The 135,920-nt window shown below is 37.1% G+C and overlaps 1 long non-coding RNA gene across 1 annotated transcript; it reads right to left on the bottom strand.

The window, feature by feature from the left end:
- Positions 1–53,443: 53,443 nt before the first annotated feature.
- Positions 53,444–121,620, bottom strand: LOC309615230. The gene is made up of 2 exons (XR_014236653.1): positions 117,865–121,620; positions 53,444–73,260 (listed from the first exon to the last, which is right to left on the bottom strand). It is a non-coding gene; the product is annotated as an uncharacterized lncRNA (long non-coding RNA).
- Positions 121,621–135,920: the final 14,300 nt, after the last annotated feature.

Consider the following 135,920-nt stretch of genomic DNA (forward strand, 5'->3'; position numbering starts at 1 on the left):
GCCGAAGCCTGGAGGATGCAGATCGTTGAATGAACCATAGAGAAAGATGCTGCAGACCTGTTAAACAGGAATCTCTCTCAGAGTGCAGAGTGCCATTTGAGAGTCTCAAGGAAGAGGTGTATGAGTGGGAAGTTTTCTTTAACGTAAGAGGAAGCCATTCATTTTGGGCACCCATCTCTGTTGATGGATGAGGAAACCAGAGCACTATAAATTAGAGTGGATAGAAGGATTAAACAGTGATGTAGAAATTCCATAAGTAGGTAACATTTTTTTTTAAATACAACATGGTAGACACAAATGTTTACATTGGCTTTCAATAAATCTGACCTTTGTTTTTGTTTTCTGGGGCAGATTTTGGGAGGTTGCTTATCATGACTTGATAATAAGTAAAGTGTTAGGACGAAAACAATTTAATGAAAGCATTCGGGTTTTCCTTTTAGATTTAAATGAATGAAATATAGCTCGCAGTTTTTTAGGTGAGGCATACATTTCATAAAATATAAATGATAAAATGATAAATATTAGTGGAAACAGTAGCAAACTTCCTTTGTCAACAAGTATCTTCTTTAAGTGTGCCAGCTTACTTTTAACCATTTGGTTAAACAGTCATTAAGGGACTGTTGACAATTAAAAACTTACTCCTCCAAAAAAAGTATCAACAGTTAGTAATATACAAGGACGTAAGATAAGTGATGTTAGCAACTGGGTCCTTCCTGTTTTACGACTGGTATCTCAAGCAGAAACCCCAATGTAAAATCTTGAATTTCAAAGTACTTAGATATATATTTGATAAATAAACATTTAAATATTTTCCTTATAGAAAATGAACTCAATCCAGAGTAGTAATATATATGTGAATATAAAGATTTTATACATATATCTTTATATATATATATATATATAAATATGTGTGTATATATATATATAGAGAGAGAGAGAGAGAGAGAGAGAGAGATTACAATTGCTCCCTTCCCATTGGTTAAAAAAGATGGTGGGTTGAAAGAGATAGAAATCGGGAGGGGGAAGAGAGAGAGGGAAGAGAAATTCAGAACTGGTTTTCAGAGAGGATCTGATAAATTCACACTGAGATGTTAACAGCTAAATATATTCAGTGGATCACCACTTAACTAGGAACAATAGCTTAAGCCAAAGTACAGTTTCTCCAGTGAAGCTTCAGCCATTTTTATTCTCAGGGGAGCACCCCTTGAACCCCCAAATAATACCCCACAGAGAACCACTGAATTTTTCTTGCTTTAAGTCCAATCCTTTTGTACATTTTATGAAAATTCAATCAATATATTTCCAATACTTTTTATTTCTATGTGATTAAAGGTTCATAGGAAGTTACCAAAAAATGTATGGAGAGGTTCCGTGTATACCCTTAATTCAGTTTTCCCCAGTGGTAACATGATGCACGATTATAGTATGATCTCAAAACTAGGAAATTGACACTGGTAGAGTCACAGACCTTTATCTGATTTCGTCAGTTTCTCATGTACCTGTGTGTGTGTATAGTTCTATGTGACTATATCACGTGTGTAGATTCATATAACTACCACCACAATCAAGATACAAAACTGTAGCCACACTCATCACTTTCACTCCCTCACCCCTAATTCTTGGCAACCACTAATTTATAACTCTATGACTGTGTTACTTCAAATATGTTATATAAATCATGCAGTATGTAACCTTTTGAGATCGACTCTTCTCACTCGGCATAATTCCCTGGTGATCTATCCAAGTTGTTGCATGTGTCACTAATGTTTTCCTGTATTCCATGAGTAACATCCCATGGTATGAAGGTACCACAGTTTAGCTACTTACGCACTGAAGGGCACTTGTGTTGTTTCTTTTCCATATCAGTGTGTTTTGGTCCCACCACAGGATCCTTCTGATCTTCCCCCGTGTTAGGATAATGCTGGGTGTTGTAACAAATAAACATTCAAATCTCAATGATTTAACATAATACAGTTTATCTTTTATTAGTAGAATATTCCAAAGTGGTTATTCTTGGTGGGGCAACTTTCCTTTAAGCAGTGATTCCAAAACCGTGGATGTGTTTCTTCTTGTTGTTCTGCCATTTGAAACACATAACTCTTGACATGGCCCCAGGATTGTCTCCAGGTCACACAGCTAGAAGAAGAGAGCATGGTGAGGGAGCTGTGTCTCACTCGTCCTCATAGTTCATTAAGATCTACTAGTCACATGTGCACAGAAAACTGTAGAGGAGGCATGTAATACAGATGTATGCTCAAGAGGGAGAAAAGATGGGCTTGATAACAAATGTCTGGGCTGTACAACAGAGTCAAAGATCTTGAAGCTGCCACGCATGAAGCTCCTACGCATCTGTTCACTAATGCTCTCTGTTCCATTATTGGTATAGCAGTTAGTACAAAACAGAGAGAAAGAGACGACATGAGACTGGATGCATACGTTGTGGAAAATTCAGTAACCCCCTCGTTTCCTCCATATAGTAAATCTGTTTGTTATTTGCACTCAGTAAACAACAAGAGTAAACCACTTTGTTGAAGTCCCACATTGTTTTAGGCCAGCAGAATTCTGAGAGCACAGTTTCCCACATTCTGCATTTGTAAAATCTACTAGATCCACTCTGGAAGAAATTAGGAGCACACATTTAAGGTAATCTCAAGGGTAAGAGGTTATGGAAAAACTGCATGCCTTGAAAAAATAGTTTATGATAGCTCGGGGATTTTGAAAATAGGGTAATTATGTAATACTTGATAACAATTTACCACGATTTCTCTTATGTTTTAGCTAAGAAATAAGGATAAACATATAGTATTTTATCCAACTTACAATTTATAGAAATAATCAACATGGAATGAAACTAACAGTAGTTAAAACTGCTCACTGTAAAATTTGCTATTGATGAAAAATTGACTGGCAAATCAACTCTTGTTGGCAAAATATAGGTTTGCAATATTTGGCCTGGAAAACAATTGGCTTCATAAAAATAATGCCACAAAACAAATTTCAAATTAGCTAAATGTATGACCATAATAGTTTGAATTAGATAAAATAAAAAATTTTAATTGACAAATTGAAATTCCTTTACAAAAGTAATGTAGTAAATTGTATTAGTCCCAGTGATGTTAATGTTAAATCAATAGTAAAAGACTTACATGTAATGTATAAAAAAATTCATCAGGAAATTAAATTGGTATAATATAGCCTGCTGCAGAAAATATTTTCTTCATAAAAATTCATCCATGTTGTTATAATTTTGATTTTAAAGTTTGTATTAATAAAGGTGGAGTCAGATTATCATGATGTCAAAATACTGGAGTCAAAATCTCCTGGACTCTTCTTATTTGTACAAGAAGGATAATGTAATTGTGTTTTTATCACAGAGATTTTATGAAGTGGTTCTCAAACTTTAATGTACATCAGAGTCACCCGGAGGGCTTGTCATTTGAGGTGGGGTCAGAGAATTTCCGTTTCCAACAAGTTTCCAGGGGATGCCAATCCTGCTGGTCTGGGGACTCCACTTTGGGTACCCCTTCCCTATGCTGTTTTTGTGAACACTGGTTCTTGCTAACAGCCAGTACCTGCATCTCTTTGTAGGAAAACTGGCCTCAGGTTTCAGCAACCTGCTTTCACAGAGAGCTGGGGATGCCTAGGAATTCATATTTCCCTGCCCTACCCTAGACGGCCCTTAACCACTGCTGCAGGTGCCAGGGTATAAATACTACAGATTCCTGAGCAAGACCACACTGAACTGTGCCTACACTGTCTCCAGGTGTGCCCAGGGGGATAGAATCGAAGTTATTTTTACCAGACCTTGGCAAGAGAAGTTTGAGTGGAGCGTTGGGGACAAAAGCTTGTGTGGAGTTTGACAGAAATTGGATGGTGAGACAATGAGAAGCAGTTTGGACAACTTATACAAGACATTTGTCTATAAGGGAGAGCAGAGAAATCAAGCAGTGCATGGGAAGGAAAGTAGAGTCAAAAAGAGCTTTTTCTTTTTTTTAAGATAAGAGCTATTATACCGTGTTTTTCTGTTGGCAGGAATGATTCAGTGAAGAGGAATAAAAAGAGAGAGGATGTATACTCAGAGCAAGAAAGTCCTTGAATATGAGAGAGAAATGGATTTGCTACACAGGTGGAGGGGTGGCTTTACCATGTAGGGTCTATATTTCCTCCATTAATTATGAAATGCCTCAAGAGAACCCAAGACTCTTCTCTCATCTCTCACATTTTATTAGCCCCTAAGTTCTACCAATTCTCTCATTCTAACATTTCCCCAAACTGCCTGCCCTTTATCTCCATCCCCACTGTCACAGCCTTAGTTGGGGCACACAGACTCTGTCACCTCGCTTTTTGCAGTGGCTCCCCATGTGTTTTGCTTCCAGCCTTGACCCTCTCAATCCATTCTCCCATGCTGCCGACAGGCATCTCTGTCAGATGCAAATCTGAGTATCTCACTCCTCTGCTTAAAATCCTTCATCCACTCTCCTGCTGGATGAAATTCTGACTTCATTAGCTCCATACACAAAGCCTTTGATGGTCTGTCCCCTGCCTGTATATTCAGTTTCTTCTCCTGACACTCATCCTGCAACCCTTGGCAGTCACGTAATAACCAGCTTCCTGTAGCTCCTCTAAGTGTCTCACACACTCATACACCACTGTCTTCGTATTTTTTGTTCCTTTTTCTCTAAATACTTTTCTTCCACTTGCCTATCTGGCCAACTCCTGTTTCCCCTTCATATCTCAGTTCAAGTCTTACTCCTCCTTTTAGTTAAATGAATACCATTATGATTGAATGCATAATAGGTGTTAATTATAGCAACCAGTCCAAATGTGCAATTTTCTGTGCGCAAACCACATTTTCCAATTTTGGGTTTGAGAAATTTGTCCCAGAGGATGGTAGGTGATTACTTCATGCCAAGGTGTGAATCAGATTCAGCTTACAAGGGATCACTTACATTTTCTCAAAGGAGTTTGAAAAGGAAGCACAAAAGTTTATTGAGGAGGACTCACCCTTTTTAACTTTCTGCCAAAGGGTATAATCCATGGGCTCAGCAAGTCTTGGAAAGACTTCCATTACTTTGCAAGTCTGCTCGTCCCCCAGTCCTTAGGGGAAGAGAGAATGATCACCAGAGAGAATGGAAACGGCGTAAGGTCCCAAAATATTTGAAATTGAGATTGAGGGGGGAGGTGGAGATTTTGCTACAATTTCTATTAGTGAGTTATTTTGGCAAGCACTGAACAGGGAAAGTTCTACCTGTTCATACCAGCGCCCTAGGAATTGTGTAAAGTGTGATTCGAAATAATAATCGCCACGACAAAAAGGAAGTTCTCGGCTTAAAGAGCAAAGTCCTAATGACTCTTGAGGTCCCTTTAGTTCAAGTGATGCTCAGTTCAAGACTGCATTAAGGGTCTTGGGGTTGGGGGTGAGAGAGGCACCTAGGACTCTTGTCCTGTAGATGGAATAATAATGGAGCTGCAAAGAGGGAAAACTGGAGTATAAACCTGGGAGTAACTGAGAATTTGAGATTGCACAAAGGGTGAAGAAAACAAAACAGAAGAAGAGGCATGTTGGGGAAGCACCCAGACCACTACAGAACTCACCAACTGCCACCAGAAGTGACAAATATAATGTGGGAACTTGTAAATGTTACAGGGGGAAGCAGTTATGATTTATTTGAAAACCTTCACAGTAGTGCCTTTTGCCAAACAGTAACATTTTTATAAAGAGGTTATGAAGCAACCTCTGTAATGATTGTACTTTCCTGATTTTTTTTCCTTTTGTTTTTTTTTAAAGTTTTCAGGGCTTTGGTTTTTTCAGCTTCTTTGCCTTTTAATGGTTTGCTGTGACTGCCGCTTTAAGAAATGTTTTTGCTGTTCCTGCTCCATTTTAATCTTTCACTTTGTATTAACAAAATCAAAACCAGCACAATTAGATACCTCCTGATTCTGATTTGTTTTAATACTAAGAGAATGTTTGAAATGGCACAAGCAGTGGGGGAAATACTTCAAGCCGTGGTGGCTGCAGCATTGGAGTTCTAGAGGCAAACATCAAAAGATAGCTTGAAAGAAAGACCAAAACCATCTCAACCAATAATTCTTTACATTTGTGTTTTTATTTTATTGTAGTCTTCACAATAAAAGCAAGAAGACTGGGTAGAGAGAAAAAGATGTTTGTAAGCTCATTTTAGTCGTGCAATGTCAAATGAAATCCAAAGGACTTTCGCCTTTGCTTTTCAAACAGACAATCAAGTGTTGTATCTGTAACTCAAAAAAAAATTAGTGACTAGAATACACGCAACAGTCGGTGCCTAACTGTCTCATTTGATTAGAATAAATGAAAGAGAAAATGGGTGAGACTCAGAAAGCAGGATTATAATGAAGCTACGTTGATGCAAACAAACAACTTTTCTGTTTATATGTTGGATATCCTGAACGAGGTGGAAACGCTAGAAACAAAAGCAAGGAGAGATCTGCAAGTGATAGGAATTTGGCCACCGAGGGAGACACATGAATAAATGAGCCTTTGGAACATCACAGTGGGCAGAATTAGCAAGAAATGGTTGCAGTTGTGCACATGTGGATCGTAGTATAGACTTAGGAAACAGCTAATGACTTGATTACTTATTCCTTTTATTATTACTGTGATTATTTTTAAGTCTCCTAGCAATAACACTTTGGAGTTTGGAACTGTTACCTTTGTTCTTATTCCAGTTTAAGTCTGGCCGTTAAGTAGAGATTCTACTGCGTTACACAGCCAGAGTGCCTTCAAGGGGGAATTTTTTTTTTTTTTTTTATGTGAAATTGGGTGACTGCTGTATATGAGCTTTTTCTCTCACCATTCATTTAGGTAGATTTTCAGTTCATGGCGACACAGTAAGTGTTTGGTTTCCTGTAAAAGGCTCTTATGTTCGTTTTATGAAAGGAAAAAGAGAATATCCCTGGACAAAATGAGAAGTTTTTGAATTCTGTTCTCTGGATGATAAAATAGTGAATTGAAATGATGTATCGAACATCAGAACCCTGCTTTCCTTGCCTCCACTGCCTCTCAGTTTATCAATCTATGTCCTCTACTCCTCATCCTCAGGAATATGACGGGTGGTGGGACAGAGGGAGGAGAGAAAGAGACAGAGAGAGAGAAATTAAAAAAACAAAGTCCATTAGAAGACAGGTTGCCTTAGAATCACTGAATTTCACAATGGCCCTGGGAATTGTGATCTATATGGAAAGACACTTTCATTTATACTGTGTATACTGTTGACAGATCCAAGAATTGCCCTGCCAGAGCTCCCTCTCATTATTCTGTTGAGGTATCAGAATCAACAGAGGTACCTGAATTTCCAGAGATCCCTCAGAACAAGCCCCAACCTCTTGCCACTCCTTCCTTACCCCCAGCCCCTGCCATCTGAACAAAGCAGCTAAAAATTTCTGGGTGAAGGGAATAATTTATCTGTTTCATATTATTAAATCCAGAATCTTTTCGTTTGAGTTTTATTAAAAGACTGGAGTGAGCAATTCCTTTAAAAGGTTCCAGAATGGGCCAGTTTGAATGTCAAAACCTTTCTCTGCTTATCGAGAATTTAGCCATGATAAAGAAAGGATCAGCTTTTAAGTCCCTGGACTGGCGTACCTCCTTGACTTGCAGGAACTTCAAATTGCAGGAAAATAATCTGGTTCTACGGAAACAGAGTTTCCAAAAGAGAGGATGGGATTAAAACCCACTGATAGCAGCTCTGGGTGAGCCTGAGAGAGAGCCTAACAATAGAAGCACAGGATGATTAAAGAGGCTAGTTGTTTCTACAGGAGAAAAGACTAGCCAGAAAGCATTTTGGCTCAGAATTTCCAAAAGTTAAATTACTGTGGCGCCTTTTCTCTCCTGCAGCTTTATGAATTTTGATATATTGTTCAAGAGATTTTTTATCATTAATCCTAGCCTGACCATACGGTTGAGGGGCGGGGCAGTGTCTACTTAGAAACACAGGGGGAGTTAAATCAACCATGCTTTTAAAGTGATTCCCTAAAAATACACATGTATTACTTTTCGTACAGTGTGTTTGTAAAAACAATTATTGCCAAGGAAAGCATTTGATTTCCAACCAAGCAAAGCAAGATGTATAAAACTTATAAAACTTAGCAGCTACTAAAATTAGATAGTGCTGGAGTTTCACAGGCTTGGAAATTTAAATACTGTGAAACATCGTATGGCTTTTTTTCTAAAATGTCATGTCTTCTCAACTGTAGAGTGAAATATAGTGAAAGCCTTAAAACTCAGCATTAAATTATAATCCTATGATATACTTTTGTTTAAATGTTGAATACTCTCGTTTACAAAGGCTAGAATAACAAAATCTGCAATCACTCACTCGTGCTTCCTATGTGCCTGGCACTGTGCTTTGCGATTTATATGTCTTAATATACAATTCCATTAGGTAGATATTATTATACCCATTTTACAGATAAGAAACTGAGATTTGTGAAGTTTGAGCCATGTGCTCAGCCTCAATGATTCAGAATCCAAACTCTGATCCATCTCTGCTATTCTGCCAGAACTAAACTTCTTGCAAAAGAGTTTCACTCACATTATAACAAAGAGATTCACCTCCATGAATCCTTGAGAAAACTTTGTTTTCCCCCCATTTGTCTTGATTTACCTAGCCATAAAGAGCTCAAACAGGAACGCCAGGAAAACAGTGTCTAGGTCATTTATTGGCAGTGATGTTTTTTGGTTTTCTGCTTCCTGCTACTCACCCTTCAGCTTCTCCAAAGACAGCCAGCCAGTGGGTTCTGGCACTCTTCTTTCCCAGTTGCTCTGATGCTCAGTGATTGAAACTAGCAGCTCCATGGTGACCAGGAAAAACAAACGAGCCCATACCAGCTCTGTAAGCACTTACTGAACAGATTTTGAACAGGAATGAACTCAGTATAGCTCCAGAATTCCATCTGGAAATGAGCACTGATGGAAATCTTAGGCGAATGTCCTGCCTGCCTTTCACCCAAGGACTCTGCAGCACCAGGCACTGTGCAGTCGCTCTGGACTTCTCTCAGAAATATGTGAGCATTTTGGTATTATGATGCTTATTTTACTCATGGAAACTCCCGGGCTCACAGAGAGATTTAGAGGCACAAATACCCAGCTCAGGATCAGTCAACTACAAAGTAGAATTAGAAGGGCATTCTTGCTTTAAAAATCTGTCCAGTTAAAGAGAGTTTTTTATGGTTTTGAGAATCTAGATTGGGCTTAAGAGAATTTTAAAGCCTCACCTAGAAGAACAAGGAAATGTGAAAGCCTGTTTAGAATATTATATTAATTTGGATCCTTATTCAACCCAGAAAAGTGATGCCTCAGAATGAAAATACCAGTGTATCTTATTTTTATTGAACACTATCATTCCCACTAGCCTGAGGGCACATGGACATGAAACAAAAAGCATGCAAAGCCTATGAGCTTTCTTAAAGAGAGAATAAATAATTAAATTATTCTGGAAGTAAATCTAAAGGGAGTAAGATAGGACCCTCTCTATAGATACAGATAGAGATCACTCACTCAATCCATCAATCTATTGTTAGAGATATATCTCTAAGAATAAACAAGGGGTTTTGAAATATTAAGGGACCCACCAATCTACTGTCCTGGTGCACTTTTATGAAGATAACTTTATTTTTCAGTGCTATTTCCTTAATTTTCTAGAAATAAATTCAGACTTTGTGATCTCGGATTCTCCTGGCTTCTGGAAAGCTTTCCAGTGGCCTGGCATAAGACGCACAGAAGGATTAAATGATCTTATGATACCTTTGGGAGTTAGACTTAAAGAACTAAGTTCTAGGAGATGGTGGGGGGGATAACTAAATGTTATGCTTTTAGGGTGTTTACTGTGTTTAATAATGAAATCAAATAAAATATTAATGATTCCTTTTCTTTTACCTGGGAATAAAATGTCCATATTTAAAAATTTTCCCAGCTTCAGCTAAAATTGTTTTCCTCTTCCTGCCATTAAGTTAAAAATCCTGGAAATACAAGAGATTCATGCATTTAGTGGAGTGGTTTCCAAAGATTTTTCATTAGGTGCTGCATCCTAAAAAATTTTGAAGTACACACCCCTACCATTTGAATATTTATTTAGAAATAAAGTGCAGTCAGAACAATAGAAAAATTAAAGGAAGAAACAGCAAACATTTTCCTTATTAATGGTGCGTTGTTAATTATAGTGGATGTCAATTTCCAATAGATAATTTTTTTTTGCCTCTGCCTTCTTATCAACTGTTGTTTTAATGACAATGTGGCAGACAAGGAGATCATGTAAAGAATGGGGGATGTGCCAGTGCTGTCATTTTCTTGAAATTGTGCATTTTTAATACCGAATTCAAATCATAGTTTCTTTGCAGGAATTATCTCAAGCCACTTGTTTGTTTTGTGAGTCACTTGTTTGTTTTGTGAGTTGTTCTTGAAAATGAAACAGCGTAATTCATAAATAATGGCAATACATAGCTGGCAAACGAGGGAGGTGCCATATCAACCCTTCCACACTGTGAACACCCCATTCTGTCCCAGGATACACAGGGTGATTTTTCCTATGTGGTGAGTGAACAGCAATACAGAGATTAAGGAAGAACATGAGTGTCAGTCCATACTTTAAATATTATTAAAGCTTAATTTCTTCTCTTTTTAAAGGTTTTATATGTATATACACATTTATTAATGTAAGTTCGTATATTTCCATCCCACATCTCAACACACACACCCACTCTGAGTTTCAGATATCCCACTTTGGAGATCACTCACCAAATGTAACAGAAGTAATGACATCAGTAGTAGTGTAGATTAAAAATGATAACTACCGTTTAATGAGCACTTACTAACCGCCAAGCCCTGAGCTAGGCAATTACAGATATTCAATTCTTACAACATCCCCAAGCAGTGTATTTTTTTTTTTTTTTTACTACATTTTATAGAGTAAGAGAAACTGAGGCTTAAAAAGAGGAGAATTAGGCCTAGAGTAGTAGAGTGTTTTACCTAAGATCACATAGTATTTAGTGGCAAAGCAGGACCAAAATATCCTGTCCCCCCATGATACCATGTTCTTTCTGTGCAAAGGAGAATTTAGCAGAGAATATGCCTCTTCCCTACGTAGAATTCTCTTCAATGGAGGGTCAGCTTTACACAGTGTCTGAATCAGGAATCCTGATCCTTCGAAGTCTGCCCAGTCACCTGTTGCTTTTGGAATTTTTTTTGACAGAGATTAAACTTTTCCTTTCACAATTAAAGAAATGGTAACATCCAGACTGACTCATTTGTATTAGCATGTAAATGAGAGATACTTGATCCCATCTTCCATTGAGAAAAGGGGGAAAATAGGGGACCAGAGGGCTATTGGGTACTGAAATTTGGAGAAAGTGTCAGAGCCCAAGAGGGCACAAAATGGGAGATTTGGATGCCTGACTACAGTCTATGTCTAATTTTCACTTTTGCCTCAAGCCAGGTCTACAAAGCAAATATGTCATAAATTTGATGTCCTTTTATATCCATTCTCTTGACCTGTGTTATTTGTCTTTCTGTGTAAACCTCTGATCACCCTGGACATTTGACTCTTCTATTTCCTTTATCAAAAGGCCATCAGCCTGCTAGGTTTTGTGGTTCTGTGGTTTCTCCACTGTGTTTTCATCAGATTCCTCTTGTCCTTTTTGTCCCCTTGTCATCTGTCCATGGGAGGGAAGGGTTCTTCTAATTTTAGATTGAAATTAATTTACATTTCCCACAAATCCGATATTTGTCTCACTTCTCTTATAAATTATTTACACTGGAAAGGCTGAATCATGAAACTGAAGCTAAAAATAATGTCATTTTCATGTGCTGATTTTAAAATGGATGCATAGATCATATTCTACTCCCTACATTTTTTTTTTTTTTTTTGGTCTCAGTTTGCGTTTGCCCATGTGGCTCCCTGGTCTTTGCATATGATAGGAGAGGGTATGGTACTCTTCACATTCATTGACGAGTCATAGTTACTTTTTAAACTCAACAACTGGTCTTTAAATGGTCTATGGGCCAGTACCTAGTAGATTCAGTGGGGGATATATAAAAGAAAGGCAAAACTCCCTGCATTCTAGAACTTTTCTAGAGGTGATGATAGACAAGGCCATCACTATAACACAAAGCAAAGTTTCCTGAGGGCCGTAAAAGGGGGCAGAGTTCTGGGTTTCTGGGAAGGGAACAATCACATTTGACTGGGAAGATTGGATGAAGGTAGGATGGGTGTGCTAGAGGTGCCTCTTGGCCTGCCGAACTCTTCACAGCTCCCCCAAAACACAGAGGGCCACCCTCTTCTACATAGTAACCCTGGCCGTTTGTCTGAGGAAGTTGATCCAAATGTGGACACCTGATCCAAGCTAGAGCCGTAAGCATCCCTTTCTCGAAATTTTGTAATTTTGAACTGAACCACAGAACCTGGGGGTTGTTTGAAGGGGGACCATGTAATCCTGCGATTGCTTAAGTACTTGGGCTCTCATACCTGCTTGACTGAATTCAGCGCCATGTTCTGCCACTGACTAGCAAAGTAGTCTTGGGAAATCTATTTAGACTCTTTGTCTTTAGTTTTGTTATTTGCAAAACAGGAAAAAGTAATGTGAGCTTTCTCATACAACTACAGTGAAATGTACATAAGGGAATTTATTTAAAATGTAACATACTGCATATTCAATAGATGTGAAGCTCTTAAGATGATTACGATTGCCATTGTTATTATTAAAGAGATATCTCATGAATACCACTGGTAGGTCCCTGAAGCAACCCTGGGGCCTCCCCTCCTCAGGGATTGGTTGATCATCAGCTCCTTTTAGGGTCTCTCAATATCCTGTTCCATGGAAAAAAACAAAACAAAACACTTTTTCAGAGAAAAAGCGCTTTTTTTTTTTCCTTTGGCTAAAGTTTATTCTGAGTTGTCTTTTGTTGTTTCAAACTAAAAAAAAAAAAAAAAAGATCTGATAAGGTAGTATAGCTTGAATTCCTTTTCTCCTTTCTTATTTTCTTTCTGTCATTATTGTTATTCCTTGTGGTCATTTTCATGACATTAAGATTTTTTTTGTAATTCAACTTTCCCCACATTTTGGTTGTATATCCATATGCATTAACAAAATCTGTTAACTCTGTAAATTTTCTAACACAGATGGCACAATAAAATAAAAACCAAAACAAAACAAACAGATGGCTGCAGATGACCTAAATCTGTAATGGAAATTTATATATATATATAAATGACCACATTCTATATATCATTCAAAATTAGAATCTTCCTTGTGCTACCCATCCATAGAAGCCTTACATTATTCATTATAATGTTTGACATCATCCACATATGACTGCCTTTGAAAAGGGGTGAGGAGGTACAGCTAGCTATATGATGAAAAATATCAGATTACATACACCGGCACATGCATGGACACGTGCACAAGTCATCAAATTAAATCAACCTCATGGCTATAAGTGAGGCATTATTTTGAAATCAGTGGTTATTATGCTCCCACAGAATTTTTGCCCTAGAAAACCCACCCTTAAGAGTTCCAATAGTTACATAGAATCGTATACCCAGAAACCATACTCTGGTTGGATTTATATGAAATAACTGAATCGATCAGATTTTATAATCTTAATTATGTATTACATAATCCTTCATGAGGGAATTACCTCCTTACTTTATGAAGTAATCCAGTTCTGGCTTTATCATACCCTGGCCTAAGTGTTTATCTTTTCCCTGTTTATTTGTCTAGACCTGGCTTCAGTCTTTACCAAAGAACAAAATAACAAGAAAAACAAAATAAGAAACTAAAAGCATGGGATTTACATTTATCGATAGATAATTCTTATTGGATAAATACTCCAGAAGAGATACTGCATTTTAAGAATTCTGGCTGTTTGAAAAACAAACAATAAAAACCAAAACCAATATCAATTACAGTTGTGTTAGGACTTTTTCTGTGGTAAAGGAAAGAGACCCAACTTAGAGTAATATTTAAAATAAAAATGAGATTTGCTGGTATTAGTGATTATAAAGTCCATATGGCAGCTGCCTTGACCTCCAATTGGATTCAGGTGGTACACAAAGTCCCCAGGGCTACCTTACACCTCAGCTCTGTCTCCTCATCTCCAGAGTTACCTTGACTCCAGGCAGTTATTTCAGCTCCTTGGGTTCCTGCTGCACGGGACACAGTGAGATGTTGTCCAAGGGCAGGGAGAAAGTTAAGGGGGTGAAATGCGGTGACAGAGATACATGGCTGATACTTTACGTTTCCTTTTTTGTTGTTGTTGTTCCATAAATATGTGGATATCATGCAATGAAAATAGCTGCCATTTGTCAAAAGCTTACTCACCCCCCAGCATGATGCTAGGTCTGTGGGGTGCGTGTCGGAGTTCATGAAGATGAAAAGGGGATCAGAGCCATTAGAGGAATTCAAGTGGAGAAGCCAGAGGCTGGGTCCTTCCTTTGGACCTGGAGCATTGGCTTTAGAAGGGCCGGTGAAGATTAGCCAGGTTTCAGCCTGTGGTCGTGTTTCCATCGCACTGTTTCCACATCTCCCCATCTTTTCTCCAAACTTCTCCCCAGGAAACTCAAGCCATATTCTTCTTAATGTAGCCACAAGTTTCTATAGAAATACTGGATATAAAAGCCATTAAGTAGGTATTGAGCAAAATAATAATAATAATAATTTATTAACAATTTAAATTCCCACCCGAAAAAGGGAATTTTTTTTTATGTACTCTATTTAGATTGCACAGCTTTTTATTACTTTACAATTTTTCAAAATTTCATGTTCTACTTTCAAACAAGTGAGAATATATATTTTAAAACTACAGATTTATTTTATATTGGCTGAACATGCAACTTGTTGCATTCAAACTTCCACAAGTTATGTGTAAATCTAAAAGAAAATATATCCATCCATAATGCATTTTAAATAGACTGTTAAAACAATTTCAACAGATACGAAGTAGCATGTTTTTGCTAGAAAATAAAAATATTTTCACTCTGTAAGTATGTGGTTACCCTGGAATACACAAAAATCCCATCTTAGACAATAACTTAGTCATAAAGACAATTTAGAAAGAGATTTTTTATTCCATGAGAAAAATATCCAGATTTAAATTACTTCAACCAAAGGAAATTTCTTCAAGTTAGCCAAACTCAAGGCATTTACTTCACAAGATGGTTAATTTTCTAAAGGAAACCACTTCTCTATATGGAATTTCTTTTGCATACACATTCAGGGCTTCAAAGGAACAATTCTGACTATATGAACTGATCAGAAGCATTTTCTCTGTCTGAAAATATTTTTATGCTGGAGAAAAAAAACTTATTTTCTCCCCTTTAAAGAATTTGGAACTACATTAAAATTTTAAATTCTTGATTCAGGACTGTCAGCCTTTTTTGATAAAGCTGTCAAGTATTTCTTACCTTAAAAGAACAATGAGATTTATGAGGAAGATGAAAGCCAGACCATGGGCAACCTTGCTATGCAGAAATTTAAATATTCAGCACCATTACATGGTTGGAATCTATCTAGCGGGTATACTGTCCTATATATTAGGGCCATTCCTTTCAGCCTCTTGTGATCAGCTGCACAGTTACATAGAGTAGAGCTTTGGTCGGCTGATATTCCTGCAAGGGAGTGTCAGCTCACTGAGGTATCAATATATTGTACAGTCAGAGAGACTGCAGGAAACTAGTTGAACATAAGTCATGTTATAACCTGATAGTGATTTTTTAAATATTATATTAGAAGATACATATAATCATGAATTTCCTAAATTTATTTCTTGGTTATAAATTTCATGTGCTAGATTGTCAGAATAATTCCATTTGTAACTTATTCTGGCCTCATTCTGTACTCCTCCCTCCTGACCAAGCCCCCGAAACTCCCAACAAACTGAGCATAATGGGGGCTTGGATTTGCTATAAATATAATACTGATCATAGTCAAATCCTTAAACTGCTTGTTGGTTATCCTTTGTTATCATGTTATGTAATACTGAGTGTGCACTAACCATGTGTCAGATTAACATTTTTGTAGGTTATATTTGGGTACAAAATGAAAATTGTTCATGCATGCTCTGACCTGGAAGTTCCTCATTTGGATGCTTTGGTAATGGGTGGCCACTTGAATGAATTAGAAGCGGCCAATATAACCTCAAATATCAATTGGTTCCACTTTCCCAACTTCATGAGCATTAGAATGTAAGTTCCCACAGAGGAGGAAATTTTTGTCTGCTTTGCTCTTGCCATGTTCCCAAAACTGAACAGTCAGTAAATACAGGTTGAATGAATAAATGAGTGAATAAACTACATAAAAGAATCATTTTGTTTTAGCAAGATCTGTATGGAAAAGAATTATGAGAAGATGCTAGGAAAGTGTCCTCCCTAAAGGTTGTTCACCAAATATGCTAAAGTAAAGATAAAAGATGGGTTTCATTTTGTTTAACAAACCTGAATGATTAATGGTGACTTTCTTGGACGCTATGCTGAGAAGAATCTTGTGGCTCATCCAAGCTCAGTGGAAAAGAGTGCCGTAATCAATTGATGATGTCTGCTGTGGGACCATGGTGGCCCACATGATAAATACTTGCTGTTCCTGGGATAGTTTCCCACCTTGCTGGGTGAATACTATCCAGACTCTGCCATTCTGAGGATAGTTTCTCATCTGATTGAATGAATCCCATCCATTATAGATGTATGTCGATCCTAAAGTTTTATACAGAAATTATTTTAATTTCCTTTTCCCTATAAAATTCAGTCACGTTGACATAGTACCAGAACAAAAATCTCTCGAAGAAACCCTATCTGCTATAGAAACCTGCGTTCTACGTGAGGGTGCAAGGGGGTGTAAGATTCTTTTCTGTGCTACAGTTCTGTGAGGATATTAATGTAACACTCACAGGGCTCCAACCTCATTTCAGCATTATTCCCAGGTTCCAGGAGAGTTATCCAAGTCTGTTGAAACCTGCTTTCTTACAATACATTTTCCCTATTTTCATTGTTCTTTGCCAGAATGAACAAAACTGATTTTTATCATCTGTCAAATGGAGCAAGATATTATGGTGGGGGAAGGTTTTCCATACTTTCCATTTTTGTATCAAAAACAAACAGTTAGGCCAGTGGTTGTCTGCTGTGGGGGAGGTTTATGTTTCTAACATCGAGTAGCACACTCCTATCTAAGCAGATTAGAAACAGGGCTAAGGTCAACGCCACGGTTGGCAATTTTGCTTAATTCAGATGGAGCCAATAAGCTATTGGAACCTTGGGAACAGCAGTCTGAAAATCCTGAATCCTTTAGAAGAGTGGCCTCCCTTTTAGGTGGTATTGAGTGATTCTAAGAGGCTTTCTTGGCATTTTCAGACACATTGGAGGATGTGCTGTTGTTCAGTTCTCAGGTCATGTGTGTGAATATGCAAGGCAGAGACAGCCCATGTATTCCACTGCAGATGTGCTTTGGCAACAGCTTAGCTTTGCTAAGTGATTCAGACTATTTACTCAGTCACAAAGTTGAGTCTTCTCTAAGTTAGAAAACTACCACTAAGGCAAAATATGGCAGTTCACAGAGTGGTTTATAACCATCTTAGCCTGTAAATTCAAACCAATATTTTTTTTTATCAGAATTAGATCAGTCCTGCCCCCTCAACTTTCCCTTAGCGAATGTTATTTCTATGACACTCTGTTTTTATTTCCAGTGAAATTGACTCAGACTACATAAAGCTACAGAACATTTGCACACTTTTGATATGAAGAGTATTTTTCCTATCTTTTTTAGGACCTGTATTTAATTGTGTTTTAATTAGACCATGTATAAATATGGCTGCAGTCTCCAGAATGGTCTCCTTCCCTTCACAAAAATGGCCTGTGGGAAATTGAATGCATCCTCCTAGGGAAAAGATTAACCTAGAAACAAAGGCAGCCTCATCTATTGCTGTTTCACTGGCTTGTATTTGCAATAATACAATGTTTATCTCACAAAAATGGGCTCCCCAGGTCCCACCAATCAGATATTTTGATTGTGAAACTCATGCCTTTTATTGTCCTAGTAAGGTAGCCCTTATTGGGGCTTGTGGTGTATAAGTAAATATTCCTTATGGGTTGACCTGTATTCAGATGTTGTTTGATTGGCATCAGAAGGTGTATCTTTATTCTGCTCTGCTCTCACAGGCAAAAGCAGCACCCAGGTAACTTTCCCAGTTGCTGCTAACATGTTGCTATGCTTCAGCGTCATCTGGGATGGTTGTTGGAAATGCAAATTCTTGATCTTACGTGATAAATACTTAACTGCTGCTTTCAGCAGTAGAAATCCCTTAATTGTAGAAATCCCAGAGAGAATGACCGGGATGTTCCTTTACTTGGTATAAATTAATTTTCAATCTTGTTTTATACTTGGGATTGACATTCAGCCTTCACAGACAGATATAGCTAAACAAACTGTTAAAATATCAAACTATTTCCAATCAGGTTTCTACACAGCCACTTCCTGGAGTCCTGAGTAGCCTGTTTCCACACCAGCGTCTCCACTGGAATCCCTCTCTCCAACTCACACTCCACCAACAAAAGGCTTCATGCGAGGCACAGCAGTTCCCTCTTAACTCTTGGCTTTTCTCAGCGTGCCCACTTGGGAGATTTTAATCTCATTTCTATAACAATCAAATGTTTAGTGGCTAATCATCAATTTCCATCTTCTGGTCATGTCTTCTTCTGAGCTTAGAGCTCAGCTCCAAATATCTGTCTTCCTGGTGGGCGTTTCATTGGCATGTTCATAGCTAACAAAACCACAACTGTGTCAAAAAACAAATTCATCATCTTTCTGCCTAAATTCAGCTCCTCCTCCCAACTTCTATCCTGATCCCTGATTCTCATTCATTCTGTCACCATTTGCCCCGTCAACTAAGCGTGAAACTGAGTCATTCTTGACTCCTTCCTCTCTCTATCCAATTAGTCATCCAATTAGTTGAATTTTACTCTAAAATTTATCTTGCCTCCATCATTTCCTTTCCATTCCCACTGCCACCACTTCACTGCAGACTCATTGCCTCACTTCTAGATAAACAATCATTTCCTTCTTACCACAGTCTTTTCCTTCATGCCACCTCCAGGTGAATCCTCTGTAAACATCATTTGACCATGTCAAATTTCTATTTGAATCCCCTCAATGGGTCACTTCCTAAAAAGAAAAAGCCAGTTGTCTTAGACTGGCATTTAAAAATTGTGTGATTCCCACAAAACTCTTTCAGACCTCTCTAGCCTAGTGTTTTGTGGCAGATGTTTTATTAAATATTATGCAGTTTAACTACAACTCTTATTCTCCGTATAAGAAATTTAACTCCAGCGAAAAGTACTGAGTGGTGCAGCCGTGATAATAATCCAGTTTTTCTGACTCACCTACTACACCATGTTCCTGCCAAGCCCCCTACAGAAACTCCAGACCTAGCTTGGTCACACATCCCCTTTGGTTTCTACTCCCTACTATGTTTCTCTTATGGATGCTGCCTTGACCTTTCTCTTCCCTTCCCCCCATTGCTTGTTCCGATGCAGTTCTGCCTTAATCTTTCTCTCATTGCATCAGGGATCTCATGTCACTCTTAGTTGCCTGGTTGAAATTGGATTTGTGTCTCTTGTATATCACCTGAAACCACAATGCTTCCTCTTAGCTGCAGACTTTGCTTCCGACTCCATGGAAAAGCACTGGAGCAATCATAAGAGGATTTTTATGTTACAGTGGTTCTCAGTCTGGAATGCACCCTAGAATCTCCTGCATACTAAAAACACAGAGACAAAAAAACCCAACCCAAACTAATTAAATAAGAAACTCAGGGTGTTTCTAGTGGGAATTTAGGCATTAATATTTTAGAATACTATACACGTGCTTCCAATGTACAAAGATGAGAACCACTGTTCTACAAATCCCCATCACCATATTTATCTCCCTATCTGTATCTATTCTCATATACTCTGCCTTCTCTTTTGATGAACTCTGAGCTTACAGTTGATGTCATCCCTTCCCTGTGTACACAAGATTCATACCCTCTCATCTGCTCATGGATATCACCTCAATATCTATCCACCCTCCCTCATTCTTATCAACATACAAATATGCTATGGTTTCTCCTCTTTGGAAAAATAATAAATGAACGAATTCAACTTCTCTTGACACCCACATCCCTCAGCTATCATCCTATTTCTCTGCTCTCCTTTACCATGAAACTCCTCCACTCTCCTACGTGAATTACTTTTTTCATTGTCTGCCTCACTTTCCATGTTGGTAAATCCCATGGTAATTTTCAGTCCTTATCTTACTCGACTCAGCATTGGTATTTACTTCAGCTGATCACACTTTTTGCTTTGATACGCTTGCTACCCTTGAGTTACAAACCCTTCACTCATTCCCAGATTTCCTCTTACCTTATTGGCTGTTCCTCTTCCGTCCCCTTTGGTTGTCATTCCTCATCTCCCCATCTCTAAATATTGCAGTTTGCCTGGAACCAGTCTTGGACTTTTGCTCCTCTTTTAGTACGCTCATTCCCTTGGTGATCACATCCAATTTTTTTTTAAACTTTTTTGAAGTTCAATTAAATATAATAAACTGCAGGTATTTAAACTGTACAATTCGATCAGTTTCGACATATGTATACACCCATGAAAGGATCACCACAATCTAAGATTACAAACATTTCCATTCCTTCTCAAAAATTTTCTTATTTCTCTTTATAATCTTTGCATTCTTCCACTCCCATTCACAGGCAACTATTGGTGTGATTTCTGTTACTAGAGATTAGTTTGCATTTTCTAGAGTTTTATATGCAAAGGGAACTATACAATAAGTACTTTTTTTTTTTTTTGGCCTGGCTTCTTTCACTCAAAATTATAATTTTGAGACTCACCCATGTTGTTGTAGTTATCAATAGTTTTTTGCCACTTATTACTGAGTAATAATTTATACCCATACTATTGCATGATAATGCCATAATTTATCCACTTAACTGTTGCACCTTTGGGCTGTTTCTAGTTTAGGGCTATTACAAATAAAGCTGCTACAAACATTTGTATACAAGTCTTTGTGTAAACATCTGTTTTAATTTCTCTCAGGTAAATTCCTAGAAGTGGAATGATTGGGTTTTATGTTAGATATATGCTTAACTTTTTAAGAAACTGACCAACTATTTTCCAAAATGATAGTACCATTTTATATTCCCATCAGCAGTGTGTAGGAATTCCAGTTGCTTATGTCCATGCCGAGACTTTATATTAAGGCAAACTGTGCTCCGAGATCTCAATCTGGCTTGCCACTTGTGTTTGTAAACAGTAGAGCTATGCCCATTCATTTTCTTATCATCTATGGTTGCTTTCATGCTATGACTGCAGTGTTGAACAGTTTTGACAGAGACCATACGGCCAATGAAGACTAAAATATCTGGAATCTTCATGCAAAAAGAAAAAAAAACAAAAGTGTTTACCGACCCCTGCTTTATACAGTCATTTTTTTTTTTCTAATTTAACTATTCTAATAGGTTATAGTGATTTCTAATTGTGGTTTTAGTTTGCATTTCCCTGATGACTAATGAGATTTAACATCTTTTCATGTGCCTATTTGCCATTCACTTATGTGAATCTCTGTTTAAATCTTTTTTCAATTTGCATTTTTTTGTTTCTTGCTTTGTTTGGTTTGGTTTACTTCTTATTGAAGTATGAGTCTCTTGTGTACTCATGAAACAAATCTTTTATCTGATATAAGTGATATGAATATTTTTCCCCATTTAGTGGCTGGTATTTTAACTTTCTTAATGACATTTTTTCATATGATAAAGCTTTTAATTTTAAGGAAGTCCAATTTATCAGTTTTCTTCTTTATGATTAATGTTTTTTATTTCTATCTAAAAAAATCTCTTACTATGTGAAGGTTACAAAGATTATACCCTATGTTTTCTTTTATTTGTTTTATCTGTTTAGGCTTTACTTTAGGCCTAATGTCCATTTGGAGTAAATTTTTGCGTGTGATGTGAGATAAGGGTCAATGTTCATCTTTTTCCCATATGGATAGCCAGTTGATCCAGCAAGATTTGTGGAAAAGTCTTTTTCTTCCCCCAATTGAATTGACTTAGCAACTCTAACAAAACTCAATAGATATGTATAACTGTTTTTCTGGATTTTATTCCATTCCATTGATACTTATGTCTATCTCTTGGCCATTATGAAACTGTCATAATAGCGTCATAATAATCCTTGAAATCAAGTAGGGTCCTTTTTTCCTAAACTTTCTTTCTCAGAAGGCTTTGGGTTTTCATATATATTTTAAAATATTTTGTCATTTTTTACAAAAAAAGCATGCTGTGGTTCTGACTGGTATTATGTTGACTCCACATACAAATTTCAAGGGAATTGCCATCTTAACAATTTTGAATCTTCCACTTTGTGAACATGGTATATATTTCCACTTATTTAAGCCATCATTAATTAAAATTTTTCCAGCATTGTTTTTTCAAAGTAGAGAACATAGAGGTCTTTTATTAGACTTATTCCTAAGTATATAACAAAAGGGTATTTTTTTGGCATAACTGTAAATTGTATTATTTTTATAATTATATTTCCCAATTGTTCATTGCTAATATGTAAAAATATAATTTATTTTTGTATATAACCTTGTGTCTTGTGAATTTTCTGTTTTCACTTACTAGTCTAGTTTTTGTTTTGAAGATTCCTTAGGATTTTCTATTTAAAAAATTATATCATCTGCAGATAAAATTTTACATCTTAATTTCTGATCTTTATGATTTAAATTTTCTTTTCTTATTGTCTTGCATTGGCTAGGGCTGCCAGTACAGTGTTGAATAGAAGTGTTAAAGTGAGCATCCATTCTTTGTTCTTGATATTAAGGAGGAAAATATTCAATTCTTTACCATTAGCTATGACATTAGCTGTAAATTTTTTCTAGCTTCCCCTTAACTAGTTTGAAAGTGTTCCCTGGTATTCCTAGTTTATTTATTTCTTAGCCTTTGATTTTTAACAGTTTGATTATGATGTATCCCAGCATAGTTTTCTTTGAGTTTATACTGTTTCAGATTTGCTGAACTTTTTAAATCTGTAAATTTATGTGTTTTACTAAACTTGGGGAGTTTTCCACCATTATTTCTTCAAATAATTTTTCTTCCTTCATCTCTTTCTCCTTTCTCTATGGCATTTTATCACACATCTTCGATTGATAAATATTGTCACACAGATCCCTTAGGTTCTTGTTTATTTTTGTTCATTTCCATATATTTGTTTCTCCAACTTTTGAGGCCTTTGCATATTCTGCCTGCTTTTGTGTACTTTTCATTGTTCTCAGGTGGTTGTCTGTAGCACTTTTTAAAAGAGTTTTTAGTTGTTATCAGAAGAAAGGTTGAATTGTAGTAGATGTATCCTGCCGTAGCAGAATCAGACCCCCATTATCCAGTTTTACGGCTTTAGATGCCATCCTGTATCTGATGACTTCCAAATGAATATATCCAATTCAGACCTCTCCCTTTCCCTCCAGATATTTGTGTCCAACTATCTGCCTTCCATCTCTAACTTTAATGTCTAATAAGCATTTTAAAAATAAGTAAAAATAAGACTGAGCCCCTGATCCACCTAAATTCCTAAAACCTGCTCCTTCATCCTTTCAGTTTCTTTGGAGTCATCCTTAACTCTTTTCTCTAATGTGCCACATCTGACCATTAGCAAATCCTGTTGTCTCTATTTTCAAAATTTTTGAGTATTTCTGTCACCTTCCTCACATTACCACCCTTGCTCATTCCATTACCATATCTCACCTGCATTATCGCTATTGTAGTTGAACTAATCTCCTGTTTATAAATGTTTGTTGCATTAATTGTCTACCAGCCCTAGATGCCTGAGACATTTGCACAATATTTAATTGCCAGGACTTGCCTTACAGTGTTGACAAGTAAATGATGGAAAAGGTGAATATCACTTACAGCTAATTGGATCTGTAATTATAAATCAGGAAGCTAAAATCCACAAATCTTACTAAAGTGGGTGGGACTCTCTCCTAGGACTCAGCCTAAGTGATACTCCTGAATTTAAAAATTGCTTAGTAAGGTTGTATTCATATAAATCATTCATTGTATTTGCTTTACTTAGAATTGGGTCACACACTCATAAACTGGGAGTGTGTGCTATCCTTAAATGTTTAAGATCATATAATCAGAGTCTCATTATCAAATCTGCTTCAACTTTGAATGGTGTTTGAGAGGTCTTGAACTATTTGATTGACTAGTGGATTTATTAGTGACTCTTCATAAGACTATCTACCAGTAATATCAATTAGAAGTTATAAGAATCACTCGGGGAATTTACTGAACTTACACATGCCCCTTTCCTACTCTCTCCCTCTCCACTCTTACCAGCATTCTGGCATGTTCTCTGGAGGGTATCTCCTAATCTCTGAGAGAGAGGAAAGTTTGGAAAACTTCCCTAAATAATTTTTTATAATTGCAAAACCCTTCTTCCCTCACCCCAACCACATTAAGTACCACTGCTGACAATGCTGTTTCTTTAATGGCCCTTGTTAAAACTTTAGATAGGTAGATAGATAGATAGATAGGTAGATAGATAGATAGATAGATAGGTAGATAGATAGATAAATAGATAGATAGATATCTGTATATATGCAGTTAAAGTATGCATATATGTGTACCAAAAGATATACAAAGCTATACACACATTATAAAATTATCTTTTTAAACATTAAACCATGGAATATATAAGAAAAAAACACATGAAATTATTCATGTGCAGAGAGACTGTAAATACTGGGAAATTTTACAATCCATTATACTTGATAATAATACTTCTTATTTTTTCTGTAGAAAAAATATTGCTTCACTTTTTCTATTTTATCTCTTGGTCTCTGTGAAGGGATTTAAGTTTATTACGTTTGTACTAGAATTTTTTGCCTTCATTTATATATTTATTCAATCATTTGCAAATATATTACTGAGCAGTTCCTTTTAAAAGGTCTAAAATAAAGATCATAATAATCAAAAATAAAGATAAAAGCTAATTATTTACTCCCACCTCCAGTTACAGTTTTTCCTAAGGGTATATTTCTATTACATGAAGTCGCTGCTTCAAAAATTTTAATTAAATCAGCTGACCTTTTAAAAATTTATTTTTGGAGGAGGGGGATGAAGTAGGGTCATCTTCTTAAAGTGAAAAATAACCTAAGTGCAAACCAGAGATTCAGCACAAGATCATGTAACATATTTTCTATGGAGGAACTTTAATGCACACAAAAACTGGGAAAGAATGTATGTAAGAAGCATCATTTGATTTTAATTTTGAAGGACAAGAGAAAAAAAATGAAAATGCTAATCTAATTTTCTAACCCTAAAACTAGAATTACAAAACTTTCTTTTCAACAAATATAAAATGTGTGCATTTCAAAGAGGGAAACAAATGAAGTGACAAAGGGAATAAAGAAAACCCAAATTAAGAATATCAGAAGCTGATAAAATCAGAGAAAAAAAATCCTAAAGATTAAAAGAAAGCGGCATCAGTGTCAAGAGGGAATAACATGGACAAAGCAAGAGATGGGGAGAGGTTGATGGCAAAGAAAGAAGGAACAAGAGACATGCCATTTCTAGACAGTTCTTCTTCCAACTCTCACTAAACCTCCTCTGGAAGAACTCTTTTTCTGCAATTCCTCTTCCTACTCTTCGTCCTGCTATCATTTCCCACCAATTCTCTAAACTAACTTATTCTATCAAAACAAACTCAGTCCAGACCTTTAGACTGCCCATTCATGTTTCAGCTAGCAACTTTTAGGATCCAAATTAGGTATAATTTTGTCTCCTCTAGAAGCTTAACCACTCCAGTGACTCGGTTAGTTTAAGGCTTTTGTTGTACTAGATTATCCCACATAAAGAGTGTACTGTAACTAAATCAACAAAGACTTCTTTGAAGTTTGTGGGGGAATTTGATGGGAAACCATAACTCTTCCATTCCTAGGAAGAGTTCTATATAATAAAGCTTCTCTTAAAATCTATTATATCATCACTTTGTTCTAGTTACAAACATTTCTCATTTCTTTACCACTTAGCTATTCTAGGCTTATAACTTCCAGAAAGACCAATGTCAGATGTTCCAAAGTACTGTGTTTATAAGATCTGTATTCACAAGAGCTCCTTATAGTTGTTTAAATGTATTTCGAATTTGATTTTCATATGTGTAAATAAGCTCTAGTTAGTAAGAATCTATGAGAATTCAGGAACAAGGAAAAGCAGTAAAAGTCCTATGGCTACCTTAACTGATCCTTCCCTTTTTAAAAGCAGATTGTAGAATTGGGGATTAAGATCAAAGATGAACCATCATTTGGGTTGGTTTCTTTTGATTGTAGAATTGTGGATTCCTCTGTTTTGAAATCTGCAGATCATTTAGAACCTTTATATAAATGCAGTGCATGTTATAGTAATTAAATGCACTTTTGATAGATGCTTAAAGACCAAAAGCATGGCTACTGAAAACAATTCAGTCTAAGATTTTTGCTTTATTTAAGGTTAAGTGCTTAAAAAATTAAGCACTATACAGTTTCATTTAAGTAGGCTGAAATACAGGGCAGATTATAATCAAGATTCTGTATGTCTGTGTGATGCCTAATATATTTAAAAGGGATTTAACTTTATATATATGTGTGTGTGTGTGTGTGTGTGTGTGTGTGTGTGTGTGTATGTATATATATATATATATATATATGTTTGCATTTTGAAACTTTTACCTTGAAACTATAAGAGATAACTATGCAGATCTCTGAATATTTAGAAAAATAGCATATATTAGGCACACTATTAGGTGTAATTTTGATATTATTAACTTTTAATGTTTTATAAGAAACCTTTATTGAAATATTGCTATTTTGTTTGGTGATGGTAATGGAGATGGATACATGTAAATGGAATCAGTTACATTTTGGAGACAGTTACAAGATTCGTGATGGATTTTATCTAGAAGGTGGTGATAGAGAGTGTTTATAAAGAATGACTATCTAAGTTCTGGCTTGAACATTCTAGTGGATGGTGATACCATTTAATTAGATGGGAAGAACCAAGGAAGAATAGGTTAATACTAAGGAAAATGGAGACTAACTTAATGAAACTAAAGAGAGATCAAAAATGAATTTACATATAATTTTAGTGATCAGGCTATCTACCATTTGTCATGTACAGTACCGAGCATTTTTACATCCATCATCTTTTTCAGTGATGTCAATAATCCTACGAGCATGATGATGCTGATTTTATAAAAGAGGACAGCAGGACTCAGAGAGGTAAAATAACTTGCCTGAGACTAGTAAATGGTGGAGCAGGATTCACATTCAAATTTGGTTGAAACCAAAAGCCAGCTTCTTCATGATAAATCTATCACAAATATCACATGGCAAAAAAGGTAATGTGTTACTCACCTATATTATTTTAGTTTAGAGATTATGAAGATAAATATAGTAACTAATTTATGGAAAGGAAAGAAATTTATTTCATAACAAACAAGAATTTTCATGGTAATTCTGAGCAGCGAGATACCACCCATTATTATTTCAATACATAAAGAAAATTTGATTGATGCCAGTTGCAGATCCTGTGTTACAACTAGTGAAAAAAATAGAACATAAAGTCAGAGGATTAGCTTGGCTATCCTTGATTAGATCAACCCTCACAGTGATGTTTTAAAATTATTCACCAGAAATTAATTTGAATGCATCAATTAATAAAGCTCTAAGTATTTTGAGTAAAATTCTGAAATATTCAGAAAATAATCATTTCAGAATTCACTGGAATAGAGTCATAAAGCCAGATTGACAAAGCTCTGGCCAACAGATCTGACATTCAGCTCTTTGTAAAACTAATAAACAAATTTGCTGAAACTAATAAAGTAACATGGAACATTGAAAATCATCTTGGCCTCGTAAAATGATAGACCTGAGTTTGCCCGTGAATTTATTAATTGTTGGCTGTGAGACTTTGAGCAACTAACTTTACTTCTTTGAACACCTACTAAACTGTTTGTGAAATAGTATGATAACTCTTACAGGTACCCCTGAGCATTAGAGAGAGCATGTATACAGTGACCGGCAATATAATTTTAATTAACTCATTTTTATGACAATTATGATAATAATGGCAATGATAATTATTATTATATCTTAGAAGAAATGTGGTTAGGAGCATGGAGTCTTTCATTCACAACTCATTTTGGCCACTTACTAGATCATCTATAAAATGGTAATAATAGCCATTTACAGGATTTTCATAAAGATTATGTGAATTAATTAATATACAATGATTAACTTTGTGCCTGGTATTGAAAAAGTGCTTAATAAATGTTGCTATTGGTATTTATTGTCATATTAGAGTCAGTGTAATAATGTTAACAATAATACATCTTGATAGAAAATAGTAAGTACTGTATAAAGAGCTCTGTTAATGATAAGTAGTAAATTTCTTAAAGAAAGATCTTAGAATTACCTCTTAAACATACTTCACAAGTCTTGGTGAATCTGCGTCAATTTCCATGAAAGCGACTAACTTTATTTTCATGTTTCTTAGTTTCCACATTTACTTTATTTATCTTTAATGAATTTATGTTAAGAAATACATGTGAAAATGGTTTTAGTGCCATCAAGGACAAATTAATCATCTATCACCTGTCTATTTGCCTACTCACCTATCTTATCCATCATGTTTTTTTTTTTCATCTTTAAAAGCAGTTTCATGTAGTATATTATTTTGTACTTAAAATAATGCTATAAAATAAGTAGGTAGTAATTATTATCTCCTTTTTATAGATAAAAGATGAGGCACAAGAGATTAATTAAAATACCCACATTTACAAAGCTTATTTCATGGCAGAATGTTACCTACAAATCCAGATCTCTCCCTTGCTTTTTATCAGAATAAACCTGCTTTAATCCATATTTTACAACTGCTTTGAGCCTTCCATCGTATTCTATTCGTTCACTCATTCATTTATTTAATTCTTCTATTCTTTTATTCACTTTGTTCATTCAACAAACAAGCGCAGGCAACACTTGGTATACCCAAATCGTAATAGATAAGGAAACACTTATCAAGAACGATGGAATAGAAATCAGAAGACCTGGGTATAATTCCTGTCTACCATTAACCTTCTGTCTGATATGGGTCTTCTCCACGTAGATGGCCCACCACCATCTTCTAGCTTAAATGCCATCTCCTCTTTTGTGAAACCTTTTAAGATCATCCCATATACACAGTTCTTCTGTGCTCCCATGGCACATTATTTCTATCTCCTATCTCATTATCACCCATTTCATGCTGCCTTGCATAATGCAGTATTTGTTGTAAGTAAGTTAGATTTTCACAGTAGAGGGTTAGGAGAGTGAGAGGAAAATAAATAGGCAAGAGGGAAAAAAGGCAAACCAAGCAGGAGAATAATATGATTAATTATGTGGAATTGAAATCCTATAAGCAAGACATTTTTTAGCTGCAACAGAGGCCCTACTCAAACTGGAAAAATATTATCTAGTGGTTACAAAAACAGAGACTCACTCAAGTTTTCTCAAGTAATATCAAGTTTATTCTAGGCAGATAGGTTGTGTGGTAGGCATAATAATTTCCCTTCCCTTATGGATGTCTACATACCCAACAGCAGAAACTGTGAAGATGTGGTATTGCATGGCACCGGAGATTTAAGGATGCCTTCTTAATAAAGAGGAATTCAAGGGGATTTAAATAGAATAAAATTGCTAATCAGTTGACCTTGAGATGGGGAGATCGTTTACGATTTTCTTCATGGGCTCAAATGTACAATAGTCACAAGGGTTCTTATAAGTGAAAGAGAGAAGCAGAAGAGTCAGTGTCAGTCAGAGAGATTTGAAGATGCTTTCCTTCTGGCTTTGAAGAAATAAGAAGAGGTCATGAGCCAAGGAATGTGAGCTACCTCCAGAAGCTGGAAAAGTCAAGGAAACAAAATTTTCCCTAGAGCCTGCAGAAGGAACACAGCCTTGCTGACACCTTGATTTTAACCCACTGAGACCCATTTTTTTCTCTGACCTCCAGAACTGTAAGATTATAAATTTGTGTTGTTTTAAACAATTAAGTTAGTTGTAGTTTGTTACAGTAGCAACAGGAAATAAACACAGGTAATTATAAGGCTATAGACAACTAAGTCATACATCTAGGCATTATAGAAACCCAAGGGCAGTGTTATGGCCCAGCCCCAAAGAAAGACCAGTTTCCCTGGGGCTTGAATGTGGAACAGTTTCTTCAGTGACTAAGAGATTCTTTAAGATCCACAGTTGCTCTAGTTTTCAGTTTATCTATAGTCTTTGCTATAGACGGATTTTGTGGATACTTACTCATATTTTATCAATAATATGAGTCAGCCTTTCTGTGTTTTTGCTTTTCTGTCTATGTCTTTCCAATTCTAATCTCAGTGCCAACCAGCTACCTCACCCTCTCCTCTACTTGCTCATTGATTGTGTTGGCTACAGGCCTTTGCTGCCTGCTTTCCTCAGTGTGTTTTCAATTTTTGCCTTCTTCCACCAGTAGCTCTGTCTTCCATATGACTATTACCAAATGAACTTCATTGATTTAATTAATTAATATTGGCCATAGAGATCAGAGTTCTGGTACCAGGCAACTTCAGTAGTTGTTGGCTAGACTATACTGACTGCTCTTGGATCAGGCATCTACCGCTGGTGCAATAATCTTAGCAGATGGGGAAGTGCAATGAGTTATAAAACACGGTCACTGAGGGAGCTTACTCAACAGGGACTCTGTGTGAATGTGTGTGTGTGTGTGTGTGTGTGTGTGTGTGTGTGTGTGTGTGTGTGTGTGTGCGTGTTCAACACTTGGAGCAAAACAGACCCTCTTTTCTAGAGGTTAAAAACATGGTTCTAGAATCAAACACCCTCTTTCAAATCTTGGCTCAGCTATGAGACAAGTTACTTAACTACTCCATGTTTCTGCACTTACAGAATAGAGATAGCTTTAGTGTCTACACCATAACTGTTGTGAGGATTAAATGAAATAATCCAATTAAGATGCTGGACATAAAATAAGCCTTCAACAAATGCCAGGTGCTATTATTATTGTTTTTGTGGCCTTATAGTTCTTGTGAGGATGAAATGAACAAATTTATATTCTTTACTGCTGTGTGTGAAAAGGCTTTGTCTCCCGAATAGAGCAGATGATACTTGGAGATGGGAGATGGTATCTCATATTGCTTTGGAATCATTCAAAGAAACACACAGCTTTTTTGTTGTATAGATGTTACCCAATTTATTCCCTCATTTAGCCAATAGTCATTGAGCATCTATTCTGTACCAGAATCTGTTTCTAGACACCGAGATACAAAGATTAATAGGATAAAGTATCTGGCCTCAAGGGACACCTCAGTGTTCAGAATGATAGGAAGAAAAATAAAAGAAGGGATTATGGAGACATATGGAAGGTAGATTCAATCAACCCAATTCGTTGACCCTTGAACTTTGAGAGAAAAGAAAGGGGAGCAAAAAAGCTGTAGTGACCTTACAGATCATGGAATTCAACTCTTTCATTTTATAGATGATGAATCTGAGTTTATGTATACAAGCATCTTTCCTTCAAGGAACCTCTGGGCCACTTTACCACAGTGAATTCAGCAGTGTATGAGTTCCTTGGATTGGCTTAGAAGCAATCGCCTGAGTTCCTCTTTTGAGAATCTGTCAGTGCTCAATTCATGGTACCATTTATTTTTTAAAATTTTTATTGAAGTATAATTGATTTACAATGTTGTGTTCGTTTCAGGTGTACAGCAAAGTGAATCAGTTATACATATACATATATCCACTCTATTTTTTAAAAAATTCTTTTCCCTTATAGCCATTACAGAGTATTGAGTTGAATTCCCTGTGCTATACAGCAGGTTCTTATTAGTTATCTATTTTATATATAGTAGTGTGTATATGTCAATCCCAATCTCCCAGTTTATCCCTCCCCCCATCTCCTGGTAACCATAATTTTGTGTTCTACCTCTGTGACTCTATTTCTGTTTTTGTAAATAAATTCATTTATATGCTTTTTTTAGATTCCACATATAAGCGATATCATATATCTGTATTTCTCTGTCTGACTTACTTCACTCAGTATGACAATCTCTAGGTCCATCCATGTTGCTGCAAATGGCATTATTTTGTTCTTTTTTATGGCTGAGTAATATTACATTGTACATATGTACCATGTCTTCTTCAGCCATTCCTCTGTCAATTGACACTTAGGTTGCTTCCATGTCTTGGCTATTGTAAATAGTGCTGCAATGAACATTGGGGTACATGTATCTTTTCGAACTATGTTTTTCGCCAAGTACCTTTTTAAATATCTATTTGCCAGATAATCCAGCATGGGTCATCTTGCCATTGGCTGAAGTTGTGAGTGTCCAATGCTTTGGAAGGTGTGAGATCAAATGTGATGCATTGTTGTCATTTCTGTGAGAAGAAGATGCTATAAATCATAAATGTTCCCCAAGTCTGACTAAAGAAATCCATACATAACCATCATGGCTTTCCTCAGTTTGGCACATGTACCTTCTAGCATCATAATTCTTTATTCTATGTCCAAGGTATCCATCTATCATGCTCCCAAAGAGTTCATAAGAGTCTAGTAGTTTTTTGTTATTGTGTAGTTAAAGTCTTCATTCATTCTTTTTTCACATTCACAAAATTTTAATGGGCAAAAGTGTAACTGTGGTGGACAGATTCTAGTAAGCCCAAGAACCCTCCCCCACCCCCCGCCCCGCAGTGTGGGTGAGACCTGTGATGTGCTTCTAACCTATAGACTATTGCAAAGGTGATGAGATGTCATGTCTGTAACCACATTGTTATATGAGACTGCATTTTGCTGGAAGGCTTGCTCTGCAGACTCTCTCCCTGGCTGGGTATAAAGACCATGGGCTGGGACCCATGTGGCAAGGAGCTGAGGGAAGCCTCTGGGGGCTTAGGGAAGCTGATCACCAACAGCCAGAAAGAAGCTGGGGCCCTCAGTCCCATGGCTGCAAGGAAATGAGTTCTACCATCAACCTGCATGAGCTTGGAAAGTGGATTCTTCTCCCCAGTTGAGCCTCCAGATGAGAATGCAGCCCTGTTGCCTCCTTGATTGCAGCCTTGTGAGACCCTGAGCAGAGGACTAAGCTGTACCTGGGTCCTGACCACAGAAACTGTGAGACAGTAAATGTGTGTGGCTTTGAGCAATTAAGTTTGTGGTAATTTGTAACAGAGAGAGAGTTAACTGACACAGTGGCCTTTTCTGCCTTTTTTTCCTACTTTACAAAACTGAGGTAATTACATAAAGGCATAAATATGTACAGCCTGGTGAATTTTTATCTATATGTACACCCATGTGACCATCACTCAGATCAAGACAGAGCATTTCCCATGCCCCAGAGGCTGCCCATGGCTCACTCAATCAGGGCTGCTGCTCTCTAGGGCAAAACCACTGTGCTGACTTCTGTCTTTATGTTGCCTGTCCTTGAAATTTGTATCAATGGCGTAATACAGTATGTCCTTCTTTCACTCAGAGATTTGTCTGCATGTTAGATGTAGCAGTAGTTTGTTCTTTTTCATTTATTCATTTTTTTGGTAAATATTATCTTGATTATTTTTTTATTTTTATTTTATATATTTTATTTTTGGCTGCATTGGGTCTTTGTACCTGTGTGTGGACTTTCTCTAGTTGCAGTGAGCAGGGGCTACTCTTCATTGTGGTGTGCAGGCTTCTCGTTGTGGTGGATTCTCTTGTTGCAGAGCACGGGCTCTAGGTGCGCAGGCTTCAGTAGCTGTGGCTCGCGGATATACCACAATTTACTTACCTGTTCTATTGTGGATGAGCATTTGAGATGTTTCAAATTTTTGCCTTTTATGAGCAAAGCTGTCATAACAAACTCGTGCACATGTCTTTGGTGGACATATTCACTTATTTCTGTCGGGTGTACATCCAGGAATAGAATTGTTGGGTTATACCGTATGCTTTAAAACGTCCTGTGAAACAGTTTTTCCAAAGTGGTTATATCAAAATATACTCCCACCAGCAATGTATAAGATGAGCTCCCCAAATTCATCAACATTTGTATAGTCAGTCTTTTTTTCTTAACATCTTTATTGGAGTATAATTGCTTTACAATGTTGTCTTAGTTGCTGCTGTGTAACGAAGTGAATCAGCTATATGTGTACATATATACCCATATCTCCTCCCTCTTGCGTCTCCCTCCCTCCCTCCCTATCCGACCCCTTTAGGTGGACACAGAGCACTGAGCTAATCGCCCTGTGCTATGTGGCTGCTTCCCACTAGCTATCTATTTTACATTTGGTAGTGTATATATGTACATGCCACTCTCTCACTTCATCCCAGCTTACCATTCCACCTCCCAGTGTCTGCAAGTCCATTCTCTATGTCTGCATCTTTATTCCTGTCCTGCACCTAGGTTCATCAGAACCTGTTTTTTTTTTTTAAGATTCCATATATATGTGTTAGCATACAGTATTTGTTTTTCTTTTCTGACTTACTTCACTCTGTATGACAGTCTCTATGTCCATCCACCTCACTACAAGTAACTCAATTTTGTTCCTTTTTATGGCTGAGTAATATTGCATTGTATATATGTGCCACATCTTCTTTATCCATTCATCTGTTGATGGACACGTAGGTTGCTTCCATGTCCTGGCTATTGTAAATAGAGCTGCAATGAACATTGTTGTACATGACTCTTTTTGAATTATAGTTTTGTCAGGGTATATGCCCAGTAGTGGGATTGCTGGGTTGTATGGTAGTCCTATTTTTAGTTTCTTAAGAAACCTCTATACTGTTCTCCATACTGGCTGTATCAATTTACATTCCCACCAACAGTGCAAGAGGGTTCCCTTTTCTCCACAAACTATCCAGCATTTATTGTTTGTAGACTTTTTGATGATGGCCGTTCTGACCCATGAGAGGTGATACCTCATTGTAGTTTTGATTTGCATTTCTCTAATGATTAGTGATGTTGAGCATCCTTTCATGTGTTTGTTGGCAATCTGTATATCTTCTTTGGAGAAATGTCTATTCAGGTCTTCTGCCCATTTTTGGATTGGGTTGTTTGTTTTTTTGATATTGAGCTGCATGAGCTGCTTGTATATTTTGGAAATTAATCCTTTGTGTGTTGCTTCGTTAGCAAATATTTTCTCCCATTCTGAGGGTTGTATTTTCGTCTTGTTTATGGTTTCCTTTGCTGTGCAAAAGATTTTAAGTTTCATTACATCCCATTTGTTTATTTATGTTTTTATTTCCATTTCTATAGGAGGTGGGTCAAAAAGGATCTTGCTGTGATGTATGTCATAGAGTGTTCTGCCTGTGTTTTCCTCAAGAGTTTTATAGTGTCTGGCCTTACATTTAGGTCTTTAACCATTTTGAGTTTATTTCTCTGTATGGTGTTAGGGAGTGTTCTAATTTCGTTCTTTCACATGCAGCTATCCAGTTTTCCCAGCCCTACTTATTGAAGAGTCTGTCTTTTCTCCATTATATATTCTTGCCTCCTTTATCAAAGATAAGATGACCATATGTGTGTGGGTTTATCTCTGGGCTTTCTATCCTGTTCCATTGAGCTATATTTCTGTTTTTGTGCCAGTACCATACTGTCTTGGTTACTGTAGCTTTGTAGTATAGTCTGAAGTCAGGGAGCCTGATTCCTCCAGCTCCATTTTTCTTCCTCAAGATTGGTTTGGCTACATTAAAAGGATCATACAGCATGATCAAGTGGGGTTTATCCCAGGGATGCAAGGATTCTTCAATATACACCAATCAATGTGATACATCATATTAACAAAATGAAGAATAAAAACGATATCACCTCAGTAAATGCAGAAAAAGCTTTCAACCAAATTCAACATCCATTTATGATTAAGAAAAAAACCTCCAGAAAGTACACATAGAGGGAACTTACCTCAACATAATAAAGGCCATATATGACAAACCCACAGCCAACATCTTCCTCAATGGTGAAAAACTGAAACCATTTCCACTAAGATCAGGAACAAGACAAGGTTGCCCACTCTCACCACGGTTATTCAGCATTGTTTTGGAAGTTTTAGCTACAGCAATCAGAGAAGAAAGTGAAATAAAAGGAATCCAAATCAGAAAAGAAGAAGTAAAGCTATCATTGTTTGAAGATGACATGATACGATACACAGAGAATCCTAAATATGCTACCAGAAAACTACCAGAGCTAATCAATGAATTTGGTAAAGTTGCAGGATACAAAATTAATGCACAGAAATCTCTTGCATTCCTACACACTAATGATGAAAAATCTGAAAGCGAAATTAAGGAAGCACACCCTTTTACCTTTGCAACAAAAAGAATAAAATAGCTAGGAATAAACCTACCTAAGGAGACAAAAGACCTGTATGCAGAAAACTATAAGACACTGATGAAAGAAATTAAAGATGATACAAACAGTTGGAGAGATTTACCATGTTCTTGGATTGGAAGAATCAACTCTGTGAAAATGACTCTACTACCCAAAGCAATTTACAGATTCAATGTAATCCCTATCAAACTACCACTGGCATTATTCACAGAACTAGAATAAAAATTTTCACAATTTGTATGGAGACACAAAAGACCCCGAATAGCCAAAGCAATCTTGAGAAAGAAAAACGGAGTTGGAGGAATCAGGCTCCCTTACTTCAGACTATACTACAAAGCTACAGTAATCAAGACAGTATGGTACTGGCACAAAACCAGAAATATAGATCAATGGAACAGGATAGAAAGCCCAGAGATAAACCCACACACATATGGTCACCTTACCTTTGATAAAGAAGGCAAGAATATACAATGGAGAAAAGACAGCCTCTTCAATAAGTGGTGCTGGGAAAAGTGGACAGCTACATGTAAAAGAATGAAATTAGAACACTCCCTAACACCATACACAAAAATAAACTCAAAATGGATTAAAGACCTAAACGTAAGGCCAGACACTATGAAACTCTTAGAGGAAAACATAGGCAGAACACTCTATGACATAAATCACAGCAAGATTCTTTTTGATCCACCTCCTAGAGAAATGGAAATAAAACAAAAACAAACAAATGGGACATAGGAAATTTAAAGCTTTTGCACAACAAAGGAAACCATAAACAAGACAAAAAGGCAACCCTCAGACTGGGAGAAAATATTTGCATATGAAGCAACTGACAAAGGAGTAATCTCCAAAATTTACAAGCAGCTCATGCAGCTCAATATCAAAAAAAAAAAAAAAAAGAAACCCAATCCAAAAATGGGCAGAAGACCTGAATAGACATTTCTCCAAAGAAAATATACAGATTGAAAAACAAACACATGAAAGAATGCTCAACATCATTAATCATTAGAGAAATGCAAATCAAAACTACAATGAGGTATCACCTCACAGCCGTTAAAATGGCCATCATCAAAAAATCCAGAAGCAATAAATGCTGGAGAGGGTGTGGAGAAAAGGCAACCCTCTTGCACTGTTGGTGGGAATGTAAATTGATACAGCCACTATGGAAAACAGTATGGAGGTTCCTTAAAAAACTAAAAATAGAAATACCATATGACCCAGAAATCCCACTACTGAGCATATACCCTGAGAAAACCATAATTCAAAAAGAGTCATGTATCACAATGTTCATTGCAGCTCTAGTTACAATAGCCAGGACATGGAAGCAACCTAAGTGTCCATCGACAGATGAATGGATAAAGAAGATGTGGCACATATATACAATGGAATATTACTCAGCCATAAAAAGAAACGAAATTGAGTTATTTGTAGTGAGATGGATGCACATAGAGTCTGTCATACAGAGTGAAATAAGTCAGAAAGAGAAAGACAAATACCGTATGGTAACACATATATATGGAATCTGAAAAAAAAAAAAAAAAGGTCATGAAGAACCTAGGGGCAGGAGGGGAGTGAAGATGCAGACCGACTAGGGAATGGACTTGAGGACATGGGGAGGGGGAAGGGTAAGCTGGAACAAAGTGAGAGAGTGGCATGGACATATATACACTACCAAATGTAAAATTGGTTGCTAGTGGGAAGCAGGTGCATAACACAGGGAGATCAATTCGGTGCTTTGTGACCATCTAGAGGGGTGAGATACAGAGGGTGGGAGGAAGGGAGATGCAAGAGGGAAGAGCTATGGGGATATTTGTATGTGTATAGCTGATTCACTTTGTTATAAAGCCTAAACTAACACACCATTGTAAAGCAATTATACTCCAATAAACATGTTTAAAAAAAAAAAGATTGCTTTGGCTATTAGGGGTCTTTTGTATTTCCAAAGAAATTTTGAAAATTTTTGTTCTAGTTCTGTAAAAAATGCCATAGGTAGTTTGATTGGGATTGCATTGAATCTGTAGATTGCCTTGGGTAGTATAGTCATTTTCACAATGTTTATTCTTCCAGTTCAAGAACATGGTATATCTCTCCATCTGTTGGTATCATCTTTAATTTCTTTCATCAGTGTCTTATAGTTTTATGCATACAGGTCTTTTGTCTCCTTAGGTAGGTTTATTCCAGGTATTTTATTCTTTTTGCTGCAATGGTAAATGGGAGTGTTTTCTTAATTTCTCTTTCAGACTTTTCATCATTAGTGTATAGGAATGCAAGAGATTTCTGTGCATTAATTTTGTATCCTGCTCCTTTACCAAATTCATTGATTAGCTCTGGTAGTTTTCTGGTAGCATCTTTAGGATTCTTTATGTATAGTATCATGTCATCTGCAAACAGTGAGTTTTACTTCTTCTTTTCCAATTTGGATTCCTTTAATTTCTTTTTCTTCTCTGATTGCTATGGCTACAACTTCCAAAACTATGTTGAATAATAGTGGTGAGAGTGGGCAACCTTGTCTTGTTCCTGATCTTAGTGGAAATGGTTTCAGTTTTTCACCATTGAGAATGATGTTGGCTACGGGTTTGTCATATATGGCCTTTATTATATTAAGTTCCCTCTATGCCTACTTTCCGTTGGGTTTTTATCATAAATGGGTGTTGAATTTTGTCGAAAGCTTTTATGCATCTATGGAGAGGATCACATGATTTTTCTCCTTCAATGTGTTAATATGGTTTATCTCATTGATTAATTTGCGTATACTGAAGTATCCTTGCATTCCTGCAAAAAACCCCACTTGATCATGGTGTATGATCCTTTTAATGTGCAGTTTGATTCTGTTTGCTAGTATTTTGTTGAGGATTTTTGCATCTATGTTCATCAGTGATATTGGCCTCTACTTTTCTTTTTTTGTGACATCTTTGTCCAGTTTTGGTATCAGGGTGATGGTAGCCTTGTAGAATGAGTTTGGGAGTGTTCCTCCCTCTGCTATCTTTTGGAAGAGTTTGAGAAGGATACGTATTAGCTCTTCTCTAAATATTTGATAAAATTTGTCGGTGAAGCCATCTGCTTCTGGGCTTGTGCTTGTTGGAAGATTTTTAATCACAGTTTCAATTTCAGTGCTTGTGATTGGTCTGTTTATAGTTTCTATTTCTTCCTGGTTCAGTCTGAGAAGGTTGTGATTTTCTAAGAATTTGTCCGTTTCTTCCAGGTTGTCCATTTTATTGGCATATAGTTGCTTGTAGTAATCTCTCATGATTCTTTGTATTTCTGCAGTGCCAGTTGTTACTTCTCCTTTTTCATTTCTAATTCTATTGGTTTGAGTCTTCTCACTTTTTTTCTTGATGAGTCTGGCTAATGGTTTATCAATTTAATTTATCTTCTCAAAGAACCAGCTTTTAATATTATTGATCTTTGCTATTGTTTCCTTCATTACTTTTTCATTTATTTCTGATCTGATCTTTATGATTTCTTTCCTTCTGCTCACTTTGGGGGCTTTCTGGTCTTCTTTCTCTAATTGCTTTAGGTTTAAGGTTAGGTTGTTTATCTGAGATGTTTCTTGTTTCTTGAGGTAGGATTATATTGCTATAAATTTCCCTCTTAGAACTGTTTTTGCTGCGTCCCGCAGGTTTTGGGTCATCATGTTTTCATTGTCATTTGTTTCTGGGTATTTTTTGATTTCCTCTTTGATTTCTTCAGTGATCTCTTGGTTATTAAGTAGTGTGTTGTTTAGCCTCCATGTGTTTGTATTTCTTACAGATTTTTTCTTGTAATTGATATCTAGTCTCATAGCGCTGTGGTCGGAAAAGATACGTGATACGCTTTCAATTTTCTTAAATTTACCAAGGCTTGATTTGTGACCCAAGATATGACCTATCCTGGAGAATGTTCCATGAGCCCTTGAGAAAAATGTGTATTCTGTTGTTTTTGGATGGACTGTCCTACAAATATCAATTAAGTCCATCTTGTTTAATGTATCATTCAAAGCTTGTGTTTCCTTATTTCTTTTGATTTCGGATGATCTGTCCATTGGTGAAAGTGGGGTGTTACAGTCCCCTACTATGATTGTGTTACTGTTGATTTCCCCTTATATGGCTGTTAGCATTTGCCTTATGTATCGAGGTGCTCCTATGTTGGGTGAATAAATCTTTACAATTGTTATATCTTCTTCTTGGATTGATCCCTTTATCATTATGTAGTGTCCTTCCTTGTCTCTTATAATAGTCTTTATTTTAAAGTCTCTTTTGTCTTATATGAGAATTGCTACTCTAGCTTCCTTTTGATTTCCTTTTGCATGGAATATCTTTTTCCATCCCCTCACTTTCAGTCTGTATGTGTCCCTAGATCTGAAGTGGTCTCTTGTAGACAGCATATAAACAGGTCTTGTTTTTGTATCCATGCAGCCAGTCTATGTCTTTTATTTGGAGCATTTAATCCATTTACATTTAAGGTAGTTATCAATATGTATGTTCCTATGACCATTCTCTTAATTGTTTTGGGTTTGTTATTGTAGGTCTCTTCCTTCTCTTGTGTTTCCTGCCTAGAGAAGTTCCTTTACCATTTGTTGTAAAGCTGGTTTGGTGGTGCTGAATTCTCTTAGCTTTTGCTTGTCTGTAAAGGTTTCATTTTCTCTGTCAAATCTGAATGAGATCCTTGCTGGGCAGAGTAATCTTGGTTGTAGGTTTTTCCCTTTCATCACTTTACATATGTCCTGCCTCTCCCTCCTGGCTTGCAGAGTTTCTGTTGAAAGATCAGCTGTTAACCTTATGGGGATTCCCTTATATTTTATTTGTTGCTTTTCCTTTGCTGCTTTTAATATTTTTTCTTTGTATTTAATTTTTGATAGTTTGATTAATGTGTGTCTTGGCATGTTTCTTCTTGGATTTATCCTGTATGGGACTCTCTGCACTTCCTGGACTTGACTGACTATTTCCTTTCCCATATTAGGGAAGTTTTCCAGTATAATCTCTTCAAATATTTTCTCAGTACTTTTTTTTTCTCTTCTTCTTCTGGGACCCCTATAATTCGATTGTTCGTGCATTTAATGTTGTCCCAGAGGTCTCTGAGACTGTCTTCAATTATTTTCCTTCTTTTTTCTTTATTCTGCTCTGCAGTAGTTATTTCCACTATTTTATCTTCCAGGTCACTTATCCATTCTTCTGCCTCAGGTATTCTGGTATTGATTCCTTCCAGAGAATTTTTAATTTCATTTATTGTGTTGTTCATCATTGTTTGTTTGCTCTTTAGTTCTTCTAGGTCCTTGTTAAGTGTTTCTTGTATTTTCTCTATTCTATTTCCAAGATTTTGGATCATCTTTACTATCATTACTCTGAATTCTTTTTCAGGTAGACTGTCTATTTCCTCTTCATTTGTTTGGTCTAGTGGGTTTTTACCTTGCTCCTTCATCTGCTGTGTATTTCTCTGTCTTCCCATTTTGCTTAACTTACTGTGTTTGGGGTCTCCTTTTCTCAGACTGCAGGTTTGTAGTTCCCATTGTTTTTGGTGTCTGCTTCCAGTGGCTAAGGTTGGTTCAATGAGTTGTGTAGGCTTCCTGGTGGAGGGAACTTGTGCCTGTGTTCTGGTGGATGAGGCTGGATCTTGTCTTTCTGGGGGGCAGGACCGTGTCTGGTGGTGTGCTTTGGGGTGTCTGTGACCTTATTATGATTTTAGGCAGCCTCCCTGCTAATGGGTGGGGTTGTGTTCCTGTGTTGCTAGTTGTTTGGCATAGGGTGTCCAGCACTGTAGCTTGCTGGGCATTGATTGGAGCTGGGTCTTAGAGTTGAGATGGAGATCTCTGGGAGAGCTTTTGCCATCTTATATTACATGGGGCCAGGAAGTCTCTGGTGGACCAATGTCCTGAACTCGGCTCTCCCACCTCAGAGGCTCAGTCCTGAAAGCGCCTGGAGCACCAAGACCCTGTCAGCCACATGGCTCAGAAGAAAAGGGAGGAAAAAAAAGAAAGAAGGAAAGAAAAAAAATAAAATAAAATAAAGTTATTAAAATAAAATTTAAAAAATTTTTAAAAATAAAATAATAAAAAAGTAATAAAAGAAAGAAAGAAGAGAGAAACCAAACCAAAAAACAAATTCAGCAATGATAACAAACACTAAAAACCATACTAAAAAAAAAAAAAAGACAGACAGAACCCTAGGACAAATGGTAAAAGCAAAGCTATACAGACAAAAATCACATAAAGGAGCATACCCATACACATTCACAAAAAGAGAAAAAGAAAAAAATATGTATATATTTTTTTTAAAAAAGGAAGACAACAACCAAATCAATAAACAAGTCTACCAATGATAATAAGCTCTACATATTAAACTAAGATAAACATAAATCCAGAAACAAATTAGATGCAGAAAGCAAACCCCAAGTCCACAGTTGCTCCCAAAGTCCACTGCCTCAATTTTGGGATGATTTGTTGTCTATTCAGGTATTCCACAGATGCAGGGTACATCAAGTTGATTGTGGAGATTTAATCTGCTGCTCCTGAGGCTGCTGGGGGAAACTTCCCTTTCTCTTCTTTGTTCGCACAGTTCCCGGTGTTCACCTTTGGATTTGGCTCCACCTCTGCGTGTAGGTCACCCTCAGGCATCCATTCCCTGCCCAGATAGGAGAGGGTTAAAGCAGCGGCTGATTAGGGGGCTCTGGCTCACTCAGGTTGGGGGTAGGGAGGGGTGCAGAATGCAGAGCGAACCTGTGGCGGCAGAGGCCAGGGTGACTTTGCAACAGCCTGAGGTGCGCCGTGTCCCGGGAAAGTTGTCTCTGGATCACGGGACCCTGGCAGTGGCAGGCTGCACAGGCTTTTAGGAGGGGAGGTGTGGATAGTGACCTGTGCTTGCACACAGGCTTCTTGGTGGCTGCAGCAGCAGCCTTAGCGTCTCAGGCCCAGCTCTGGTGTCCGCGCTGATCGCCACGGCTCGTGCCTGTCTCTGGAGCTCGTTTACGGGGTGCTCTGTATCCCCTCTCCTCACGCACCCTGAAACAATGGTCTCTTGCCTCTTTGGCAGGTCCAGACTTTTTCCCAGACTCCCTCCTGGTCAGCTGTGGTGCACTAGCCCACTTCAGGCTGTGTTTATGCAGCCAACCCCAGTCCTCTCCCTGGGATCTCACCTCCGAAGCCTGAGCCTCAGCTCCCAGCCCCCATCCACCCCTGCGGGTGAGCAGAGAAGCCTCTCAGGCTGGTGAGTGCTGGTTGGCACCAATCCTCTGGGAATCTCTCTGCTTTGCCCCCTGCACCCCTGTTGCTGCCCTCTCCTCCGTGGCTCCGAAGCTTCCCCCCGCCACCCCTTGTCTCCACCAGTGAAGGGCCTTCCTAGTGTGTGGATACTTTTCCTCCTTCACAGCTCCGTCCCAGTGGTGCAGGTCCCGTCCCTATTCTTTTGTCTCTGTTTTTCCTTTTTTCTTTTGCCCTACCCAGGTATGTGGGGAGTTTTGTGCCTTTTGGGAAGTCTGAGGTTTTCTGCCAGCATTCAGTAGGTGTTGTGTAGTAGGTGTTCCACATGTAGATGTACTTTTGATGTATTTTGTGGGGAGAAAGGTGATCTCCACATCTTACTCCTCCACCATCTTGAAGGTCTCTCTCTTCATTCATTCTTCTGAAAATATATTTTTCAAAATTAGGATGGTGATTCTGATGATCATACTTAAGTACATTTTGTGTTAATGGTTAATTCAAATTGTTCAAATGATATAAATTTCAATAAAACCATAGCATTTTGTTGCAGACCAAATTAAGATGTCATGTACCATACCTCCCAAAACCCCTTGTAAATCTGTGCTCCAGTAGCACCCTAAGAATTCTTTTATCATGGCATTGTCCACATTATAAGAAATAAATTATTATAACCAATGAGCAAATATATATATATATATGTGCACATACTTTATATCCTCTGTTCCTAGTGGGATCTAGCATCAAGTAAAGTCTCAATAAATGCTTGCTGAATTGAAAAGAATGTGTTAGTCTTATTCAATCATTAATTCAACAAATATCTTGATGTACCTATTATGTCTAGTACTGGTCTTTGTGGTGAGGATAGATTGACTGATAAGAAATACTTAGTCACTGTTTTTATGGAACTTAAGTCTAGCAATTTATTTTTTAATAAAGCCTGATAAGCATAGTGCCATTTTACAAACAACTCCTACTCAAATGATTTCCTTTGAGTGGTGAACAAACCATGAATTCAGAAATTTTCTATTCACATACTGTTTCCAAGTTAATAATAGTTATTTCAAAGGTGGCTTGCAATTCTTGCAAGGTCAGTTGTAGTCTCTGGAGCTCCATGTCTGCTATTTTTAATGGCTTCTTCCCAAAGCAGCTTAGCCTGATTGAGAAGGGATGCATCCTTTTCTTGATAAGATACTACTCTCATGAATGATAATGGGAATTATGTGTGAACATGAAGGAAAACTTGACTCTTAATTCTGTGGATTGCATAACAGCTTCTCAGAGACTGCTTTTATGATTGATTGTCTCCCCCTAAATGGCTTCCATCTATCAGTATGATTTGAGGAAAGATTGCTTTTTTATCCTGGATAAGTCTCTCAAAACAAAGACCAGCTAATGATTTGAAAATTCCAAAACACACTTTAGGATAGTGTTATGGAGTGAAAACACTTCCATTTGGATATCCCATAGGAGCTGCCATTCATTAATGTTTAAAACAGATGCTTCAGTGAGCAACATATTTAATTAAATCCAACCCTGTTGTTATTATTCCAGAAAATATTATTATTAGCACACATTCCAAATGGAACTCACAGCAACTTCTGGTTGGAGTTTGGGGAAGATATTTTAATTTCTAAAAGAATTTACTTAAAGTAGAAAACATTGCAGTTATCTAGATACATTTTCTTCAACTCAAGGTCACCATAGTTGTGAGCGTTAGTTAATTGCTTAGAATCTTTGCTACTTTGCTAGAGTGACTGAGCAGACCAGCTGGCTGGACAGGCCACATACATCATTATAAAATGCTGAAACGTGCACATGAAGTGTCTGTCTCTGCTTCTAAAAAAAGGAGAAATGAAAAGGAAAAAAGTCTTCAAATTTTATAAGATGGACTTATAAGATTGGCAGATGTGTCACTAATTATATAATTGCTGTCTTATGTGGTTCTAATAAAATTATTTGAAGCCCAAAAAATGTCTAGCAGTCAATTATTTAATTTAATACACAGTTATAGCAAAAATAATTAGTATTTACTTTAAACTCTAAATTGTCAACAAAATACCTCAAGTAATTATTTTTATAATGCTGCATAATGAAATAAATGTGTAATTAGTGACAGATGGGGCTTTTAAAATTTAAAACAGAAAAAAAATCCTATCACCTGTTTTGATTATTTTCTTTACATGAGTGAAATTAGAATTTGTGAAAATGAAGTACAAAGAGAATTAGAAAAATTAACTCTACCTAAATTAATGTGATAGTCTTTGTGCATGTTTCCCAGGGTCCAGTGAACCTTCTTTAAAATGCTTTTTGTTTTGATGCCTAAAGATAGGTTTGGGCCATGTCGTGCCAACCGTTTCACACTGTTTGTAAGTGAACGCATTAGGGCAAAGATCTCTAGATCTTAGAATCAACATTTTATTTGAGGCCAAGTTTTAATAGTAGGATGAAATTTTAGGTTAAGTTACCAGAACTTACTTGTTTTGTGTGATAATTTCTCCAGTCTTTCCAATGCCTTTTTCTGTGTGGAATGAGGACACATATCTTTCTGTGGCCTATAAGATGATCTGAGCCATAGTTAAAATAATCAATATGGTCTCATCCTGACAGTCTATAAGATGGGCACAGCTTGCTATGTTTCTGTTGATGTTATAAGCCTCTACTGAATATGAATATCTGTATACTTCTCATTGGCACTCGCTTGCAGATTGCTATGCATTTTTATCATCTTATTTCTGATGTTAACTAGGATATGATCTGCTCTACCGAAGAGATCTTATTCTCATTTTCTCTGTCTCATTCATCCCCATCTTCTGAATCATATGACTGGAGCTCACCGCAAAGCATGCCCCCAGTGATCATAATTGAGTCTGGCTTTTGATGAGTTCTCTTTTATAGTTTTGGTCTTCTTTTAAAGAACTACACCATGAAACTATACCCCAGACCTGTAATTGGAAAGACAAACTTATACTGCTGAGCTGTGAACTCCTGGAAGGCATGGATCACATTTCATTTATCTTCTAACTCTAAAACCAGGCAGAGTGGTAAATTAATAGGTTTTCAGTAAGTGTTGAATTGTATATTAGCCCATGTCATAGATCATGGGGGCGGGGAGAGACAATGGTCTCATACTTCATGTTAAGAAACGTAAATATATGGGAAACTTCGGGCATTTGAAAGGATCGAATAAGTAACATTCCTTTTTTGGCTGAATTTGGAACCCATTGAAAGAGATATACAAGAATCAGATAAATGTTAAAATATAAATTTTATTATTGAGAAACATAATAAAACATGTTACTTGTGTGGCTAAATGGATTTGTTAACACTCTGCTGAGATAAACATACACCCCAAATTGCAGTCTACTTCCATAAGGACAAACATCTTTCTGTGTGGGGACAGCAAGCTGGTAGATTACAACTCTGCAGGTAGGTGGATTCCAAAGACCCAGAAGGGGCAACACCATCTATGTCCAATCTGTCCTACCAAACTCACCTAACAGATAAGTAAATCAGTGTTCCTTCCTTGGAGGATAAGGATGTGGAGAAAGATTGGAAGTAACATGTAAAGGAAGTTTCTCAATTTGGAAACCTGACTAATGAGAAATTGGAATGCCCCTAAATGTTCTCCATTTGTTTTTGTTTTCTACAGATAGAGGTATGGCTTCCCTATCAAAGTAGTCAACCTGTTAAGAGTCAGGAGTCAGGACAATGGCAATGAAATTGTTGTCTTTATTATGGACAAAAGCTAGTCTGCAGAACGTGATTTAGATTTGTGGTCAATAATCTCCCGAACCAAACTTTCTCCAAAACTGTGACTCTCAGATAAGGCAGTGCCCTATCATGTGGCAGGATAGCAGCTCAGAATGTACCCTCTCCAACATCAGAGAAGGATTCAGAAGGTGCTGACTCTTTCAAGACCAGTTCCTTTGTCAAAGTTCAGCAGAAAGGTTAAATCACTCCTTCTCTTTTACCAATATGTGGGAAAGGGGGTAGAGATTAGCCAGAAATGTTATGCTAGTTTGCATTCTGCCCCCCAAGGAAACATGAGGAGTAGGATATAAACGTTTGCACCAGGAGCCAAAGAAAAGTTTTAAGCATGATCACAGCAGGTTTGTAGAAAGATCACTCTGAAGAATGTAGTCAGAACAGGCAGTACTGAAGGCTGGGGTTCAGGGTAACATGGAAATAGTGACTTAAATCTCAGGATTAGATACGATGAATCTGGGGGATTTATAGAGAAAGAAGCAAATAAAATAGAAGAGAGTGAAAGATGAATCCCTCAGAAATGCAAATATTTACCAGCTAACTAGAGAAAGAGTGGCCCAAGGAAGCTGAGAAAAGGCAGCCAAGAGAATATGAAGAAAAAACTGGAAGGGAGTTGCATAAAGGAGGGAGTGGCCAACAGTGTGAAACTTTCAATGGCAAAGGAGATAAAGACTAGTGAGTCTCCCTGGGGTTGAGCAATGGGGAGGGAATTGGGAACATCTCTAAGAATAGTGTCACCAGAGTAATTGGATCAGAAGCCACATTGCCTTGAATGGGGAGGTGTTTGGGGGTTGAGGAAGTAGAGGTGGTTTCTAGATACCTGACTACAAATGAAGAAGAAAATATGATAGATGGAGACTTCAAGCCCAATTGGTAACAGTCCTAAGCTACATACCCTAACAGTTTAGTCACTAAGTGAGATGATGTTTTGTACTCTGCCTGACTTTTGGGTCTATCTCTCAGTTGGCTCCAAGCAGTGGTGGGGTCCAGGAAGTGGGAGAACAGTGGTGTTATTTATTAGGCACTTCCAAACTCCAACAAAGGAAGGATGGATATGGATTGAAATTTGTATGTGGGAAGGTGTTGAGGAAGGAGAGGGATTCCAGCCTGAAGGTTTCTATCTTTTCTTTGAAGTGAGAGGCAAGGTCAGCTAGTGATTGAGCAGGAGGGAAGCAGTAGGTAGGAGGATAAAGGAAAGTGATAAATGTTCAGAAGAAATTCTGTGTGAAATGGGAATGGGAACTGACCAAGAACAAATAAGTTATTGTAGAATGCCTAATTAAAGTTTTTTAAAAAGTTGAATTTTTAGTGGAACCTATGTACATAGGTTGGGAAATAACCTCAAGTTCAGTCAGCTTTCCAAGTAGAAAATAACTTTGCAGTTGAGACCCTTGACTTCTGAGAAACTAGTTATTCAGTGTTCTTTTACCAAAGTGAACATGATTTTCAGTCCTCTTGTTCCCTCATCTTTAAATATTGATGTGCCTTAGGGACTCATCATTGACCTTCTTTTGCACCTCTACACTGTCTCATTAGTAAATCTCATCACTCCCATGGCCTCAACCGAAATGCAAAGAAACACCATCAAAACTAAAACCTAGCATTCAATTGCACTGATTGGTTGTCACACAGGCACCTGAAACTCAACAGTTTAAATGACAAAGCTACCAACACCCTGCTCTTGTTCCCAACTCAGGTACCTTGACCATATGTCTTTTTAATCTCTCATAGCTCAGAGCAGAGTGCTAAATACATCACAATAGACGACTTTCTAAGCCAGGGCAAAACAATAAGTAACAAGCTCTGCCTGGTGTTCTGAAGTCAAATATATAAAGATTCACAGTTACCTATTGGGTAGATGATCCATCATCACTGCTCCCCTCCTACTTGCTGGTTTGTCTATGTCTACACTATCCATTATGATAGCAACTAGCCACATGTGGCTTTTGAGCACTTGAAATAGAGCTAATAGCCACATTGAGATGTGCTATAAGTGCAAAATACACACTGAATTCTAAAGACCTAATATTGAAGAATAATGTAAAAATAACTCATTAATAATTTTATTTTGGTTAAATGTTGAAATAATATTTTGAATATATTAGGTTAAATATATTATTAAGATTAATTTTAATTTTCTGTGTACTTTTTTAACATAGCTACTAGGAAATAGAAAATTACATACATTGCTCACTATTTATTTCTATTACACAGCTTTGGTCTGGGTGTAGCTACTTATTCTATATTCCAGTTGAATCCATTTATACATCCAGTATTGCACTTAGCACACTTTATTGATATTATATTGAGCGTGTATCATGCTTTTTGGTGAAACATCATCTGAACCCTCTTATAGTGGGTGAATGTTCTTAATTTGGCACCTTCCTCCAAAGCGAGTATACTAACTAGATACTCACTTGGTTAGGGAATCAGTAGTTGACCCAGGCTCAGCCAATCAGATGCATCTTCCCTAGATTTGCAACTGGAAGTTGGTGAGGCAAAGATGCATGGACCATAGGGTCTTCATTCTGGTATTAGAGGGCAGCAACAGCAACATTGAGTTTCCCTTGTCCATAGCTGGTTGTGGTGTAAGCTGAGGCGTCCATACTTCAGAAAGGCTGGAGCAGGCCTCACTGGACTCATATTTCTCCTGAGGTTTGCTGTTTCTGATTGTTAGTTTCTCTTCTTCCTGCCTGCTTCCTAAGCCTCGTCTCACAACTTTCTGTGAACTATTCAAAACTGGTTCCATCAGTCCTACTTCTTGAATAATCATTCCAGAGTAGATTTATATTCTCTGCAATTTAAAATGCTGACCTATTCTCCTGAGTATATTCTTGAGAGATGAGTAAAAGATAACTAGATAAAGAAGATAGGCAAGATATTCCTGGGAGAGCACTCAACACAAAGACACGGAGGCTAGAATGCCATGCTGTGGGGAACTCCAGAAGATGGGAATGAGCAGTGTAGCATGGAAGGTGAAACATGCAAGGGTGGGGAAACTGTCAAGGGTAAAGACATAGGAGATGTTCATACTATGGTGGAGGTTCTTCTGTAGATGATGATGAACCACTGGAATATTTTAAGCAGGAAAATGGCAAGGTTATATTTGCAATAAAGATAGATTACTCCAGTATTTAGGAATGATTTGGTTGCCGATAATGAAAATCTGATTAATAGAAATTTAAACCTTAAGGGCACTTATTGCATCCCCATCAAGAAGTCTAACTGCAGTCAGTATCAGGCAGTACTGTAGATCAATGATGTCATCAAAGCCCAGACCCTGGCATCCTTCTCCTCTTTGCCATCCTCTGCATGCTGGCTTTTATCCTCAGGTTCATAGTCACAGATTGGTCACCCCATGCATCATGTACTACCCCAAACATCTAAATTAAGAAGGCAGGGAAAGGGAAACGCTGCTATACCAAAGCTGCTACGTCTTTTATCAGGGAGTAAGGCTATTCCCCAAACTTCTTAGCTGATGTCCTCATATGTTCATTGGGGAAAACTGGATTGCCTAACCACGCCTAGCTGAAAGGGAGGCTGGGAAAATGAATAACTGGCAAGGAAAAAACAAACAAAAAACACCTATGTATTAAAGATATGAATGAGGTGTAGGGAAACCACAAGGAACAGTCTTCAATGGGGGCTGGCAAAAGCAGCAGGGGAGGTGGGGCAGTTTCCACTCGTACCTTTCCCTGAAGGAGAAAACAGAGGAAATAGTTATTGAAACTGAAGACAAAGAGAGTCATGTGGAGAGTACCAATTGACTAGAGTTATACCCTTTGGTCACATGATATAGCCAGCACAGCAACTCCACAAGGACCAAAAAAGAAAATACCCCAGCCTTACACATCACCCCTGCCGTGACTGCCAGCTAGCTCATTGACTGAATCAAACTGAAAGCCAGATGATAAGAGTCCACTGATATTGCCCCTAGAGGTCAACCTGTGTGGTAGAGAACAGTGTGAGGAAGTAGGGAGAATAGATTTGGATAGGTAGATGAAAGCTATCCAGCACAGATTGCCTTGCCCACCTTAATCTTCTGGAGATGGACAGATTGAGAAACTGCTAGAAGGAAGAAGGAAAATATCTGTGTGCAGGCAACCAGTACTATCTGCCATATTCACCCTTGTGACAGTTTGGAGATGGATTTATGGTGGGAAATTGATCACAAACACCCTTGCAAGAGATGCTGGGAAGACTGTTACCTGCTGTAATTCTCTAAGGAGGATTTTATGTGATTTATAAACCTAATTATTTCTTGATTAGTATATACCTTTACAAATTTGAAATATTTGCAAGATTTAGAAACTTGAATTATATTTCAGATGCGTACATTTTGATCTGTTTTAAATAAATTTCATAAAATTTGAAATTTGAAAAACTTTGCATTGCAATACAGCCCAGTCAATCACATGAATTGTACTAAGTGGTAGAATAAAGAGTGAATTGGAAATAAAATTAATTGGGTATTCCTCAAAGGTAATTTAGTTGTTTAACAGTGGCAAGAGTCTGAATGTACTTTTGTCATATGTAAGTCTAGGACATTATATTATACCAATCTCCTGGTTTATCTGTATACCTTTAGCTTCTAATTCAACACCTGCATATAATCACACCCACCTTCATCCTTAACCCTTGACAACCCCTAATTCATCCTCCATTTCTAAAACTGTGTTATTTCCAAAATGTTATATAAATGCAATCATAATATATAACCTTTTGGGATTGGCTTTTTTCACTTAGCATAATTCCCTAGAAATCTATCCAACTTTTGCGTATAGATAGTTCATGCCTTTTTATTGCTGAGTAGTGGCCCATGGTATTGATACGTAGGTACCTTTTTCAGTAACATCACTCTTCAGACAATTGTTTTCTTTAGTTGATTAAGTATACAGTAGTCCCTCCCTTATCTGTGGTTTCACTTCCCAGGGTTTCAGTTTCTCGTGGTCAACCTTGGCCTGAAAATATTAAATGGAAAATTCCAGAAATGAACAATTCAGAAGTTTTAAATTGCATGCTTTTCTGAGTAGTGTGATGAAATCTCCTACCATCCCCTGCCATCCCTTTCCCACTCGTGACATGAATCATCCCTTTGTCTATGTATCCCACCCAGTAATCACTTAGTAGCCATCCCAGTTATCAGATGAACTGTCGAGGTGTCTACCGCAGTGCTTGTGTTCAAGTAACACTTATTTTACTCAAGAATGGCCCCAAGGAGCAAGAGTAGTGATATGCTGAAGAGAAGTCGTAAAGTGCTTCCTTTAAGTGAAAAAGTGAAAGTTCTCAACTTAATAAGGAAGGAAAAAAAAACATACACTGAGATTGCTAAGATCTACAGTAAGAAGGAATCTTCTATCCATGATATTGTGAAGAAGGAAAAAGAAATTTGTGCTAGTTTTGCTGGCGCACCTCAAACTGCAAAAGTTACAGCCATGGTGTGTGGTGTTTAGTTAAGATGGAAAAGGCATTAAATCTGAACAATAAGATATTTTGAGATAGAGAGAAAGAGCACATTCACATAACTTTTATTACAATATATTGTTATAATTGTTTTATTTTATTATTGGTTATTTTGGTTAATCTCTTACTGTGCCTAATTAAACTTTATCAGAGGCATATATAATTAAGAAAAAAACCTAGTATATTCTAGGGGATAGGGTTAGGTACTATTTGTGATTTCAGGCATCCACTGGGGGGTCTTGGAACGTATGCCCCGTGGATATGGAGGGACTACTGTACTGAATATTTGTCAATCAATTGCTTAGGTGAATGATCATATAGTCATCTAAATCCTTGCTACTCAAAGTGTGGTGGGCATCAGCCGGGCCACCATCACCTGGTGCTTGTTAAAATGTGAAATTTCAGGTCTCCCTCTAGACCTCCAGAATTAGAATCTGAAGTTGAAAAAGACCCTCTGGTAATTCATATTAGCAATATAGTGAGAGAAGCTATGAGCTAGGTCACCCTGAGGACATTAAACAAATGCAGAGCTTACTGGAGGGTAATTTCCTTCCAGATTGTAAAGAAAAGTTGTCTCTGCTCTACCCCTTGGAAGTAATTTAATATATTTTTTCTGAGCTTTCGGATCTCCAGTTTTTTTAAAAAAGTTAACTGGATTAATTTCCCCCCAGGTTTCATCAGACATATTACCAGTCTGTGTGAAAATATTCTCTCCCTTAGCCAATCTGGCAAATTCACTGGAGAAAACTGGGAATTGGCTGGTGGCCATTCTATGCGCAGAGAGCCACCATTTTCACTACAGAAAGCCCCATTGTCTAGAAATAATAGTGAGGTTTTGCCCACAGCAGAAATCTGCATTCAATCCTGCTGTCCCAGGAGTGGAATTTTGTTTGGAGCCAAATTCTCAAGTCTTCTTAATTTTTGGTGAAGATATGTGTTTTTGCAAGTGCAGATTCATGAAATTAAAGTTGGACTTTTCCTAGCTTTCCTCTATCCAGTGTTTTATGACAGGAAGGACCTTTGAGTATTTTCTCAAAATAGCAAGTGCCAGCAAAGCTAAGCCAGGTTTGCTGTTAAGCTCACCACCCAAGTCTTTGTGAAAGGTTGGCCTGGAAACATAAGGATATCACTGTGAATTTTGACAGTCATCCAGAGTGTTCCAGTCAGGTGTAGCCAGTGGTCCAAAGGCACATCACCCTGGAGAAAGTCCTGCACCTGAATCCATGAGCCAGTGGGACCCCCTCCACCTTCTGATCCTCTTAGTTATATCCTCCTAGCTTCTGCTTTCTTGTGTCAATTACAGATACAGCCTTCAAGATAAATAAAAGCACCAGGGAAGTGTGAAGACTGCCAAGTAGTCTGATTAAAAAAAAAAAAAAAAAAAAAAAAGATTTCTATTAAAGATGTGTAAAGCGGCTTCAGTGAGAGAAACACAGCTGAAATGATTGCAAATACACGGAGTGGTCTGTACTACAGTTCCATTATTGCAAGCACCAATTCAATTGAAAAGGTTACTTTGACTATTGTTTTAGTTGGAACGATGTTTGTTTTCATATTCCCAGTTGCTAAATGCAGACAGTCAGAATTTCTAACAATAGACACAGTATGTGGCTGTAACAGCAGTGTTCTTGCCTGATGTAGGTAGCATCAAAATAGTTGCAATCCCAAAGGTAATCAGCCTCTTCCATCATACTCGCTGTGTGTAATGCTCTGATGCACTTTATACAGTTGAGATGTACTACCCTTCGCTACACTGTGCTGTTTAAACTGGAAGTATGTTTTAAAGCTATACATTGTTGGACAAGCAATGAGTTTTTTAGTAAAGAAATGAGAAATAACTTTTTTGTTTGTTTTGCAAATCTTTAGTTTGTCTATTGGCTTACGGCAAATTTCTGTTACATTAATTTCATAAGTTTTTAAGTAAGAGCCAATTGAAGCTAAACAATCATTTTTTTTCATAGAGTTATTAAGAAAATGCTCTTGTCTGGCTAAGGGAAAAAATGAGTTAAATGAATCAAATGAATAAAGTAAGTGTCTTGGGATTAAGGAGCCATCTCTGTATCACTTAAGAATTTCAATATGTAGGGTATTTTTTGTATCTAGGATTCATTTCCATTTTTATTTTTCCCTAGTTCCATCAAAAGAAATTACTTTAAGCCTCTGATGTTGGTGAAGAAAACATCCTAATTCGGTTTTTGAGTGTTTTTTTTCCCGCGATACACTCTTGAATCCTCATATTCTAGAACTATTTGCAGTGGTTCTTGGCTTTCTTCTAAATCACATCTGGAGAAGCCACATGTTTCCCATGTGTGTCCTCATACCACTTGTAACTTTTAAAAATCATACTAAATTTTTACCTTTTGTGTGGCTGGATTTTATTTGTTTTTTTAACTCTTACTTCAAGGATATTGTTCTATTCATAGGGAAGAGGAGATAATGGCAGAGTTATAACTACAAATTAATGCTGAGCCATTGGCTAATGCCATTCACAGCATTTCTCAAATTCTTCAAGTTTCAAGTAGAACCTTCAAATAACTCTTAAGTAGTAATTAATGTGAAACTTAATTCCATAGAACCCCGATAATTTGTTTGTTTAAAGCTGAAAATACTTAAGGTGAATTTTTTTGTATTACACAAAATAAAAAGATAATTCAATACCAAATGGGCAAAAGATTTGAATAGGCATTTTACCAAAAAAGATATATGAATTGCATGTAAAAAACATTAAAAATGCTTAACATCTTTATTCTTTAAGGAAGTGCATGTTTAAACCACATTGAAATGTGACTAAATACTTACTAGAATGATTAAAATTTAAAAGACTGATAATCCCAAGTACAGGTAAGGATGCAGAACAACTGGAACTCTCTTGCATGGTTTGTGAGACTGCAAAATAGATGTTATCATTCCTCTCGGGAAAATCTTACTAAAGAGATTCATGGATTTTTTTGTAGGCACAAGTTTAAGGTGAATTTTTATTTTGTTTTTATTGTTGACTATTTTATCCTTGCGACGTTCCTGTAAAGGAAGAGTGAGGTACCTTAAGGGTACTTTTCCACAAGTGTTTTACTTTATAAGACCTAAGTCACTAGGAGGAGTTCAATCTTACAGTCAACCTCTGGAACTATTTTCATAAAATTTGAAGACGAGTTATTCCATCAAATCTTTTCCCCAACTTGCTGATATACAGCTTATTGGGCATCATTCTCAACCCAGATTATTCTATATAGCACATCTATTGAGGCAGGTGACTTCTGTCCTTGCTCATCTCTGGAAGTATCTAGAGAGGTCTTCAGCAAACTGCAGCAGCCTCTCTTGCTGCTTTGTTGTTCATTTTGGCAATCACAGATTTGCATGGGACTTGAGCTTAAGGAATGGAACAAGGCTTCTGATGGTGGGTTGACCAGAAGTATTCTTTTTCTTCTTTCAGGCTTTATGTTCTGAAACCCCTGTATGCCTCCAGAATTAGTTGATGCTGATCTTTAGCCAATCAAACAGGTTTTCCCCCAGTTTTTTCTATTACTTTGTCTCGATGTTAGCCTATTATTATCAGTTGCATGGGCAAGGACTTTTCAAGCTTTAAGTGATTCAATCTGTCCTTCAAATTGTCCCTTTTTTTCCTTGCACACACTTTCAAAGTTTACTTGTTATTTCATCATTTTATTTTTTCTGTTTATTTCAACATTTATATATTTCTTTTCATTTGCATTTATATCCTATTGAGAGAAGTATCAGTCAGAGATCAGTTGGGAAAACAGGACCAATACCAAGTATCTGAATCAAGAGGATATAATATGGAGATCAGTTTTACAAAGAGGATGGAAGATCAGTAAGGCAAATAGGGGACAATGAGGCAGTCCAGAGATTAGCAATATCTGAAAGCCACTAAAATTTCTTGAGCTGAGACAACAAAGGAAAGAAAAGTGTTATCAGAGTCTTAGTAGAATCTGGGATCACCAAGGTACAAATCCAAAAGAGAGTCAGAGAAGAAATATTCTGCCTCCTTCTCTTTTTCTGCCTTCCACATTCTTGTCAGTGTCTACCATCATGAGAACCCAGAGAAGCCACTGGGAAGGGAAGTCTGGGAAATGTAATTGATGGGGGGGGTCAGCCACCCTCAGTGCAGAAGGAAGCTGGAGGAAGGAACAGGGAGGAATCTGATATTCAACAGGCAGATGATTCTGTTGGTTGGTGGCAGAGTCGATGTGCTTTTTATTCCGGAGCATAGCTTTATTGACGTTTATGGAAATGTGCAGGTCTCAAGTTTATACCCAGAATATGTTCTGAACATAGAAGGCTGCAGTGAAGTGCAACTGTAGGCACCTGTAGGAATTAGAAATAAATTTATTTTCTGGAACAAAAACTATTATGAATCAATATGTAATAGAAAAGATTATCCACATGTAAGAGTTATTCCCACCCTGTGATAAACTTTGTAAATATGGGTCAGAGGAGAATTGGGAAATACTCAAGGTTAGTTCAAGTGCCTGAGCTATATGTTATTACTGAAATGTGATGGACTTTGAAAGAAATCATCCACTTAGTTAGGATATGTGTGCATGGATAAAGAATGTGCTATCAAGAAAGTGTTAGCTACATAATGTCCAGAAGAAAAGAATGATAACATTAGGTCAGTGGACTTTCAAAACTGTCCAGAAAAGAGGGCATAATGACTAAGTACTTGATCTTCAATATTCAGCATTCAAAATTGTCAGTCAATCTCACGTGTTTAGTTATCATGAGACAGTCCCCGTGACTTTCTCAATCCTGGATGGAATGACCAGAACTAAATACATCTTAAGATGCATTTGATACACTGTACAAAACAGATTTGTTGCAATCAGACATGCCTGGCTTGGCATCTTTTTCTGTTACTTATCAGTTGGCAATCTGGGCACAATTTCTTGATCTGACCAAAGTTTGGCATCTACATTTGCAAATAGAAAGAATAATTTATTCCTTGTAAGGATATTTTGAACTACATGTGTCCTAGATTAATGTCAGTTCTTGATGTTGCCTCGTTGTCTTGAATTTAATGGAGATGGATGTTTAGGATTATCATAGCTTTTAGCCATAACAATGAAAACAATCTTGCCAGTTCAATTGATGAGTTTCTAGCAATTCCTGGAGCAACCCATTCTAGTTTTAATAAACTATTATGCATGAAAAAGTTACAGTTGATTTCAGTCACTTGCAGCTAAGAACCCTGGCTGATAGGAAATAATGTGTATATGTTTCAGTTCCCCACTTCATTGATCTCCTAAGTGTACAATCTTGTTTTATTCATCTTAGTATACATAGTGGTCAGCAATATCTAGAATATATAGGAGCCAGAACTGGACTGAACCAAGCTTCACTTTTTCCTTTCCCTTGCTCACCAACCTTCTAGTATAATTTAACTTTTCTTGCAGATTTCCTTCTAGGGAGAGTGATATATTGAGCCACTGACATAACTGCTCATACTCATACTTTGTAAAGAATTCAATGACATTCTGGTCAGAATCTGATGGCTGTGCTTAGCATGAATCAATTCCCAGAAGCCTATTCTTTAGCATAGCAATGATAAAATCACATTTCTGGGCTGCAAAACTGAGGTCAGCCTTAACCTATGGAACTACCACTTTGCAAGGTATTGCTGAAGTGGCTAGCCAACCTACTTTCATAAAATTTCCAAATTAGGAAATCTCTAACTTGAGCAATACCATCTGTATCTGCTATATTTCTCATCATTTTCAGCCATTTTCCCACAAATATTTTCCTTTTCACTTTTACCACTCTTTGGCAGAAATAAAGCTGGACGGTTGGAAAGATAAAGCCATATTTATCTTTCAGTTGCATAACAAAACGCTGTGCTGTTGCAAACACTTGAACTGTCCCATTGCTTTGATTATAGTTGCTGTTGGCTGCCAGTAGAATTTTGAAGAGAGGTTCAAGAAATAGGAAGGCAGTTATGGACCCTACTCCAAAGTACTGCATAAAAAGTAATAATGACTTTGTGTGCAAATCTGCACATGAGAGGGCACAGAGGAAAGAGGATAGATTATTTGGAATTACTGCCTGGGACTGAAACTGATTTAAAAATTCTGAATGAGACTTGAGACTTTTGTTTAGAATCACTAGTCAAAGAGTTTTATATGTTTATTGAATGTTATATAGATTTTTAAGGTCACCAAAGTCTTTTTATTCATGTTTCAACTCCCTGTATTCTATGAACAAGTACTCATATGGTAAGTACTTTACAGTTTGCAAAGAACTTTCAAGTACATTGGCTCACTTGAGCTTCACAACAACCCTGAATAATAGGAAAGTTTTGGAGCAAGCTCTACCAGGAGCTGAAATTTTATAACTTTTGTCTCCATCCCTTATTCTCATGGTAACCCGATAATTCACATGGGAGTCATTATAACATTCATTCACAGTTTCATATTTTTCACTATCCACTTGAAAATATTCATAAGGTTTCTGAGAAAAAATTGATTTTTTTTGATTGTATGCACATCTGCTATAGCATGCTCAGGATAAATCTCTCCATTTTGAAGGAAGATTTTAATTATTTTTCATTCCCACTAAGATATGCGGCTACCCCTAAGTTAGAATCATGAAATACAGCTTCTGTTATTTTCTGTTCAGAGCTATGTTTTCAACGTGTTCCAGGGCAGATAGCAACTATCATGAGTGCTTAAAAATAGCCAGTATGTTGGGCTGTTCTTAAACCACAAAGGAAAGCTCTCTACGGGTTTAATACAGAATGGAAGATTTCTCTGTTTTACTGTCAGATGAGAGCCTAAGAAAGCAGTAAAGTGCTGAGCAATAATTAAGTAAGCTGGTAGAAAATGTGACAAAAAGTCTTAAATTCAACAGGTGCAGTTGCATAAATAATGTCTGTTTTAAAGGATCTGAACTTCAGTTATAAAATCTGGGCACTTTAGTTATAAAATTGTGTGATTACCTTCTCACAATGTGGAGATAGGAGATAATAACCAGTACGTATTGAGGATCTTGTAACTGACAGTGTGACAGGGGCTCTACACTTTTATTAAGATTAGACCTGACTCCAACAACCATAGTAAATATAAGAGATAGGGGAATCGAAATGTTTGGCCACATGTCAGAAAATGTCCATATCGTAAGAAGGAGCCCATAGTATTTAAGATGACATTTGTTAGAATGGTGTTTCTGACCAGGGAAGACTCCTTCATTCAACCGAGGTCTGTTTCCTAGTTGAATAAAAGCAAATAACTGTGATATTTATGTCATCACCTATATAACATAGCCTACTAAGATCGTATGATGAGAAACTAGTAAACAGAAGCCTAGAATTTATCCTCTCCTTTTATGATCTTGGGAAAAAATTATGGTTTCTGTTTTAGCCTATTTTTGCCTGATGAAACAAGAATATTTTCCCTAAAAGAGAAGTTATTTATGAAAACAAGTTAAATCACTACCAGGCATGTTAACTTAGAAAAGGAAGCCAACTTCACCATTATTTGCCTTTGGGAGACCCTGGGCCTCATAATGGAAAACCAGCTAACTTAATTTTAAACTAAATTTCAGTCATTGCAGCTTAAAATATCTCGAGCCTTATAGAGCTGATGAAAATGAATATAAGGCTAGTGAACATATGAAACGCTCCAAAGAAATTCAGTATGGAATGAAACTCATTTGGACATAGAACAAAGAAAAATTGAAGCTCTGGTATTAAAATATCAAATTATTAATATTTTAAGGATAACTTTAAAGGCATAGCCCACTTGAAGGTAATAAAAAATAAATGTAACCTTATTATGCCTGTCCCTAAGAGTGTACACATATGTTGTATATGAGTTATCCCCAATAGAGAAATTCAAGGATTAGATTTGTGAATGGTATTCTATTCATATTTAATAGAAAAGTATAATAATTTATAAAATTAAACCCATATCTATATTATAGAAATCCAGTCTAGTCTTGTGGCATTTAAAAAAATAGTTCATTATGTGAATAACTCAGAGACACAAGACTAAGATCACTGGCATTAACAATATAAATGTAAATTTAATTTAACTACTTATTAACATTCTGTTGGTGCAACGTTGGTGTCTCTCACATCTTTTTCTGTTGTTAAGCAGCCAGAGAGGAGTTTATGTATGTGGTTTTGACCATAAAAGACAAAGGATCTAGAAGGAGGGAGTTCATTGCCTATGGGAGGGAAAATAGAGAGGACTATAAGATAGCTATCAAATATTGGTCTTCTGGTCTACCTCTGGGAGCTGTAGCCTTAGCTTACGGGAAGAGCTGTTTCCATGAAGGTCTTCATAATATAGTAGAATGAAAAATAATATCACTATGGTGCTCAAGAGGAGGTTCTTTCTTCAGCCTCTAAATACCTTGGTACTTCAAATTCTCAGAGAAACACACAACATAACAGCATGACAGATATCCCTAGGGAATCCCAGAAATTAATGGGTGAGATTTTGCATGAAGCTGAATGCTTTATGTTAACAAGTGAGGAGAATAGACTCATGACTCCTTTAGCCCCCATAAACTTGGGAAGTCTGAGGGGACACAAATTAAATTAGAATTCTTAAGGCAGAACCCTGTCTTTCAGGAGATTATCACTTATTAGAAAAAGACAAATATGAAAGCATGAGAATAAGTTCAATCCATCTTCCAATTAATAAAATTGTTTTAGATATTTGCCATTTATCACCAAAGTTGAAGGTATGTCTCAGATAATTTTCTTAAAAGGCGATAAATGTGAAATTCACATTTGGGGGTCCTATGAGAGGTGCATTGCAGAGGCAGGTGGTCATCCTCAAGAGTTTTGCAAGTATTGATTTGACATGGAGTTGCTTCACACATGGGCAACTCTTTCTATCTGTGCACAAATGTGAAAAAGGATGAAGATTTATTCATTTAAAATAGTTGACTCTTCCAAGCAATAATGAAAAGAACAAAAACAATGAAATATGAAAACCTTTAGATTTCTTCTATGCCGGAAGTTTCCAAATCTGAGTGTATATCAGCATCATCTGGAGAGCTTTTAAAAATGCATATTCACAGGTTGTATCATCGGAGACTCTAAATCATGAGGTCAAGTGATGCTTAAGTGTTTTTTGTAAAAATTTACCAAGGTGATTTCAATATCTTTCCAGGTTTGACAACCATTGGGATATAGGATAGACAGTACAGGGGGAATCAGGGAAAGGAAAAATCAGTAGAAGTTGGAACCATCAGATAACTCTTCTTTGAAGAACAGAGACTTGAACAAGGTGTAACAGAAAGGGTGAGATTTGAACCAGGAATGAAATCCTAAACTATATGGAAAAAAGCATGTATTAGGTTAGTACTGGCAGTTATAAGAAATAAACCCCCAAGTTGCAGTAGCTGAAAGCAGGAGAAGTATATTTTTCCTTCAAGTAATGATTCAGTGAAGGTGTTCCTGGTTGGCTGCCAGTTTTTCACATGGTAGTTCAGGGGGTTCCCGGGCCAACCTTATTGTAATTCCACTATCCCTTAGGACCTTATCATCTTTTGTAAACAGCCAGTGAATGGAAGGTCCACCTGCTTCTTAAACCCCCTGACCCGGAAGAGATCCATATTACTTCTACACACACTTCATTGCTGAGAAATAATGATATGACCACACCTAGATACAAGAGGAGAGGGAGGCTACAAATTACAGTCCCTCTCTGAGCAGTTGAATCTCAATACCATAGCAGCATATCATAAATTTGTATGTATAGTAAACTACTTCTGTGAAGTGGGCAGCAAATCCTAAATAAAAGTAAATTCTCTCAGAGTTGTGCTACTTCAGATATTAATCTTTGTTATATGTGTATTTCATGGTTTTGTGCTGATGTATATTTCTGTATGATCATGTCGTATCCTTTTCTACTTTCCTTAGGTGCATGAACTGGAATTGATAATGGCGATGTACTTATAAACATCCTTTGACTTCATCAAACCCATGTTCTGAATCTGAGTATGAGAAGACGACTCCTGTAAGTAATTAACCAAGAGGCACACTGCCATCTTGGGTCACTTCATCCCCACAGGAGGGACTGAGAAGCTAAAGTAAAAGAGGATGCTGCCTGGGCACATTTGATTTTTTTTATGATTGTTTTTCCATTATAAATAGAAAGAGACAATAGAACCGGAAGGAATTCAGCTAAGGAAACATTCTGTGTTTATATGACCCACTTTCATGAGAATGGAGTAACATTCATGAGAATAGCCAAATGAGGGCCTTTCCAAAAGGAAAGATGTGAGAAAAACAGCCTTTAAACCTAGAGTGCCAAGGAAAAGAGGGGAATAAGACTAAGAGTTCAAGCCCCCTGAAGATTTAAATTCTGTGAGATAAGTAGGTGTGTGAAGAAGCTAAAAGTAGTTTTATTTCTTTTGTTACACATTTGATTTGTGTTAAGAACAATTGGTACTCTCATATAATTAAAGCAGTTCTGACATTTTGGTGTGTTTCATTGTTGGGCTATGCACAGAATGTTCCTACTCTCTTTGTTAATGTATTTTGAATAAAGATGGGTTTTTACATTCATTCTGACCTTGTGATACTACCTTGAGTTGCACAGTACTGTATAAAACGATAAAATAAATTTACAATGATCAGTCTTGGCTATTAATGAAAATATTGCTTATTGCCAAGAGGAAATGCATTTTGCACTATTCTAAACTGAGTGACAGTTTAGCCTGTTAAAATTATTTTTATAGGGGCAATGTGGCCTCAAGAAAAATCTGTTGTCTTGTGGTTCCCATGGATATGGGCATATTACTTATGATCTGAAAATGTTTGGGAGAAATAAAATTAGTGACATTTGTCAATATTAATCTAATCCTCTCTTGATTACAGTCTCTACAGAAGAGGGACACAAATATGTGATTTTTTTAAAAAGAATACTTAATTTTTTAAATAGCATATATTTGTCTTTGGAATTGATTGTATTTCTTTCTTCCAAGAATACTTCCTGTACCGTGCATGTTTTTTTGGGGATTAAATTAAAGTAACAGTTACTCTTCTGCGATTCATAGCATAACAATTCAGCAACTTCACATAAAACCTCCAGAATGTGGCCAAGAAATTTTTAAGGCATTTGAGTGGCCAACATTGATGTCATAAAGTACATACACACAGTTCAGATAGTTCCTTATCTGAGATCATCACAGACCATCAACCAGTGTTTATTGAAATCTAATTCATCAGTGGGTATTGTAACTTCTGTGAGAGTGGAGGAAGTTGATTAGACAAAGCAAAGAGACTTCCAAAATTTTTTCAGAAACACACAGGAACACTCTGACCCTAGAAAGTTCAATCTTCATTTATTTAACAAATATTCATTAACTAGGACTATTGTAAGCATGGGGTTTGGAGCAGGGAACTAGAAAGGCATGGTGCCTGCCTTTGTTGAACTTCTTTCAAATGGGGAAGATAAACAATAAACAAGTAAACACATAAGCATGTAAATCCAGCTGTAATAAGTGCTACAGAAAATAAATCAGAAGGGCTAGACAGTTATTAGGGGACATTATTTTATATAAAGTCATCAAGAAATGCCTTTCTCATAGGCATTCCCATGGCTCCCCCAGCAGTAGCCCTAGTGGCCCCGACCTGCCTGATTCCCCCTGCTGATGTCTAGTGGTTTAATCTCTGTCTTTCTGTCTAAGGCAGGATACAAGGGCCTCAAGCCCTATAACTTCCCACATTTGACTTTGGGTTTGGATGTTTTGTATAGTGTTTTTTTGTTTTTGTTTGCTTTGTTCTGAAATTAAAGTATGCAAAATAAATAAGATGCAGTTTGATAAATGACAAATAGGGCTCAGGAGTTACCAAGGCTCCCATAGTGGTATCCCAAAGGTCTGAGATATTATGTCCCTTGCCATGACTGCAACATGTAGAGGTGAGGAGCAGTTATAAGATGCAATGTGGTAATAATTCTCAGGTCAGGCCAGATAGTTATACCCAGAGCCAGACAAAAAAGTGAGAAGGAACTGTAATAGAAAACCAAAAGAGACCATGGTGATCTAGGGACACCTCAAATGTAATGCTCACAAAAAAGAATAGTACCTTTGCAATGTGTAAATGCTTTTTTCAAAAAGGGAAGCTGCCTCTGTCTTAGAAGTACTTGGAGTTAGGACAATGGGCCCTAAAAAAAAAAAATCCCTGTAAATCATCCAACAATTGCTATTCCTAGAGACCTTGAGTCATCAAGGAAAGATTAAATCAGGTTGAGTGTGTACTGCTTGAAAAGGTGGGGAATCTTATTTTACTAAATACTTCATCCTCTGCAGAATAATCAGTTTCCTGAGAAATCTCAATTCCCTGGGAGTTCTGATATCTGTGATTATACAGCTGTTTGTGTTCTCTGAGCATAAGAGTGATAATACTGGGAAGGGTAGAGACGAGTCTGCTGAAATTAAGCGGAAAAAGTTTTTACATTATTGTTAACTGAAGACCATACTTTACTCTGATCTCCGTAGCTTTTCCCTAATGTCCTTTTTTTTTTTGTCCCAGGATCCTATCCAGAATATTACATCATATTTATTTATCATGTATTCTTAGGTTCCTGTTGGCTGTGACAGTTACTCAGACTTTCTTTGTTTTTGATGACCTTGACAGTTTTGAGAAGTACTGATCAAGTATTTTGTAGGACACCCTCTTTTGGAATTGGTCTGATGTTTTCTTTATGACCGAACTGGAGTTATGGGATTTGGGGAGAAAAACCACAGAGGTCAAGTGCCATTCTCATCAGATCATACCAGTGGTACATATTATCAACCTGACTTATCACTGTTGATGTTAATCTTGGTCACCTGGCTAAGATACTACTTGTCTGATTTCTCCATTTTAAAGTTATTCTTTTTCCTCTTTTCCATATTTTACTCTTTGGAAAGAAGTCACTATGTGCAGCTCACACACAAGAAGGAGCAAGTCATATTCTACCTTCTTAAGGGTGGGGTATCTACATAAATTATTTGGAATTATTCTATAAGGGGTATTTGTCTATTCTCCTTATTCAGTGAACTACTCGTATCATTATGGACTCATGGTTATTTATTTTATACTCTGAGTTATAATCCAATATCACTTTATTTATCTTTTTGCTCAAATTATTCCAGCTTTGGCCATTGGGAACTCTTTCGGAAGGCTCCGAAGTCCCTTTGACATAGCTCTATCAATTAAAAAACAATTTTTTGGGAGTACTTCCTTAGTTTCTGGTAGTATAAATACTGCAGGCTTATCTTGAATATTTCCTATCTCAGTCCTAGAAGCAGCTATTTTTCCAAGGATGCCTGGTTCCTCTTATCTGAGAATGGTATTAGAAACCAAGATCTGAGCCATAGGTGTGCTCCTTGCTACTGAGATATTCTTGGTACAAGGTCCTCTCAACTGAGAGCAACAAAATATATGGGTGTCTATTAACCTGTGTATATACACACATCTGTACATATTCTCTATGCAGCCATCTGTATATAGATTAAGTTAAACATGTGTTTCTCACTGATGTCTCCAACTCTAATCCATTACCAAATGGATCATACTAGCATTCTCCCCTTGCTTTTCTCTAACTTCCCACCCCAATGGTGAAAAACCTGGCTTCCCCGAGTCTGTCATCCATACATTTAATGGTTCATCTCAAATATACATACGTAGTGTTTTCAGAATTTTTAACCCATACCCCATTGGGACACAACTTCATCAGCTAGAGTAGAGTGATTATATACAGTTCCTTTGCTTTTAGTTTTACTCCACTCATTTCTAGTATCACTTATGTCAGGACATTTTCCCATCACCCTCTTCAAAGTTACTTCATACATTTGTAATAAAGTTTGCTTATTTTGTCACATTCTGCATTCTATTTTTTGTATCTCCCTACGCCCCCACTGCTCAATCTCTTAAATTATGTTTTTTGAATTTCATATATTAAGCTTCACTCCTTGTGCTGTAAAGTTCTATAGATTTTGACCAGTGGATAAGTTTCATACAGAATGGTTTTATTGCCTTAAAAAAATTCCATGTGCTTTTCGTGTTCAACTCTCTCCCTACTCGATGAGTGCCTTGCAACCACTGATATCTGTACTTTTGTCCGTTCTACAATGTCATAAAGAAGTATGTGATATGAGGGCTTTTCGGACTGGTTTCTTTCACTTAGCAATATACATTTAAGGTTTATCCTTATTTTTAAATGACTTGATAGCTCATCCCTTTGTTGTCACAGAAAAAGATTACATTGTCAGGATGTACAATTTGTTCAACCATTCACCTATCCAAGGACATCTTGGTTGTTTCCAGTGTTTGGTGATTATGAATAAGGCTGCTCTAAACATTCGCATGCTGATTTTTGTGTGTATATAAGTTTCAAATCACTTGGATAAATATCGAGGATTTCGGCTGCCAGATTGTACAGTAAGACTATGTTCAGCTTTGTAAAAAACTGCTGTGTCTTCCAAGGTTTCTGTACCATTTTACATGCCTAACAGCAATGAATGAGAGTTCCTGTTGCCCCACCTCCTCACCAGCAATTGGTAGAGTCACCTTTTCTTAGATTTCAGCCATTCTAATAGGTGTGTAGTGGTATCTCGTTGTTTACATTTGCATTTCTAATGACAAATGATATGGAACATCTTTTCATATGCTTATTTGCCATCTATGTATCTTCTTTGGTGAAATGTGTGTTCAAATATCTTGCTGCCATTTTTCCTCTGGGCTCTGTGTTTATTTATTATTGAATTTTAAGAGTTCTTTTTATATTTTAATTAAAAAAAATACTTTTATATTTAAAAAGGAAGCCTGATTCAGCAAATATTCCCACGTACATAAAACTAAAATGTACTGATTAAACAAATCATTGGTTTTACGTGTTAGTGTACACAAAAGGTTGATTTGTGATCTGGTAGTTGTTCTTCCTTACCGTTTATACATTAACTTAGTATTTTCGTTTATGTCAATTGCAATCATAAATAACTTTGATTTAAACTTTCCTCCAGTCTTCTTTCATGTAAACTCCATGAGGCCAGACTTTATCTATTTTGTTCTACTCTCTATCTTCAACCCTTTGGAATAATAATCACTCAGTAAATATTGGTTGAATGAATGAATGAATGAATCTGAAAATGAAATAATATATCAGTTGAGTATAGAAATAGTTTAACATATTCACTAAATTTTTTCAATTATTTTGAAAAAATAATTGACATCATATGGAAACACCACTGCCAGCAATTTATAAGATTGCCTATTTCCAAGTAAAGCAAATTCTGTCCTAAGAATTTAAGGGACTGTATTGGTTTTAGATAGGCATGCCCAAAGGAATCTGATTTAACCATGCAATTTAAGACAGTGGACTTAGACAGTACTTTCCTTTTTATCTCTTTGTGTGTGCGTTCATAAAGGTACAACTTATTTAATATGATGAGAAAATATTTGTCATGTCTGTTACATTTATCAAACAAAGAATACATTTGGAAATACGATCTGGTTAGCATGAAGGTCATTGAAAGAAATATTTACCTGGACCAACTTTCAAGTGAGTACCATTTTTTTGGTTATTGTATTCAGATACACTTGCATGTTTTAGGTGGTTGCTGAAATTATCTGCAACAAACCTTGAATCTTCCTGTTTAAGATAATTTACAATGCATGCTTAGATTTCCAAATCAGGAAGTAGAACATACTTTTGATAAAAAGGAACAAAGACAAATATACTATGAATTCAAATAGCTAACTGATCTTCATGGGAGAAATACATAGTGAGATCGAAAGATAATATGGGCAGTCATCTATCTAATTTGTATTTATCTGCCAGAATACACATTTGAGTGTTAATCTTTGAAGTAACTGAAAACTCTACCCAATGCTTACTTATTAAAATGCTTTAGCAGATTATGCTGTATGAATCTCTATACACTGCTCTACCCAACTGCAGGCATTTGAACTACTTAGCTCCTTTCATAAGCTTCATGGTAACATTTAACCTGAGCAGACTCAATTGATATTATTTATAGAAGTACCAAAAATTGGTTTTGAAAGATTAGAAGTATCGACTTTACTGTGCTTTTGTTTTCTTATATTCATATAAAAAGATATTCAGACTCAGTAACATAGAAATATGTGACCTATTGATATAGCAAATATACAACATGAATGAATTTCCCTAGTAACTGCATATTGACAGGACACTCTCCATAATGAAAAGGATTTTGCTTCCCTTCAGTGTATTTGCTTGAGAGTGGCATGGGATGTTGACATACCGTATGTTTCTGGGTTGTAAAAATTTTTAATCGCTTAGTGTGTTCATCCATGAGGTGAAAGCGACCATCTCACTCAAGCCCATTATACAAATTAGAAGCCTTTGTTCCTTTCGTGTTTTGTTGGTAGGCATTAACACAGGCACTATGAACGTATTGGAGCTGAAAGAAATGGAGTGAAATTGCTCACACCATTACTTTAAATTGAAATGCAGACAGTTCATCTGCATAGAAGTCGTGAGATCTTTTTACCTGAAAGATTAAAAACACCAAATAGCAAAATGTAAACAATAACAAAAACCCACTAGATTTTACAGCGGCATTTTTCTCCCTCAGACACTGTACCTGTATAATGATTTTTGAAAATCCCTTATATTCGTCTCTAGTTGCTTCAGAACCTAATCGGAGCCTTGGTCTGGAAAACCAGCATTTTGAAATGAAAAGCATGTCCCCTTAGAACAGAAGTTGTATTCTTTTTCTATTTTCTTGTGTTACTATAAATTACCTTTTTTTTTAGCTCATTATTAAAGGCAAAATAGGTATGCATCATTAAACACTAATGATCCTACATTAGGAGAGAAAACTTGAACTAACCAACTTTCTACAGTCAAACTACTTCTGTTTCAAGAAAGCTTTTCGTGATCCTATATAGGTGTTTACTTCAAAAGGTGAGTTCTTAATAATACTAACTTTTTAATCTGCTTCAGTGTAAGAGAATGTTAGGAGAAAATATGGCATTTTATAATACAAGCTATTTTAAAGCAGATGGGCTATGTCAGTCTCCAAGACAGTTTCTGCACTTGTTCCTGTAGAAATCATAAATGTGCCAGAAACCGTGGGGATGTCATGCTAGCCAAATATAATAAAACATGGGACATTTTTCATTTTCTGAGAATATAATGATAGTAATAGCTATGCTTTATAAGTTCTCTTCTACAAATCAAATATGCAGAGTTGATAGTCAGCTCTTGAATGTTTTTGAGTGTGTACTACCTACTTACAGAATCACAGAAATATGCTAAATCTTGTATCTTAGTTTTGCATATGGGGAAACTGAGGCTCAGCTGATGACTAAAAAACTGAAAGAACTAAGGAGGGGGACTTTCACAAATTCCTTCATCACATTTCCCGCCTATGAGCCTTATATCCCTAGATCTGCCTTCCTGTGTTATCATCAGAGGTGAACTATGCATACCCCCATCTAAATCTAGTCACTCCACTTGTGTGTCAGATCTTAAACCCTCTTGCTTACTCATGGGAAGCACTGTAGCAATTCTCACCTTCCTTTCTGACATCATTAACCTTTGGTCTCTACTGAACCATTCCTAATTCTCCTATCTTAAAAAAGTAAATAAAAAAGGATCTTCTTCCAAATTCTCTCTTTACTTGCTTTATAGACCACCATATGCTCTCAGTTTTCTTTCCCTTTTGCTTAGTGCTCTACTGCAGTCCAGATCATTCTCTGGCTCCCTGACCTCTTAAATGTCAGAGATGTACCAAACTTGGGCACTGGTGCCCTCCTCTCCTACGTTCACTGTCCTGGTACTCTCATCTGGTCTTAGAGCTTTAAAGATCACCTATTTGATGACAACTTCCACATTTACATCTCCCAGCAGCTTCGCTATTGAAATCCATTCTTGCACAACCAACTGACTACCCAGTTATCTCCAGTTGGATGTCTAATAAATGCCCCAAATCCAACAGACAGTAACTGAACTCTTGTTGGTTTTTGTTTTTCCCTAAAAGCTGTTCCACCACAGTCTTCCCTTTCTCAGTAGATGGCAACTCCATCCTTCCAGGTTCCCAGGACACAAAGTTGCAATCACTTTTGACTCTTCTATTTCTCTCACATACTACATCTAATCCATCCGAAAACTGTGGTTTCACCTTCAAAATATATCCATTGTAAATCAACTATACTCCAATATAAAATAAAAATTAAATTAAAAAAATATGTCCAGAATCCAACTGTATATCACAATTATACTGCTGCTACCCTAGTCCAAGTCTCCATCATCTCTGACCTAGACCTCTGCAATGGCCTTCTAACTGGTCGTGTCAGGTCTAGGGACTTGCTGCCATGGAATTTACTCTCAACACAGCAGCCAGAGTGATTCTTTAGACACATGCGAATCATGTTATTCCTCTGATGAAAATTCTTCAATAGCATTCCATTTCCCAGAGTCTGTGTAGAGATATACATAAGTAAGGATATGATTAAATTTGAGGACAGTCTACTCAAAATTCCAAGGTATCGTGGAAGGGCATAGGCAATCACCTAACTGAATGTTGGAGGACCACTGTATCTTTCTCAGAAAAAAAGTAGCATCCACTCTATGAATTGAGGCATAAATAGATGTTATCCCAGAAACTGAATGGTAAGGCGTGGAGGCTGAGGGATCAGCACAGAACACTCAAATATTTGAGATTGTATAATGTGTCAGCACTTTAAAAAATGTAAATAGTTTACATCTATTTATTCATTTAATCTTCCCTACAAACCTTCCAAGTAAGAAGTCTTATTATCTTTATTTTACAGGTGCTGACAGTAACACACAGGTAGAGCAAGGATTCAAATTCACACGGTTCCTCTTTAAGAGTAAGGTACCAACTACTGTAATTGGAGAAGTTAGTGAGACTCAGATCCTAGAGAGCCTCAAGGTCCAAGTTAAAGGTTAGACTTTGTCCTAAGAATCATAGGACATATTTTTCCTACTTTGGACTGATCAGTAAAAATGAACTGGGCAAGAAGAAATTGCAGAGTACTATCTTAGGTTTAATAAACTGCCTAGATTAAAATAAATCTAAACTCCTTTAGTGGACTTTGTAAAGTCCCTTATAAATTCTAGCTCTCTGGCCTCATTTCAAGCCATTTGCCGTTTTTCTCTTCCCCTGCATCTCTCACCTTTGCATCTCACCTAAACTGTGCTCTAAACATTCTTGCGGGTACCTTCCCAGAAAAGTGTGCCCACGCACAAAAACTGCATACATTTTCACAGTTTCGACAGATGGAAATCCTCCAGCCTGGGTTAAGAGTTCAAACTCTAAAAACTTATTGTTTCCTGACTCACCACTTCTGATTGATTAGGTCTTTGGTCTATTTCCTTTTCCTAAAAAAAAAAAAAAAAGCAATTCTCTTCTCTACATAGGAGCCAATTACCAAATTACTCAGTACTCAGTTTAAATATCATAGATCTGGGAAATTTCTTCGAAGTCTTACTTTCCTCACCAAATGGGTATAGATAAATAGCCATATGTTAATCAGAATGGGCTAAGTTATGCTATACTATCGAACCACCTGATCTTGGGGCTTCACGCATCAGAGGATTTATTTTTTTTCTTCTGTGCAAAGGCCACTGTGAGGCAGACTACTTGTATCTCGTTTTGCTGAAATTTCAACTTGAGGCTTCCAATTTGCCATAACAGGGAAAGAGAGAGATGGGGAATGAAACTCCAGCTTAAAAATGCTTCTGCTTGGACCTGGAACATGTCATTTCTGCTTTCACTGCAATAGCTAGAACTTGCAATATGGTGGTAACAAAATGAGGGTTATGAGGAGTATATAGGGCAGTCAATAGTGCTTCCACAGGTAACGAGTAAACGTAAAGTAGTGGTCAGTTAATCTCTTTTCCAGCTCTTGGCTCATCTTGTGATAGTTATGTGTTTAAGTCTCTGTTTCTTCATTGGAACTATAAGCTCTTTTATTTATTTATTTTGCAATTCAGATAAACAACTAATACTTTATTCTAGTATAAGTATTCCTTTTTTTTTAAACATCTTTATTAGAGTATAATTGCTTTACAATGGTGTGTTAGTTTCTGCTTTATAACAAAGTAAATCAGTTATACAGATACATATGTCCCCATATCTCTTCCCTCTTGCATCTCCCTCCCTCCCACCCTCCCTATCCCACCCCTCTGGTGGTCACAAAACACCGACCTGATCTCCCTCTGCTATGCGGCTGCTTCCCACTAGCTATCTATTTTACATTTGGTAGTGTATATATATCCATGCCACTCTCTCACTTCGTCCCAGCTTACCCTTCCCCCTCCCCGTATCCTCAAGTCCATTCTCTAGTAGGTCTGCATCTTTGTGCCCATCTTGCCCCTAGGTTCTTCGGACCATTTTTTTTTATTTTTTATTTTTTTAGATTCCATATATATGTGTTAGCATACAGTATTTGTTTTTCTCTTTCTGACTTACTTCACTCTGTATGACAGTCTCTAGGTCCATCCACCTCACTACAAATAACTCAGTTTCATTCCTTTTTATGGCTGAGTAATATTCCATTGTATATATGTGCCACATCTTCTTTATCCATTCATCTGTCGATGGACACTTAGGTTGCTTCCATGTCCTGGCTATTGTAAATAGAGCTGCAATGAACATTTTGGTACATGACTCTTTTTGAATTATGGTTTTCTCAGGGTATGTGCCCAGTCGTGGGATTGCTGGGTCGTATGGTAGTTCTATTTTTAGGTTTTTTTGTTTGTTTGTTTTTTTAAACAACAGCTCCTGTTTATTTTTTTATTTTTATTTTATTTTATTTAATTAATTTATTTATTTATTTATTTTATTTATTTATGGCTGTGTTGGGTCTTCGTTTCTGTGCGAGAGCTTTCTCTAGCTGCAGCAAGTGGGGGCCACTTTTCATCGCGGTGCATGGGCCTCTCACTATCGTAGCCTCTCTTGTTGCGGAGCAGAGGCTCCAGACACACAGGCTCAGCAATTTTGGCTCACGGGCCTAGTCACTCTGCGGCATGTGGGATCCTCCCAGACCAGGGCTCGAACCCATGTCCCCTGCATTGGCAGGCAGATTCTCAACCACTGTGCCACCAGGGAAGCCCTATTTTTAGTTTTTTAAGGAACCTCCATACTGTTCTCCATAGTGGCTGTATCAATTTACATTCCCACCAACATTGCAAGAGGGTTCCCTTTTCTCCACACCCTCTCCAGAATTTATTGTTTGTAGATTTTTTGATGATGGCCATTCTGACCGGGGTGAGATGATATCTCATTGTAGTTTTGATTTGCATTTCTCTAATGATTAATAATGTTGAGCATTCTTTCATGTGTTTGTTGGCAATCTGTATATCTTCTTTGGAGAAATGTCTATTTAGGTCTTCTGCCCATTTTTGGATTGGGTTGTTTGTTTTTTTGATATTGAGCTGCATGAGTTGCTTGTATGTTTTAGAGATTACTCCTTTGTCAGTTGCTTCATTTGCAAATATTTTCTCCCATTCTGAGGGTTGTCTTTTCGTCTTGTTTATGGTTTCCTTTGCTGTGCAAAAGGTGTTAAGTTTCATTAGGTCCCATTTGTTTATTTTTGTTTTTATTTCCATTTCTCTAGGATGTGGGTCAAAAAGGATCTTGCTGTGATTTATGTCATAGAGTGTTCTGCCTATGTTTTCCTCTAAGAGTTTGATGGTGTCTGGCCTTACATTTAGGTCTTTAATCCATTTTGAGTTTATTTTTGTGTATGGTGTCAGGGAGTGTTCTAATTTCATTCTTTTACATGTAGCTGTCCAGTTTTCGCAGCACCACTTATTGAAGAGGCTGTCTTTTCTCCACTGTATAATCTTGCCTCCTTTATCAAAGATAAGGTGACCATATGTGTGTAGGTTTATCTCTGGGCTTTCTATCCGGTTCCATTGATCTATATTTCTGTTTTTGTGCCAGTACCATACTGTCTTGATTACTGTAGCTTTATAGTATAGTCTGAAGTCAGGGAGCCTGATTCCTCCAGCTCTGTTTTTCTTTCTCAAGATTGCCTTGGCTATTCGGAGTCTTTTGTGTTTCCATACAAATTGTGAAATTTTTTGTTCTAGTTCTGTGAACAATGCCATTGGTAGTTTGATAGGGATTGCATTGAATCTGTAGGTTGCTTTAGGTAGTAGAGTCATTTTCACAATGTTGATTCTTCCAATCCAAGAACATCGTATATCTCTCCATCTGTTTGTATCATCTTTAATTTCTTTCATCAGTGTCTTCTAGTTTTCTGCATACAGGTCTTTTGTCTCTTTAGATAGGCTTATTCCTAGGTATTTTATTCTTTTGTTGCAATGGTAAATGGGAGTGTTTTCTTAATTTCACTTTCAGATTTTTCATCATTAGTGTATAGGAATGCAAGAGATTTCTGTGCATTAATTTTGTATCCTGCTACTTTACCAAATTCATTGATTAGCTCTAGTAGTTTTCTGGTAGCATCTTTAGGATACTCTATGTATAGTATCATGTCATCTGCAAACAGTGACAGTTTTACTTCTTCTTTTCCAATTTGGATTCCTTTTATTTCTTTTTCTTCTCTAATTGCTGTGGTTAAAACTTCCAAAACTATGTTGAATAATAGTGGTGAGAGTGGGCAACCTTGTCTTGTTCCTGATCTTAGTGAAAATGATTTCAGTTTTTCACCATTGAGGACAATGTTGGCTGTGGGTTTGTCATATATGGCCTGTATTATTTTGAGGAAAGTTCCCTCTATGCCTACTTTCTGGAGGGTTTTAATCATAAATGGGTGTTGAATTTTGTCGAAAGCTTTCTCTGCATCTATTGAGATGATCATATGGTTTTTCTCCTTCAGTTTGTTAATATGTTGTATCACATTGATTGATTTGCGTATATTGAAGAATCCTTGCCTTCCTGGGATAAACCCCACTTGATCATGGTGTATGATCCTTTTAATGTGCTGTTGGATTCTGTTTGCTAGTATTTTGTTGAGGATTTTTGCATCTATGTTCATCAGTGATATTGGCTTGTAGTTTTCTTTCTTTGTGACATCTTTGTCTGGTTTTGGTGTCAGAGTGATGGTGGCCTTGTAGAATGAGTTTGGAAGTGTTCCTCCCTCTGCCATATTTTGGAAGAGTTTGAGAAGGATAGGTGTTATCTCTTCTCTAAATGTTTGATAGAATTCGCCTGTGAAGCCATCTGGTCCTGGGCTTTTGTTTGTTGGAAGATTTTTAATCACAGTTTCAATTTCAGTGCTTGTGATTGGTCTGTTCATATTTTCTATTTCTTCCTGGTTCAGTCTCGGAAGTTGTGTATTTCTAAGAATATGTCCATTTCTTCCAGGTTGTCCATTTTATTGGCATATAGTTGCTTGTAGTAATCTCTCATGATCCTTTGTATTTCTGCAGTGTCAGTTGTTACTTCTCCTTTTTCATTTCTAATTCTATTGATTTGAGTCTTCTCCCTTTTTTTCTTGATAAGTCTGGCTAATGGTTTATCAATTTAGTTTATCTTCTCAAAGAACCACCTTTTAGTTTTATTGATCTTTGCTATCATTTCCTTCATTTCTTTTTCATTTATTTCTGATCTGATCTTTATGATTTCTTTCCTTCTGCTCACTTTGGGGTTTTTTTGTTCTTCCTTCTCTAATTGCTTTAGGTGTAAGGTTAGGTTGTTTATTTGAGATGTTTCTTCTTTCTTAAGGTAGGATTGTATTGCTATAAACTTCCCTCTTAGAACTGCTTTTGCTGCATCCCATAGGTTTTGGGTCATTGTGTTTTCATTATCATTTGTTTCTAGGTATTTTCTGATTTCCTCTTTGATTTCTTCAGTGATCTCTTGGTTATTAAGTAGTGTGTTGTTTAGCCTCCATGTGTTTGTATTTCTTACAGATTTTTTCTTGTAATTGATATCTAGTCTCATAGCACTGTGGTCCGAAAAGATACTTGATATGATTTCAATTTTCTTAAATTTACCAAGGCTTGATTTGTGACCCAAGATATGACCTATCCTGGAGAATGTTCCATGAGCCCTTGAGAAGAATGTGTATTTTGTTGTTTTTGGATGGAATGTCCTATAAATATCAATTAAGTCCGTCTTGTTTAATGTATCATTTAAAGCTTGTGTTTCCTTATTTCTTTTGATTTCAGATGATCTGTCCATTGGTGAAAGTGGGGTGTTAAAGTCCCCTGCTATGGTTGTGTTACTGTCGATTTCCCCTTTTATGGCTGTTAGTATTTTCCTTATGTATTGAGGTGCTCCTATGTTGGGTGCATAAATATTTACAATTGTTATATCTTCTTCTTGGATTGATCCCTTGATCATTATGTAGTGTCCTTCTTTGTCTCTTGCAATAGTGTTTGTTTTAAAGTCTATTTTGTCTGATATGAGAATTGCTACTCCAGCTTTCTTTTGATTTCCATTTGCATGGAATATCTTTTTCCATCTCCTCACTTTCAGTCTATATGTGTACCTAGGTCTGAATTGGGTCTCGTGTAGACAGCATATATATGGGTCTTGTTTTTGTATCCATTCAGCCAGTCTGTGTCTTTTGGTTGGAGCATTTAATCCATTTACATTTAACATAATTATCAATATGTATGTTCCTATTACCATTTTCTTAGTTGTTTTGGGTTTGTTACTGTAGGTCTTTTCCTTCTCTTGTGTTTCCTGCCTAGAGAAGTTCCTTTAGCATTTGTTGTAAAGCTGGTTTGGTGGTGCTGAATTCTTAGCTTTTGCTTGTCTATAAAGCTTTTAATTTCTGAATGAGATCCTTGCTGGGTAGAGTAATCTTGGTTATAGGTTTTTCTCCTTCATCACTTTAAATATGTCCTGCCACTCCCTTCTGCCTTGCAGGGTTTCTGCTGAAAGATCAGCTGTTAACCTTATGGGGATTCCCTTATGTGTTATTTGTTGTTTTCCCCTTGCTGCTTTTAATATTTGTTCTTTGTATTTAATTTTTGATAGTTTATTTAATATGTGTCTTGGCATGTTTCTCCTTGGTTTTATCCTGTATGGGACTCTGTGCTTCCTGGACTTGATTAACTATTTCCTTTCCCATATTAGGGAAGTTTTCCACTATAATCTCTTCAAATATTTTCTCAGTCCCTTTCTTTTTCTCTTCTTCTTCTGGGACCCCTATAATTCAAATGTTGGTGCATTTAATGTTGTCCCAGAGGTCTCTGAGACTGTCCTCAATTCTTTTCATTCTTTTTTCTTTATTCTGCGCTGCAGTAGTTATTTCCACTATTTTATCTTCCAGGTCACTTATCCGTTCTTCTGCCTCAGTTATTCTGCCATTGATCCCCTCTAGAGAATTTTTAATTTCATTTATTGTGTTGTTCATCGCTGTTTGTTTGCACTTTAGTTCTTCTAGGTCCTTGTTAAACGTTTCTTGTATTTTCTCCATTCTATTTGCAAGATTTTGGATCATCTTTACTATCATTATTCTGAATTCTTTTTCAGGTAGACTGCCTATTTCCTCTTCATTTGTTAGGTCTGGTGGGTTTTTGCTTTGCTCCTTCATCTGCTGTGTGTTTCTCTGTCTTCTTATTTTGCCTAACTTACTGTGTTTGGGGTCTCCTTTTCACAGGCTGCATATTCATAGTTTCCGTTGTTTTTGGTGTCTGTCCCCAGTGGCTAAGGTTGGTTCAATGGGTTGTGTAGGTTCTTGGTGGAGGGCACTAGTGCCTGTGAAACTATAAGCTCTTAAAGGGCAAGACCACCATTTTATTTTTGTGTTTTTCCTAACTCCTAGTTTAATTAAAGTCTATTCAATTCAATTCAGTTAATGTTGTTGAGTTGCATTTATTAGACATGATTTGTATTGTAATCCAGCTTCCCAGAAAAGAGACACCCAGATAGAGATTAGCATGAAGGAAGTTTATTAAGACATGTTCTTTGGACCAGCAGCTACAGGGGAGTAAAGACAGCACCCCTGGGCAGTGGGAGAGTTTGGGCTCTGATGCAGGCTCAATGGAGATCTCCAACTGACTCTACTGGAAATCTAAGCTGAAATAGCTCTTTAGAGTTGTCCCAGTTTGGGGCTGAGTCCAGTTTTATATGCCAGCATCAGCCAGTCACTGAATTCAGGCTGCCACAGAGAAGGGGGATGTGATCTTGAACGAGGATGTCCAGTTCAATTGAAGGCAACTCCCAGAGGAAAAGTCCTTAGTTCTAAAGGGGAGATCTGGCTATAGCACAGTGTCCACTCCCATTTAACAAAAAGTAGGGGCACCTCATTGGATAGTGTATTTAAACTGTCCTATGTAAATAAATACTATATTTTCTTAGTATGCTAAGAAAACAGGAGTCATAGCCAATAGGCTAATAGACTCCTGTTTAAAACTACTTGACAATTTGGGGCTTAAGTGTTTTGTGACTTTCAGTTTATTTACTTCGGTATAAATCAAATTTTATTGTAATTTTCTAACCCTACATTCAGGACTCAGTATAAAATTGGTTTCCTAAACGGTACAGATAAATGCCACATTTTCATCCTAACATGTATTTACATCCACAGCTATTCAGTTGTGTGGGTAGTTTAAGCCTCTGAGTTGGGAATTGGTTTCACTCCTTTTTATCTATTCAGAAATACTTCATATGAGCAAAAGCTAATGTCTAAATAGAATTTACTCAACAACATAAAAATATGTTATGCAAAAGTAGAGCCAGAAAGAGTAACCGTTAGCTTTTTAATAGGCTCCAATAAATGAAAATGAGGTAGGATTGACAGCATTTAAAGTGACAGTCCTAACTTTATGAATGCCAGGCAAATATTTTTTTGTGATACCACATAGTTTATTTAACTCTTTTCCATGTTTTATTTTTCTCCCTTTAAAATGGAGATTAAAAAGCTTAAAATAAAATCGTATGTGATGGGTAAGGTATGGATGCTTCAAAACTTCTCAGATTGGACTTGTCTTACAAATATGTTTGATAGCTTCCCTTTGAATATTCACATGTAGAAAGCAGCTCCATTACAAACACACAATTGTGTGCTTTGGGCCAGTTAGTTTGAGGGCAGTGAAATAAAAACACCAATATGATAAGCCTTTATAGTAGAGTTGCTTAGAGCTTTTTAGGAGAGACAGATGTTTGAGCACAGAGTTTACCAGTTGAGAGATACTATAGTAGATATAGATTCAGAGTACAGCAGGAGCACATTACAGGGAACAGAAAATTCTGTATGTGAGAGTGTTTAAAAATGGTGAAGTAATAAATTTTGCCACGTAACAAATAATTTCAAAATTTTAGTGGCCTACAACAGCAAACATTCATTTTCATGCTCATAGTTGTGCAAGTCAACTGTGGTTCAGCTAGTCTCGGCTTGCTATGTCTGGGCCAGGCTGGACTCCAAGCTTCCTGTCAGGATCAGGTCTGCCCCAAGTATCTTCATTTGTACACCTGGCTGAAGGGGAGTAATTACTGAGGTGTTCTCTTCTCACAGCAAATCACAGCCATGCAAGAGGACAATTGCACATGTATGTTTAAAGATGCTGCTCACGTCCCATCCACCCATTAACATTTCATTGACCAAAGGAAGTCTAATGGCCAAGCTCAACATTGATGGGCCAAGGAAAAATACCCCACCCACACTAGTGACAAGGACTGCAAAGTCACATGGGGAATCCAAGGATGTAAATTCTGTAACAGATATATGATTAAAGATTCTGGAGCAACAGTCCAATCCTTCATAAAATTTCAAAGGAGACTTGACATATTTGAGCTGGGTCTTGAAGGATGAATAGGAGTCTACTAATAAAACTCCAAACTGAATCCAACTCTAACATCCTACTCTGCTACTTTTCCTACAACTTTAAGTTATTTAGTTTGAAAAAATATGTAATTACTTTATTCTCTTTGAGTAACCACCCTCTACAACTATCTGAAACTTGTTTATACTCAATGTCATTGTCAGACTAACTTACCTAACTTTTGGCATTGCTCAAGTTCTAGATAAGCTTCACTCCTGTCTTCCAAACACTTTTGCTCACTGTCTGTGAAGCTTATGCTTGCCTTTGAGACTGCTATATAGTATGCCTAGGTGTGTAGCTTTCCAACTTTCCGTTTTATTTGCAAATCTTCAGAACCGCTAATGTGCTCGGTATCTGCCCTGATACTTTCTTGAAGAGCTGTGATTTTTTTTACATGATACTTCTGCCATTTTTCAATACTCATTATCTCTATAAATATGCTATCTTTTTTATTTTTATATTATAAGTAATTTCTTTGTTTTATGTATAATCCAAATATCTCTCCACCCTTCAATATAAATCATCTTAAATTGACTCTTCAAGAATCCTTTGAATTGACTTATAGCTAAAACTTTTGATTCTGTGTAGTCACTTTTTTCCTATATGCTCAGCTGTAAATAATACTAAATCTGAGGGGTAAAAATAATAAAATGAGATTGCTTCCCATTTTGTATGTTCCTTGAGTTCTCTCTTATTATTTATAGTCATATTTCAATTGCTGGGTTATTTGAAGGCAAATCAGCACTATTGCTGGTTCCACATCCAGTTCCTGCCTTTCTCTGAGGAAAAGAATCTTTATAAGAAAAGAGCAGTTACTGAAAAGAAACAACTCTTGGAAGTAAGGAGTTAACAGGAGTTGTAACAAAAAGCAGTGCTAAAAAGAGATGAGAGGCTGTGGACTTGAGATCAGCAACCAGAAGAGATCATTGAGATTCATGAATGTAAGAGAAACACTTGCGTTGCCAAGGAAAAATTAAAAATTGTTGTCAAGTTCAGACAAACTATTAATGCATATGTAATGTGGAAGCACAGACTCCTGGTAAGAACTAGCCTTAGGCAGTATTTCATTTTAAAACAGAGAATAGTTTATATTATGATTCTACAAATGCATGTTGTCTAAATATTTTTGTTAATTGCAGAATATTTCAAGATAGTAAGGATCATCAAGTGTTGAAAATGTAGTGATTCATTTGACATTGAAAAAAAGGAAGTATAAGCATTTTAAGTATAAAAATTAAGGCTGTTCTGGATTTGAACTACATTCACACCTTGGAAATCAGCAGAAATCAAGGTCCTTCAGCTCGTAGAGAGTAGGTAAAGAATTTTCCTGAATATTTTGAAGCACAACTGGAAGGAAAACAGAATTTCAGTTTTCTTTCTTCTTTACCAGTATTTCTATAGTGCCTTATGCAAAGCTTTTCATATAAAATTTCCAAAATATATTGAACAAATGGATATTTATTGAGTAGCTCTATGTTGAGCATTGGAGTGGATAAGGAGGAGAAAGAGTACACAAAGTTTTATTCATTCAACTAATATTTAGTAAGCAGTTACTATGTACTATTTTAAATGCTGGGATTCAGTATTATGAACCAGGCAGGAAAAGTCCTTGATCTCAAGGAGCTTACATTCTACTTGGGTGAGAGATAAACAGCAAGCAATAAAAATGCAAAACAAAAGCAACAAGCTAATGTTAGATCATCAGCATCTCGAGCTATAAAGGAAATAAAGAAGGTAAAGTGATGCTGAGAGAAGACAGGAATAGGGGAATCCCCCTTATACATGGATGGATCAGTGATCAAGGGACAACTTTCTGCAAAGGTGCCACTTGAGCTAAGACCTCGTAATGAGGAGACAGCTATTTGTGGAGCCACTGGGGACAGTGGTTCAGACAGAAGGAAGAGCAAGTTCAAACTCACTGTGACAGAAAGAAAGCTCTGTGGGTCTGAGGAACAAAAAGGAGGCTGGTATGACTGGAGGGTATAGAATGTGGTAAATGAGAGGGGGAGTCGGGGACCAGAATATTAGAGCCTTGTACCTGAGGCAAGCATTTTGCATTTTATTTTAAACACAATGGGAATCCATCAGGGGGATTTTAGGAGGAGGGGGTTATATAATTTAATTTACAATTTCAAAAGTCATTCTGACTGCCTTTTGGGGAAAGATTTGGAGGGGGAGTGTGGGGGATGGTTGAAAGCTACCAGTTGTTAGGAGTCTATTACCCATAACCAAGGCCAGAGATCACTATGGTTTGGACTGGGTTACAATGGAAATAGATTTTAGGCACATTTTAGAGATAACTGACAGGTCTTGCAGATGGATTGCATGTGGATGGGAGGAAAATTGAGTAATCCAGAAAATTTCTGCTGTCTGGAATTATAGGTCTGGTTGGATGAGGGGTCATTTTATGAGATGGGAGAGACTCCTGACTGAAAGAAACTGCTTTTTGTTGTAAAAAAAAAAAGCAAAGAAATAATGGTTAAAGAAAGTTTACAGTTTAGCTAGCAAAGAACACACACATATATACACATGATGCTAAAGGCAAGTTAAGAAGTAGCTAAATAAATTATAAGACACTGAAGGAATACAGAGGAAGCGCTTATTCATTCTGAGTGAATCCTTTCACATGTGTTTGACTGTGTGTCAGAATTTCTAACTTGAAATGATGTAAATACCAAAAGCACTTAATTGTTTCACATTGCGTGAAATCTGGATGTACATGTTTAGTCCAACCACTCAATAATATAAAAAAGGTCAGCTAGTACTTATTTTAGCTTTTCCCTCATGGTTTCAAAATAACTGAGGTAGCTCTAGCAACATATTCTCACATGACAGAACCTCAGCTGAAGAAAGGGGATGGGAGGAAAAAAGAAGCCCATTTCGTGTTGGCTTTTTCTTTTAATCAGGAAATTTTTTTCCTAGAAGCCCTCTAGCTGATACCTATTACATCTAATTGGACCATGTACTTGTCTTTGGATCAAAAACTGACAAAAGGAAACTAAATTGACAATATTGATTGAGATCAATCATAATTGAGCTTTTGAGTCTGGGGTCATAGCTGCCTAAAAGTAATAGGGATTCTTCAAGCAAAAAAAAAGGACTATTTGCCACACTGGATGTGATCAGAGACCCAAAGATTCAGTTTTTAGCTAGGCCTTCAGTGATAAAGGCAAAGTTGTTATATTTGCAAGCTTGCTATATTCCAGGCTAAGTTGAATGCCTGGCACAAGGTAGACAATCTATAAATACACATTATTAAATGAATAATTAATATATGTTTGTTGACTGGATCACCACTTATACATGAAAAATACAAGAGGTTTTATACAAGAGGTCGGAGTGGTAAGCTAACTTGTTCAAGCTAATTCAGTAATAAATGTTAGAGCAAGATGCAAACTCAAATGGCTTTTGTTCCAATGCCTGGACTCTGCTCATTGAGGTAGATTGATTTTCACTAAAGTCTAATGGTACAGTTGACTACACAACCCTAAAAGGACACTAAATCCAAGGTCTGAGAAAGGGGAGATTCTCAAGTAGAGTCAAGAAATCTTAGGAAACTAGCCACATAGTTTTTTATTTCCTTTAATTTAATTTTGAATTCTTTCATTTGCCTTTGGCAGAGCACGTCAACAGCCCACCTCTCAAACTACCAAAACTATAAAAATTTTGCCTCTTTCTTGATCTTTCACAACCTCTTAACATCCACACAACTGCCATGATGATCTCTATTTCCTTGGTTTCTCCCTATTTTTCAAGTTTATCTGTCCCATCATATCCTTATTTCCTTCTCCAGCCACACTAGAACTTGTGGTCAATTCTGTCACCTATTCTCTCACAGGCAGACATACCTCCCTCACTGACTGACCTTCTGGATCAATTACAAACCTGTGTCAAGCCAACTTCCTGTTTCATTTCTTCCTCTGACAGAGCCACTGAAAATGGTAGAGAGAATCCCATAAAACATTATTGCCCTGGTACACTAGAAATGGATGTTCCCCATCTCATGGCACCCTTCAGTCTCATTGAGCAATTCATTTGTTTGTACCCCATCACCAATGCTTCTGACTTCCTAGAGTAACTCTTCCAAATCTTTTTTTCCCCTCCTCAAGTCCCCTTCTTTAGGACTTTTACAAAACTGTTGTGTTTCTTCTTCTTGGCACATCGTAAAATTGTTCTTTGCCATCCTCTTGGTTTGGCATTGCCATGTTAGATACTGAGGTGTGACTTGGTCAATGAAATGTGTCACTATATGTGGAAGTTTTGAAAGCCAATTCACCATGTTCCCTTTCCCTCGTTTTGGTGATCAAGCATGTGTCAAGCTGGAGCCTTCATAAGCCTAGTCCCCAAAGGACTTTAATAAGCTCTATCCTCCCAGTGGTGTATGTTGTACATGAAGAAGAAAAGTTTTTGCTGTGTTAAGCCATAAAGAGTTGGGATTTGTTTGTTAACACTGCATAATTCAGCCTATCCTGACTGATGCAACCACTTTATAGAATTTCACGTAATCCTCCCCTTGAAATTTCTTTTTTGGGTTTTAGCATTCCATTATCTTCCCATCCTTAGGCTATAATTTTTTTATTCCTACTTTTCAGTCCTCATGATAGTTTCCCTCTTTTTCCACTCCACTGTCTTCTTTTTTCCTTCTGCACAATCGTGGATCAGCGCATTTACTGTCAATTCTTCAACTTCTATCTAAAACCTAATAACTCTAAAGTTTGTAACTCCAATAAAAACCTCTCCCCAAATATTCAGATCCACATGTCCAAACGCTATAGACAATTTTCACCTGGATATTTTCCTCAACTTCAATTTTTCTCTAATTGTTCTCACTAAAGAAATTCTTTCTTTTAAATTCCATCTCTTTGTAAATGTTCCTTCAATCTACGCATATCCTAAACCAGAAATCTGGAAATAATCATAGTTTTATTCCTCTAAGTCACTCCAAATAGCCTGTCATTATATAAATTCTACACCTGAAATAGTTTTTTTTTATCTTCTTCTTTGCCTGTTCTCCTTCTGGGACTGTACAATCCTAAGCCATGACAATTTCAATAGCCTTCTGAAGTCTTCCCCTCCCTCATCAAGAGCACACACTGCTGCCAGAGTTCTATTTATAAAATATTGGTTAGATCACATAACTCTCATATTTAAAAATGGCTCTGAAACTTTACTGTCAATAGCACAGAAACTATATTTCTAGCATAGCATAAGAAGACCATCAAAGACCATTCGTGTCTAAAATCACCTTTCTCGGGGGGTGGGGGTGGTGTGATGAATTGGGCGTTTGGGATTGACATGTATATATTGATGTGTATAAAATTGATGACTAATAAAAAAATAAAATAAAATCACCTTTCTGTAATCCTCTTGCACCTTCCAATAATATTTGTGTAGAAGTAGACATATATTTCTTGATACATTTGTTTATGACATTTCCTCATCTGGAATGACCTTTCCCTCTTCTTTTTGAATGATGACCACTAAAGTCTTTAGCAACTCTTCCTCTGACAAAATGAATCATTTCCCCTCTGTGTTTCAATGATGAACTATAGATAACATTTACTGAGCAATTGCTACCTGTATTAGTTTCCTAAGGCTATGCAATAAATTACCATAAACTTGATGGCTTAAAACAACAGAAGTTTATTCTCTCACACTTCTGGAGTCTAGGAATTTGAATTAGGTGTTAGCAGCGTCATACTTCCTCTAAAAGCTCTAGAGAAAAATCATTTCCTCCTTCCTTGTAGCTTTCGGTGGTTGCTGGCAGTCCTTGATGTTCCTAGGTTTACAGATGCATCACTTCAATCTCTGCCTCCGTTTTTCACATAGCCTTACTCCCTGTGTGCCTCCTCTGTGTCTCTGTATCCATGTCTCCCTCTCCTTTCTCTTATTGTAAAGACACCAGTCATTTAATTTAGGGCTGATGCTAATCCAGTATGACCTCATCTTAACTTGATTATATCTGCAAAGACCCTATTTCCAAATAAGGTCTCATCCACAGGTACCATGGGTTAGAACTTAAATATATATATATATATATGTGTTTTTTTCCGAAGGGGAGGGCACAGTTAAAACGCTACACAACCTTTTAGCATTGTGCTGAGCACTTAAAGGCATGAGGTTCAACCATACGAAATTGCCATTTTTGTAGATCAAAACAAGGTGATTCTTGACAATTTCATATGGTTCAATCCAATATTAACACATTGAGTGTTCATAAATCTCTATCAGGTGACACTACTATTATTCTCATATTAAGGGGAGGAGACAGAGGAGGTTCATTAACTTGCTCCAGGGCATATAATTAGTAAGTGATAGAGCCAGAATGAAACCTACTGAGCCGAACTCCAGCATCCACTCTCTTCACCATTATAATATGTCACTCCTCTGCCCACATTAAATCTTGTGTACAACTCTATTATATCATTTATCACATAGCTGACATGTCTATTCCCCTTCATTCTATTCTCTGAGCTGCTTTAGGAAGTTCTATTCACTATGTTTTCCCAACCCTAAATATAGTGCATGCCATTAGGTAGAAAACAAATGTTCCTTGAAAAAAAATAAATGAACACATGGTCTGGAAAATGTTTACTCCCCTAAAGAAAAAAGAGAAGATACTTGGGAATAATAAAATTTCTTACCCATCCCTGGCCATTACATGTTACTAAGGACAATATAGTCATGACTGAGAAGCTATTGGGAATTCAGTCATGGTCTCATATGACAGAGCTGCAGCCTCTCACCCTCATTCTAAAATCGCCCCATCTCATTCTCAGCTCCAGTTCTACCATTGCAAGTATTCCCCTCACTCTGCCTTACACTTAAATGACAGTTAAACCCAGATTAAGCCAAAATAAATTGATTCTTTTCTCCCACCTGGGCAGAATTACTGAGATTTAACTTCTGAAACTGTTTTTCTTTCCCTTTTTTTTCCAAATGTCAATATGTACGTTTTAAATTTCAAAGTAAATGGAAATGATTTTTCTAATTAAAGAAAAATTGATTAGAAGTATATTAATGTGTGATTATTTAATAAAAGGAGCAGTTCTGCCCTAGGGTGTAATAAGCTAGAACAGCATCACTCCCAACTTTACGATGAGTATAAGAGCCAGATTCACTTCAAATTCACAACTCTTTTTGATCCCATCAGAGAGCTGAGGTGGCAAGCAACTAGACCAACATCTGAGGAGAGACAAGCCCTTGCACATATTTATCTGGAATATATACCATCTAATATTTGATAAAGGCTAAAAGTGGGCTGACTGAACAGTGCGTTCAGAATTTGGTGGAGGCCATACCTTCTTCTAGGCTCCTCCATGACCTCATAGTGCGCTCACAGAAAATATCAAGAGATCTAAGAAAGTTTGCATTGTAGTGTAAAAGTAGGGGAAGACAACAGCAGTCATGCAGGAAAGGCAAAAAACTCCTTACTCTTCACTTATGAAATAAAAAGCTGATTCTTCAGGTAGAAGAGTAACAGGCAACCTCACCCTCGGGCACCGGTAAGAACTTATTACAGCTTGGAAAAGGGAACAGGGAAGACAACCTATGCTACAAAGAAGGAACTTTACCCAAATAAAAAACTAACTGTATAGGTTAATTTATAGGTACAGCGCAGAAAGATGAACAGATTCTGACAAATAAACCTAACTATATTAAAAACGAATTCATAGCCAGGCTCAAAAGGATAGGGAAGAATGGAGCTGACTGAAGTTACTTTGGAAAAGAGCATTTTGATTAGATAATATAAGGCTGAAGACCAAAAGGGCTGTCCGAAAATCCTGTATTCCTATATTATAGTTGGTAAATTTGTTTCTCACAGAGGCATGGGCTAGCAAGTCTGAAACTAGTTTATATGTTTACTAGGGTTTAACAAGTAGTAAATATATTGCTGATAATAAAAACAGATTACTCACTTTTGGAGAAAGAAGTTCACAACCTTGAGAGTCCCTGCGTGAAATTCGAAACTGGCCCCTCTATATGGAGGACAAGGAAAGACCGAAGAACAGGGCAGACCACTCCAGATTAGTAGGTGGCAAGTTTAATAAGCAAGGGAGCTTACATACAAGGCTTCTTCTTGATGGCCACAAGATAAGTGGATCTCCACGGCCACCCGAAGTTTGTGTAGAGAACTTAACAGGGTTCAGTCACATATACTCTCCAGATGGTCTCAACAGCACTTTACTCTCTCAAAGCTGCATCCTTGGACTGGCTCCTAGCGGGTGGAGCATACATTCCAAGGACAGGGAAGGGGGTAAGGAGCCTCCGATTGCCCAGGTACAGCTCAAGAGTCAACTGTCAATCACATCCTCTTGATGACCTCCTCCAAAAAGTTACATAAGGAAGGGATGAAGGCTAAAATGGTCTCTGTGTTTTTGGACTGGAATTGGAGGTAACAATATGGAGTCATGCATTTGTTTTAATAGTTTGGACTTAATAATAATAATAATGATCCTAACTCTACTGAGAGGGACTAGAAGTAATAATACCCCAGGAATAGTGAGCTATAACTAGCATCCAAATCTTGGTTTTTAAATAACATTTTTAAATAAAAGAAATCAGAGCTCCTTGGAGAACTGGTTGATTCCATATTGGGGGTAGGGAAAATAAGACAAGCGTGCCTGGAGCATCTTGTAGTGACGGAAAGTATGGCAGTGCAAAAAGAAAAGATGAAGGGAGGAAGGAAGAGAGGGAAGGGGAGGGGAGGGAATGAAAGAAAGAAAGAATAAAAGGATGGAAGCATGTCAAAAGGGTACAGAGGCCAACCTGATGGAGCTTCCAGTAGACAAAGAACAACTTTAGCAGAAATATTAATAATGGTGATATTTGTTTATAACAAAGAATAAAACAAAGTGTCCATACTGAAATAAATAAACAAACAAGAAGAGATTATGCTTTCTTACAGAAGAATGGGAATTAATGACAAGGAAAGAATGAGAGAAATAGAAAATCACTATTAAAACATCACAATAATAATTGCTGCAGGCAAGGTCCACTGATGAATGCTAAGAGTAGTGGGCTAAAATTTAAGCAGAAACAGAATATTTGCAGTCTCAAATTATCCACCCCCAAATATTGAGTAATTACCAAGGGAAAAATAGTAACTGTATAGTAGGGAATCCTGGCTGAAATCACCTTAACCAAATAATCAAGGTTAACATCACCAGTTATAGACATAAACATCATGTACCCCTGATCTGATGCCCTGAGCATAAGTATAATATAATCAAGATTATACCAACACAGGCCAACCCAAATTGAGGGCCATTCTACAAAATAACCGCCCAGTACTCATCAAATGTATCAAGATCGTGAAAGACAAGGCTAAAATTCTGTCACAGAATGGAAGCATATCAACCAAATGTAATGTGGAATCCTGGATTATGTTATAGAACAGAAGAAGAACATTAGTGGAGATACTAGTGAAATCAAAATAAATTCTGTAGTTAATATATTTGTACCAAGTTTCATTTATTAGTTTTTCCTAATGGCATAAAATCATATAAGATATTAGCACAAAGGGTACTGGAGTGAAGGATATATGGGAACTTTCCCTACTGTTTTGGCAACTTTCTGTAGGATTAAAATTATCTTATTATCTCCAAAATTTTTTTAAGTTAACATTCACTTGGAAAAACTAGATATGGATATGGACAGACAATTTATCAATCTGCAAAATAGATTCCTCTGGGCTACCAGCCACCTAAGGAATGGGTTCAGGGTAATAACCCAATCTAAAGTATGATCATTTAAAGTGTATAAGGAAAGAATTATAGACAACAAGGCAAAATGAACATTGAATCAGTGATCAAGAGCTTGTGAAATCACCATCCTTGAAGAATTTGAAGGACAAGCTACATAACCAGCTGTACTGACAGGCTGAGGCTTTGTTCTTTAGGACAGATAGGGCACTCTGCACCCTCTGTTTCTTCCACATAGAAGATTTTTTTATTTTTATTTTTTAAAATTAATTAATTAATTAATTAATTTATGGCTGCGTTGGGTCTTCGTTGCTGCACGCGGGCTTTCTCTAGTTGCGGCGAGCGGGGACTACTCTTCATTGTGGTGCGCGGGCTTCTATTGCGGTGGCTTCTCTTGTTGTGGAGCACAGGCTGTAGGCATGTGAGCTTCAGTAGTTGTGGCACACAGGCTCAGTAGTTGTGGCGCATGGGCTTAGTTGCTCCACGGCATGTGGGATCTTCCCAGACCAGGGATCGAACCCATGTCCCCTGCACTGGCAGGCGGATTCTTAACCACTGCACCATCAGGGAAGTCCCCACATAGAAGATTTAAGAAATAACTTCACACTGCTCTGTGTATTTGCATGTGGATTAATGGACATCCACAGAGTTCTACTAAAATATACCATTTAAGCAAATCCTAGACCTGGAAACATTTTAAGGAAGCACACATCAGAAAATTTGGGCTATGAATTGAATAAAATACACAGAGTTTTACATCTTTTTTCCTTATTCATTACATTTTAAGCTCAAGTGGTTTCCCATCTGGACCAAGAAATTGCATTGCTGAACTGTTAATATTCTTTCCCTTGGAAATTTTATTATAATTCATTTTGAAGAGGTGTATGGTCTGATGGACTAGAAAGTCCACTGATTTGACAGAGATAATGTGTAAAATAATCTTTATCTTTGTGGAAGTTACCAATGGCTCAGTCTTGATAGTCAGTGGTTTTCTGGTGAGATGATAAAATCTTTAAATCTTGATTTTTCCCAGGGTCATTTCATTTCGGATTATGCAGTCTGATTCACTGAAGGAAGCTGCACCAGGGAACAATATAATTTTGCAGCAGCTCTTTAACAAAGAGTCGGGGAGATATTCCGTTTCTGATTCAAGGGACAATTCCATAGACTAGCTTTCTTCTTTTTCCATCTCTCTCTCTCTCTCTGTTGGCCTCTTTTTCTCTGTTGATTTTCTTCTTGGAAGTTTTGCAGCTGAAACACAGGTGGGCGGGTGTGGAATTTTGGTTTCCTTTTCACGGTTTCTTCTACATTGCTTTAAATCTCCACTGTTTTGAACAGCCTGACTGATCCTTTTAGTATTGACGTCAGGAGAGGAGACAGAGAACTGGAAAATTATTAAAAATAGGTTTCATTGTCTACAGAACGATGTTGATCCTTGATTAATAACAATAAATACTTTATGTTTCTTGAACCACTGCATTTCTTATTATTTTCATTAGGTTTATAATGAAACCTATGGCTCACTGAACTTTTTATTTTTCATCCAGATAATTTGGTGTGATGTTGTCATTATATGCTGAAGGCAAGGGAAGAAATGCCAAAGATTGGTGGGTACAGAAAAGAAGTGAAGGGAAAGGAAGAAATGGGTACTGGTTACTTTTGAAATTTCTTACTATAAGGATACAGTTTGCGCTGAAGGAGGAATATTCATTTAACATACACATATTGATTACTTACTATGCAGGAGGCACAAAGAATGCTATGCTGACAATATAAAGTTCCAGACCTCTTGGAAAGTGCCAAGGTCGTATCTGTGGTCCTCTTCCTTGAGGGACTCTAGATAAGATATGATTTTTAAAACCTTGATATTCCATGGCATTTTGCACGATTCTTCTCATTTTAGAGAATACTGTTTTTGTGGCTCCCTCTGCCTTTATATCCCACATCCAGCCCAGACACACAAGTCAGCCCCCTCAGCAGTTTCTGCAATAGATTCACTCCTAAGAAGCTTTTTCGAAGTTTAATAGAATTTAGAGCAAATTTGGAGTCGTAAGAAACTGTTACATTTTGCAGTAAGTAGGTCATTCGCTTTTTCTCTTCACCCCTTTTTCCCTTTACTCTGCAGACCAGTGTATCTCTTCTGATTCTGAGCTTCAGGATTGCACAGCCAAACATATGAAGGTGCTTAGCTTAATAAGGGCCCTCCACTGAAAAGCATCATCCTTAGAAGGCAGTTGGAAAAACAAAAAGCATAATGATAATAATAAGTAAAATAACAACAACAACAGTAATGACCATCCTGTTATACGTATTTTCATGCTTCCCACAGCTCCCACTCCATCTACATTATACTGCTTCCCACCTTCAATACTGCCTTTTCATAGTGAATTTCAATCACTTGCAGAAGTATTACATGGAAAATAATTAATTATTTATTATTAATGAATTAATATTAACTCAAAGAGAAAATATATAAATTATTTTACAGTCTATATTCACAGAAAGATTGTTCACATCCTGAAATAAATCAATCTCTCTCAATAGTTTAATAAAGAAATGATCTAGTCGCTTGAGTAGAATACAAAGTAAGTTTTTGTTCATATTTGGATTTCTAACATGTTCACATTCAGTCCTTTACTCTCCATTTCTATCAAGTATAAGTCTTTTGATTTTAAACAGCAGGAACAAAAAAGAAATGAGAACAATAGAGCTTTTACATCTTTTAGGTGACATGTTGCATAAACCTTAAATTTGATTAAAATTTTTGTGAGTTTCTAGTGTAGTTATTTGAGTCATTCTAATGAAATAAGACTTGAAGTTCAGAAAAGTAAAATCATAGTGTATTAGAAAAAGTGTCACTTAGAAAATTTATGTTTAATATATAAATTCAACCAGCTGCCCCAGACATCATGATTTAACATAATGACTGTAGGTTAGACATGAACCACACCTACATAATTTTCCAAGTGATTTGTCTGCATTGGTTCCAATTTGATTTCTTTAAGGATTTATTAGGCTTGTTTTAAAAGTATTTAGATGTTTAATATAGATGAACAAACCCTAGGGAAGGAGTAAGCAAAATATCAGTTTATACATTCAGAACACAAGTTAATAATAGCTAAAATTATTATGCGATCATAAAACTATGGTAAGAAAGGCGGGAAGGACAAAGTGAAAGGCCAATTGCTTTTCTATTATATGTCACAGTGGAGAATGTTACAAGTATAATTGAAACCGTGTTAAAGAATGGAGGAAAGATGGTAATAAAAACTGAATAGCCAGAGAAGAATCAGTTTTTCAGACGTTTCAAATACTTGATTGCTAAAAGAAATTTTAACAGAGACAGGAAGTTGCCTTTATATATCCTAGTATGGATATCATTTGGAGCGCTAGAATATTTTGTAATATATTCAGCTGGAGACCATCACCAAAAATAAAGGAACTACTTTAAGAAAGACTACCATTGGGAAATATCAGTTTTACCTTTAGAATTTATAATATTTAGACTAATTTCCCTGAAGTACAGGAGAACATTGTTTCAACAAATGCAATGTATGAAGAAAATAATGCTTCATTTTTTTTCTCGTCCTTAGCCAAATTGTTTTTAGCCAAGTAGTTACTTTTACTATATCCATGGAACCTATACTAAACTAGCCTTCATTAAGTATTAAATAAAAAGGAAATTTTTTTTCAATGAAGCTGTGGATTCAATCTAACTACATATACTCAAATATTACCACTGATTTACACATCTAGGCTTTCAAATGGGTAATATGTATCCAAGGGAGAAGACTGTTGGCTCTTATCAACATAGGTCTAGTTGCTAAGGGAAATAGATGATTTTTATATATAATCTTAAGTATAAAATTTGAGGATCCTCCAACGAAGTCGTACCTCTGTGACTGAAAAAGGCAAAATCTTCATGAAAATATAAGGAACCTGAGGCTGTCGTAAAGCATGAAAAAGAAGCATGAAACCTCTGCTCACACAGGTTACATATACTTTTAAAAATTCACTTCTATCTAATAATAATTTACTGATATTTTGCATATACATTAGCACTAAAGCTAAATGTTGAGCATGTACACTTTGTAGAGTCTTTGAGACTTGGATTTGTACTCTGGCTTTAGCATTTACCAGATGTAAGACCTTGGGCAAAGACACTTACAGCTCTGAGACTCAGTTTTACCATCTGTAAAGTGGGCTATGAATGCTTTTTCATCAAATTTATTCTGAATATTAAGTGAGCTAAGGTTTACAAACTTATCTTACATGGCTGACATATCATGAGTGCTCATTCTTTTTAAAAAATGGTGGTTTTTTTAGAAACATTTTAGAAGAGTCTCATTTTCACACATCCACTCCAACTCCCAAGAAACAGCAGAAGGGAAAAGCCTGAAGACATTCTGAAGAACATAAGTACTATTCATCTTCTCCATTCAACCCTAATCCTCAGCAAGACTTTTCCACCAGAGCACTATTTGATTTTCTCCACGTTTAGTATTGAAAGACATTTATGAGGATAGTTGATGGTTCCTATTTGAGTTCTGGCACCATTTTCCAGTAGAATTCTCACTTTATCTGCATATCAATATTGAGTTGTCTTAACGTGAAGCCTCTGTCACCAAAATTTTGGTTTAAAAAACATTTGGGGAAGGGTCAGAATATAAGCAGCAACAAAAACACATTTTTGGAGAGGAGGATATGTCTGTCATTGTCCATTTGCCCTTCCTTTGTCTTTTCCTCCATCACAGGATCTGATCTCAAAAAACTGTATTTCCCGGGCTCCATTGCCAACTGGCTTAAGGTTGGGTTTTGTCAAGAGAAATCACTGATGGGAGACAGGAGGGTTGGAGGATGGGAGAAAAGGGGATATTGTCACCCTTTCTCTTCTTTAGGCAGCATCTCTAGCTATTGTTATTTGTCCTCTGAGGTCCCAGCATGGACCAGGCAGCCTGACTTCTGGCTTCGGTTATACCGTTTCCTCCCTGGAATCCTCTCATCCTATCACAGCTGCTTCTTCCTCCTTGTGCTAATCTTGGAATTGCCTCATTGGACCACGTTTGTAAGCTCTTCCAGCACTGTTATAAGTTCCACATCCACATATCGGCTTCCTTCTAATCAACCACATGATGGAATTCTGATTTCTTGAATAGGTCCTGAAATTCAGGAGAATGGAGTTTCCCATACAGGGGCTAAAAATAAATTATGAAAGAACAAGATTTTAATGCCATCCATCATAAAGACCTGTTTTATAATACCTGATGCCTTCGTATCATTTACCACTAAGAAACGATCACTCTTCCAACATTCTCCAAACATGGAATTCAGTGTCTGGAGCAGAGGCCCTCCTCCTCTTTCCAGGAATTTGATGTAGGTCTCTTTCCATGACTAAATTGTGTTCCTTTAAAACAGTTTTGGACTTATGTGGCATAGCTGATTATGATAATATTTTTGATTTGGAAATTATCTGAGGTTTAGTGTTTCATTTCTGGTTTTGTTTTAATTAAATAAGTTTTTCATTTTAGCCATTTTTTTTAACCTGAGAAATAGAATATCAGTTATTGTATAGTTTGCAAATAGTTTTAATGATTCTAAACATAACTTTAATTATGTACATTCTAAGAGCCTTCAATGTAGCCGTAAAGATTAGCTTTATCAAATACTTTAAATGAACAACCGTCTCCCACTCCACCAGTACTCCCCTCTCGCAAGAAAAAATTCTTTTTAGTACTATGTGAGTCACAACTTGGCTTAGTTCTCGAAGGACTTAATTTTACTGAACATACTTTTGTAACTTGAGGCTCTCAATTCTTAAATTTATTGAAACTCATATTGAGTCTGCTAAAGAACGTGCCTAGTTACCAGTCACTGGCTAGTGTCTCTGAAGACAAACTTCCTGAGCTTCACGTCCACAAACCTTGCTATTTTCATGTGCTGTCTCCAGCCCTCTGATATAGGGTTCCAGTATATTACTTGCAAAACATCTATTAGAACTCTAGTTTTCAGTTTTTGAGCATCTTGTTAAAGCCTGTACATTTTCAATTCTTTATGACATGATTACATGAAAACATAATCTTTCTTATCAGAAGTCATAAAACCATATGAAGAATCAAATCCCACTATTTAAGATAAAAGAAAGGTTTATTTTGTATCACTCAGTTGCTAGTGGTCTCGCGGCTATCATGAAACTCTTAAACATCACTCAGTAGAGAGAATTCCTTTTCATATGCATTTAAGGTCTTGGGATTTCCTTCCCATTAAATCTCTGTCTTATCCCTTTCTTCTCAAAACCACAGTTCCCCTTTATGCCCCATTCCTGCCTTACTTCTCACCTTATCCTGTTAGTCCAGGCTAGGTCACCCATGCCTCCCACTTCTGCAGTAGACATCTCATAATACTCTTTCTTATGACTACCGGTCCAAGTGATGGACACCGTTCCTGGCTACTTTCCAATCTCATTTTTCTGCTTTATCCTAATTGTTTTAGGTGAAGTGCTTCATAATATCCTTTTATGTTAAAAAAAAAAAAAAGAAAGATTACTTTTATTTGAAATGTCGATGAATCTTATTTGGTCTAAGTAGAGACTTAAGTGACCAATTCTGTGGCACATAGTAAGCACTTAATAAATGTTAGCCATTATTTTTATTATTATTATTTCCACATGTCCTTTGCCTTCCTCTAAAATTCCTAAGCGAAGGGAAGAAAAAGAAAAGGCTTCAAGGGGAAACAAAGATGGCTTTGGCCTCCTGTTAAAAGTGAATAGAAGGATCTTCCATGATTCTCAAAAAGAAGATGTAGTGGTAAAATTAGGAAGAAATCAAGACAGTTTTTGTGGTTCACTGCTAGTGAAGACACTTTAGGCAAGAACTTTTGAAATTTGAAACTTTGTAACTTTTGTTTTATTTAATCTCATTTTTACTTTTTTAGTTCCTCCTTGTTGCTAGCAGTTAAAACCAAAACAGTAGCATATTTTTTTCAGAAACGAGATAGGAGGAGAATATAAAACTGAGCGCTGATCTTTTTAGCCATGTGACCTTGAACAAGTTTCTTAACCTTTCTGAGACTCAATTCCTCTTTGTTAAAATGGAGACAATGCAATCTATTTCTCAGACTAGTTGAGATTAAATGAGATAACATTTAATGCTCGTAGCATGATATTAAATGTCTTCTTATTCCCCACCATGGCCTCTTCTCCCCCCAAAATCATTTTAATGCTATTTTCCTTTATGGTAACTCAAGAGGAGAAAACCCAAAATGGTGTCAAATGATGTAATTATTGCCCTCATCAGATTAATAAAAAGTTAAATGATTAAATATTTGCTTATGTTTATTCTTCATTTGTACAAACTAAAAAGATCATTACATTGGCCATTTGGTGTTGCCTAGACAAAGCAAACAGTTAGTAGCATGGTCTTATGGCACTTGTCATGTTCGACAGAATCTAGGTAACCTTCTTAAGAAGCAGCTAAGGTTCACGGTTACGGAATGAAATTGTCAACAGTAGCAGCAGTGAATGTCACAGGGCTAAGTCACCTACTGGGCCTGGGGGCATTGTGACCTGGCATTCTGAGGATGTGGAGAGTAGTGTCAGGCTACATGCATCTCAAGCTCGTTTCCAAGGCGTCTGTTGATAGACCTCAACAAGCTCTTTAGATCGTATAGTGCCATAAAGGGAGAACAATTGTGGGATTTAACTAATCTGGTATTTTCAGTTAAATTTTTTTGAACAGTAAAAAACATTGCCTCCCCTGCCTCTTAAAAAAATAACTAGTGTCATTCCTGTACTGCTATATTGGCATTGAAATTCTTGATCCATTCAGCAAGGAAGCAAAAATGAGTTCAGCTCGTAGAACATACCAGGCCAGTCAGTGCTGGGAATCCAAAGAGAGCAACAGCCCGACTCTTGCTCAGACAAGTGTTGGAGATTAAGTGAAAATTGAATTTGCTGGAATCAGGCTGCCAGTGTTCATATTCTGCCTTGCTTACTAAATACTAATGTGACCTTGGGAAAAGTACTGGGCCTCTCATGCTCCATTTGCGTAATGGGGGTACTAACGAGCACCTACCACTTGTGAGTTGTTAGGAGAATCAAATTAATCCATACATGTGAAACTGGTGATTTTGTTTCACAATGGTTAAAAAGAAATAGAATTCATGTACTATATAACAGAAGCTTTTCATTAATGGATGCGTAGTTTCCTGTTTAAATGTAAGTATTAGGAAAGAAGGAAGGAAGAAAGAAAGAAAGTCGATTTAAAGAAAAAAAAAATTGCAAAGTCTAGTATAGATAAGTAGCAATGACTCCTAGTGTTCATCCATATCCGGTCTGGTATCCTTCCTGCCACCTGGGAGGACTTTACTTCCCTGCCTCTCACAGTAAGGCAGGGTCCTGTAACTAGTCATCATCTGTGGGTTGTGGACAAAAGCGGAGTGTGGCACGTTCCAGGCGACACATCTAACTGTCAGGACGAGACCCTCCAGCATTCTCTCCCCTGTGCCTTCTGTTCTTCCCTGGACAGAAGTCAGGATTCATAGAGGACTTTGAATGCGTCAAAAGAAAGTGTAGTTTTGTTAAGCCGCTGAGATCTCACATTTTTGTTACTGCAGCATGAAACAGTTTATGCAGACTCACGTATACACGGTGGTGGAAGAAGATGATAAAAATTGTAAAAGTGACATTTGAACGACTAAAGTTTGGGGAACATTGTAATAGAAATAAACAACACCCTGTGAAAGGATAGCAGATTATCTGATGTTGGGGGATTCTGAAAGGTTTCATAGAGAACATGGTATTTGAGTAGCTCTTGTAGGATGAATAGGAGTTGGACTGGTAGAAGCAGAGGTCAGGAGCAGTCCAGGGTGAGGAAGGAGCGCACGTGGGTACACAGAGTAATGGACATCATGGTGCCTTCAAAGGACGATAAGAAGTAGAGTACTGCTAGGCCTTGGGAACAACGAGCTGGATTTGTAGGAGGCAAGGCTGACATGTGAGTCAGGACAGCAGTGTGAGTCAGGGAAAGGGATAGCTCACTCAAGTGGTTGAATTAAAGGGAGTTTAATGAAGGTATGATTTTCAGAGGTATAGGCAGCTTTAAGGAAACCAGCAAGGATAATGATGTGTCCAGCTACTAGCAACAGTCTTTACTACTCTTTAGGATGGAGGAACAAGGAAAGGAAGCAGAGTTTCCTGAACTCAGAGGGAGCTACGGCTATTGGAGGGCAGGGGAGAGCAGCCAATGCCTAGTCTCTACCTGGCAGGGAAAGAACAAACAGGGAGTACTATTGCCCCATCCTCTCTAACCTATTGCTCTTACCTTGTTGACTTCCTGCTGTATTCCCTGTTCCTTAGGCAGGTTTGACATATCACAAGTGCTCAATAAGTATTTTTGAATTTAAAATAATGAATGTTCTACTTAGGGAAATAACTACTTGTGTGCTTGTCTGAAGTTTATTCAATTTTTTAGGCTGTTACTTCATAACTTGAAATGATTGGTACATGTTACAGTTTTAACCAAAAGGCTGTCTTTCTACATTAATAAACCCTACATTTATTATGATGAGTGATGCTAAAGCATTTTCATATGGAACTTTCACAATATGTCAACAAATCAATATAGAAAAATTCTCTATGTTGGTGCTCAATCATGGTGCTTGTAAAATGAGAGAGATAAAGTTTACGGGATGTCTAAAGAATGATGAATCCTAAATGCAGCACGACTTTGTTTGAATGAAAGCTTTGGTTGCCCAAATTGTTTTCATTTACTTCAAGGTGGAACCATAGGTCAGTCATTCTTTATTAGATTAATATGCTCTTCTTGTTGACTGCTTGGAGATAGTTAGCTTTTATTCTAAAAATGTTCCCACTAATTTGAAAAGTAACTTTCAGGCCTATGATATCTGTTGAAAAAATAAGATACTCCCATCCAAAATATAAGAACCAGCATCTTTGTGGAAATCTCAAACTAAAAGACTTCAGATTTTTTTCTGGTTCTCTTTTTAATGTGAACATTTGTCTAGTACCTTCGCAGGTTAAGGCAGGGTTCATAGTTTAGGTGCTGCACTGCCATCCAATTTCACAGCAAACATTTCTCAACTCTGCCCTACCTGCTGCCCCCACCAGCACTTTTTAACTGGGGCTCTCCTTCTGCTTGACCAACTGGTCACAAAATCCCCAGTTCATTCATGCTCAGATCCAGTCCCCATTCCGCATCTGATCAGGCTGGCTTCAAACATGCCAGTGATTACTGATTATCTACAGGAGATGTCCAAGTTGGTTTTTGTGACACAGGGCCCTCTTGGGACAACTCCCTGTTCAGCTGCACTTTTGTTTCAAAGGCTCTTCTCTGTATTAGCTTCACCGTTAACCCCTCAACTCCCTTTTAAGTTCAGAAGGGTCATAAAAAAGACTCAGTCAGGTGGCAGCTTAGCATATGACCCAGAACATTTGCATTCAGACAAAACCAAATTTGATACCTTTTCCAACTTACTAGGTTTGTCATTTTAGATAATTTACCTAATCCTCTCAGCCTCAGTTCCCTCACTGGGAAAACGGGAATCATTGTAGAAATAGTAGTAGAAATACCTTAAATGATTGTAAAGCACATGGCCCATGGCATGTGTCGGGAGGTGGCAGCTGTCTTTGATAACTGTTCTAGACAGTGCCTGGCAGAGGGTGTGCCCCCTACTTAGTGTGAGTTCTCTTCCCACCTCTTAGTGCAGACAGAGTTTCATCAGAGAGCCTCTTAACCAGTGGCCTTATCTGCCAAACTGCCCACCCTCGGGAGTAGTTAAAATACTTTCCAGGAGCTTTCAAGTCCAAGTAACTTTAGTGTTTGTTTCCAACCGCATGGGCTCCTGCAGTGGCCAGTTGGTAGCCATGCTCTGGAAATGAGGCAGAGTTCAGATCTCTACTGCATTTTATGGGCACAAACAACTCGAACTCAGTAAACACTTTCATTGCCATGTGGAGCAAAGCATACTGAAGCCTTGCTATGACACTTTCTGAAATCTTAAAAAGCCAAAGGGGAAAAAATAATTAAATTTTTGAAAATCTGGGGTAACAGTAACAGGGCATGACCAAAGCAGTAATTGCTGTGCTAGCCTTTCAAGGTAACTGATCTCTCCTGTGGTTGATGATACTAAACCCCCTGGGATTAATTTGAAGACATCTCTGTAGGGTAAAAAAAAAAAGACCAATTCTGATGCCAGCCTAAGATCCTTAAGACTACTGTTCACAATAAGAATGCCAGTCCCAGCAGTATGTAATCTAAAAGCGTCCATTTTGTATGAAGGAGTGTACACAAATTCAGATTAAGATGCAACTACAAAAAGGTAAAGGCTTCTTAATCAAACCTGTGACACAGCAGGTAGATTTATTCTGACAAGGTAATGAATGATATGGCTTTGGTGGGAGCGCCAGTTAAAACCAATTATTATCAACTTGACATGACAGGCTGCTAAAATGTCTTCCAGGACTCACCCTCTTTTCCGAGGCGGATATTTTTGTTTCTGGGCATGGTTCTGATTTGGGATGTTCCGAGTTGTTTTTCTTTTTAGAAATGCAGATGTAGCCATTGTTTTAGAAAGCCTCCAAGTGGGTCACCCTGATTTATCCTTTTAGGATGGTTTCATTATGAAACGAGTCAGTTGCTTCCTGGAATGGGACCAATGCAAAGAACAATTCTAAACCCTAATTCACTACAAACAATGAATGCAAAACATTCATTGCTATTTGTTTTAACAAGGACATTGCAGTTATAGCCCAGGAAAGGAACTGGTAATCAGCCTGGGCAGTGTCACAGCATCTTTCCAAAGGGGACCTGATCACACACAACTTGTATTACTTAAGTTTTAACTGTATCACATGGCATCATTTTACCTACTTATAAGGTGATAATCCTATATTAAGCAATTTTTACAGATTGTGTTTTGCGGCCTCATTTCTGGACATAGTTGCCTGTTTTCTCTCAGGAAGCCAGCCAGCTAAGCACGCAAGTAGCAATGCTACTATCCCAGCTCCTCTGTGTAGTATGGCTGTGGACGCTGTGAAATTCCATTTCCCTCCTTAGCCTTATCTCTACATTGAACCCCACTAATCAGCCACATACCCATAATGTCTACTTAGTTGATGCAGCTGAACTTGGACAAGGGGATGTGCTGGAATCAGACCCCCCACTCCATCATTCACCAGGGGAATGACCCTCAGTGAGGGAAGTATTTTCCGTGAGTCTTACCTTTCTCAGCTAGAAACTTGGGCCAATAAGAGAATCTCTATGAATCTCCATTTCCCAGTTTGTAAAATGGGAATCATAACATCTATTTTGCAGGACTGTTGGGAGGATTAAATGAGATAACTATGTGAAGTGTTGGCTTATGGTATGGGTCCAATAAATTATCTCTTTTGTTATTGTTGCCTTGAATTGTTCTTCTTTTTAATTCTTAGTGATTTAAAATCACTTTACCTATTTTTTCTTTCATAACTTCTTATCTCAGTTTGTTCTCCAGACTTTACTCATTCACTGTTCTAGCTGTCTTCCATCTCTGCCTGCCCTTTACATATTTAAACTCTCTTGCTTACTTTGTCTCCTTCCCTCTCTGTAAATTTCATGAACTGTTTATACCATTTCCCCAGTGTGGAAGCAATCACATACCCCAGGGAACTAGGTTTCTATCTCTGAAATACATCCACATTGCATTCCACTGCAGTGACTCTCATCCACCCAGTAAACCATTGGATTTTGTCACTTTAACTTGATTTTGTAGGTACCTTGAGATAGAAAGGGTTTTTTTTTCTCTTTTTTTCTTCTTTTCTTCCATCTTTTCTTTTCTTCCTTCTTTCTTTCCTTTCTCTCTCTTTCTTTCTTTCTTTCTTTCTTTCTTTCTATTACTTTTAAAAACAAGTTTGTATACTTATGGTTCATATTATTGATACTATTTCACAGGGAGAAAATGATAGAACAATTTCTGGCAAATGAAAGTTGAGGCAAAAAATAATAACTGAAGATGTTCCTTTTGAATTTTTGTAATCTTTTTAAGAGAGAAACTTTTTCGGAAATTATTTGGACTCTAAAAGTAGTTGAACTTTTCTGTGAAAAATATCTAAATTCTATAATTAAGAAAAGCTACCCCTTTTGCATTTTCTCTTCTCCAAGAGTTACCTAAAATTGTAAGGAGGAAGACTGCCATCCTGATATGGTAGTTGGGTTTTGAACTATGCAACTGCAGCAGGCCAGGAAAGAAAGGGAGGACTTGGATCACATGCATGTCACATCTGGTTTTCTTATTAAAAATGCCCTGCTCACCATCAGCACTCTTATAAGCCTATACAAGTCAAATTATGTATTTGATTGCTTCTGGGTTTCTTTTATTAGTGTGTTGGCTGGTTCTTTGGATATTTTTCTGTCTTCATTTCAGTTAATCAGTTTCTTATTTTTATCTTTCCAGAGAACTCAGCTTCTTAATATGGAAGACTTTTGTTTTCCTGTAAATGCAGAGAACTGTCATGGTCCAAATTGCCAAATCCAATGCTTAGTTCTGTTTTCTCCATAAGTGAAAATTCCCATAACCAACTGGCCATCTGATTAGTTTATCGAGTTCCAAGAAACAAAGACTTTATTTCTCTTTGTGTCTCTTTTGAAAACCTTGCCACTATACAACTATGGAATAAATATTTCAGGACTTCTGTACTGGTTGTGACCACAGATTTTAAAAGAATAAAAAAGAATCCAGGTGTGGGTTTCAGAATTGATCATTTTAATATATAAAAATCATCTTTTTATGTAGTCATATATATTCAATGTTGTAATTATTGAATAAAGAAAGAGTTCTGCACCCATAGTGTTACTCAAGAAAAAGGAGAAGGAAGAAATATTATTACAGAAGAATACCAGCTTATGAATGTAGGAGGAATGGCCAAATTGGAAAATAACCATCTTAATTTAGTAATTAACTGAGGCAAAGATAACTAATGAATGGTAAAATACACATGCATGGCAAAAAACACGTTGTAACTAGGAAACAACACTTAATGTGATCTCATAGTATCACCCCACAGATTACCTACTGATTAGAAAGAGAGAAAGAAAGGTTCTTTCACAATGGAAAGATCTGGTAGACATGGCCTCAACCAAGTAATCAAAGTTAGCATCATCGATAATGGGTCCACTGGCAACACGTGCTTCCTAAAATGATGTATTGGGAAATTCACAACATTATGTGTGTAGTATCCATGGAGAAATATTTAACCTAATCTTAGGGAAGCGACTGGACAGATTGTAAGTTGTTTGTTTTACCTGCCAACTTGCCAAAATTTTCAATGGCATGATAGATAGGAGATGAAGAAGACATGACAATCAAATTCAGTCCCTAATCCTTGGGTAGATCCTGAATCAGAAAAAAATTGGGACAGTTGGGGAAATTTCAATATGGAATATGTATATTAGATAATATTATTGTGTCTACTTAAAATTATTTCAGTGTGAGAGTATGTGGTTTTATAGAAGAACGTCCTCATTCTTAGGTGATACATGCCGAAGTGTTCTTGGATGAAATTCATAATGATTATAACTTTTTCGAATAATTCAGAAAAAAAAGTGTGTGTGTAAATATATTTATTTTGTATACGAGAAAGGCAGAGAGAGAGAGAAAGAGAGAAAGAAAGAGAGGGAGAGAGAGTACACATTGGTAAAATGTTAGTTCATACATCTAGGGCAAGGATATACAGGTGTTCATGGGTACTTTTTTTTCTGCAGTTGGAATCAGCCAGAAGTGTCTATTTTTGTCAGGGAAGATGGTGCAAGGAAGCTATCTCCCTGGCAAGAAGAAAGAGCCTTTCTATAATTCACTGGCCACATCTCTGAGGAACGAGCAACAGCAGCTCACACTCAGAAAATGACCTTGGGTCCACACAAAAGTGATCAGACTACCAGCATTTCCTATTCATCTCTCTTCTCCAGAAGTGCTTGGAGAAGTCAGGGGAGGGGTGGGGGGTGGGGGAAGGAAAGGAGAAAATGGATCCTGAATCAGAAATAGAATTTTCTCCCACCAGCTCTGTGAAGACCAGGATAAAGAGAGCCTTAACTTACCTTCCAATAGTTTGTAATATATGACACAAAAGTAGGGGCACTCAATTTTGCTCCAACTTTCCACCTTAGAATCTTCAGGGCCTTTACAAACTGAAGGGCAAATTTAATTTGGTTTCAAGTTGTGTACAATACTTTTTTTTTTTTTGGAATTGCACAGCACCAGCAAAGGATTAAATAAGACCGTTGATAGCATCTGTGCGTGTCCTATTAAGCATGCTGAGAAAACAGAGGCAGAGCAAATAACCTGCAGCAGGACTTGAAGGGCAAGCAGGAAGCCTGCAGAACTGTTTCGAATCTTATCATGTGAATTAGAGAAATCAGTCAGCAGGTGCTTTGGCCCCGAGTACGTATTTAACCAGAGCGCAGGAGAGGAAAGATGTTTCTGAAGGCTTCATTAAAAAAGGGGAGTAAACAGCAGAGGCAGACTCCTCCTGCACCCCTCAGCTTCCTGTTTCAGCTCAAATCCAAAGTGAAGAGGAAACCAGCTCTAACAGTTGCTCTTAAAGAAGAAATGAGAAAAAGAGATTAGGAGGATTAATAGATAAGGTCAAATTTAGGTGGAGGGCGCTGGTGCTACAGTTGTGTTTTTCAAAAGGACCACTTGATTCAGTGTGATATATCCTGATTTTTATTTAACCTATAGCTTTATTGAGAACGTTAGAAAATCTCACCCTGTATGCTTCTAGCCTCTTAGCACGTTAACTATGTTTATATTCATGGTTATCTCCTTGCTTGATAAACCTTACATGTGGTAGAGACAAGACTTAAAAAAAAATTTTTTTTTATTGAAGAATAGGTGACTTACAATATTGTATAAGTTTCAGGTGTACCGCACAGCGATTTAGTTATATATATATGTGTATACATATATATTCTTTTTCAGAGTATTTCCCCTTATAGATTATTTCATAATATTGAGAGTATAGTTCCCTGTGCTATACAGTAGGTCCTGGTTGGTTATCTATTATATATATACATCAAAAGTAGTATGTATATGTTAACCCCAGCTTCCTAATTTATTCCTCCCCCCCCCCCACTTCCCCTTTGGTAACCATTAGTCTGTTTTCTGAATCTGTGAGTCTCTGTTTTGGAAATAAGTTCATTTATGTCTTTTTTTTCTTTTGATTCCACATATAAGCGATATCATATGATATTTGTCTTTGTCTGGCTTACTTCACTTAGTATGATAATCTCTAGGTCCATCGACGAGACTTTTAACTGAGAAATTTTTGTGATATGGTGATGGAGTGGGGGCAACGTAGGAAAGAATGCGTGAAACCTAGTTTAATAAAAGAGTGTGCCATTCTATACACTAATGATGAAAAATCTGACAGAGAAATTAAGGAAACACTCCCATTTACCATTGCAACAAAAAGAATAAAATACCAAGGAACAAACCTACCTAGGGAGACAAAAGACCCGTATGCAGAAAACTATAAGACACTGATGAAAGAAATTAAAGATGATACCAACAGATGGAGAGATATACCATGTTCTTGGATTGGAAGAATCAATATTGTGAAAATGACTATACTACCCAAAGCAATCTACAGATTCAGTGCAATCCCTATCAAATTACCAATGACATTTTTCACAGAACTAGAACAAAAAATATTAAAATTTGTATGGAGACACAAAAGACCCCAAATACCCAAAGCAGTCTTGAGGGAAAAAACGGAGCTGGAGGAATCAGACTCCCTGACTTCAGAGTATACTACAAAGCTACAGTAATTAAGACAATATGGTACTGGCACAAAAACAGAAACATAGATCAATGGAACAAGATAGAAAGCCCAGAGATAAACCCATGCACCTATGGTCAACTAATCTATTGCAAAGGAGGCAAGGATATACAATGGAGAAAAGACAGTCTCTTCAATAAGTGGTGCTGGGAAAACTAGACAGCTACATGTAAAAGAATGAAATTAGAACACTCCCTAACACCATACACAAAAATAAACTCAAAATGGATTAGAGACCTAAATGTAAGACTGGACACTATAAAACTCTTAGAGGAAAACATAGGAAGAACACTCTTGGACATAAATCACAGCAAGATCTTTTTTGATCCACCTCCTAGAGTAATGGAAGTAAAAACAAAAATAAACAAATGGGACCTAAGGAAACTTCAAAGCTTTCGCCAAGCAAAGGAAACCATAAACAAGATGAAAAGACAACCCTCAGAATGGGAGAAAATATTTGCAAACGAATCATTGGACAAAGGATTAATCTCCAAAATAAATAAACAACTCATGCAGCTCAATATTAAAAAAACAAACAACCCAATCCAAAAATGGCCAGAAGACCTAAATAGACATTTCTCCAAAGAAGACGTACAGATGGCCAAGAAGCACGTGAAAAGCTGCTCCACATCACTAATTATTAGAGAAATGCAAATCAAAACTACAATGAGGTATCCCCTCACACCAGTTAGAATGGGCATCATCAGGAAATCTACAAACAACAAATGCTGGAGAGGGTCTGGAGAAAAGGGAACCCTCTTGCACTGTTGGTGGGAATGTAAATTGCTACAGCCACTATGGAGAACAGTATGGATGTTCCTTAAAAAACAAAAAATAGAACTACCATATGACCCAGCAATCCCACTACTGGGCATATACCCACAGAAAACCATAATTCAAAAAGACACATGCACAGCAGTGTTCATTGCAGCAGTATTTACAATAGCCAGTTCATGGAAGCAACCTAAATGCCCATCGACAGACGAGTGGATAAAGAAGATGTGGTACATATATACAATGGAATATTACTCAGCCATAAAAAGGAATGAAATTGGGTCATTTGTTGAGATGTGGATGGATCTAGAGACTATCATACAGAGTGAAGTAAGTCAGAAAGAGAAAAACAAATATCGTATATTCATATGTGTGGAACCTAGAAAAATGGTACAGATGAACCAGTTTGCAGGGCAGAAATGGAGACACAGATGTAGAGAACAAACGTATGGACACCAAGGGGGGAAGCGGCGGGGGGTGGGATGAATTGGAAGATTGGGATTGACATGTATATACTGATGTGTATAAAATGGATGACTAAGAAGAACCTGCTGTATAAAAAAAAAAAAAGAACCAAAACAGCCAAGACAATTTTGAAGAGGAAGAAGAAGATGTGGTAGAGATAAGGTGTGGAGACTTATTTATGCAATAACAAGACATTTAAAATAAAATTAGTGTAACGTTGGCATGGGAGTGGGCAAGTACTGTATGTCAATGTAACAGTTCAGAGTGCTCAAGAAATGACCCACATATAATGAGAACTTGGTGTTATTATAAATTGGCATTATATTGATTAATCAATATATTGTGCTAGATAATTTTGTATGAAAAAAATCAACTTAATTCTATATCTAGGACTCTTCTTGGAGTTTCAGACTCATACTCAAACAATGTATCCCAACTGAACTGATTGTAACTTGTCAAACTATTCCTTTTGTATTCTGTGTATCACTAGCAAAGAAATTTGGGAGCCAGTATTTAGTAAAAAAAAAAAAAAAAGTGTGCCATTGCTGTATGTTCTTACTTTAGTAGAAGGGCAATAGTTCTCCTAGAAGCTGCATGGAGATTTTCAAGAATATATGTAAAAAAGTTATTTCACTCAGTGAAAAAAAATCATCCAAACCTCATGTCTTCCCATCACTTATAAACTAAGTTGCCTCTTATACTTCCCCAGGGGTAATTTCTTTAAGCAGCTCATTTTTATCCTGACTTGAGCTCTTGGTGAGATTTTTTTTTCCTGGGTAGTCTATAGTAAATATTAAACATACTGCAGAAGAATTTATTACAAGCCCAGAAAATAACTTATTTTAAACTTTTTTATGTTACAAAGAATAGTGCAAATGACAAAATATTGCACCTAGTAAAATAATCCTGATTTGGGTTTTTTTGCTTTATTTTTTTAATATAAAGACTAATGCCTCTTTTTATTTTTAAATCTACCTTGCTTCTTTTAGTATCTATTTCTGAATTCAAGCAGTTTTTAATTAAAAAAATAAGGATATTTAACTCTCCCACACAATATTTCTTATGTTTGAATGGTCCTCTTAGGGCTCATATATTGATATTGGAATGCTGTTTTTCCATTTCCTTTCATGGGGCTTGTTTCAAAAAAGTTAGGTTCAGATATTCTAGAAGAATCTATAGCAATTTTATTCTTATTTATAAAATGGTTTCAGAGGGGAACACTTATATAAGACAGAGTGGTAGAGCACACATTTCAGTCACTTCACCACAGCTGGCTGGTCCTGTGTTTCTGAACTTCTTACTATTGGGAGGAGTCATCTTTCCTTTGCACGGTTTTTCACTTGATATTTCAGTAACACCTTCAGCAGGGAGATAGACTTCCTGAATGAGGCAGAGATGGATTGTTAAGCACTGACAGATCCTCTGTCAGAACATCTTGTCGCTCAGGGAGTACCTTCTAAGGCCCTGTTCCTTTGATTGATTTTCGTAACCAGTAGCCATTATATGGTGAGACCGTTTGGTGTCAATATTGATTGCTAGCTTACTTTACTGAAGGTAAACTAAGGTTCATTGACATGAAGCCATCACATGTGAAATGATGGAATGAATCTGGGAGCAGAGGATGCATGTCATGGGTAATCAGTGTGGAACATTCGCATGGATTCTGAGCAACTTTTTCACACAGAGGGAACAAATTTTGCACACCAACAAGTCAGCGCCAGGCAACATGGCTGAAAGATTTAGAGAACTCAGAGGAGACTAATGGTACCTACTTCCCTAAAGCACAGGTCCAGTGCCCAATACCTTTAATTTAATTTGTGTTAAGTGGCATCCACAGGAGAGCTGCCGAGGTGCCATCAGTTTAACATTTAGGTGAAAAAGTTACCAATTCAATTTTTCTTTCACGGTCATTCAGGTTCCATCTTTTATTACAAAAAGTACAACAAGTATCTGATAATAATGAGGATAAAGTTAATAATATTTAATATTTATTAAGTACTTACTGTGTGCTAGGAACATGTGAGATATTTGTATTTATTTATAAGTATGAATCGCTAGAGTAAAACACAACATATTGGAGGAAAGCAGACTTTCTTTTGATTCTTAAATACTTTGTCCTGTTTTACATATGTATGCAGCCTCATAATTCATCAAAATCTTCTCAACTCAGAATTGCCAAGTATACACTAGTCCATTTTATTTAACTAGCTCATTGAGTCAGCTTTCTTTTCAATTCATGGGCATTTGACAGTATTACAGAATGCCTACTGGTATTACTGTCTCCTTTCACATTACAACAAACTGAGAAACGTTTTTGGTGCCAAGTGAATTAAAGTAAATCCTGAATTTTTCAATTATTTAAATATATTCATGCTGCCAGGAAAAAATACAGTATAGATCAATAGGAGACAATAATCTAGCATCTCTCCTGTTTTATGCTATTCTTTAGGAGTATAGTATTCTTAAAAGAAGGCGATTAAAAATTTTCAAACCACTGGAGTATCATCAGAATGAGTTTGCATTAAATTTGTTATAAATGTAGGCTATTTCAACATGGCTACCCCAAAATAGAAAACCAAAAGTATTGTGTTTAGGATTATTTAAATACCAAGAATGTTCAGTTTGTACTTAAATACAGTTTTATTTACACCATTTTTTACTTCATTATAAATGGATAATTCAACTATCTTACAGTAGAAAAACTTTTAGCTTTTTCTGCCCCTGTCTTTGGGCCTTGGACAACTCCTTGAGTGACCATTGCCTAGGTGTGTATAGGAACACTTTGCCAATGTTTCCTAAAGTGCGTGTGTTCTTTGGAAAGTTAGTTGCTGGAATGTTATTAGGGTTCAACAGAAATATACATCCTTTATCAATTAAGTTCAAGAAATAGCACTCAAACATAATTAAATGTTCTTGTTTAGATGTTGTGTTTCGCTGGGATCTTGTTTATTGCAGAACTTCTCTCTTAGAAGTCCAGTTGAATTCCACTAATTTCAGAAGAAAGGGAGTTTGAGTCTTTAATTAATTCCCACTTGGATCAAATAGAGAAGATTCCTGTCGCAGATGATTGGAAAAATTTCATTAACAAAATAGGAAGCGCTCCTCCAAAGTCTATGGCAATATGATCTGGAGCAGAGTTAACAATCAGATTGTAGATATAGGTATCTGTATGTTTATTGCCTACAGCTGAACTGAACAAAAAATATTTTCTTCTGATAAGACGGTATGATAACAGAGAAAGAAAATCTTGTTCTGTGGTTTACTGATGGGAAAAGTACATTTTATATACCATCAATTCCCAGCCATGCTTAAATAGCAGTTTTAGAAATAACTTCTTAAATTACAACATTTAGGGACAGAATGAAAAATGTATGGATACATACAATTAAAATGGTCCAATAATTAGACAATTCACAAAATGTTCCAATGCAACTTCATGATTGATGAGTGTCAGGAGAACATCTTTTCAGATAAAGTTTGACCCCTGATTCCTCTGTGATAATAGTTATCTCTGTTGATAAATATTGACATTCATCACTACCAAAAATCTGTCTCTGCTTTTTAGACAAAATTGGAGTGATCCCAATTAATAGTAATGAGATACAGCATAATTTTTTAGACTTGTACCTGTATGGGAATTAAGAAACAAATAGTATTTTTAAAATATATTTTGATAATTTGGCACTAACTACCCAAGAACTATCCATATGGCTGCCTACACTGTCAGAGTGTCCTACTCCTGATCAGTTATGTTGGCAGTCGTTGACTTTGACTTTGAAGTCACAGACGATGAAAGTCAAGATTAACACATGAACTTTAACCTTTAGGTTAAAACGAATTTTTTTTTATGAAAAAAGAAAGTACTTATCCATTATCAAAGAGCCAAATTAGTATCAGCCCTGAAAGAGTTGTGCACAGAATAGGTTTGGTTTTGATGAGAGTGAGTCAAACTAGTATCTGAAAGAGTCAATTCATGTTATAGCAACAGACCTGGATACCAGGCAGTACTAAACCATGACAATAAAAAAGCATAGAGGTGACTAAGTGCCCATCAACAGATGAACGGATAAAGAAGATGTGGCACATATATACAATGGAATATTACTCAGCCATAAAAAGAAATGAAACTGAGTTATTTGTAGTGAGGTGGATTGACCTAGAGTCTGTCATACAGAGTGAAGTAAGTCAGAAAGAGAAAAACAAATACCGTATGCTAACACATATATATGGAATCTAGAAAAAAAAAAATGGTTCTGAAGAACCTAGGGCTGGACAGGAATAAAGATGCAGATGTAGAGAATAGACTTGAGGATGCAGGGAGGGGGAAGGGTAAGCTGGGACGAAGTGAGAGAGTGGCATGGACATATATACACTACCAAATGTAAAATAGATAGCAAGTGGGAAGGAGCCACATAGCACGGGGGGATCAGCTCGGTGCTTTGTGACCACCTAGAGGAGTGGGATAGGGAAAGTGGGAGGGAGACACAAGAGGGAGGAGATATGGGGATATATGTATATGTATAGCTGATTCACTTTGTTATAAAGCAGAAACTAACACACCATTGTAAAGCAATTATACTCCAATAAAGACGTTAAAAAAACAAAAAGCATGGAGGTGACAAGGTAGAAAGAAGAAAGGAAAATCCAAACCTTGTATGTGGAAAAACCAACTGCCTTGAGTAATTATGTGATATAACAGACTCTTAAATTTATAAAAATATATACAAATAATTTTTAAGTAAAGGCAAAGGGCCAAACATCAGACATCAATGTCACCCTTAAAAGCAACAATATTGCTACTCCTATGAGAAGCATTGGAAGGTAAAATCAATCCATGTGATTCAACAACAGCAGCTTACTCTTATTTGAATTGTATTTATAAGTTGAAGCTTCAAACCCTGCTAAGATGTCATTACTGTGCATGAGAAATGAAGCAGGACAAGAGCTTAGATCAACAGTTTTCAAACCTACTGAGCAAAGGGATCTTTTTCCAAAGCAAAAATCTATGACAGAATACCAGTGTATGAAAACATATTTTTCTATTTGTAGGTTTAAATTGATAGCAGTTATGTATCACAGAGTCATTCAAAATAAAAGGTCATTTTGATAAATAAAAATTCTGAAAATGAGTGTCACAGAGGACAGTCAAATAAGTTTCAGCATTCAATTTATTGATATATTTTGTTTTCTTTCTACAGAATTGAGCAAGTCCTAATTCACATATATAAGTAGTTGCAATGGCAACAGCTTTTGAAGAGTTTTGCAGGGTAGCAGGTAGACATTCCTCTCAGGTTTGCATAAAGATAAGTTTATCTGTACAAATCAGTGTGGCAGTTGATATCAGTATGTTAAAATATGTGTATCATTTTTATTACATGTCTTAAGACAGTTAAAGTATTCTTAATGAAGTTCAAACTAACGTTGTTGTTCAAACTGACATTCCAAAGGACCCCTTGAGAGTCAATAGTGGGGTACAGTTGGAATGTGCTGGCTTAGAGGCTCCTAAGAAGGGTTATTCAGAAATGCTTTATTGAGAATAGAAAGAAGCAACAAAGTGATATTATAATAATTTATTGTAGAGCTTTATTAAGTAGTTCTGTCGTCAACATTATCAATTCTTCCCTCTAATAATCCAGATGCAACTAAACCATTTCAATTCAGGCTTACATCTGGTGGATACTGAAAAAGTATCTTTTAAAGTTACAGTTACAATGGTGGCTTAGAATGCCAGTTGTTTATGGCCAAGTAAAGACAGTGGATACAGTCAAAAGAGAAGATGAGATCATAGATATAATAATTCAAGGGAAATTAGGATGGAGTCACCAAATCCTACTCTTCCTTTCAGGATTCAATTTAGAAGCCTAAGTCAATCCCCTAAAACTGGATTAGGTGCTCTCAGCCTAGGAGTGGGGGGAACAGAGATCAGTTGTTGGGCATTAATTTTTCTCAAATATTCTCTTTCCTGGGTTCAAGTATGCACATATGCTGGGGTACTTCTGCCTCTTCCTGTAATACACTTATACTTGCCTCTATCTAACTCTAGACTATAATACTTGTGAGGACAGAAACCGTGTTCATCGTGTGGACCAAGACCGAATTCAGTCCTTACCAAAGAACTGGTCCCAAACATGTGTGAAATGAATGTACAGATGAGGAAATGATAGTTATTCATTACCACATAAGAGAGAGAATGAAAGGGAAAGATGAGGGTTGTAAAACACGATGAGCAACTTTGCATAGGGAAAGAGTAAAAATAAAGCGTCCAAATATATACTGGCAAAGTTAGTGTTCCTATGGACCTTGATTTTTGTTTTCATTGCATCTGAAGACAAATGCTATGACCAGCTTAGGTTTCCCCAGCCTAGCAAGGGGTGAGGCTAGATCGCTTCTAGAGTAATTCATCATCAGATATCGCTCTCAGTGGAGGGAGTGGTGATGTTGATGATTAAGCAGAAGGTATTCCCCCCACCCCCCAGGAGAGATGTTATAAGAAGGGCCTTGCAATCCTAGAAGTGCTGTTTTTCATTGAGATGCAAAGTTGAGATCTTAATCTCTTGAAACACTACTGGTTCCCTAAACTGCTCAGTAAGAGACAGCCAATAAAAATAATAGTGTATAGAGTCTTGTATTTGGATAGCTTTTCTCAGATTTTACAGCACTGTCATATTCATCACTTTATGAGGGCTTCACATGAGAGAGTTTGCAAAGTAGATAGAATAAGAGATATAATGATGGGAGAACAAAAGCTGAGAGGTAAAATTCAAGCTCTTGTGGCTGAAACAGTGACAAATTTGGGATGAGAAACTGTTGCTTTCCATCCAGGTTCTGTGTGACTGAGTTTTATGAATTTAGTGCTGAAATAATTGCTTGTGTGCAATATCTCCCAATACACCTCTCTGGATTTGGGTAAAGCACCAAAGTATAGAAGCCTTTTCTGTCTCTTTATTTGAGTAACCATGGAGAGGAAACCCAGCCAAAAAATCAAAACACTAATCTTTCAGTTGAACCTACGTTTATGCTCCTAAAGATGCACCAGGGGAAAAGCATCACTCATTGTCTTAGTTAAGCTAGTGTGGTCCTGAATGGGCAATTGCAGAGTTATATTTTAAAGAAAGTTGCAGTATTGCATTGTAATGCCTGATGAAGTATGTGGGTTGTGTGCAGCACCTTTATTCCAAAGCTTTTAATAAGTGCTTTCCCATTCATCCAGTCTCTTACCCATGAGAAAAAGACAAAAACATTCTCCCTCAAATTCATTTGTATAATGATAGATGTAGATTTCCTAATCTCTCATCAGATGTTTCAAGGTTGTTTTTTTTTTAAAGCTCAGAATTGTAGAGACACATCTGTCCACCATCAACTCTTATAATGCAAAAATCTTTCTAAGTGACCTGAAACAGAAGTTGTGTGTGTTTTCAAATCCCAGATCCCTTCCCTGTTATGTCTGAATATATCTCTAGCACTCCATTTTACCTCTCAGGATATGCTGAAAAACTGACCTTTCTTGACTGAAGCACATAAAGATCAGAAAATGTTTTCTCCTTGTGTTCCTGAGAGGAAGAAGAAAGCAGGGTTGGCCAGGACATATTCTGTACCCAAGGATGTGGACAGGAATGCACCACAGAAAGCCTGGGGTGGTGGCAGCTATATGTGGCAGGTGGCAATGAAACAGGGACTTGTCAGGTAGAGAGATATAATCTCCTCAAGTGGAAGAACATTTCCAAGTCCTCCTGCAGGTAGGAGGAGCAATGAAAACTTCTGGTCAGTGGCCCCCTGTGGGTGGGCTATATACCTTAAAGAGGAAAGCTTCAAATTCATATTCGTATTTATACTATAGATAAAATGTTAAATGTTGCATATTTTATATACTTTTTTTAACCCCCAAATGGAGAGAGATACTTTTAGAATTTTGTATATTTTCATGTACTCTTTTTTACCCCTGAATGCATAAATATACTTTTGGAATACTTAATTTGAAAAATAAATGTATCTAATAAATCCTGCACCCCTATGAGGTTTTAGTGGTTCTAAAACATCTCCATCATAGGCTGCAAAGAATATTATTCTCAGGTAGAAAACTGATAAATTTTTATATATGATCCCTTCACTCATCAACTATGGATGTGGAGAGAACCAAGGTTCACCAGCTCGCCTGGTAAGCATATGGTACAAATAGGACAGGGGCCCAAATCCCCTGATGCACAGTACTGGGTTCTCCCAACACCATCAGTGGTACTCAGCTGCTAAAATGTCAGGGTAGTATAGAAATAGTCTAGTTTGCTCTTAATTATGTATATATAAACCTAGTTTATATTTAAATTATTTTTTAAAACTAAGGCAAAAATGAGATACATTCTCAAAAAGTAGACTCCTTCAGCAATGATCTAGACACTATTTTTCAAACTGTACTGGGGACAAAAGGAAACAGTATAAATGAGTAAAAACTATGAAGGGAGGAGAACATCTGGCCCACTCCCACTCCTGCAATTGGAGCTGGTTATTATAAATTTGTACCAAAATCCCCTTCTTTATATTGTTTTAAGGGAGAGTTAGCTAAAGGGAGAGCTGGTATGAAATTTGGAAGGTGGAAGCAAAGCCAAAAGCCATTACTCTCAGAAGGTTATGACCCTCAAGCCTGGCGATGGGCAGACCCAGGAACCAGCACATCCTCAACCTACTAAGGCTGTAGTTACTTAACAGGAGCTACTTCCCCAGCAGCTGCAGTTTCTGTTGACCTCATCTTCCTCTTTGTGCTGGTCCCACATCTGTTGCCAGATCTGCATGGCATCTTGGCTTTCCCTGCAAGCAACAAACAGTGCTTGAGTGGTTAATGATCATTTCTCTGGTTCTCCAATACCTCCCTTCCAGGTCTCTATAGACACTTTGCTTTCCTGACTGAATTCTGGCTGATAGAGGGTCTAACTAAAACAGAAAAATAAATATAATATGGATAAGATTAACAATCTACAAACATGACCCACTCTGAGAGATGATTTCTTAACATGTTGCCCAATGGGAGCAGATTAGCTCACCATCTAGTTTCTCTAACCAGCAAGCTATTTCTTGAACTAATAACAAAACTAACATCTACTATTTCATGAATATTTATTATAACTCAGGCATTGTACACCTATTCTTTTTTTTTTAACATCTTTATTGGAGTATAATTGCTTTACAATGGTATGTTAGTTTCTGCTTTATAACAAAGTGAATCAGCTATACATATACATATATCTGCATATCTCCTCCCTCTTACATCTCCCTCCCACACTCCCTATCCCAACCCTCTAGGTGGTCACAAAGCACCAAGCTGATCTCCCTGTGCTATGCGGCTGCTTCCCACTAGCTATCTATTTTGCATTTGGTAGTGTATATATGCCACTCTCTCACTTCGTCCCAGCTTACCCTTTCCCCTCCCTGTGTCCTCAAGTCCATTCTCTACATCTGCGTCTTTATTCCTGTCCTGCCCCTAGATTCTTCATAGCCATTTTTTTTTTTTTACATTCCATATATGTGTATTAACATACAGTATTTGTTTTTCTCTTTCTGACTTACTGCACTCTGTATGACAGACTCTAGGTCCATCCGCCTCACTACAAATAACTCAATTTCGTTTCTTTTTAAGGCTGAGTAATATTCCATTGTATATATGTGCCACATCTTCTTTATCCATTCAGCTGTCAGTGGACACTTAGGTTGCTTCCATGTCCTGGCTATTGTAAATAGAGCTGCAGTGAACATTGTGGTACATGACTCTTTTTGAATTATGGTTTTCTCAGGGTATATGCCCAGTAGTGGGATTGCTGGGTCATATGGTAGCTCTATTTTTAGTTTTTTAAGGAACCTCCATACTGTTCTCCATAGTGGCTGTATCAATTTACATTCCCACCAACAGTGGAAGAGGGTTCCCTTTTCTCCACACCCTCTCCAGCATTTATTGTTTGTAGATTTTTTGATGATGGCCATTCTGACTGGTGTGAGGTGATACCTCATTGTAGTTTTGACTTGCATTTCTCTAATGATTAGTGATGTTGAGCATCCTTTCATGTGTTTGTTGGCAATCTGTATATCTTCTTTGGAGAAATGTCTATTTATGTCTTCTGCCCATTTTTGGATTGGGTTGTTTGTGTTTTTGATATTGAGCTGCATGAGCTGCTTGTAAATTTTGGAGATTACTCCTTTGTCAGTTGCTTCATTTGCAAATATTTTCTCCCATTCTGAGGGTTGTCTTTTTTGTGTTGTTTATGGTTTCCTTTGCTGTGCAAAAGCTTTTAAGTTTCCTTAGGTCCCATTTGTTTATTTTTGTTTTTATTTCCATTTCTTTAGGAGGTGGGTCAAAAAGGATCTTGCTGTGATTTATGTCATAGAGTGTTCTGCCTATGTTTTCCTCTAAGAGTTTTATAGTGTCTGGCCTTACATTTAGGTGTTTAATCCATTTTGAGTTTATTTTTGTGTATGGTGTCAGGGAGTGTTCTAATTTCATTCTTTTACATGTAGCTGTCCAGTTTTCGCAGCACCACTTATTGAAGAGGCTGTCTTTTCTCCACTGTATATTCTTGCCTCCTTTATCAAAGATAAGGTGACCATATGTGTGTAGGTTTATCTCTGGGCTTTCTATCCGGTTCCATTGATCTATATTTCTGTTTTTGTGCCAGTACCATACTGTCTTGATTACTGTAGCTTTGTAGTATAGTCTGAAGTCAGGGAGCCTGATTCCTCCAGTTCTGTTTTTCTTTCTCAAGATTGCTTTGGCTATTCGGGGTCTTTTGTGTTTCCATACAAATTGTGAAATTTTTTGTTCTAGTTCTGTGAAAAATGCCAGGGGTAGTTTGATAGGGATTGCATTGAATCTGTAGATTGCTTTGGGTAGTATAGTCATTTTCACAATATTGATTCTTCCAATCCAAGAACATGGTATATCTCTCCATCTGTTTGTATCATCTTTAATTTCTTTCATCAGTGTCTTATAGTTTTCTGCATACAGGTCTTTTGTCTCCCTAGGTAGGTTTATTCCTAGGTATTTTATTCTTTTTGTTGCAGTGGTAAATGGGAGTGCTTCCTTAATTTCTCTTTCAGATTTTTCATCATTAGTGTATAGGAATACAAGAGATTTCTGTACATTAATTTTGTATGCTGCTAATTTACCAAATTCATTGATTAGCTCTAGTAGTTTTCTGGTAGTGTCTTTAGAATTCTCTATGTATAGTATCATGTCATCTGCAAACAGTGACAGCTTTACTTCTTCTTTTCAAGTTTGGATTCCTTTTATTTCTTTTTCTTCTCTGATTGCTGTGGCTAAAACTTCCAAAAGTATGTTGAATAATAGTGGCGAGAGTGGGCAACCTTGTCTTGTTCCTGATCTTAGTGGAAATGGTTTCAGTTTTTCACTATTGAGAATGATGTTGGCTGCGGGTTTGTCATATATGGCCTTTATTATGTTGAGGTAAGTTCCCTCTATGCCTACTTTCTGGAGGGGTTTTATCATAAATGGGTGTTGAATTTTGTCAAAAGCTTTTTCTGCATCTATTGAGATAATCATATGATTTTTATCCTTCAGTTTGTGAATACAGTGTATCACATTGATTGATTTGTGTATATTGAAGAATCCTTGCATTCCTGAGATAAACCCCACTTGATCATGGTGTATGATCCCTTTAATGTGCTGTTGGAGTCAGTTTGCTAGTATTTTGTTCAGGAGTTTTGCATCTATGTTCATCAGTGATATTGGCCTGTAGTTTTCTTTCTTGTGACATCTTTGTCTGGTTTTGGTATCAGGGTGATGGTCACCTTGTAGAGTGAGTTTGGGAATGTTCCTCCTTCTGCTGTCTTTTGGAAGAGTTTGAGAAGGATAGGTGTTACCTCTTCTCTAAATGTTTGATAGAATTCACCTGTGAAGCCATCTGGTCCTGGACTTGTGTTTGTTGGAAGATTTCTAATCACAGTCTCAATTTCAGTGCTTGTGATTGGTCTGTTTATATTTTCTATTTCTTCCTGGTTCAGTCTTCAAAGGTTGTGCTTTTCTAAGAATATGTCCATTTCTTCCAGGTTGTCCATTTTTTTGGCATATAGTTGCTTGTAGTAATCTCTCATGATCCTTCGTATTTCTGCAGTGTCAGTTGTTACTTCTTCTTTTTCATTTCTAATTCTGTTGACTGAGTCTTCTCCCTTTCTTTCTTGATGAGTCTGGCTAATGGTTTATCAATTTTGCTTCTCTACTCAAAGAACCAGCTTTTAGTATTATTGATCTTTGCTATTGTTTCCTTCATTTCTTTTTCATTTTTTTCTGATCTGATCTTTATGATTTCTTTCCTTCTGCTAACTTTGGGGTTTTTTTGTTCTTCCTTCTCTAATTGCTTTAGTTGTAAGGTTAGGTTGTTTATTTGAGATGTTTCTTTTTTCTTGAGGTAGGATTGTATTGCTATAAACTTCCCTCTTAGAACCGCTTTTGCTGCATCCCACAGGTTTTGGGTCGTCGTGTTTTCATTGTCATTTGTTTCTAGGTATTTTTTGATTTCCTTTTTGATTTCTTCAATGATCTCTTGGTTATTAAGTAGTGTATTGTTTAGCCTCCATGTGTTTGTATTTTTTACAGATTTTTTCCTGTTATTCATATGTAATCTCATAGCGTTGTGGTCGGAAAAGATACTTGATATGATTTCAATTTCTTAAATTACCAGGGCTTGATTTGTGACCCAAGATATGATCTATCCTGGAGAATGTTCCATAAGCACTTGAGAAGAATGTGTATTCTGTTGTTTTTGGGTGTAATGTTCTATAAATATCAATTAAGTCCATCTTGTTTAATGTATCATTTAAAGCTTGTGTTTCCTTATTTCTTTTGATTTTAGATGATCTGTCCAGTGGTGAAAGTGGGGTGTTAAAGTCCCCTACTATGATTGTGTTACTGTCGATTTCCACTTTTATGGCTGTTAGCATTTGCCTTATGTACTGAGGTGCTCCTATGTTGGGTGCATAAATATTTACAATTGTTATATCTTCTTCTTGGATTGATCCCTTGATCATTGTATAGTGTCCTTCTTTGTCTCTTGTAATAGTCTTTATTTTAAAGTCTATTTTGTCTGATATGAGAATTGCTACTCCAGCTTTCTTTTGATTTCCATTTGCATGGAATATCTTTTTCCATCCCCTCACTTTCAGTCTGTATGTGTCCCTAGGTCTGAAGTGGGTGTCTTGTAGACAGTATATATACGGGTCTTGTTTTTGTATCCATTCAGCCAGTCTATGTCTTTTGGTTGGAGCATTTAATCCATTTACATTTAAGGTAATTATCGATATGTATGTTCCTATTACCATTTTCTTAGTTGTTTTGGGTTTGTTACTGTAGGTCTTTTCCTTCTCTTGTGTTTCCTGCCTAGAGAAGTTCCTTTAGCATTTGTCGTAAAGTTGGCTTGGTGGTGCTGAATCCTCTTAGCTTTTGCTTGTCTGTAAAGGTTTTAATTTCTCCGTCAAATCTGAATGAGACCCTTGCTGTCGGTTTTTCCCTTTCATCACATTAAATATGTCCTGCCACTCCCTTCTGTCTTGCAGAGTTTCTGCTGAAAGATCAGCTGTTAACCTTATGGGGATTCCCTTGTATGTTATTGGTTGTTTTTCCCTTGCTGCTTTTAATATTTTTTCTTTGTATTTAATTTTTGATAGTTTGATTCATATGTGTTTTGGCATGTTTCTCCTTGGATTTATCCTGTATGGGACTCTCTGTGCTTCCTGGACTTGATTAACTGTTTCCTTTCCCATATTAGGGAAGTTTTCAACTATAATCTCTTTAAATATTTTCTCAGTCCCTTTCTTTTTCTCTTCTTCTGGGACCCCTATAATTCGAATGTTGGTGTGTTTAATGTTGTCCCAGAGGTCCCTGAGACTGTCCTCAATTCTTTTCATTCTTTTTTCTTTATTCTGCTCTGCAGTAGTTATTTCCATTATTTTATCTTCCCAGTCACTTATCCGTTCTTCTGTCTCAGTTATTCTGCTATTGATTCCTTCTAGAGAATTTTTAATTTCATTTATTGTGCTGTTCATCATTGTTTGTTTGCTCTTTAGTTCTTCTAGCTCCTTATTAAACATTTCTTGTATTTTCTCCATTCTGTTTCCAAGATTTTGGATCATCTTTACTATCATTACTCTGAATTCTTTTTCAGGTAGACTGCCTATTTCCTCTTCATTTGTTTTGATCTAGTGGGTTTTTACCTTGCTCCTTCATCTGCTGTGTGTTTCTCTGTCTTCTCATTTTGCTTAACTTACTGTGTTTGGGGTCTCCTTTTTGCAGGCTGTAGGTTCGTAGTTTCCATTGTTTTTGGTGTCTGCTCCCAGTGGCTAAGGTTGGTTCAGTGGGTTGTGTAGGCTTCCTGATCGAGGGGACTAGTGCCTGTGTTCTGGTGGATGAGGCTGGATCTTGTCTTTCTGGTGGGCAGGACCACGTCCGGTGGTGTGTTTTGGGGTGTCTGTGACCTTATTATGATTTTAAGCAGCCTCTCTGCTAATGGGTGGGGTTGTGTTCCTGTCTTGCTAGTTGTTTGGCATAGGGTGTCCAGCATTCTAGCTTGCTGGTTGTTGAGTGCAGCTGGAGATCTCTGGGAGAGCTTTTGCCATTTGATATTATGTGGAGCCAGGAGGTCTCTGGTGGACCAATGTCCTGAACTTGGCTCTCCCACCTCAGAGGCACAGGTCTGACACCTGGCCAGAGCACCAAGACCCTGTCAGCCACACAGCTGCTAGTGTTGGAGGGTCTGCCGCAGAGGCAGGGGGTGACAGTGTCTCACCGTGAGGACAAGGACACTGGCAGCAGAAATTCTGGGAAGTACTCCTTGGCGTGAGCCCTTCCAGAATCCACCATTAGCCCCACTAAAGAGCCCAGGTAGGCTCCAGTGTTGGGTCACCTCAGGCCGAAAAACCAACCTATTCTTTCTAATTATTTTAACAATTCCTCAGTGAAGGTATCACCAATATATAGATGATAAAAACTGAGTCTACAGTTGATTAAGGAACTTGCTTAAGGTTGAGACGGCTAGAAAGTACTAGAGTCAGGTCTATCTGCTTCCCTTCTGCCCTCAATTTGTTCTATAATACGTGTTTTCCAATGATGATTCACAAATAGTAGTGGCAACTTGAAGAGGTTCAAACTACAGATGATGAGATGAAAAGAACCTGAGTTCTTTCTGATTCTTAGAAGCTGCTAATAATATTTCACTTTGAGCCTCCTAACTTAAAGCCTTCCAGTGATCTGAAGTATTATGTTCTTATTGTTTAAGATTTAGGATTTTGAATTAGAGTATCTGATACTTGCAACCAAAGGCATCTGAACCAATACTTTTTATAAGAGATTCTAAATCTAGAGGATACTGTGATTAATATTCTAGACAGAAATAATTAATTGGCCTTTTCCTTTGCCTGAGTTACAAATCCCTTGTGCCCACCCAATTCCTTTTTTTTTTTTTTTAATTCCTTTTGATTTAGTGGTCACCAGGCCAATTTCTCTCCAAGAATTTATTTTCTCAGATACTTTGACACTGGGAGGCAACTGACTGCCCTTTATACCCGTACTGTATAATCACTCCGTTTCAGGAAAAATCCAAGATACTAAGATAAACCATCATTTACAAATCCAGTGTCTTGCAATAACTTTTTTTTTCCTTCTTATAAAACACAGAGACATGAGTTGTGTATCTATGGGGGTTGACTGGGATAGAAAAGAATTCAGAGAAACTCCTTATACCAACGAGGAATCCATCAAAGGAAACAGGAAATTACTACATTGTACTTCTAGGCAATCACTAAATTTTTTAAATGAAGCTAGCTTAGTTGTTTCCTTTTCAATCTCCAGAAATAATGGGGTGGAAGTGAACAAAAGAAATGAGTTAGATTCAAGTCCAAACAGTTGCAAATCAGTAACAGATTAATGGCATGCCCATTGCTGAAGGCAACATACAGCCCTAGATGATGTGGGGAAGATAGACATCCTGATGCTTAATCACATTCTAAATTCAGTCTCCCCAAAGATAAATCGTTAATGACATCCATTCACTCCATCTCCACCTGAGACATGTTAATATTCAATGCCAGGGGTCCATTTAAAAGACAAAAGAGATTAGGGTAATTTGCTCTCTGTTTTTAATTTAGTTTTCTTTTTTTTTTGCTAAATGCCTTTGGGCCTATTTGACTACACCTGTAAATTCATTTATAACATTTAAACATGTAAAAACAATCCAGTTCCAGAAATGGGCGGTAGCGGAGGGAGAAAGAAAAATGCATTTCTGTTGATCACATCAGAATTTCTTTTTAAAAACATTCTTTTAGATAAACTTCACAGTAATGAAATTTTAAACTGGCAAAGCTGCAGAGTTGAGTTTTTCAAATGAGAATCTTAGTCACTGGTAGGATGTATTCCGTGACTGAGTCATGCATGAAGAAGTTAGGACACAGAGATTTGCATGTGAGATTTGCATGCAATGTTCACATGCCTCCTTAGCTTGTTCGTATATATATAAATTCAAAGTTTATAAACAGGACTATTGTCACCTGTTCTTGATGGCTCATATATTCTTATGGATCATTACTGACTTTTCCATGTAAGCACAACATATATAAGAACTTGCTGATATAAAGAAACATCGGGAGGTTGAAAAAGGGAAGACTTCCTAAAAATGTCTCCAGGACTTACTTTTTAACAGAAATCTGGCATTGCAAATTATATTGAGATGATAATTGGAAATGAATATTGTAAATCCAGTCTGGCTCTAGACAAAATTTAAGTAGCCTGCAAGCTGGCATCTGGAACCTTTCCTGCTCCCCAGTTACTGCCTATTTTCTTCTCCTGGATGCCCTTCCTCCTCTCTCCTGCCAGGTTGTCATGTTGTTCTTTGCTTGTTTTCTTCCCCAGCACTCATGAGGTTTCTCTGGTTGGGATCTGAAGACACTACTCCTACCAGGGTTATTTACATCATACTCAAGGGCCCTGAAAGATTAAAACAGATCGATAACTCAAAGTAAGATTGCCCAATATGAATGTGGTTTTAGGCATTATCATGAGTAATTGAAGAGATATATTTAACAATAATTTTGAAAATTTTGTGCTTCCTTAACCACATTTACTCTTCATTGAATAAACACAGAACCATGAAATAACAGGATTTTGTTGAACCAAAAATGCAACATCAGTAGCCACCTGTTATTTTTAAATGTGCAAGGCCCATAAAGGCAGGTATTTTTGTCTGTTTTGTATTCTGATGTATCCCAAGTGCCTAGAAGAGTTTTTGGAACATAGCAGACCTTTTGTAAATGTTTGATAAATGACTGAATAAATAGATGAATTTTATTTTTATTTTTTGTCCATGAAGACTTATAGCAAGGAAAGGAGCCCTTTAAACTTTACAATTCTCTTTTTTCAGAATTTATGAAGCGATGGGGATTTACAGTGATGTCTCATGGGATAACAATGTGGAGACAGGCACTGATGTCAGGACTTCATCCTGGGATGGGTCCATGAGTAGGACTGAAAGTGACTTTTCTCCTACCCCATCTTTGCTTTCTGTCTTCAGCCCTATACCCTATACCCTACACCCAAAATCCACTCCTCTTCCCACATAGCCCCTGATAATGCTAATGGAATCAGCTTTTTAGTAGTGACTGGTTAATATATTCCAGGGAATTAAGATAGATTGAACTATATTCTAACTTCATAATCCTTCATTTAATCTAAACATTTAGGCAAGCTATTGACAAGATGCAAATTCTGGACCTGCTACAAATGTCATAGGTAGAGGTTGGACAGTTTTCACATACGATACAACATGCTGCCTTTAACAGCAAATAATGGACACAAATTAAAACAATGAATTCCACAGTACATTCATCACTGAAGAAACCACAGGCACGTATACACTGTAATGAGTATTCATGTTTAGGGAAATGAATACAAATAATTATTTTTTCAGAAGGAAAGGGAGAAAGGAAAGAGAAAGAAGAAGAATGATGGGACAAAGATATACTTGATATAATTGTGTTTTCAAGATCAGTCTTACTCTTCAGAAGAATTCTATTTATAATAGGAACTTTCTATTTTTCCTGAATTTTATCAGAAGCATTCATTCACCCATTATTTCAGGGCCAAAGTGCCTTCATCTTTCAGACTCCCGGCATCCTCATTTCTGTACAGCTCTCGACCTAGAGTATAAGTGTGCATTTCCCCTGAGTATCAGATGAGCTACTCATTTAGTTGCTCTTGTGCATTATCTTAGACCTTAGTCCAAAAAACCCGCTAAATATATGGTCAGGAATACTGTGGCTCCCTAACAAATGATAAAGTGAATTCAGCCATACTGGACTTGGCAGTCGGTCAAAATCAGTGACCCATAGATACAAATCAGTCGCTGTAAGACAGAGGAAGACAGTTGTTAAGAAGAACAGGAAGACTCTTCAAGGACACTGCTGAGGCCAGGGAGGATTTGGCAGTCAATGACAAGTCAAACTCAATATTTAGAAATAACCACAGCTCCCAAGCACACTACTTTTATCACCCTCATGAACTCTTCCCCGTGGTATTAGACTAATAAATGTGCGAGAGACAGAGAGCAACCTGAAGGGATTGTTTCTATCCAGAGGATAAATGTGCTTTATGATGGGGGCCCAATGGAACACCTGCATCAACTCTAATCCCTTTGCAAGTATGGGTCACTGCATGGATGGACAAGTCACTATCTGTATAAAAGCTGTTAGGAAACGGGAGAGAAAAATTGGGAAGGAAAAGCAGGAGCTGTTGGCAGAAAGAGCAATAACTATATTAGTTGAAAAAAGTCAATAATGGGAATCTACTTAGTCAACAGATATTTACTCGTTCAACAAATATTTGAGCTCCCCGTGTATCCCAGGTACTGGGCTGTTGCTGAAGAAAATAGTGAACATGAAAGTGCCTGTCTTTAGAGAAGATACAGTACAGGGCAGACTCATGGTGAAAAGGCATCTGGAATTTTTGTTTGTGGGGATTTGAGGGTATACGTATTTATTTATTTTTTTTAATGTAGAAACTCAGGTTGCTTTAAACAAAGGAAACGAGGGCTGTTTTAAGGATAATTTTCCACCGATTGCAGATTGCCACCAGTAACAGCTATGGGGTTTGGGTGAACCATGGGATAGCCTCCATTTAAATATTTGGTCTTTTTAAAAAGCTGTTATAGTTTACAAGATACATTTCATAAACTTAAAATTCCCCTCTACTCATTTGGGACACCCTATCCTAGACTCTTGGGAATATATTATTCTGGCAAGTAATTTCATGCAGGTTGCAGATACTTTCTTAATATCTCCTGTGTACGCTAACTGATTATTGTATGTCTCTAAAAATACACCCTTCCTCTTGCTTTTGGACAGCAGTTTACATTACTACACAGGATGCTTCACAACACAGCCTAAAGGATTTGAATTTGTATCCCTACACACAAGTCTGGTGCTATCCCCAAGGACCATGAGAAGTTTTTAATATGTGTACAAACTTGAATATTCTCAGAAATGATCCCTTCAAAAAATGCTGTACCCCACTTAAGTTTCTCCTTTCACCCCTAAGAGCAACGGTAAACAAATTTCTTCTGTTCATTTTAGAATAGCCCTATTGTTCCCCCACCCAGTCATCAATGGTTTGTAAACATTGAGGTCCATTCTCAAAATTTATAATCAAGACAGTTTAAAAATATCAGAACAGAATTTGCATGATTTTTCCTTTTACTTGATAGAAATGTAAAATATCAGACCATCTGTTTCAAAAACGGGTACCTGGCAACTCTGGTGTTCTATCTGGGAATAACAAATAAGTTTCCTCTTACATGACAACTCACTCCACCAGTACAAGCTGCCTGGAATTCTGTGCTGAGAAGGCTGCTAAGTGCAGGTAAAAGAGCTCTATTCCTGATAAGGGAAGTCTGCTGTGGGTCCAGCTGTATGAAGTAGCTGCAGTTCTGCCAATATTTACTGGTCCAGAGCCCAGCTCTGCCATTTACTGGCTGTGTGAACTTTGGTGATTTACTTAACCTCTCAAAATGTACTTTCTCATCTCTCAAACGAGAAGGCAAACTAAATAAATGATTTCCAAATCCTGGCCCATGGCTAGAGGAAGCACCAAGTTCACACAGGGACCAGGTTTGAAATAAAGATTCCCTTGGCTTGCCCAGGATTTCTTAATCAGAGTTTTTTCAGAGTTTGAGAGCATTCACCCTAACAAAGACATTGAATGGTACTGATGCTCTACCAAGTTTGACAACCCCTGGGTCAGATGAGCGATCAAGTTTTTTTCAGCTCTAAAATTTTTTTCCAGTTAGAGTCTAGAAAGAATAGAAAAAGTGTGCAGTAATTCCCCTACATAGGAATCTTCAAGTTGAGAACTTTCAAAGGTGCGAACGTGCGTTCACATGTCCAGTCACATAAGTTAGTTTACATGTGTGGCATACATTGTCAGGTGCATGCATCCTCTACAAGTGGTTGTGCTTTTGTGTACTTTACTATACAGTACTGTATAGAGTACAGTAGTACAGTATCTTATTTCAAGCCCAGGATATCTGGAAGCAAATGTAAAAGCAGCAGTGTTGTAGCTGGTACTACTGTACTTTTCAAGGTACTATACTGTAAGATTAAAAATATTTTCTTTACTTTTTGTGTTTGTTCATTTTTTATGTATTATTTGTGTGAAAAGTATTATAAACCTATTACAGTACAGTACTCTATAGCCAACTGTGTTAGTTGGGTACCTAGGCTAACTTTGTTGGACTTACGGACAAATCAGACTTAACGAAGACGCTCGCAGAACGGAACTTGTTCATATGTAGGGAACTTACTGTACAAGAGTTTAGTAGGTGGTCATATGAAATACCTCTAGTGGAGAAATTGTTATGGCATTCTGAAGAACACAGCAAGAGTTGCAAATAGGAGCAAAGACTAAGGTGACTCCCTCTGTCTGATCCTTTTTAGTGGTGGGAGTGGTGCCTGGCACAACTTCCCAAGCCTTCCTGCCTCTCCCATGTTTCTCTTCTGTGTGCCTCTTCTGTGTGCCTGCCTGCCCATGCTACCCCTTTTGTGTGATCCACAGAGTCAGAATGTTCCTCAGATTTGTTGATGACCATTAAACAAACACATCACATCTTTTATGTTTGAAACCAAAAGGGGGCAAAGAACTGAAAACTATTATCCTTGGAAGCTCTTCTACACAGAATGAAATAACACAAAAAGGGAACATCAGGTGAGATGCCAAGGTAAAAGATTCACCTTGATTACCTCACTTTAACATTTCACAATGAGGCAAAAATAAATTATCTTTCAGGGTAAGATTTAGTGGATGAGACTAATGAGGGTGTGAAAAATGCTGAAGGGAGCAGTTCTATCCCATTTAATAATGGCAGCGGGGATTCTGACAGTCTCCATTAGCAATTCCTTTTTAAGATAACTTAATTTCCTGATTAAACATGCATTTCTAAATCATATTGACGCTTTAAGAGAGAAACAAATAGTGGTGCCAATTCTCTTGGGCACAGGGAAAAAAATTCTTTTTTCTTCCCTACCAACACCACATAGCCTATTTTACCTCTTCTTATCTTAGTGCACAGAAAGGACCATATAGTTCAAAAACTGCCTGAATCTCGACACTGCAGCTTGACCAGCTTGTAAAACTTGGGTGGAAACTAATTTTAGATAGTGAAACAATTTTCTCTGTTGACGTGGGCAGCTCACAGCTGTGTGAGTCTAAGTGTATATGTGTGTGCTTGGGGGCTGAGGAGGTTCAGGATATGGGAGAAACATGTTTTCTTGGACTAAACCAGGGCTTGCCAAACTCTGCCCCCCAATCTGGCCCACTATCTGTTTTTGTAAATAAAGTTTTATTGGAACACAGCCATGCTCCTTCATTTCCATGGTGTCTATGACTGCTTTCATGCTACAATGGCAAAGCTGAGTAGTGTTGCAACAGAGATTGTATAGACCAGAAAGCCAAGATATTTACTATCAAGTCCTTTGCAGGAAACATTTGCCCACCACTGGACTGCTAATTCCATAATCTGGTCAGTATCCTATGCAAGAAAAGGAAAATTCAGTGAATGCAGCATCCTGCAGGCTGATGAATGTTCTACAAATTAGAGGAGTGAGAAAAAGACTTCCCCAGAGGATATTTGAGAGTGTCTTGTGCACAGGTGGATTCCTCAAAACCCCTGGCTCCAGTAAGAGCAATGAAGATCTCAAAAGCTCCTTCTCTGCTCATAAAAGCAGGGGAAAACCAGCTCCTCTACTTTAAACAAAAGGCTTTCGTTTATTTATAACTTCAGCAGAAGTTCTGTTCTCTTACTCCCCACTAAGTTTGCTTCACGGGAAAGGACTATGTAATAAAATTTTGAGATTAGCAGCCATCAGCAAGTCAGAACTTTGTTTTCGGTTTGTTTTTTTTCAATTTCCCAAGTCATCTCCTTTAAGACATGATGCCATAAAAAGCATCTGAGATATTCTTAATGAGAAGATTAAGAAAATTCACTTCAGAAGAGGCTTTGATATCTAAAACTTATTTATTTTCTTTAAAAAGTCGACTTTAGCCCCCAAATTTACCTGTTTGCCTCAATTAGTATTACATTTTCTATTTTAAAAAAGTGAAATTTGAAATCTACTTCTATGTGCTATAAAATCTACTTATGAAGAATGAGGTTGCTGTTCTAATTCAAAAACAAAAACAACAAAAAATAAAGGCAAATACTTCACTAAAGGGTGGAATTGTACTTTAAAGTCAAGCCATGTGGCTTCTTATGGAAATATAATGAGTTAAAGATGAAATTCCGTTTCTCGTTTGCATACATCTTGCAAAGAATCTGCCCAGTAAAATGGTAATTGGAGTCTTTTTTTATAATAAATATTATAATTTTTAATCCTAATATTGTAAGCTATGAAATGTCTTCCATTTCCCTAACATATGTTTTTTGTACTGTTTCTCAGTCCGAGAGACAGAAAATAAAATAAACACCTTAATGAACACAGTACTCATTCTCCTGAGACTCTGTACCTATCTTACGGACATAACATGGACCAGGATACTGAAGATTCTCCCCAGAGAGCAAAAACCTGCCTCACTTCTCAACCCAATGTGGTCTGCAGAAGTATTCAGTCTGGTTTGTTGCTAAATTGTTGCAGGCCCCCAGTAAATTGTGATTTGCAATTATAAGCATATTTGTGAAGTGTAAGTGGGTTGATTTTCTCCTTTAGAGCTGATAGAAAAGCACTCCAAGATGGCAGTGAAGTTAGGGTGGGGTTGTTTCAGTCTCTGGGAGGCTGATCATGAAAATCTGGCTCTCTGTTGGTCTTTTTTGTTAATTGCGAAAACATGAGGAGGAACTCCTGTTCAGGAATCGTATTAGAAACAAAATACTTTGAATATTTCTCCTTAGTGATTACAGACATTTCATGAGGAGAAGTGAGACTTTAGGGGAAAAGATTTTCAGACACTGGGTGTTTAAGTGGTTACTTGTCCACAGCTTGCCTGGTCAGTGTGTGGACTTATTAAATGACCATTTATTTCTTCTGTCAATGCAAACATCCTGACTTTCATACATTCCAGTGAGTGGGAAATTCTACAGAGATCTGGATAAACTCATCACAGCTGCTCTACCGTCTGACAACCTGATGGTCATGGGGGACCTCAACGCATGTGTTGGCAGGAGTGCCAAAATGTGGAAGAAAATTATTGAACCACAGAAGATTAGTCTCTTCCTGAGTGGTGAGCAGGCCAAGCAAAAACTTGAGTGGAGTCACAGACAGCAGCTTCAATCATTAAAGCTAGGAGAAAAATATCATGGATATGCCACAAGTCAAAAATAACGGCATCTCACCCATTCTGCCGTTGTTTCACAGCAGCATGGCAAGGAGTTAACAATCTGAATGATTCAGAGACCATTACCTGATATGTTTCAAATCATGAGAGCATAAGGGTGGGTGCTGGGTAGTGCCTATGAGATGAATATTTGGATAAACTCAACTCATCGAGAATAATGATACCCTGAAGGATTTTAAAGGATAATAGAGCAATCATCGTAGAATAGAAAAACGCTCTTTGTAAACTCAACATAAATCATTTTATGCCATTATTCGCCTATAAATATACCAAACTTCAAACTGTGCTACAGTATTTTTTATTCTGCGACATTGCTTTTAAAGGTTTCCCTGAAATATTGTAATTCTGCTCATTCCATGAAATTCCCACCTCCTTACCCATACCATATACATCTGCTGAAATCCTGACAACTTTTAATCAACTCATTCCTCGCTCTTTAACATTTGCCCTTCCCACGCGTGCTTGAAATTATCTTTTTTTCCTCAGAAGACTGTAGCATATTTTTGGTAAATGCTGGGGACTTAAAAATACTTATTTTTATAATAAATAATTATGTATATGTATTAATTGACCTGCAAGATTTTTGCCTTCTTTAGTGCAGAGAACTTAATATATTCGTTTTTGTTTCCAACAGCAAAGGCATTTTATATAGTAAGTTCTCAATTAATGTTTATTAAATCAAAGATCCTTTAGCTTGGATCTGAAACTGATTTGAACATAATGTTGTGCTTTCCAGATTCCCCAAGAACTATATTTTCTGACCCCAATTTGATTACGTATTTTTTAGATATTTAGAGGACCAGTAGACCAGTATCTGTATAGCAGAATTCAAGGATCTTGGCTCTGATTTGTCAGGAAAATGTTGGCTGTACCGAGTCCCCATGGTAAAAACTGGTGGTAGCTCCATTTCATGCCTCTTTGCAAACAGTGGCTTTCTGAAATAGCATGAAGAGATTATTCTCTTGTCATTTCTATAAAGAAACAATTGTTCTTATGATGTGAAATGAATGTTTAATGAGACCTTTTTCCTGATTTGCTAGTTCTTGCTGTCCAATTTTCCCAGTGAAACTTTTTTTTTCTTAGAGAAAGTCCACATCTACCAGTTAAAATTCAAGTGTTCAATACTCTAAAATGGTAACAAAGTCAAGTATGGTAGGAAATTGCTTCATAAAAAGGGAAAAATCAAAGTCTAAAATAACTTTCTGACAACACAGTTGTAGTGAATGTAAGAAAAGTGACATTGTATGAAATGAGTTCTGTGACATCATAACATGGATTCTAGCCTGAGCTTAGAGTAAGAAAGTTTAATAAACCCTGCTCCAAGTTTCTTCCTCGCTGACAAGGCATTCCTCTCATGGAAGGTTCTGGATGAGTTCACTTATAAAGGCCATATAAAGCATGTTGATCTAACTAGAGATACATTTATGTAAAGATAAGGTCAATTCACAAAATAGTGTTTAAACTAAGCTCTTTGGGGCAGGTCAAAGCCAGGTACTTAAAAAAAAAAAAAAAAAAGGAACTTAATTTTCATATCATTAAAACTTGCTTTTTCCCCTGACCTTGTTTGGGCAATAAGAAGACTTATGTGTTTTTTAATGTTTCATATGAGATTTAAGGAAACATAGCTTCCTCTCTCCCGAACATAGACATGGCTTGGACAACTGCTAAAATAAACAGTACACAACACGTGGCAAGGTTGTGGCATGCTCTCTTTTCTAGGTGCCAAGATTTCAAAGGATAACTTGACTTTCACCCCTACCGACTCTGGGATCTTGATTTTATTAAGCTCTGAATATGGTATTTTGCTTTGTGAGGGCGACACAATTAATGATCAGGTTAGGGGGAACAAAAGGCATGACCGCCTTTGGAAAAATCCAAAGTTACAAAACAAATGTGTCACTGCATCATTAAGGTTTTTCCTTCTCAAGTGAAAGATGCAAAGAATTGAGGCGTAAAGCTTCTTCTCCAAAGAGAAGGGAGGAGGCATCCCTGGTAAGGCTCCATCCTCAAAAGCAGCATCCCCATACCACATCTTGCTCCCATTACTGCTCTTTTCAACTTACGCTGACAGCTAAAGTTCAGAGGTGGCTTTGTTTCCCTTGTAGTTGATGTTAGTTCAACATTAGACTCTAAAGGCGGAGCAGGCACAAAAATTAGTGCACAGGAATAGGACAAGGACTTTGGCAGCCAAAAATAACATACGTTTTACACTTGGGGCAAGTATATAAATTAAAAATGGAAAAAGTGGGCAAAAGTGAGATAATTGGCTAATATAAATACCTGTCAAACCGGACTTACTCACAGAGATTCTGAGCTGAGAAGCAAATAAAATTGCTCACCACCACCCCCAATGCACACTCTTTTTCTTCAAGAAAACCTCAGGGTCCTTTTATGAGTTTTGGCTGAAGGAATCTGGCATATAAATGGGAAGAAGTTAAGGATCAAGATTTCCTGAACTATTTTATGCCAAAATTTTGTGTCTAAGAAGAACAGAGAAAATAGTATTGCTGCTTGTTTGAAAGTAACTGCAGGTAGTTGACGAGAGCCTAGAAATCATGAGAATGTTGCCTTTCAATATTTTGAGGGTCCACAATTGAATCTGCTACTTGGATTTAATGGATTAGTTTGACTCTACCAGAGTAAATGATGACAAAGTTATAATTAGTTGAGGAATTTAAGTTTACTTTATGATTGATACTTAAGGATGAAACTGAAATAATTAGATGTGGCAAGCAGAGGTTTCATAAATCACAGTATACTTCTATATTCAGGCACTGAAATGGGTTGAAAGCTATATCAGATCAGCTTATCTTCATCAGCATGCTTTGAAAGCTTTTCTCTCTCTCTCTCTCCCTTTTTTCTTTTTTTTGATTTACGTTGTGTTAATTTCTGCTGTACAGCAAAGTGATTCAGTTATACATATATATATATATATGTACATTCTTTTAAAATATTCTTTTCCATTATGGTTTATCACAGGGCATTGAATATAGTTCCCTGTGCAATACAGTAAGGTGTTATCCATTCTATATATAATAGTTTGCTTCTGCTAACCCCAAACTCCAACTCCATTCCTCCCCCTTGGCAACCACAAGTCTGTTCTCTATGTCTGTGAGTCTGTTTCTGTTTCATAGAGAAGTTCGTTTGTGTTATATTTTAGATTCCACATATAAGTGATATCATATGGTATTTGTCTTTCTCTTTCTGACTTACTTCACTTAGTATGATAATCTCTAGTTCCATCCATGTTGCTGCAAATGGCATTACTTCGTTCTTTTTATGGCTGAGTAGTATGCCATTGTATTTATGTACCACATCTTCTTTATCTATTCATCTGTCGATGGACATTTAGGTTGTTTCCATGTCTTGGCTATTGTGAATAGTGCTGCTATGAACATAGGGGTGCATGTATCTTTTTGAATTATAGTTTTGTCTGGATATATGCTCAAGAGTGGGATTGCTAGATCATATGGCAACTCAAGTTTTAGCTTTCTGAGGAACCTCCATACTGTTTTCCCTAGTGGCTGCACCAACTTATATTCCCATCAACAGTGTAGGAAGGTTCCCTTTTCTCCACACTCTCTCCAGCATTTGTTATTTGTAGACTTTTTAATGATGGCCATTCTGACCAGTGTGAGGTGGTACCTCGTTGTAGTTTTGATTTGCATTTCTCTAATAATTAGCGATGTTGAGCATCTTTTCATGTGCCTGTTGGCCATCTGTATGTCTTCTTTGGAGAAATGTCTATTTAGGTCTTCTGCCCACTTTTCCAC

This window comes from Balaenoptera borealis (assembly GCF_965194805.1).
Source record: "Balaenoptera borealis genome assembly, chromosome: 17".
Classification (NCBI taxonomy): domain Eukaryota; kingdom Metazoa; phylum Chordata; class Mammalia; order Artiodactyla; family Balaenopteridae; genus Balaenoptera; species Balaenoptera borealis.